General features: G+C 43.5%; 2 long non-coding RNA genes across 5 annotated transcripts; one reads left to right on the forward strand and one right to left on the reverse strand.

Annotated features, from left to right (window-relative positions):
- The first annotated feature begins 2,898 nt into the window (after nucleotides 1–2,898).
- Nucleotides 2,899–85,821, forward strand: LOC147371417 (uncharacterized). Of its 4 annotated transcripts, XR_015163554.1 has the most exons (5): nucleotides 2,899–5,718; nucleotides 13,750–13,915; nucleotides 15,187–16,097; nucleotides 16,920–17,074; nucleotides 18,588–18,797. It is a non-coding gene; the product is annotated as an uncharacterized LOC147371417 (long non-coding RNA). The 4 variants fall into 4 exon arrangements; XR_015163553.1 differs by lacking the exon at nucleotides 15,187–16,097 and having other exon boundaries at nucleotides 5,521–5,718; XR_015163552.1 differs by lacking the exons at nucleotides 2,899–5,718; nucleotides 13,750–13,915; nucleotides 15,187–16,097 and adding an exon at nucleotides 16,231–16,767.
- Nucleotides 14,805–18,482, reverse strand: LOC147371418 (uncharacterized). Its single transcript, XR_015163556.1, has 3 exons — nucleotides 18,164–18,482; nucleotides 16,977–17,149; nucleotides 14,805–14,942 (listed from the first exon to the last, which is right to left on the reverse strand). It is a non-coding gene; the product is annotated as an uncharacterized LOC147371418 (long non-coding RNA).
- Nucleotides 85,822–128,091: the final 42,270 nt, after the last annotated feature.

Here is a 128,091-nt window from a genome sequence, read left to right on the forward strand (position 1 = left end):
TCTTGGTGATGTTATCCATGTCAATCCTCGGGGAGAATATACTCCCTTATAGAGGATATGGATTCAACTCTAGGTGCAGGCCAGGGTTCTTGAGTAATTTCTCTGCTGGTTCTAAAGTTTTTGTAGATTCAAAATGAGCTCCAAATCTGTTAGTTTAGTTAGAAAAATCACTGGTGCCTAGGTACTTACTAGTTGCAAATCCTTGGCAAGATATCGAACTTTAGCTCCAATGATTCAGTGTCAAATAGAAATAATGGCACTTGGAAGATTATAAAAGAAAACACATGCAAAGCATTTAGCACTGTATCTGACATTTGAGAAACACCCAAGAAATGATGATAAAGGTGTTAGGCTTGATTCTCTGCTGCTCATAAAGCAGGCTGTGGAGTGAGCCAGCTAAGAAGGTCCTCTGAAGGGTAAGCATCAACTTTACCCTGACCCTCATAAGTGCTATAAGGCTCCAACAAGGCTGTGTTTGTTAAAACACTTCTTTAAAGGGTGACACAGGAGTGGAGTGAAGGCTTTGTCAGTATTCAAATCTGCAACATTCTGCCTACCGCTGTTGGTCCCTCAGATTGCTCTCCTTGTCTGCCAAGATCCCATCTGACAACTGCTGCCCCGTTGCAATGCTTTATTGCCAATTCTGAGAGTTTATGTTACTGGCTGTTGAGTATCTAATGACTATGTCCATTGGGATCTATTCCTATAAATACACAACTAATCAGAATTCACAAAAAGAAAAAGTTTTAACCTAATCATTATATGGACCCCATATTTGAATATTCATAACAAGTTACATGGGACTTCCAATCATGGCTCAGATAGTAAAGAATCTGCCTGCAATGCAGGAGACCTGGGTTTTATCCTTGGGTTGGGAAGATCCCCTGGAGAAGGAAATGGTACCCACTCCAGTATTCTTTCCTGGAGAATTCCATGGATAAAGGAGCCTGGTAGGCTATAGTCCATGAAGGTTGCAAAGAGCTGGACATGACTGAGTGACTAACACACACACACACACACAAAACAAGTTACATATATATACATATGTATAATCTTTCATTGAGAGTCAGCATCTCAAACTCAAAATTATATATTTACACAGATAGATCATATATATCATATAGATAAATAGATTATATATTATGTATATATATATATATATAGTTCTTAATTCCAGAGAATAATTATTATTATCTTAATTTTATAGGTTAAGATACTATGGTTCAGAGCAGTCATGTGTAAGTCTCCCACGAGGCTAATAAAGTTTAAGCTCAGTCTTCTCAATTATACAAGCATCTTCCAAGTCTTTGTTTTGATTTTGAATCCATGCATTTCATATTCTTTTTCTTCAAAGGCTCCCCAACTTGTTTAAGCTTCAGGCTCTGCAAAATCTAGATTCTTCTCTGAGGGGTCACACAGATGCTAAGAATGCAGCTAGAATTTGAGCAGTAATTATTTGGGATTTCAATTGAGTTTAAGTTTTCTATAAGAGCTCTTTGTAATTTATTAAAATAATGCTGTTGGCATGTATGGTTGTGCCAGTGGATCAGTATTGACCCACAAGGCTGGTATTGCAGTCTCACCATGTTATGCCCAAGTGATATGCTGGATAAATGTTATAAGTCCGTTTGTTGATACCAGCACTTCCCAGTACTGTCCAAGGTACTGCACTGTGATAAAGGCAACAATACCTCAGTTTCACAGAGCATATTTCTTCTGACATGCTCACTGATTGTATGCATTTTTCTTATGGGACAGAATTATGACTTCCATATTATAATTGCTAATTTAGCCAAGAAATAAACATCTTAATGGGAGAACCAGAATAGAGGATGAGGAAACTGTCATGAGTACATATGAGACACCTCTGGGAATTCCCAGATATGACTCAGTGACATGTTGAAGTGCTGGGCAGCTTGCCTTTAAAATGTGAGTAGTTCTTTACCTGACTCCAGTGTCTCTATAGCCTGAAAAGCTCTAACTGATCTTGTTTCTTTGCTCATATTTTTCCATCCTCGAGCTTCCCTGGTGGCTCAGATGGTAAAGTGTCTATCTGCGATGCGGGAGACCCGGTTTGATCCCTGGGTTGGGAAGATCTCCTGGAGAAGGCAATGGCACCTCACTCCAGAATTCTTGCCAGGAGAATCCCATGGATGGAGGAGCCTGGTGGGCTACAGTCCATGGGGTGGCAAAGAGTCGGACACGACTGAGCGACTTCACTTTCATTTTTCCATCCTCACACTTCTTCATTCCTCTCCTCTGAATATCCACCATCTTTCAGAACTAGGACTGGGCACAGCAGAGAAATGAAGAAAAGGAAGCTGGATTCTCACCCAAGGGTACAGGAGTGTGAAGGTGGGGAAAGGACATGTGTAGCCGCCTTTTGCCTCTGATTATGACTCAGGTCATTGGTGAGAGTTGATCTGAACGCTAATGTCGCAGCACCAATCCTCTTCCTGGGGAGAGTCAGCCATCTACCCACACAGGGTCTGCCCTGCCTGGAAATCTCCATGCCTGGCTTCAGTCACCTTCAGAGCTCTTCTTGGTAGAAAAAGACAAACATACCTTGAGGTTTCTGATTTCCTCTAATTTGGGAAATGTGCCATTTCCACACCTTCAGTACCGACGGATGTCTCTCCTCGTCTTATCAGTAAAATGCCCTAAAAAACCAGTAAAAACTGACTCACATTCAAAACAAACCTTATGGTTTTAAAGATATGGAGATGTTGTTTTCTTTTTCCCTTGAGAGTAGCTGCTGCTGCTGCTGCTGCTGCTGCTAAGTCGCTTCAGTCATGTCTGACTCTGTGCTACCCCGTGGATGGCAGCCCACCAGGCTCCCCGGTCCCTGGGATTCTCCAGGCAAGAACACTGGAGTGGGTTGCCATTTCCTTCTCCAATGCATGAAAGTGAAAAGTGAAAGTGAAGTCACTCAGTCATGTCAGACTCCTAGCGACCCCATGGACTGCAGCCTACCAGGCTCCTCCATCCATGGGATTTTCCAGGCAAGAGTACTGGAGTGGGTTGCCATTGCCTTCTCCTCTTGAGAGTAGAGATAAGACTAATTCTGGTTTTCCAGGAAGCAGGATGAAGGTTGGGTAAGGAGATGGGCAGAGAATAAACCAAAGCCCTTGAGTCCTGCGCCAGCTACTCTCTGCTTGCAAAGAGCGACAAAGACATGCTTGAGATGATCCACAGGTGGGGGCCCAGTGAGGGCATTCAGAGGAGGCAGTGACCTCTGGCTCATCCAGGAGTCCAGTGGCGATCCACCAATGGAGGGAGTTTAGCTTCCTCCCTTGGAGTCCGAGACAGTTTCTAGAACAGCGTCCAGGGCTGATTTCTGTCTATTTGAGAAGGATTTGAAATTCTGAGCTGTCTTCATTATACACAGGCCAAACAATCTTTATTTTCCCTCCTCTTTACCATTAAAATTTTTTATCAATTAATACATACACACAGGGGGAACAAACTGAGAAGATAAGTTTATGATAAAAAGAAATAGTCTCCTTTTCTACTTCTCTCTAGCCTAGTCTCTTTCTCTCTAGAAACCATTTCTCTTTCTCAATTTAAAAGTTGTAAAGTTTCTGGTGGTTGCCTCCGCGTTGATAAATAATTTTTTTTTTACTGCCTGTTCATGATTTATCAGCTTTACACTTTACACCAACTTCCTGTTAAGATATGAGTTTTGTTTTTTTAATCCCTCCTCTAGTCCTTCACCCTTCAAACTTACATCACTATTTTGAGTTCCCAGATTTTGAAATTTAAAACACAAATTGAATTTCTATTTTATCTTATACACCTTGACCAGTGGAAACCAGTTCTTGCTAAAGAGTCAGGCTTTAGAAAAGCAAGGAATAAGAGTTGTTCTGGGAATCTAAGGAGCAGGAATGAATGCACCATCTCTTTAGGGCACTGCCTGATGTGAATTAGTGGGGATTCTTAATTTACCAGAAAGAGAAAGTCTGATTGGCTTACACTGGGCCACATGCTCACCCACTGGCTAGAGAGTGTCCATCCTGTGGATGAAGTTTCACTCAGCCGGCAGGTTGTGGAGAGGAAATGACCCAAAAGTAACTTGAGGTGCTGTTACTCATGATATATGCTGTAGATTCCTCGATTTATAAGATATCACATATTTCATGGCTACCCCTCCCTTCTTTTCACCTCTCTTTCCTTCTTGCAAATCTCATTTGAGTTTGTAGTTTTACACTAACGAGATTCATAATAGTTGCAGTTGTTTCTGGGCAGGCTTTGTCTTGCTGACTGTAGAAATGGAAAATCATTAAACAGCCCTTATAGCATTATCTTTCTGAAGAGCAGCATGCGATGATTGCATTCATCTCCTCACAGTTTTTAATTTTTCCTGGAACTTCTAATTGCCTTAATTTTTATATTCTCTGCCTTTATCGTTTCTTTATGCCCCTAAAATGTCTGCAGCATACTCTGTAACTTATGGAAGTTCTTTTCTCCCCAGAGCCATACTCTAGGAACTCTCCAATTACCTCCCTCCTCTCATGTAGACTGATGGCCTTCTGGGACTGATAACTAGCTGCTGTTTTTCCTTCCCTTTAGTTCTCCCTGGATCTTATAACTTCCTCTTTCTTGATTTAATTCCTAATTTGCTTGGAGCACATCTTCTCCAGTAACTCCCAACTGAAGAATGGATAGGAAATGAACTTTCTGAGGCCTGCCTGTATAAAGATGTTTATTCTGCCATCATTATTTAATGACATTTTATCTGGGACAGAACTCAAGTCAAAGACATTTCTCTTCAGTTTGAAAGCTATTGTTCCGTTTCCTTTCAGCACCGGTGTTGCTGTGCCAGTCCGTCTCTTTCTTTGTCCTTTGTAGGTGACCGTTTTCTCTCTCTGAAGCTATTAGGGTCTTTATTTTTGGTGTCCTGAAATTTCACAGAGATGTGCCTAGGAGGGGTCTTCTTAAATTCTCACCTTTCAGTATGAAAACTCTTGTCTTTAGTGTTGGAAAATTAATTGTATTACTGCTTTCTCTCCTATTTTCTCTCTTTTCTCTTGGGAACTCCTATTGGTCAGATGTTGGATTTTTTGGCACAGATCCTCCATGGTGCTGATCTTTTTCTCTCAGATTTTAGGGAATTCATGCCAAGTGAAGGAGCCAGCAGTGTCATGGAGTATGGCACATATAGAGTTGGATGACTCACTCCACATATCTTCTAGTTCACCTTCCGCTGCTGCAGTGACTGGATGAATAGAACCCCCTGTGGTGAGAGATCAAGTATGTGGTCTATGTTCTTCTAATTGGATGTGCTGGTACAAGCGGAGGCAGAAGTGATCAATGTGAGGTGGTAGTGGTACGTAGGAGGATAGAATCTTCTGACTAGGAGAGTGGTAGAGCTGTCTGGTAATTCTGAGGTGGTAGTAGCCACGCTTGCATCCTCAGGTCTACACTGGCTACTCAGTGCTAAGGAGCAGCAGCTACTACCATGCCTCTCTCAAGCAGCTGGCATGGCCAAGCTCTTTCCCGGCTATTAAATTTAAGTAGGTAGCATTCCTGATGGCTCAGGTGGTAAAGAATCTGCCTGCAATGTGGGAGACCTGGGTTAGATCCTTGGAGGAGGGCATGGTAACCCACTCCAGTATTCTCACCTGGAGAATCCCATGGACAGAGGAGCCTGGTGAGCTACAATCTATGGGGTCGCAAAGAGTCGGACACGACTGAGCAACCAAGCGCAGCACAGCACAGGTAGCATTCAGACCTGGTTTTCCATCCCTCCCCCAAATTCTGTGAGCCACCCAATATCCTTTAACAAGTCACTTTCTGCTTCAACTTGCCAGAATGGGTTTTGTTGTTTGCATGTAGAAAACTTTACAAGAAGGCATGTTCTAGGTAGTATGGAAACAGGCAAAGAGGTCTTTTCCTTCCTGAAATGAAAGAAATGATTTCACAGAATGAATGCCAACTGAACAGAGACTTTCAGAGTGAGTTGAAATTTATTGAATGGACAAAGATAGAAGGAGATTTCAGATAAAATCACAAAAGTGAGTGAGCTCATATACATTCATTCATTTATTTAATGTTCATGAATATATACTATGTTCTAGGTACTGGGCTAGATTCTTTGCATACAGCAGTGAGAAATATAACCATGATTCCTGCCCACAGAATGTTTATGTATTTCCAAATTGTACATGTAGATTATGTTACCCTGAAACAACTTAAATGTGGAGGTTGCAATAAAGAAATTGTGTGTCCCTTTTCCCATTAAGTACTTGCCTCTTGGGAGGTAAAGAAGAATATACTTTCTTACCTGTGTTCCTATAAACAGTGGTGAGATAATTGTCAGAATAGTGGGCTAATTTGGTTTTATCCAAGTGATTATCCTTTTCTGAAGGATCATCTTGCCTATCTTCCTTTATTAGTGTCTTAACTGATGTGTTTTGGTGCTGCAGAAAATCAGAGTTAGAGGAAGACAGAAATTGAAGAGAGGGATAAAAACATGCCTATGCCAAGGCTTATTATTCTATATCAGCTTTCATGGTGAAAACTATCCAACTATGAAGCCTCAGGACTGCTCTAGAGTTCCACCATCATTTCAGACTCTTGGCTTTGTTTCTTGGACTCCAAATGACCAAGACCACTCATAGCATGACAAGCCCCAAGGGACAACATGTGCTAATTGGGGCTGATGCTCCTAGATCCAGGGACATTTGCAGTCAATTTGCAGCCACCTCTATGTACCGAAGATCCCCTTTACCTAGATGGCTTCATGGCTTGGCTGGGTTTTCAATTCACTAATGACTAGAAAGGTAGTGTCCCTTCCTGTTTCACAATGAGTTATTGTCTATAACACCATCCCTACTTTTCTTTGGCTTTCTCTCTTCTCTCTTCTGGAAATTGGCACCGTTCATTAATTAAATCATGAGAAATGGTAGGGATCCAATTTGCCGTTGGCAGTCCAAGAGGCAAATTCCAGATTCCGGTAGTCAGTTGCAGAATCAAATTTTCAGAGATTTCATTGCTAGGACATTTTGTGAAACCAATTTACTATAACAATAATAGTTAACATTTATAGATGCTTTTTGAGTGCCAATAGCTATGATAAGCATTTGTATTCATTTATACCTTTAATCCTAACAACATCACCATGGCATAAGTATTCTCAGTGTTGCCATTTTAAGATGATGAGGTTGGGAGTAGTTAAGTTTAAATCGAGTCAGTTAATAAGTGGCAGAGCCAAGATGAGACCCCAGAGTAGTGAAATCTAAGGCCTGAGCTCTGATCCACTCTGCTGTATTGTACCCTGTGGAGAGTTGGCAGTTTTATTCTGATTATTTTTCTCTATTGGACATCCTTCATCATCCCTGAAATAAGAGTTTGAACCAAATTAGGATTTACTTAAGCCAAAGTTTTGATCAAATTATGAATTGACCTTAAAATTAGTTTCATGTGTAGGCATAGCTTAACCATGAAGCACTGGACATTCTCTCTCTGACTGGTCCGACAGGCATAAATTGCAAATTTTATGGCTCTAAAATAGTTTGAGTTTTAACCCAATAAATGAAAGAAAATTCAGTGACACATTCTTGAAATTTAAATTGTAAGTATATCCTCTCTAAGTTACCATCCGGTTACAGGGTGATTTTTACAATGTTCACAGAAACTCATTGGTGTTGCTACTATTTTAACACATAAATTTATTTCCAAGATGTTTAAGTGGCATATTGCAGAAAGTCAGCTGGATTTTGATTCTTAAAAATCTGGCAATGATGGAAATGCTTTTTGAATTTAAGTGAGAACATCCTCCCTGCTAAAACAGCACTCTGATTAGATTCATTTCTAGAACTGCATTACTCACACATGGAAATGGTATAAATTTGTTACTAAACCATCTACAGATGGTAGGGTTTATTTTCCCCCAGTAAACACCAGAGGCTGTGATAGTGCACTTTAGAACAAATGGGCTCATTTCTGCAGCCTCTTCATATTTTGCATAGCAATGTCCTGCTCATTGAACTGGGTCCCTAGTTCTTGCAAACAAAGGCTGTTTAACATTAGTGATTGCATCTTGAAAACAGAGAACTTGTTTTGTTATAAAAGATGATTGCTCTTCTATCCTGTCCTATTCAGCAAGATAAGGACTGCCATAACTCCATGAAGAATAGAGAAACTACTGAAATGACAGAATCTTAAGAATTGAAAAGTGCAATAAGTATCCCCCAGGGGACACCTCTGCAGTCTCTGAGAGATGCTTATTTCCGCTGCTCTGGCTGAATAACTTCTACAGATAAGAGCCTTACCACCCTGCTGAGATGACCGACAAGAGTTTATTGAGTGTGCCAGTCTCTGTGCTGGGTACTGGGGAGTAGGAGGCAGACAGTATACCCATTGCTGTCCTCCTGGTCTCTGCCCTCATGGAGTCAGTGGTCTAGTGGGGAAAAGGCAAGTGAGCAAGCAGTTATGGTGCATATGGGCTGTTTTGGTCACCTCCTATGCACCCTATTGAGGAGGGATTCCCAGCCTAGGGTTATGGGGATGGCTGAATATATGACCCTCAGCACTGGGCAGCTGAGACTAATAGCAGTTTAGCAACCACATATCCTCATGGCGGGGTGGCTGGGGATTGGGGAGGATACCACATACCATACAAAGATGGCTCTCAGGAGCCGAGTGGAACCGTCAGGGTCTGTGAGAGGCAGGCTTGTAGTATCAAGAGGGTGAGGAGGCCCCTGGTTCCTGCAGGAGGATGTGACTGGCAGGAAACTGAAACCCACTGCTCAAGGACAAGCAGGAACTGCACCTGGGGTGGGGGTGGGGGTTGATAAAGAGGGCTGTTTGATTAGGGAGGTTATCTATCCTTGGGAGCAGAGTGGGGAGGGGACCTTGCCATTATGCCATTTGAGGCCTCCCTGATTTCATCAGATGTCAAGGCGGCAGGTAGTAATACTGAGTGTCAAATTTAGTTCTTACACCATAGGGGATTCTATGGAGGGACAATTAAAACATGATTTGGGGATTGGGGCCTAGGCAGAGGAGATCGGGGCTGACATTCCTAAGAAAGACAACATTTAAACAGAGACCCAAAGAATGAATTGGAATTAGACATTCCCAAAGATGGGTTTTCAACTACAGAGCAGAGAGGTGAGAGAGAGCCCAGATTGTGCATATGAGGGGGTGAGGTGGGGAGAGGCCGACTGAGAGAAGTTAACCCCGCAGATTCTCCCCGCAGGCATGTAGGCGGGAAAGAAGAGAGAGATGGAAGGGGAGCCTCATCAGGGCCCAGTCATGTAGAGCCTACCTGTCCACAGCATCAGACAGGTGACCTCTGTGAGCTGGAGGAAGGACATATAGCAGGCATGGCACAGACTGGGAGGACTTGGAGACAAAGTCCCAATCCACACGGGAGGCCCTTTCCATGTGGGGACCTGTGCCCAGCATTACCAGATACCCCGATTTTTCCAGAGAAGCCATACGCTGGGATTTGTAGACAAAGCTTTCAAATTTATAGACATTGGCTCTACTGGAAATTTATTAAAAAGAAAAAAAAAAAGCACTGTGCAAGCCAAGCAAAACCTATCATCCCACAGGCTTCTGGTGTGTAATCTCTAAGAAAAAAACTTGAAAGCCACGAGAAAGAGTTGAGGGTCTACCATAAAGCCATGGGAGATTTAGGAGCAATGGGAATCTACTGCATAGCTTCGTAAGGGGCCAGGGCAGGATCACATCTGCATGTGAGAAGGATGGCAGCCATTGAAGACCAGGTGGGACGCTAAGATGCAGTGTCTCTGTCTGCCCTGGGGAAGCAACTGTAAAGATGGAGGAAACTGTTTTCATTCCAGAATCATGTAGGAGGCAGAAGCAATAGGACATGGATGTCTTGGGGAGGGTGGGGGAGAGGAGTCAGATCTTTGACTTATCACAGTATCAGGCAGTCTGTTAGAAATGTCCTTCTTGCAGCTTCTATATGTTGAAGGCCATCAGGACTCATCCTGAGTCTTTTCCTCATTATTCCATATGTAGGGGCTGAGGTGGGTAGTAATTGATAGTGTGAAAAGTGCAAAGTTCTTTCAGCCTAGAACTTTGAAACCAGAATGAATATGATTGGTGGGGAGCAATAAATTTACTTGCTGAGCCATAGGCTAAGATTTAATCGAATTTTCATGTTCTGAGTTTTCATAAAGTGATGCAGGAGCCAAGCTACTCCTCAGAGGCATGCTGGGTGCCATGGGGATTCCAGACAGTGATTAGAAACACGCAAGGCAGGTAATTCACTTGGATGGTTATTCAAATTTCTTATCAGAAGTTTCTATCAAGCTGAGTGAGGGGGGTAAGTTCTCTGCCTGAGACTGAACATGACTAATTTAGCCATTTCTCCACATGCCAGAGAGATGAGAATTTAACACAGTCCCTCCCTCTTGATAAATTCCCTTGGTATAATTTAGATTTTGCCCTCAGATACAAATGTGTAAGTTGTTTTAGCCTCCCAAGTATAGACAAGTAAGGGAGTCAGCATCCTGCTTATATAAAGGAGGCAAGTGCCTTAAATGTACCTCTATACTCCCAAACTGTGAACAACAAAAGCTAGTTTAGCAGACACAAACAGTAGGCCTATGCAAAGAAGATTCTTGGAGGTTTTCTAGAAAAGCTGGATCCCAGGTATGTATGGAAGATGAGAAAGGGCGAAGGGTAGTCCAGAGCACACAGGAGGTCCTCAGCTTGTCCCAGGTCTAGCAGGAAAATCAAACATTTTTATGTCAGTGGGAGCTCTTTCATCCTCCAAATGAAATGGAAAAAACCCTGGATGCTGATTATTTTTTGGTCTTTCTTATTCTATTGTGTTGCTTTTTCTTAACAAAACAAGTTTATTGTAGATTAGAAAATAGTTCATTGTGAAAAAATTACAAAAGTAGATACATAGAAAAAGAGAGAAGGAAGGAAGGAAGGAAAGGAAGGAAGAAGGAAGGAAAGGATTTGAAAGACTGGAAAGAGGAGAGCTCTAATAATTCCAACACCCAGAGGTAACCTCAGTGAACATTGGATGTATATCTTTTCAGTGTTTTTTTCAGTGGATCCATGTACTATTAATTTTTTTCCAAGAGTGGAGTTCTGCTCTTAATAGGGTATAAGAATATCAGTCAACCTGCTTAGGTAATTTGATTTATATTATAAACTTGCATTCTCTTGGGGGAGCAGGAATGGAAATATAATCTCAGTTCAAAAATGTCCTCACGTGCTCCAGTGCTCAGTTGCCAGTCCATGCAGGGCACTGTTGAGTCCTTTCTTACTCAAACTGCTAATTCTCCAGACCCCCATCCTTTTAACTATGTTTGTTTCCCTCTTGAGTCACACTCAGCTGCAAGAAACTTAGTGAGCTTGTCCGAGGGGCCCTATTAATTGCACATCACTCTCAGACACAGAGGGCAATTCACCAGGGCCCAAGACATGCTCCCTGTTTATGTAAAGCCTTCCTGCACACACACATCTCTGAGCCATTTCTTCCTCTGGCTTTCTACCACCTGCCCAGCCTGTGCCTGAGAAGAAAATGTAGGTTCCTCTTTCCAGAGTTCTGCAAATGCCCAAGGAATTGTGATTTCCCCGCTTAGTTGACACCTCCACCCCGCATTAGAAGAACATTCAGAAGATTTCCTCCTTCTCATGGGATCTTCCAAATCTGTTATTCATGCTCTGAATTTTTATCGTCACTATTGTTCCTTTTAAGGACTTTCAAAAGAAAAAGTCAGGAGACGGTCCTATTTTCTCTCATCTGCTGTTCAATACCCATCACTCTGGCAAAAACTTCAAATGGCCTCATCTGAGGCATTAAAGTGTTAGTCACTCAGTCATGTCTGACTCTTCGTGACCCATGGACTATAGCCCATCAGGCTCCTCTGTCCGTGGAATTCTGCAGGCAAGAATACTGGAGTGAGTTACCATTTCATTTGAAGAGTAGAAGGGATGAAATATCAGGAAAGTGGAAGGAATGCCAGATAAAATTTTAGAGCGAGGTCACTCCACTGTACTTACAGGAACTTAGGTTCCAATTCCTCCAAGCAGGCTGGGAGGTGGCAACCTGGAGGAGAGCTTTCTAAGAGGAGGTGTGGGGGAGAGGGGCAGTCCCTTGGCTATTCTTTCTACCTGTGGTCCATGCTCTTGCCCATCTGGATGCAAACTCACAGGGTACTTCCTTGGTTCTGGTCCTTGGCCCCTGGAGCCCAGAGCAAAGTTATCCATCCAGGAAGAGCTGAGTTTTCTTACCTCACCTCTCACCTGCACTATGGGGCGGGGCGGGGGGAGCCCTTGAAGGAATATAATCTCCTGGAGAGAAATGCACTTTCCAACACTAATGTAAATATGATTCATGCAATTCCCACAGCCAGGCTCCTTTTATGTCCCTAATTCGGAAACACAGGCCGGAGGTTCTTACTTATCCTCCATCCCAGAAGGAGACCCTGAGCTGGGCTTGGTCCTGCTCCAGCATCTGAAGTAGAAACCACAGCCTTGAGATGGTGCCAAGGCAGCCAATTAAGAAGGTGTTGATGACACTTCCCAGGAACATTTTTCTAGATGTTTAACTTTGACCAAAAGTTTAAGCTTCTAATAAACCCCAGGAACCTCACATTTTCCAGGGAATAGTGCCTGGACTATTAAAAACTTCCAAGAAACTCCGATTCTCAGAAGGCTTTGCAGCCTTCAAACTCACCCACCCATTCAACCTTTCTAGACAAAAACAAAGGCAATGAAAATGGTGCTTCCTCTCATTCCCAGAGAGTTTAGATGACTAAAGTCATATAAGAAGCCTGGTGCCGATTAAGCCACCTCACAGGCTTTGGGAAGCGAGGTCCGAGGCCGCTGGGTAGCACAGGATTGGCAGTGACAACGGCAGCAGGATCTGTCGGCCCAAGAGCCTGGGGCTGGTGCTGGCCAGGCTCAGTGTCCTTGCTTCACTCTGTCTTATTCAAAATGACCACAGGCTAGCTCTTGACATCTGAACGTATATGACCATCAACCCAGCAGTCTTATTGAACCCCTGCAAGTGGACTTCCATCCCTTCCATCTCCATCTTACAGATGAGAAAAGTCTCAGAGGAGCCAAGGGATTCATAAATCAGCAGACTTGAGCCTGGGTTCTGACCCACATTTGGATGTCTCAAGAGTAGGTGGGAACAAGAGAAGATCTCACAACATCAATCTCCCCAGACCCTGGGGTGATCTGCAAAGTGCAAGAGGAGGGGCCAAGTTGAGTAGGAGCCTGGGGGAAAGGGGCATTGAGGGTCCTGGGATAGCAATTTTTTTAAATCAAGTTGTGTAAAAGTAATTGAATAATTTTACAACTGGTGTAGCAAACCTGGTATGTGACAGCAAATACGAACCCTGGTCCTAAACACTTTAACTGAGAGATCCAGTGGTTGGATAAAAGTGGGAGGGATCCACTCTCTGGGTACGGAGTGGAAGGACGCACAAGATGGCCCATTAGACCATCAGAACGTGAGGAAGGGAAGGGCATCTCAAGGCATTTCAGGGAGGCTGGAGGGCAACAAGCAGCAGGATCTGCAGACTGTTGTGGGCCCAGGGTTGGGGCACCAGGGAGAACACTTATAAGACCTGAGACTGGAGGAACACACAAAGGCTTGGTCCGTGATATCTCGACTGGGGAATTTTGATAAAACTTTCCTATGTTTTGGACAGGTGGACATTTGTGGGTTGTTTCTTGACTCTAAAGCACAAATTATTAAACTTTGAAAAAAGATTTTTTTAAACTTAATATTCTTTAAAACAGATAACTTCATTCCATCGTGTTCTCCACTGCATCTTTGGCGCCTCCTATGCCCCTACACATAGGGTCCCTGACCACCGGTCCTCACTGATGCTGTCTCACTCCGTCATCTCACCTCCCAACAATCTTGCTGGAACTGGATCCCCTTTTGAAACCTCAGACTGCTTAGGTGAGCACCAGACTCCTGCCTGCCTATTCCCAGGCCCCTCTCCCCATGGGCCAGAGGCTGCTCTCCTTCTTCAACCATGAGTGGTAGATTTGCTGTGAATAAAGTTATCATGCCACAAATTCCTACCTGATTTTAATATACCTTCCTTTTATACCTTTATCTAATACCTTTAGATAATATGTGTATCTTTTATATGCTATGCTACGCTAAGTCGCTTCAGTCACGTCTGACTCTGTGCGACCCCATAGATGGCAGCCCAGCTCCCCCATCCCTGGGATTCTCCAGGCAAGAATACTAGAGTGGGTTGCCATTTCCTTCTCCAATGCATGAAAGTGAAAAGTGAAAGTGAAGTCGCCCTGTCATGCCCGACTCTTAGCGACCCCATGAACTGCAGCCTACCAGGCTCCTCCATCCATGGGATTTTCCAGGCAAGAGTACTGGAGTGGGGTGCCATTGCCTTCTCTGATCTTTTATATAATACCTTTTAATTATATATATACACACCTTTTTTTATAATACCTTTTACTAATATCTTCCTTCACCTGGATTCCCACTGCCTCAGTCAATCCACTAAATTGGAACCCATTATACACCAGCTCCTGCAGGAAGCACACCAGGGGTCAACGTGGATACCATAAACTACGTTTCCTGCCATTCTCCCAGGGTCCAGGGCTGAGCCAGGCACATTCCCTAGTTCTCCACTGCTGTGCCATCAGCTCCAAATATTCCATGTGCCCTACTCTTCCCCTACTTCACTCTCCTTGAGGAAGACACATCACGTATTATGTAAGGGTGCCCTAAGTTACAAAGCAAGGAGAAGCCAACTGAAGCCATGATTATCTGAACAAAATGTCCAACTCTCAACGCAAATATTTAGATGAGTTCCATCTCTGTGATCTTGAGTGCTCTGCAGGAGAAGGTCCACAATGCAAGAGCCAAGTGGAGACGTATCTTCCGTGCAGGGAGGCATGTGATGAAGTCCTTGTCTTTTGCCAGTTCTTGTCTACTCATTTTTAGCCCTGATGACCTAGGTTTATAGACACAGAGAGGAAATAAGATGTAGTAGAAAAATCATGACTGGATGTCCCGAGGCCTGAATTTTCATCCTGGCTGTGTGTACCCCACCCCAGCTGTGTTGCTCCACTTCAAATCCCTTCTCCTCTTTTAAGACTTCAGTTCCTTAGCCTTAAACAGGGGACTGGGCGGGGGGTGGGGGTGGCTGGTTGATACTCTTTCTAAGTTGATGATTCTCATTCTTCTTGTGTTTGCAGCCTACTTTCAAAGAGCAAACTATGGTGTAACAATATTAAAAACTTTAAAAGACTCAAAACAACACTAAAAATGTCAGCAATCACTAAATACAATTCTCCAGCAAGGCAGTGTCTCTCTGTGACTGTAAAATCACCCACAGTTATGGTTCAATCTCTGGCTACGTTTCACCACTTTATGGTTCTTTGAGTGGAGCTGTTTACTGCCATGACCTGCTTCTCTTGTGGACCACAGAGTCGAAACTTTCACATGTTCTGGAAGCTCCACAACCTTTCATTTGCCTGGGCTTGTTGACACTGGGCCCATGCCCCACAGAGCCTATTTGTTCCAAGACTCACTTCCCACGTTATCTCAAGGTTTCATCTGACGCACAAACTAAAACGTCTTAAGGACTCAGATATAACCCAAATGGTTTTCCACATTGAACAAAGGTTAAAAATTGAGAATGACCACGCTGTGGGCCATGACAGCTATGAAGTTCTATATTTTCATGAATTAAAAAAAAGTAACATTTTGAGAAAAGAACTATATATTTGAGGTAGAGTACTTAATTAAAGCACCAAGTCCAAATCAATTGAAGAAAGAAATCCTCATGGATGAAAAAGTGAGCTCAGAGAGCCCAGAGTAGCCTGAGGAGCTTGTCGAGTTTGAGAGGCATTAGCAGAAAAATCGGGCTTCCCTGGTGGCTCAGACAGTAAAGAATCTGCCTGCAGTGCAGGAGACTGGGGTTCAATCCTTGGATCAGAAATGATGCAGAAGGGAATGGCTACCCACTCCAGTATTCTTGCCTGGAAAAATCTCATGGACAGAGGAGCATGGTAGGTTCCATGGGGTTGCAAAGAGTCAGACACAACTGAGCGACTAAGCAAATACACACCCAGAAGAAAGAAGAGCAGAATGGATCACAGAGAATGTGAGTAGCCAGATAGCGAATCTCAGTTCCTCTCCATTTCTAAAAGGTATATTTTTTTTTAGAAGCTGGCGTTTAGAGTTTTTGGTAACAGGAAACAGTTATTTTTAGGTTCTGTTAAAAGATAAACTGAGGCATATTAGACATTTTGAGAGTTTGAGAGAGTTTATTTGAGCAAGTATCAAATCAGGCAGCATCCACCCAGCAGATGTGATCCTAGGTCCTGGGAACACAGGTGTGTGGGGTGTCCCGGCGGGTCTCATCCTGGTCACTAGAACTATACAGGTCCTCCTTTCAGGGAGGAAAACACATTTTCCCTCTACCTTTTAGGGTGAACGGTTGGCTAAGACTCGCTTTTCTCTAAGGCATCTCGTAAATGGATAGGCTTACCCAGGTAAAAGTTCTCAGCTGTGCCCACTGTAATTAAAGATTTTTGTAAGGTTTCCTAAGGTAAGGTTAACCTGCTCATTTAGTGTTAAAACAAAATTGTGTTCACCTGATTTGGAAGGACTGATGCTAAAGCTGAAACTCCAGTACTTTGGCCACCTCATGTGAAGTGTTGACTCATTGGAAAAGACTCTGATGCTGGGAGGGATTGGGGGCAGGAGAAGAAGGGGATGACAGAGGATGAGATGGCTGGATGGCATCACCAATTTGATGGACATGAGTTTGGGTGAGCTCCGGGAGATGGTGATGGACAGGAAGGCCTGGCATGCTGCAATTCATGGGGTCGCAAAGAGTCAGACACGACTGAGCGACTGAACTGATACTTCATGCTGGGCCCATCAGAATCAGCTGCACCCTGAACTCAATCTGGTTTTTCAGTTGGGCCCACCCCGACTCCGGTCCTTTCCAAAGTGTGTGTGAAAAAGAAACGCTCACATGAACCCTGAAAGCTGGTAAGGCAGAAGCCAGAGGCTCGAGGTGGACGGACGCAGCAGCTCCTGAGGCAGGGAGGCCGTGAACTCCGAGCTCTGCAGGTACTGTGTCTGGTTGCTCGTCGTTTCTCCTGGGCCCGCCGGGGTCGCCTTTGGTTCTGCTTCTTACTAACAGAACTGTTAAAAGATAAACTGAGTCATATTAAAATTTTTAAGAGTTTAACTGAGCAAAAGTCCGTTCGAATCAAGCTGCATCCAGTCTAGTAGAAAGAAAGGAGCTCCGGAAGCTGTTTGGAATGAAAGACTTGGGAACACAAGGGAGCAGGAACGAGGGAAATAAACCAGGCCCAGAAGCGGGTGGTTAATGCAGTTACTTTCCTTCAGGGGCGGGCAGGGGTCTGTCAGGCAGAGACCCCACTAGTGCTGCTCAGATGGTTCCTGAGTACCTGGTTTAAGGTTCCATTTACTGGGAGAGCCAAAAATATAATGAAGTCCCAGTTTGGTGATGTGGGGCTTAGCATAAGTGATGCCATTTGAGGCCTGTTGTCTTGTTTTTAACAGTTCTTAAATATGGTTGTTTGGGGGTACCAAGTGGTGGATCCCATTGTATTCCTAGAAATTATTTTTCATCTTCTTAAATGCCCTTTCTAAACATTGGTCGGTTGGTTTATTGTTCCCGGCACAGAAAATTATGACCAGTTTAGTGGCTGCTTATTACAGGTTGAGTTTTGTTTGTCAGAGAATGCAGAGGATCAAAGCTTTTTAGCGCTAGGCAGAAACTAGATCAAAGGAAATCCTCATTTCACACTTCATAGGGCATGACTTATCTTTCAATACACAGAGTGGACATTTGGAATCAGGTTTTTATCATAAGACTGCTTTCTCCTGAGAAAAAGTTTACCCAGCCACCCACCCGTATTTGTGCCAGGAATGGGGTGGGGAGTGAGCAGTGAAGCCTGTGAGCTTTCTCTCTAGTGAGTCTCACGCGTTGGTTCAATGGTGATATTTTCGTGTCTCTTCTGTGTCAGATGGGTGCCGAGTGCTCGGGCGTACGTTGGTAAGTGAAGACAGGCCCTCGTGTAGCCTAGCTGGGAAGACAGGTAGTTGTGTGTGTGATTGTGTTAAACTGTGGGGAGTGATCCAACCGGGACAAGGACACAGAGTTGGGGGGCAGGAGGAGGGGCACTTTACCTGGTCTGGGCAGCCACGAAGACCTCCGTAAATGAACAGCTGGGGCCAAGCAGACCTCAACAAGTGAGGGACTGGCAGCGTGTGGAACAACACACGTCAGGCGGACGACATGAGGAAGGGGTTGGCTCCCCAGCAGGAAGTGAACAAGAGCAGGTCGGCCTGGGTGGGACAAAGATGGCGTTGCCAAGAAGGAACGCTGAAGGGGAGGCAGCAGGCAGCCCACAGAGGGCCTTCCTTGTCAGCCCGCTTAGAGTGTGTCCTGTGTTCAGGGAACCATGAGAAGCGTTGGCGGGTGTTAGGTAGGAGACGACTGTGATTGGCTGTGTGTGTGTGAAGATTCCCAGGAGAGGGCTGGTAAAATTGTGTGTGTGTGTTGGTAAATCTGAGAGTCCGTGTGTAAGCCTGCTTCCTTTCTTTTTTATAGGGAATTATCACTATGTCAGGAAAAGTAAATCGTGAGTGCAGGCACAGGATGTCTCTGGGAAGACCAATGAAAGGCACAATGGCTGCTTCCTGGAGAGGAGCTGAACCCTGAGGGATAGAAGTGGAAGGAGTCTGACTTTCCACTGTACACCTTTTAACATTTTTGAAATGATATGACTGTGTTATCCAATTAAAGTGTTCTTAAATCTGAGCATTGAAGAATTCCTTAAAGGGGAGAGAGTCCTTCCCCCCTGGCAATGGAGGAATCCTTCCTTTTCCCTGATAGACAGGCTGTGTCCAAACACTTTCTTTGACAGTTCCAGGGCTGAGAAGTCAAGTCTAGAATTTGTTCTGACGTTGAGCTGAAGTCCATGTTCCCTCCCCCATGCTCTTTCCTCTCCCCATTGGTTCTAGCTCTTTCTTTGCAGTGCTGCTTCAGCTTCTTCCATTCCCCAGCCTGTAAGTCATTTGCAGGAAGCTCTTGCGGTTTCCCCAGAGGTCACAAGCAAGAACCTGGCGGTGAGGCAGGTGTTGTTAATGAGCAAAGCGGGCCTTGCCAGGTCCACTTGAGAGTGCACCTTCCTCCTGGAGATGGGACACAACGAGGGTGGTAGATGCCATGGCAGGAGACGGAGAGAGTGTGTGCATGCGTGCTCATGTCTGACTCTTTGCGATCCCAAGGACTATAGCCCTCCAGGCTCCTCTATCCGTGGGAATCTCCAGGCAAGAATACTGGAGTGGATTGCCATTTCCTTCTCCAAGGGATCTCCTCAACCCAGGGATGGAAGCCATTGGCAGGTGGATTCTTTACCATTGAGCTACCTGCAACTATTCCTCCCCAAGGAAATACTGCCCTGGAAGGAAGAGAGAGGGCCAGATATTGCCATTTCTTCCCAGGGACATCAGAAACTGAACATTTAAACAGATCAATTTAAAAATGTTGGCAGCTAGTTTTTTAAAAAATGTTGTGCAGAACAAGAAAAATGTATGCACAGCATGTGGGTGCATGTGGATGGCAACCAGTTTACCATCTGCTCTGTTGTCTTTCTTCTGAGTACCATGAGAATATCTCACTTTGTTGTATTTTTTTAAACATTTATTTGGCTGCACCGGGTCTTAGTTGCAGCGTGCGGGATCTTTATCTGCGGCGTGTGTGATCTGGTTCCCTGACCAGGGATCGAACTCGGGCCCCCTGCACTGGGACTACGGAGTCTTAGCCACTGGACCACCAGGGAAGTCCCTCACTTTGTTGTGTTCTGGTTGGATTTGCAATGGGATGCTCGTGCCAGCACCACTGTCATCCACGGGAGCTGTTCATCAGCCTTGTTATAGCGCTGGAGGTGGGAGTCAGGCAGCTGGGTTACCGTTCTGGTCAAAAGCACTGTATGATCTTGGGGAAACAACAAAAGCACGTCTTCCTGTGTTTGCATTTCCTCAATGTTAAGCTGGATCCTAATAGGGCTGCTTTATAGACTGTCTCGATGAGTTTCCCTTCTTTGCTGAGCTTCAGAAAGTTTTGGAGCTGGAAGTCTGAGATGGGGGTGCGGGTGTGGTTGAGTGAGGCCCCTCTTCTGGGTCACAGGCGTCTCTTCCTGCCTTCACCTGGTAGAAGGGCAAGGCTGCTTTCTCTGTTCATTATCCAGCCACAAGCTTGATTGTTTTCTGTTGGGGAATGGAAATAGGGCTCTTCACTTGGATAAGATAAGCAATCAGGGGCTTTCGCTAATGAACAGGGGCTGAGCTCCAATTCACAACATCTTGAGAGACAGGCCATAGCAGCATATTTACTACTAAACTGTGCCCAGGCAGGTGTTTTGCCAAAATTGCCTCCAGTACCCTGTCAGTCAGCTAGCTGCCTCCTAAGAAATCCCTTTGGAGGAGTCTTGTCCCCTCTTCTCACTGTCCCATGCCTTCCCCTCCAGTTCTGGAGAGTTCTTTCCCCACCCAGAGGCCATGTGGACAACACTGGTGATGGTGAGGCGGGAGGTAGATGGCCCCCCAGGATAAAGTGGTAGGAGATTCATTCTCTATGGACCAAAAGTCTAAGATGACAATAGCAGGACAGTTAAGAGAGGAGGCTGGACCCTTCCCAGACCACGTATTTCTCCTTCTCGAGGTCAGGAGACCTCCCTGACTACACATGGGCCAAGTGGTTCCTTGGAGGTCAAAGGGGAGTGATGCCAAGAGGTACTTTAGCCATAGGCCTCTGCAGTAGAACCCATCTTGGCCAAGAGTTGTGTGTGCACACGTGGGAGAATCCTGAGATATACAAAATACGGACTCTGAACCAGGCAGATCAAAATGACTGGCCAAAGGAAGCCAGAAGAAATGCCCCATAAAGGTAATTCAAACTGCCATGAGGGTGCAACTCTGGGACTCTCCCTCTGGAGTCTGCCCATGTGTCTATCAACACGTACTGTACTCTTCTTCCTTTTAATAAATACTTGTTTCATTCCTTTCTGTCTTTGTGGGAATTCTTTTTTGCAAAGTTGAAGGGTAGGGTCTTATCACTTCCCTGGTGGTTGAGTGGTTAGGATTTGGTGCTCTCACCATCGTGACCCAGCCTCAGTCTGTGCTTGGGGAACTTGAGCCCTGCTTCAAGCTGCTGCAGCTGAGGCCACCTGAAATCAATGGGACCCCTGCCTCCCAGCTCACCCTGCCTCTCTTCCACCTGTCTTCTTCCCCATCTTATTCTGTCTTGTCTCTCCTGGCACCCTAACACGCCTCCCATCTGTAAATACTATCAGGAGTCTTTAAAGACAAGCATTTTTCAGTTACTCCTAGTTTTCTTTTTCCTCTCTCCTGCTAACCCCTGTTAGAGTTGAGTAAAAGTTAGCGATTATAGCATTTATGTACCATCCATGCCCAATTGCCATACAGCACAGTAAAGATGACTGTGCACATCTGTGATAGTTGATTTTATGCATCAAGTTGACTGGATCAGGGGATGCCCAAAGGTGTGGTTAAATGTTACTACTGAGTGTGCCTGTGAGGGTCTTTCCAGAAGAGATTAGCATTTGCATCAGTGGACCGAGTAAAGTGGATTGCCCTCCCCAGTGTGGGCATGCATTAGGCAATCCACTGAGGTCTGGAATAGAACAAAAGATGAAGGAAGGAAGCATTCCCACTCTATACCTGACTATTGAGAGGGGACATAAATCTCCTGCCCTCAGTATTCCTGCCTTCAGATGACGACTTGAATATACACCACTGACTCCAGATCTTAGCCTTCTGATTGCACCACCAGCTTCCCCAGGTCTCCCGCCTGCAGATGTTGGCACCTCTCAGTCTCCATAATCTGTCTCCTTCTCAGCCAATTCTTTATAAAGTATGGTGTGTGTGTGTATACATATATATGTGATGTATTACTATATAAGATATTTTATACATGTATATACATATATTTCTTTCTGTTTGCATACATATTTACATATGCATTACAGATTTACTGCAAGGAATTGACTATAGGATATAGAATATATGGGGTATATATTGACCATTGGTTCCATTTCTCTGGAGAACTCTAATACAACATCACTAACTGTGTTGGATTAATTTGGGCTTCAGTTAAATTGTCACGGTGCCATGTTGCCTGTACATGTTCCATCTTTGTTGCTCTTGCTTATATAGACTGGCTGTTTTTATACAACTTTAAGGAAAATGTAAGGCAAGGGTCACAGTCAGGTCAAAAAGTAGTAGCTAAGCTGTGCCTCATCTCAAAAACTATGGGTTGGTAAAGATGGTTGTTGAAGTGAAGTGAAAGTCACTCAGTTGTGTATGACTCTTTGTGACCACGTGGACTAAACAGTCCATGGGATTCTCCAGGCCAGAATACTGGAGTGAGTAGCCATTCCCTTCTCCAGGGAATCTTCCTAACCCAGGGATCCAACCCAGGACTCCCACATTGCAGGTGAATTCTGTACCGTCTGAACCTCCAGGGAAGCCCAAAGATGAGTGTTGCTGCTGCTGCTGCTAAGTCGCTGCAGTCGTGTCCGACTCTGTGCGACCCCATAGATGGCAGTCCACCAGGCTTCCCCGTCCCTGGGATTCTCCTGGCAAGAACACTGGAGTGGGTTGCCATTTCCTTCTCCAATGCATGAAAGTGAAAAGTGAAAGTGAAGTCGCTCAGTCGTGTCCGACTCCTAGCGACCCCATGGACTGCAGCCTACCAGGCTCCTCTGTCCATGGGATTTTCCAGGCAAGAGTACTGGAGTGGGGTGCCATTGCCTTCTCCGAAGATGAGTGTTAGGCACCTATTAAAGTTAGAACTATTAGTCGGCCCCTAGAAGACATCCTGTTGAATGAATGGGTAGGAATGTAGAGTTGCAATGCTAAGATTAATACTCATTAACAAAAGCAGAGTGAGGCGTGCTCTGGGTAGTGAGGAATTCCTCCTGAGAGGAAAGAATCCAGATGCTTGCATTCACGCTGGTACCCCAGTTGATGGCACAGAGAAGAGAGTTTCCAATATAAAACTGATGGGGCTATGCAGTGAGGCCTTAGCCTCTGAAGTTCTTGTCCCAAGTTGCCTTAAGGAAGGGATATAAAAATGTAAAGAGCAGGCTCCCGTTTCAAAGTCTAAAAAGTATGAAAATATCTTAGAGAGAGGCATAGCCTCTTCTAAATTCCAGGACTTCAGCAAGGGGTAACAGTGTGAAGAAAGCTGAGCACCGAAGAATTGATGCTTTTGAACTGTGGTGCTGGAGAAGACTTTTGAGAGTCCCTTGAACTGCAAGGAGATGCAACCAGTCCATCCTAAAGGAGACCAGTCCTGGGTGTTCATTGGAAGGACTGATGCTAAGGCTGAAACTCCAATACTTCGGCCACCTCATTCGAAGAGTTGACTCACTGGAAAAGACCCTGACGCTGGGAAAGATTGAGGGCAGGAGGAGAAGGGGGCGACAGAGGATGAGATGGCTAGATGGCATCACCGACTAGATGGACATGAGTTTGGATGGACTCCGGGAGTTGGTGATGGACAGGGAGGCCTGGCGTGCTGCAATTCATGGGGTCACAAAGAGTCGGACACGACTGACTGAACTGAACTGAACTGAACTGAATAGTTATATAGCAGCCAAGGAAAATGTCCATATGAACTGAACTGTGGGGACAAGGTAACAAAAGATCTCAGGAGGTACACAGAAAACTGGACTATCACAGTAACCACAGATGAAGGTAGTAAGCCACATGGGGAACTGGAATAAGTGGAAACAGCTTGAGGGGCTTGTAGTCTCAATTATCTTAGAGGGTTGAGGCTCAGGGTCACTCATGTTGACTGACACCAGTGCTTTCAGTCATTTATTTTTTTATTAAAAAAAAAAAAAAAGGTTTGTTTGAAAATCTTGCAGGTGTCAGGCTCAGTGGATGTGTTGGCCTTGGTCAGGGATCTGGAATAAGTGGAAATCTGCCTGCAATGCAGGAGAACAGGGTTTGATCCCTGGGTCGGGATGATCCCCTGGAGAAGGAAATGGCAACCCTCTCCACTATTGGCTTGAGAATCCCGTAGATGGAAGAGCCTGGCAGGCTACAGTCCTTGGAGTCACTAGAGTTGACCCAACTGAGCCAGGAATCAGTGAATCTATTCTGTAAAGGGCCAGCTGGTCAACTCTGATGTTATATCACAAAGGGAGCGATAGATAATAAGTACACAAATGTTTGCCTATTGAATGTATTCCAATAAAACTTTATAGAAACAGGTGGAGGGCCAGATTTGGCCCATGACCCATTTGTCGTTTGCTAATCCCTAGAGAAACAGTCTCAGGCTGTTCTCTGATGCCTCTCCAGATCTAATCTATAGCCCTTTCCACCCTGCTGTCTATCTCAAGAGGTTGACTTCTGCAAACTGTGTCACCCAGGACTCCCCACCCTCTGGCTTCTGGTTAGATTTGGCCAATAGGAGTCACTGGCAAGAGATCAGGAGTTGGGAGGAGAGAGAGGGTGGAGGAATTGAGTCCATCTACTTCCTATCTTTTGGGCTGTGCTTTGGCAGCGGCTGTGTTCCTCTTCCTGTGGTCCCAGCTCTGACTGGTGTTTCGTACCTATGGCTGTACCTCTCATGCAGGTCCAGTCTTGGCTCCCTCCCCGTCCTTCAGCCCTAGGAGTGGTACTGGTTCCCCACTATTCCCAGTCCTGAGAGCTTCTCCATTCCTTGCTGGTTTCCATGCTGTTGCCCACCCCTCATGTGTGGTCTCTTCATTAAACGCTCTTCAATTCTCCCTGCAAGTGTGCCATCTCTTCCCTGCTGGAGAGTGTCTGATCGTGCCCTTGTGTGGACAGTCACTATTTCTGGGTGTACCGGTGCTGGTTCCAGCCTCAGATCTAGGTGGAAAGGTGATCTAGGCCAATCAGAGCACTGAATCACCCAGGCCATAGAAACTGTTTCTCAAATGTTCTCATAAACCAAGTTGTTCCCATCGAAGGGAATAACAATAGTTATGTAGATGCTACCAGGAAGTGCTATCTACTTGAGCCTGGGATTATATGAATCTGGAGTTCCCAGTCGCTATTTCGTGAAGCCTGAATACAAGGCCCAGTGCCAAGATGGCAAAGTCCAGAGGTGATCTTGTTTGAGACCCTGGAACTGAATCCACTCCTCAGTGATTTTTTTTTAATGAAACAATAAAGTTCCTTGTATTTCCTTAAGCCAGTTTGAGTTGAAGTTTCTGCCATTCGTATCCTAAAGCTTACTTTATAAAAACAAAACCTGTGACCACTTTAGACAAATTTCATTTTACTGACTGAATTATCTGCATAGAAAACCAGTCCTGTTTCCTCACTGGATTAAATACAGTTAAATAGAGTTCAATATACTGGATTTCCACAGTGACAGCAGGTAGGGAGTTGATTTGCCATCTTCCCCCTTCCGAGAGGAGATAACTAGAGCCCAACGACTCTTTGCAATTACTGCCTCGCCTCCAGACAGACACACCTCCCAAGCCATAATCTCACTCCCTTTGAGGCTGGACAGGAGCACAAAGAGGAGAATTTTCCTCTGAGTGAATGAAGAGAGTGGTGCCATCATTGGCAAGACAACAGTGGCACCAACAATGGCACCGCTCTTTTCATTCACTCAGAGGAAAACAAGCTGAAGCCTGGTGTTTATTAACTGCTGTAAACAAATTGTGAATTTGTGCCAGTAACCAAAAAAGAGACAACTGGGCATAATAAACATTAATTCTCAAAGAGATCCTCTAACAAATAACCTAAAAGATCCTTTGTGGACTCCAATGTGTTGATTATGTTATTACTAAAACTTATTCTGCTCATTGACTCATTTAAGAATTTGTTGAGTGAATGTCAGCCTGGTGTAGTACAGGCAGGGCTAATAGATTTCCTTTCTTGTGCCAGTTATGGTTGTGGCTGCCCATTGGGCTGAGTTGAGAAAGAATGTGAGGCTAAATCTGGGTTCAACAAGAATGAATATTATAGGCAATTAAATGTGTCTTTGGTAGAAGTGGAAGAAAGGGGTGCCCAGAGAATTTGTCATCTCTATGAGTTGAAAAAAACATTGTCTAGAATGAGAAGAAGTAGATTTGGAATAAGTCACTTCCAGTCTATGTGCTTTTATTTCTGCATTTGTGAAGTTGGGGAATTGATCTAAATAACTTACCAGCATTCCTCGTTGCTTCCCTTATTCATCTATATGTTCTTTTTTAAGTTGAAATATAGCCGATGTACAGTATTATGTTAGTGTCATGTATAGTACATAATGATTTGATATTTGCATGCATTATGAAATGATCACAATAAATCTGGTAACCACCAGTCACCATACAAAATTACTGTAATATGATTGACCACATTCCACATGCTGTATATGACATCCCCATGACTTATTTATTCTTTATTGTGTAACCGGAAGGCTGTACCTCTTAATCCCCTTCACCTGGTTCATCTACCCGCACTCCCCTCCCTTCTGGCAACCATTTGTTCTCTTTATCTGTGAGTCTGTTTTCATTTTGGTTTGTGTGTTTGTTTTTTAGATTCCACATAAGTGATATCATGTGGCATTTGTCTTTTTCTGACTTATTTCACTTAGCACGATACCCTCTACATCATCCATATTGTTGCAAATGGCAAGGTTTCACTATTTTTTCTGGCTGAGTAATATTCCACCAATTGTACCATATCTTCTTTATCCATTTTTCTATAGATGGACACTTAAGTTGTTTCTATATCTTGGCTATTGTAGATAATGCTCTAATGAACATTGGGGTGTATATATCTTTTTGAATGAGTGTTTTTGTTTTCCTCAGCGAAACACCTGGAAGTGAAATTGCTGGATCATATGGCAATTCTATCTTTAACTTTCTGAGGAATCTCCATACTGTTTTCCACAGTGGCCACACCAGTTTATCATCCCCCTCCAACAGTGCACAAGGGTTCCCTTTTCGCACACCTTCACCAACACTGAGTATTTGTTGTCTTTTTGATGATAGCCCTTCTGACAGATGTGACGTGGTATCTCATTGTGGTTTTGACTTGTAAGTCCCTAATGATTAGTAATGTTGACCATCTTTTTGTGTATCTGTTGGCCATCTGTCTTCTTTGGAAAATGTCTATTCAGGTCTTCTGCCCATTTTTCAATTGAGTCCTTTTTTTTTTTTTTATGTTGTTGAGTTGTATGAGTTCTTTGTACACTTGGGAATCTATCCCCTCATCAGAGATACATTTGTAAATATCTTCTCCCATTCAGTAGGCTGTCTTTTCATTTTGTTGATAGTTTCCTTCACTGTGTAAAGCTTATATGGTCAATTAATCTAAGACAACCTCTTCAATAAATAGTGTTGAGAAAACCTGACAGCAACATGTGAAAGAATCAAACTGGACTATTTCCTTATACCATACACAAAAGCAAACTATTAAAGGGTTAAACAGAAGACCTGAAACCATAAAACTCCTAGAAAAAAAATATGTATGCATTCTTTTATTCATTGACTGAGGCTTAGCAGCTGTGGTTGATATTTCTCTTCATATTCGGGGTGATTTTCCATTTTATGAATGCAGTTCTCTCTAACATAGAAGCCAGAAACTTACTTTCCCAGCACTCTATGTAATAGTTAGAATGCAACCATGGAATCTAGGTCTTCCAGTCAGGCATATCTGTCCTGAATTTGTTTGGAAATCAGTGATGGTTAGAGGTAATCTCTGCACAGAATTCATCTGGCAAGGATGAAGGCAGAGACATCAGTTTGTTGAGGCTGCAGTTATAGAGGGTCTGGAGGGGATGTCCAGTGTCTGGCTGTGGATGGCATTCCAGTTGGGAGCCGGGGGTCAGGAGGGATGAGAGGCTCCCTGGGAGAGGGGATGCTGATGACTTCATTGGAGCGGCTCTGCAGTACAGGTAGAGACATTGTTCCCGGGCTACAATCCATCTCTGGTCCTCCTCCAGTGACCTTTAGCTGTTTAAATTCTTTTTAAAATAAAATCCTTTTACTGCTGAAATGAATCAGAGCATGTTTCTTTGTTCTCAAAAAGCTCAACAATTTATGATCAGGACTGAATGCCTTCAAACAGACTTTTTTCTCCTTTAAAGATGAAAATTTTAATTCTCTTTCATGAATTATAAAGAATAGGCTTCGCTAATGCTTTACAATGTATTCTGTTGCAATTATCAGGAAGATGATCGTTGCAGATGGATCAATATGTATCTTAAGGGAGATGTTTCTCACTTTTATCTTCATTATTCTAAGTGCTCTAAGGAAAATACAATTCTTTCAGTATTTATGGTTCACAGTTTGATTTCATTTTATTTATTTATTTTGGTTCACAGTTTTATATTGAAAGACTCCTCTTCTTCATTATTGTTAGTGTGATTATCAGAGTTTGCAAGAGTGCTTGGTTAGGTTTGTATAGTTTAATTATTTTCTTCAATTTTCTAATGATTAGAAGTATCTCATGAGGGGAGGATTACCACAGCAAAGAAACTCACTTGACTGTATTTACGAGAGTTTCTTCTGAGGATTTGAAACTCACTCCCCAAACTCTGTGTACAAGAAAGACCACATTGCTTCATTTTCCTTAATCAACTTAAGTTTCACTTCAACCTCCAACCTTCATTCTTTCTGGAGTTCTTTCTCCACAGATCTCCCGTGGCATATTGGGCACCTACCAACCTGGGGAGTTCATCTTTCAGTGTCCTATCTTTTTGCCTGTTCATGGGATTCTCAAGGCAAGAATACTGAAGTGTTTTGCCATTCCCTTCAGATTTCTTCAAGAAAATTTGAGATACCAAGGGAACATTTGCAAAAGATAGGCACAATAAAGGACAGAAATGGTATGGACCTAACAGAAGTAAAAGATATTAAGAAGAGGTGGCAAGATTACACAGAAGAACTGTACAAAAAAGATCTTCATGACCCAGATAACCATGATGGTGTGATCACTCACCTAGAGCCAGACATCCTGGAAAGTGAAATCAAGTGGGCCTTAGGAAACATCACTACAAACAAAGCTAGTGGAGGTGATGGAATTCCAGTTGAGCTATTTCAAATCCTAAAAGTTGAGCTATGAAAGTGCTGCACTTAATATGCCAGCAAATTTGGAAAAGTCAGCAGTGGCCACAGGACTGGAAAAGGTCAGTTTTCATTCCAATCCCAAAGAAAGGCAATGCCAAAGAATGCTCAAACTACCACATAATTGCACTCATCTCACATGCTAGTAAAGTAATGCTCAAAATTCTCCAAGCCCAGGCTTCAACAGTACATGAACTATGAATTTCCAGATGTTCAAGCTGGTTTTAGAAAAGGCAGAGGAACCAGAGATCAAATTGCCAACATCCTCTGGATCATCGAAAAAGCAAGATTTCCAGAGAAACACCTACTTCTGCTTTATTGACTATGCCAAAGCCTTTCTCTGTGTGGATCACAGCAAACTGTGGAAAATTCTTCAAGAGATGGGAATATTGGATCACCTGACCTGCCTCCTGAGAAATCTGTATGCAGGTCAAGAAACGGTTAGAACTGGACATGGAACAACAGACTGGTTCCAAATTGGGAAAGGAGTACGTCAAGGGTAGTGTATTGTCACCCTGCTTATTTAACTTCTATGCAGAGTACATCACGAGAAACGCTGGGCTGGATGAAGCACAGGCTGGAATCAAAATTGCTGGGAGAAATATCAATAACCTCAGGTATGCAGATGACACCACCCTTATGGCAGAAAGGGAAGAAGAACTAAAGAACCCTTTGATGAAAGTGAAAAAGGAGAGTGAAAAAGTTGGCTTAAAACTCAACATTCAGAAAGCAAAGATTATGGCATCTGGTCCCATCACTTCATGGCAAATAGACGGGGAAACAATTTTGAACTGTGGTGTTGGAGAAGACGCTTGAGAGTCCCTTGAACTGCAAGGAGGTCCAACCAGTCCATCCTAAAGGAGATCAATCCTGAATATTCATTGGAAGGACTGATGCTGAAGCTGAAACTCCAATACTTTGGCCACATGATGCGAAGAACTAACATTGGAAAAGACCATGATGCTGGGAAAGATTGAAGGCAGGAGGAGAAGGAGATGCCAGAGGATAAGATGGTTGGGTGGCATCACTGACTCAATGGACATGTTGGACTCATTAACCAACATGAGTTGGTGATGGACAGGGAAGCCTTGTTTTCTGCAGTCCATGGGGTCGCAAAAAGTCAAAAACAACTGAGCAACTGAACTGAAGGAAGACTCTCAGCCAGTCATGGGTAGAGGCTAGGATCTCAGGGTCTGTCTGGAGGGACCTGGAACCTTGGAAGAGATACAACATTTACTGGCAATACCTCCTGAAAAGGGGGAGCAGGGAAACATCCTGGCTTCTCTCTGTCCCCCTTCAGTTCCCTGCTAGAGTCCTTCCATTGGCCAAGTGAAGTGAAGTGTTAGTCATTCAGTTGTGTCCAACTCCTTGTGACCCCATGGAGCCTGCCAGGCTCCTCTGTCCATGGGATTCTCCAGGCAAGAATACTGGAGTGGGTTGCCATCCCCTTCTCCACGGGATCTTCCCAACCCCGGGACCGCACCCAAGTCTTCTGCATTGCAGGTGGATTCTTTATTGGCTGAGCTACCAGAGGAGCCTGGTGAGTCCTAGACCATGGAGTCACAAAGAGTCAGACATGACTGAGCAACTAACACACAATCTCCAGCTTACAAATGAGGGATCTGAGGTTGAGGTGCTTCTGAGGTGACATTGGTAGTAAAGAACCCGCCTGCCAATGCAGGAGACATAAGAGACCTGGGTTCAGTCCCTGGGTTGGGAAGATCCCTTGGAGGAGGGCATGGAAACCCACTCCAGTATTCTTGCCTGTAGAATCCCATGGAGAGAGGAGTTTGCTGGGCTACAGTCCATAGTGTCGCACAGAGTAGGACATGAGTGAGGTGGCTTAGCACACAAGCAGGGAGTTAAGAAATGGGGTCAGAGTAACACAGCTGGTAAGTGACAGAAACCAGGTTGGTAAAGTCTAGATTTTCAGAAAAGGAAAGCATCTGTAAGAGACTTTCATATACACTCACTATAGAGCCCACTAATCTGCTGCATCTGTTCCATCAAGTTGGCCTTCTCTTCATACTATAGCTGGTCTGTCCAGGCTCTATCTGGATGCCATCTCCTCTCACCTACAGAAGGGCATCGTACCTGCAGTTCTGCCCACTCCATCTTCATTGTCATGGGTTTTCCTTCTATTGGGTCATTCCCATCAACAAACAAACATGCTGCACTAGCTCCTATATTTGAAAATATCTTCCCTTGACCTCAAAAATTCCTCTGGTTATTACCCTATCTTTCTAATCTCCTTTGCATCAAAACTTCTTAAAGCATTTCTCTATTCATCTCTACTTCCTCTCCTCACATCATTGTGAAGGTTATCAGTGACCTCTGTGTTGTCATTTTAATGGGACTTCTCCACTTCCCCAGAACCTGCCTGCTGATGCAGGAGACTCGGGTTCGATCCTTCAGTCAGGAAGATCCCCTGGAGTAGGAAATGGCAACTCACTCCAGTATTCTTGCCTGGGAAATCCCATGGATAGAGGAGCCTGGCGGGCTACAGTCCTTGGGGTCACAAAGGGTCTGACATGACTTAGCAACTGAACAGTGACAATAGCTCCATAAATCAGCATCATTTGATGTTGCTGATTATGTTCTTCCGCATAAAATGCTTTCTTTCCTGGCTTCTAGGATAACGCTCTCAGTCCTTCTGCTGAGAAGCACCCTTTCAGGCTCCTTTGCTAGATGTTTTTCAACTTCTTGACCTCTAAACACTGACATGCCAAAGGACTCAGCCCTTGGACTGCTTCTCTCTCCTCTCTATATTCACTCCCTAGGTGATCTCCTTTAGTCCCATGGGTATAAAATTTATCTAATGATAAAAAACACTTGCCTTTCTATCCCCAACCTTGACCTCTTCCCTAAATCCCAGACTTCTATATCCAAGTGTCCACTCAACATTTCCACTTGCATGCCTAAGATCTTGTAGTTGGAAAACTGGAGCCCCAGGAGAGCTGGCATGCAGTTCCTGTAAGTCTAAAGTCCTGAGAATCAGAAGGGCTGGTGGTGGAAGTTCTAATCCAAAAGCCAGCAGGCTGGAGACCCAGTAAGAGCCAGAGTTTCAGTCTGAATCTGAAGGCCGAACAAAAACACTGTCCCAGGTCAAGCAGCCTAGCAAGAAAAGTTTTTCTCCCTTGAGAGAGGGTCAGCCTTTTTTGTTCTATTCAGGCCTTCAACTGATTGAATGAGGCTCCCTCACATTAGGGAGGGTAATCTGCTTTATTCAGTCTACTGATTCAAATGATAATCTCACTCTCACAGACACCAAGAATAATGTTTGACCAAATGTCCCAGCACCCTGTGGCCCAGTCAAGTTGACACTTAAATTAACCATCGCAGTTGCCCAGAGAAAAACCTCGGAGTTGTCCTTGACTTTTCTCTCTTGTACTCCATATCAAATCAATTAGCAAACCCCAAAGGCTCTTTCCCTTCAAAATGTGACCAGAATTCGACCATATTGCATCACCTCTACCACTCCCAGCCCATTTGCCGTTGTCTCTTGTCTAGATGATAACTGCCCCTCTATTGCCATTGTTCTCATGCCCCCTTTTCTATCCTAAACACAGTGGTGTTTAGGAGTGATGCAGTTAAAATGTATCAGCTCCTGTCACTACCACATAGAAATCTGACCTCTCAGGTCATTTTGAATTAAAGTGTCCCCCAGCTACCTCACTCACCCCATCTCTTCCCATCCTCCCAGCACTCACACCACATCAGCCTCCCTGACATTTTTGCTGAGCCTCAAACCCATGTGCCCAGCACATTCATTTCAGAGCCTGTGCATGTACTTTTCCCTCTGTCTTGAAGGTTTCTCCCCAGGTATTTTTAAGCCTCACTCCCTCGCCTGCTCTATCTAGATCTCTGCTCTGTGCAGAAGACACTTTATTTAAAACAGCACACTCCATCGCTCCCTCTCCCCCACCTCCATCACTGTCTTTCTCCATCCTTTGCATTGTTTTTCTTTACGGAACTTGCTATGACCAGCACGTAGAAAATACTCAGCAATGTTTGGTTCATGAATAAATGAATTAACAAGCTAATTAGCTAATCAATGTCAGAAAGCAGTCAAATCATTGGCTTAACCATCCTGTAGAACTGTTACCACACGGAGCTGGCCATAAACAATAGCTTCCATACAGAGATCCATAATTATAGAATTTCCCTTGAGGTAGCAAATTATTGTCCTATATGCAATTATAAACCAGAATACTATTTACTAATTTTTCTTACCTGCCAGGATTCTAGGAATCTAGACATTATTAAAGCCTCAAACAAAGGAAATGGAGACTGGGAGAAAATGTTCTGTATATATCAGTCTTTAAATTGCTGGTGTCTGCTTCTCAATGCAGCAGGCACTGAGGGCCCAGCAGTCAGTGGGCCTTCTGGGATGAATCAGCAACTGTCTTCTCGTTGAAAGAGATGGATAACGGAGGGCTGTTCTTCACATCCTTACTGATGTTATGTTGTACTTTTAGAGTTACAACAATAACAGCTGTAGCTTAATGAGCCTCAACTGCAAAGTATTCTGTGTTAACTGCTTTACTTTGAATTCTTTTACCCCTCATTATTGCCTTAGGAGCAATATGATATTTCTTTTACAGGAGAGTGAGACTCAGAGTTATGTCCCTTTCTTGGCTCACATAGTAAAAGAATATGAAAATAGAATTCCAACCTAAACCAGTGTGAGTCCATAACCAGCAGAACTCATGAGGATGTTTCTTTTTCAAAATGTAGGGCAATTTCCTCTGATTTTAAATTAGATTTCTTAAAGGTGCCATGGGTCTTTGATATCTTTTGTTTGGAGTCTTCATTAATATTACTGAGGACCCTCCCCTTAGGATTAATGGCCTTTGTGATACAAGAGAGAGAATGGATGCAGCCTGGCTAGAGAATCTTAGGTGACTTTGTTGACTCCTTAATGGTGGCATTGTTCCATGTGACTTATGAGGACATGTGATTTATGACTTAGACCATGGAGACTATATCACAGTAGACCATCTCAAGTTAAAGGTAAAAACTCTCAAAACAGTTTTTACAGGTTAAGCCTCCTTGCTACACTTAGATGTCTTCTCATAATTTGCTCCTCAACCTGGCCCCCTGACATCATCTTAGTCACTCCAAAGTAAGCAGTGAGGCCATCGTGAGTGGAGAGGGTCTCAACAAAGATGAAACCATGGCCTCTGCCCCAGTTTGGGAATGTCTGTTATGTTGGGCAGGGCTCACCCGGTGATCTTATCCGCTCAAGAACTCTCGGCCTCTTGGTGCACACAGCATCAGGTCACAGCACTGGAAAAACTAAAAATGGATCCTGCAGCTCCAGATGTCTCACCTGCAAGTTCATTATTGAAAACCTCCTGAGTCGTCTTCACTATAAAACCAACTCCGAAGTTTTCATAAACCCTAAACATTCTTGCTCTTGCTGTATAATCACACTATGATCATAATTGGAGACTGACGGTACAACACCTTATCTGAAAGGGAATTTGGGCTCTAAAGAGGGACAAAAGGACTTCACTAGTGGTCTGGTGGTTAAGAATCCACCTGCCAATGCAGGGGACACAGGTTCGATCCCTGGTCCAGGAAGATTCCACATGCCATGAAGCAACTAAGCCCGTGTGCCACAACTACTGAGCCCACATTCGAGAGCTTGTGCTCCGCAACAAGAGAAGCCACTGCAGTGAGAAGCCCGCACGTGGCAGCTAGAGGGTAGCCCCACTCACTGCAGCTAGAGAAAGCCTGGGCACCGCAACAAAGATCCAGCACAGCCAGAAATAACTTTTAAAAAAAGAAAAAGAGGAATGACGAAAGCACCCTCCTGGGGAGCCAAGGGAAAGCATACCCAGGCCAAGTTGCATTTTTTGCATACCTCAGCTCTTAAAGCACATTCTATTTCCATTTGGGGAGTTCCACTTGTAAAGTCTCCACAACAGTTAACTTTCTTTTGGTCTTTCTATGGATGACACAGTAGACATTTCCTCTCCTAGTAATTTGAACAGTGGAACTGGGTTAGGATTTCCCCCCTCCCCTCCCCCCACCATTCTAGCCAATGGCCTCTGCTGATGATTGCTAGACAGTTGGCCCAGTTTCTATGGTTTAGTCTTTGGGGTTTTGCTGCACATATTCTGGCAGTCAGCTTCTTCCTATTTTCTGGAAGAGTTGTTTGCTTACCCTCCTCCCCAGGTTTGGGTTGATCTGTTCTCAGCTTTAATTGCTGCATTCATGAAATCTTGCCATAATCATTTCTTTAACCTCTGCGCAATTCAGAGATATTTGACTGTAGTAGCTGCCAAGGTTCTGGCTCATGCTTTAGTCATGGCCTGACTGTACCATTCTGAGACTAGACTCCTGGCTGCCCTTCCCATTTATCTGCCAAAACCCTATAGCCCATTTCAAGAATTTTCTTTTTTTTCAGTTTCTCTGTGAGTTTCAGGTTAACCTGTTATGTGGTCAGTTTCATTGCCTATCTTTATCTAGAGATTATGTTTTAACTTCCTACTTGTTGGAAGCTTGCTATCTCAGGACTGTCACCCTGATGTAGTAATCAAATTTTGGCTTGGTACTCTGGTGTATTTCTCATAAACTCTCTTGTCCAATTTCCCCTTCCCTCAATGACCTTTTCAGCTGATGTCATATTTGGGCTGGTTGCCCCAAGAAATGGGAGAGGTTGGGTATGATGACACTAAGCAAACATCCCTAGGCCATGTCAAATCATAAAATGATAGAATCTTAAAGTTGGGAGGGTACTTAAAGTTTGGTTAGTTCAACTTGCCTGCCAGTCAATGCAAGAATTTATTCTACAGCAACCATAACCCCCTCTCTTGCTTATACCCTTTCAAGCAGAGAGAATTCATTAGCTGGCTAAGTAAGTTGCTCTCTCATTCCCTGTTCTGATAACTGGAATTTTTTTTCTTTCATTGAGGAAAGTAAGCATTCCTTGGTCTGTGGCCACAGCACTCCAACCTCTGCCTCCATGGCCATATGGCCGCCGCCTCTTCTGTGTGTTCCTTCCGTGACTCTTATAAAGACACATGTCATTCAACAGGTCGTAGGGCCCACAGGTTAGTCCAGGATGATCTCCTCATCCAAGGTCCTTAAATTAATTATATCTTCAAAATTCTTTTTCCAAATAAGGTCACGTTCATATGTTTAGGGAATTAAGATTTCGACAATGCACATATCTTTTCTTTGGGAGGAGGGGCACCAGTCAACCCACCAGAGTTACCAACTGAGTACTCTTGGGTGTTACAAAATTCACAGCTCAGTTGTTCTTTATCATTTTAGGATGAACTTGATTTTATCCATCACCTTTTTCTTTCAGTGATCAAACGTTTTATGCAAACTCAGAATCCAGTGAAGAGATTTCACTTCCACAGTAGCACTTTGTAACTTAAGCGATTGGCCTGATGTATGGCACCCCACTCCAGTACTCTAGCCTGGAAAATCCCATGGACAGAGGAGCCTGCAGTCCATGGGGTCACTGAGGGTCGGGCACAACTGAGCGACTTCACTTTCACTTTTCACTTTCATGCATCGGAGAAGGAAATGGCAACCCACTCCAGTGTTCTTGCCTGGAGAATCCCAGGGACGGGGGAGCCTGGTGGGCTACCGTCTATGGGGTCACACAGAGTTGGACACGACTGGAGCAACTTAGCAGTAGCAGCAGCAGGTCTATGTTATAATATCAGGAAAGTAAAAAGAATGATTATATTAACATTATACACCAAAACAGATAAGCAAACAACACCCTCTCCTCTTTTTTTTTTAACTCTTCCCCTCCCCCACCCAAGATTTGTAGTTCATCAACTGTAACTCTTTTTGCTGTGATTGCTCATTCAGATTATGTTGGTATTTTTAGTTCTCCTTATTAAAAAAAAAAAAAAAAGACTTTCTACTTTTAATTAAAATGGAAAATTTCCACCCAACATTGGGTTGACTTTGGTCTTCTGGGAAATTCTCTCGTGTAGCCTCTGTATCTGAAACACAAAGTCTTTATAAAAAATACTCTGTGATGAAAGAAAAATTATCATAATTCCAAAGGACTTGGCCTATAATTAGTTGCATTTTTAAATGAATTGCATTTGTCTTACTGTTTTTTGGAAGAATTAAATGTAATTTGTATCTCTGGGGTAAAAAGATCAACTTCTTCATGTTTGGTCATCGATCATGAGGCACATTTGTCTTGTTCACACCACACAAGTCTGTCTTCTTGGTGTGAAAAATATTGACGTTTGCTACCCCTTTTGTATCACATGTAAGTGACACAGGAAGGGAAAAAGGGAGAGTTAGTAATTTGTTGTCATGGAAATGAGTTAATACAAAGCTGGTGGTTTGAACTATGTCTCAAGATGCTTAGGAGGGGGAGGAGAAACGGTGACAACATCTATAGCCTCGTGAAGCCAAAACCCTTAGAGAAATCCTGGCAGGTTTTTGTCCCCTCTCTTTCTGTCCCCTTCACATGAACATTCAGCTGTTGGACCTTCATTGATCTAACAGAGCCAGACAAGGTCACAAGAGTTCTTAGGCTCTCTGTTCATGGCATGGCTAAGTGTGGTGTTGAGTGGAAACTGCACTGGGTCTCTGTGTTTTCTGAACAAGTATGACTCCAGTTAGATAAGAGAGACCAAACATGGAGACATTTGTAGCAGCTCCCCTTCACTCCTGGCCTTTAGATTGACTGCCCAACTTCCAGTGATGCCCTTTTTACTAGGAATGACCCTAAACCACAGAGTTGTCCTGTGTACCCCTGTCTGGATCATTGACCTCGAGTCTCATCATCAGGTGCCATTCAGTAGATTTTCAGTCACTGGCACAGGGCTGGCACACTGAATATGGACCCAAATTCAAGTTGGCCAGTCATGGTAATTTGTCTTTCTGATCATGGTGGATTGATCTAGGAGTGGCCATCTGAGCCAGACTAGACAAGCCAAAATTGTTTCCCAGAACTTTTCAAGCTGGAACTAAGAGAAGACCGTTGGCTCTATTTTGGAAGTGAAGTTGTGATTCCTTGGACCTGAAAGTGGCCACATTGGACATCTTTTCAAAGGAATCCTTACCAGAGAGTGGAGTGTAGAGTGGCAGATGGAAGTTGGAGACAGAACTTTACCGGCAGACCTCAAGTCCCCAATTCAGTTGTCCCCAAGGTTGAACTGCACTTCCAACCTTTTCTCAGCTATGAGAATCCATTCCTTTAAGATCCTGTCACTTGACCAGGTCATCTACAGATGGGATACTCTCCCTGGAATTCATGAGACTTGCAACACACTTCTCTACATCCTTTTTGCTATGCTATGCTAAGTCACTTCAGTCGTGTCTGACTCTGTGTGACCCATAGACGGCAGCCCACCAGGCTTCCCGTCCCTGGGATTCTCCAGGCAAGAACACTGGAGTGGGTTGCCATTTCCTTCTCCAATGCATGAAAGTGAAAAGAGAAAGTGAAGTCACTCAGTCGTGTCTGACTCTTAGCGACCCCATGGACTACAGCCTACCAGGCTCCTCCGTCCATGGGATTTTCCAGGCAAGAGTACTGGAGTGGGGTGCCATTGCCTTCTCCAACATCCTTTTTGGTTGAGTCCAAAAGCAGAGCTCTTTGTATTTTTATATCTCCTCTGACATTTTCACAGCCATTATCATACCTCAGAAGAGCTCTGGAGGTGAGTGGGGCCAATTGTCACCATTGCCATTTTAAAAGGAGGAAGCAACTGCATTCCAGAAGGATCAAGTGTTTTGTTCAAGGCTGCTGAGTTAGTCCAGGACAAAACCAGCCTAAAAATTGGGTTTCCTGACTCTCAGAGCTTTATCTCTGCTCCACTTACATTTGACCAAAATCAAATGAGTCTTGTGGTTTTGTCTTCTGGCTCTTAGTCTGAGGAAACAGAGAAATGGGCCTGGGAAGTGCCCCTCCAACTGGCATATGTGGACGTGTAACAGATACACGAAGCTAAGGGTGGGGCATGGGGGCCGGGTTCATTCTGCGCCTTCTCACAAAGTGGGATTGAGACAGTTAGATGCTCAATGCTAACACAGTCTGGTAGAGTCTAGAACAGGACAAGAACAACGTGGGCTGAGGCTGAGGAGGATAATCTGACCTAAGGAGAAACCAAAAAATGTATGTTTCTACCATCCGTGCATGTCTTAGGAGAGAGGCCATCATGTCTGGGGCCATTTTCCAAATCGGGAGAAGGAATTTCTCTTTGCCAGGAGGGCTGGGCAGTCTCCATGGAGGCAGACATTTGCCTGAAGAATTACTTGGCTGTATTGCTGGATGTGGTCAGCTACATTTTCCCCTCCAAAAGGTGAGGAATCAGAGATGGCTAGGGTTTCCAGATGGTTCTTCCCAGCCATGCCCCTGAGAAAAGGAGCCACTGAGACTCCATTCAGTTCAGTTCAGTTCAGTTCAGTCGCTCAGTCATGTCCGATTCTTTGCGACCCCATGAATCACAGCACCCCAGGCCTCCCTGTCCATCACCAGTGGGGGTGGGAAATAGTTGGAGGGTGTCTTGCTGATAATCAGGTGGACCTAGGAATGTACTCTGAGGCACCTCTTTCTAGCTCAGACCTCTGAAAAGAAAAAGAAGCTTTACTGATAGTAATTGACTTGCTGACATTTAAGTGCTCCCAAAATTTGAAAACGAGAGAAATGGGACTGACTTTTTGAATGCTAAACTCTAATACCAATATATGTTGGATTAGATGGGAATGGTCAATGGAAAATGACAGGATGGCTTCTAAGGCTCTTGGGCTGGCTGAGAGTAGAAGATGGGGTGGTCCAAGGGGAAATGGCGGTTGTGATGGTCAAACATGCAATCAGAGCAGAGAGACATACAGAGACAAGTTCAAACCCTGCCAGCGGAGAAGGAGACAGCCATTGGACTTTGAGCATGCAACACCATTCCTAATGGGTAAATGTACCATTGTGTTTTGAGTATTTACATCCAGTCTGTATAACCATCCCTGTGTGAGATGAATGATGCATTAGGCTAAGTTGGCCTTGCAGCTGTAAACCTTTGGCTTTACCCAGTTCCCCTTGATCTGATGTCACATTCAACAAGCAATCTCCTGACAGTTTTCTAGCTTTTGCAAGGAAGTCATGCCATCAATAAATCCTAGAGACCTCAGAGACTCTTGGCCCTTCTAATGGTGGTTGCTCATGAAGAGTGAAGAACTTGGCATTCTGATTTTTCACACTAGGCCCTTGAATGTGATTAGCATGAGCTTGCCTTGGAAGATAACTGCATGTGGTGCTGACAGAATCATTTACAAACTAATCAATTATTTGCTTTTGCTGGTCTTCGTTGCTGCACAGACTTCCTCTATCTGGAGCGAGTGGGGGCTGCTCTTCGTCGCGGTGCCTGGGCTTCTCACTGCACTGGCTTCTCTCGTTGCGGAGCACAGGCTCCAGGTGCACAGGCTCCAGTAGTTGTGGTACACGGGCTTAGTGCTCCACGGCACGTGGAATTTTCCTGGACCAAGGACCAAACCCACATCTCCGGCATTGGCAGGCAGATTCTTATCCGCTGTACCACCAGGGAAGTCCCAAAATCAAGTTTTGAGCTTACCAGACTTATCATCTGACTGCTGATGATTGTCACCTTGTAAGGTAACCCTCTAAGGCCAGCTGAGAAAGCACATTTAAAACTTTAACATGTCCTTTTTGAGGGGAAAATAGATTCAGTAAGGTAAACGTGGTGGGGGTGGAGGGAACACCCAAGCCTTAGGGTGGTGCTGAAACTGTTCACAGGATGAGTGTGATAGCAGTGAGCGTATGCCTCACAGACCCACAACCACAGGGCATGTAGCTGTGGTTGTGCTCAAATGCATTGCCTTATTTGACAGAGGCCACACTTACCATGGGCTACTTGCCGCTGATGACTAAGGCATGCCCATTCCTGGGAGACATGGGCCTCCTCTGATGCTCTGATAGCCATCTTTGACTCCCCAGCTATCTAGGCAAACCTTCTTTAGATTGCATGGCAGCTTAGAATGCTTCCATCCAACCTTCCTTCTCACTCTCCTCCACTCAGAGTCAGATTTTCACCATACTCCTTACATGTGCAGTCTTATCTCGACAACTGCTTCTCAAATGTCCTGGATTAACACAAAGAGGAATGAAACAACATACCAGCAGAGGAGAGATGATGCTCTCATTTTGGGATCCTTTGAGTAAAGTTTGGTGAAGAAATTATTTTCAAAGGTATGGGCAGGATATAGAGAAACCACAAGGAAGAGTGGTTGCTAAGGGCCAGTGAGGTACTCTACCCTCACTAGGCCTGAAGAAGCAAGAGGAGGGGGCAGTTACTAGAATGCAGAGACTGAGAGGCCCATGGAGAGAGGCCTGCCTTATGGGAGCTGGATGCAACTCTGTGAGCCCCTCACCTAGAGGAGCTAAAGGAACCAATGCTCTTGTTTCACCGTCTTTCTCCCTCTCATCTCTTACTGGTGCTCCCACTGGCCCAGTCTAGCCGGAAACTGCGGGGAAGGTGGGCCTGTTGATGCAGTTCAGCTGCATGCGTCCTACAGCAGGGAGGAGAGAGATGGGGAGTGAAACTGGAAAAGCTGGAGGGGCATCTCCAGCTAACAGACAACAGCGAGCTTGTGTGTGGTGGCAGCAAACCTTCCCTGTAGGCCCCCAGAAGCAACAATGGCGAGAGAGAGCCCCAGGCTGGCAAATTAAAGCACTCCAGCAGCTTATCCCTCCGCATCTCTTAGCCTCAAACTCCCCCATGTGGCAGCTTTATCCTCAGGCTAGGAGGTTGATAACCACAGCCATTTCTGGTGTCATATTCCGTCTGTACAATGTCCAGAGATAGAGAAGGCCGTCTCTTCTCTTGTGATTCACTCAGGCATGAGAAAACCTTTCTAGAAGCCCCCTAAGGGAATCCTTTATTGCACATGGCCACCCAGAAGAGGGAGATGTTTTGGACAAGCTTGGGGTTCTATTAGGAAGGAGGAAAGGGGCTGCTATATCCATTTTCTACACAGCGAACAGTGCTCATTCGAATGCACAAGTGTGATCAGATTGTTTCCTGCTTAAAATCCTTCAGTGGCTTCTACTGCTCTCATGAAAAAGCCCCACATTTTCCCACAAGCATACAGGCCCTTCCTGCTATGGCCCCTGTCTGCTTCCTCAGCCTCAATGCTCGGCCTGCATTCCATCCTGCAGTCATATTAAGCCACTTGCACTTACGCAGATAAATCATGCTCCTTGCTCGGTCACTTACTTCTGGGCTGTCACTGTGTCTTCTCGCTAGAGAATACACTGCTTCCTCTGGTTTTCTCCACATCTTGGGAAATGCCCCCAGCCGTCACTTCTAGACTTCCCCAGCCCTGCTGTGTGCTCAGGGCACTTTGTGCTTCCCCGTATAGTATCTGTCTGATCAGCAGGAATCTCTCCTGGGATCTGTGCTCCAAGAGGTAGAAGTTTGTACCTACTGCGAGGAGCTGCTGACGTCCAGGCTAAGAGCTCAGGTTCTAGCATCAGACAGCCTGGATTTGGCTCTTGGCTTCACTTCTTATAGCTAGTGACCTTGGGCAAGTTATTTAAACTCTCTGGGCTCCTATTTCCCCATCTGTAAAGTGGGGGCAATAATAGTAACTACTTCATAGGATCATTGAGAGGGTCAAATGAGATGATTCATGTAAAGCATTCAGCACAGTGGCTGGCACCAAGTCTGTGCTCTATAAATATTTGTGTAATGAATGTGGCAATATGGTAAACCAAGCTGGGTCTTTCCAAGTGCTCTGGGAGTACTAGCAGGTATTCTAATATTCTTGCTTAGACTGGAGACTTCCATGGCCAATCTTAAATATGTGGTTGAGAATACAGAAGTATGTTGGCCTCTCAAATAACTCCCTCACTAGCCTATCAGGTTGCTCACATTTTGCCATTACAGATTGACTCTTTCAAATTAGTGATCAATCCATGCAAGCTCACTCCCTGTTCCGAAAGACTCAGCCTTAGCCAACTGGTCAACGGATATTGGACTTCAAAGGAGAAGAACTCTACACTGAACTTGGAAGACAGTTGGTATTTAGACAGGTGGAGAAGAAAGGAGACAATGATCGAGATAGTGAGGAGAAAAGAGAGGGATGAAGAGTTCATGGCATGACTGAGGATAGCATGTGAATCCTGAGGGACTGGAAGGTCCCGTAGGGAAATCCTTGGACACAAAAGTAGCCCCCTTGAAAAATGCAAATTCACTTAAAGTTGATATCACAGAATTTTAGATCCCAAAAGGAAAATTTTAATCTCCTTATTTGAAGAAAGTTTATCTCAGAGAAATTTAATATCTTGACCAAAATCACGAAGTTGGAAAGAAAGACTGTAAGTTCAGGTCCATTACCAAGCCATTTCTTAATTAGCTTAGTTTCATTTCTTGTTAATAAGCAGCTGAGATAATGGAGTGAGAGAAATTGGGGCATCACTGGGAATGGGGAGAAAAGAGGAATCTTTGAAGACGTGGAGAGGTGGGGAACTTGAGTGTCTAACAGTAAGCCTCTTTTTATTTTTTTTAAATAATTTACGTATTTATTTTTGGCTGTGCGTGGTCTTCATTGCTGTGCAGGCCTTTGGCGCTGTTGCCCTGAGGCAAACGGGATCTTAGTTGTCCTGAGGCAAGTGGGATCTTTCTGGGTGAGGGACTGAACCCATGTGTCCTGAATTAGCAGGCAGATTCGTTACCATTGAGCCACCAGGGAAGCCCCTAAGCCTCTTTTTCTAATCCTCTTGTCTTTCTGAACAGGGTCTGATCAGTGTATTCCCACTGAGGTATAAATGACCGAAAAGCTCAAACCAAAGGCTCTGTCCTCCAGTGGCCTGTCGTCAAGAGGGATCTATGTCATAGAGGCCCTCACTGAGGAAATCTGAGTTCTGGTTTCAGTCTGTCAGTGGATCACGCTATAACCTTGGGAAAAAACAGCCAGTGAACCACGTAAAACATTCTAACCCGATAATTCTTAAAATCTTTGAGGACAGTTGCTCTATCCCAGCCCCCTCCCCACTCCCAAGCCTTCACTTATCCCAGTTGAATCCCTCCCATTCTTTAAGGTTCTTTAGTTTCTGGTTTAGCCTCGTTGCTCTCCTCTGGTTGGGCTGCAGTCTGTCGGGTCTCAGTTCAAGGTACCAGGAACGGAAGATAGCGTTCCAGGTGTACCAGGAAATGAGCGCCGTCCTCTCTGTCTGTACTTCAATTAGTGGAGGGGAAGGACTGGGCCTGCTGGTGAGCTTCGTCTTATCAGTGCTTTCCTGCCATGTTGTGCCAATCCACTGGGCTGCATGTGTATCCATCCAGCAGGGCTATCACGGGCTAAAGATCTCTCCAGAAACAAATTTAGAAAAACATCGTTAAAAAGCTTGCAGACCTTCAAATATGTTACGTGGACAGAAGTCCCTTGGTTTACCTGTATGCAGGCACAATCAAAACGGGAATTGTTATTTCTTCATGAGCTTACATGGGCTCCCACTGGTCTTCTTCCCCCTATTCTAATAATGCTCATGGATCTTCCTGGTTTATATCCTGTGCTGGGTTGCCTCCAGACTCACCAGGTTCCCATTGTCGAGATCCACCTACTTCTCTTTAAAAAAAAAAATTATTTATTTTTGGCTGTGCTGGGTCCTTGTTGCTGCGAGGGCTTTTCTCTAGCAGGGACTCCTCTCTGGTTGGGGCGCTCAGGTTTCTGTCATTGTGGAGCACGGGCTCTAGGCACGCAGGCTTCAGTAATTGTAGCACGTGGGCTCAGCAGTTGCAGCTTCCAGGCTCTAGAATGCCAGCTCAATATTTGTGGCGAACAGGCTTTGTTGCTCCACAGCATCTGGGATCTTCCTGGATCAGGAGTCAAACCTGTGTCTCCTACACTGACTGGCAGATTCTTTACCACTGAGCCCCCAGGGAAGCCCTCAGTTCAGTTCAGTCGCTCAGTCGTGTCTGACTCTTTGTGACCCCATGGACTGCAGCACGCCAGGCTTCCTGTCCATTACCAACTCCCAGAGTTTGCTCAAACTCATGTCCACCGAGTCAGTGATGCCATCCAACCATCTCATTCTCTGTTAGCCCCTTCTCCTCCTGCCTTCAATCTTTCCCAGCATCACGGTCTTTTCCAATGAGTCAGTTCTTCACATCAGGTGGTCAAAATATTGGAGCTTCAGCATCAGTCCTTCCAGTGAATATTCAGGATTGATTTCCTTTAGGATTGACCGGTTTGATCTCCTTGCAGTCCAAGGGACTCTCAAGAGAAGACTTGAGAAGGGAAGCCCTACTTCTCCTCTTAAAAAAAAAAAAAAAAAGTTTCCTACCTTTGATTGTCTTTGATTTTCTGACATCACGTCTATTTCTCTGGTCATCAAATGCTGTGCTGTGCTTAGTCGCTCAGTCGTGTCCTACTCTTTGTGACACTATGGACTGCAGCTCACCAGGCTCCTCTGTTCATGGGGATTCTCCAGGCAAGAATACTGGAGTGGGTTGCCATGCCCTCCTTTAGGGATCTTCCCAACCCAGGGATAGAACCCAGGTCTCCCGCATTGCAGGCAGATTCTTTACCATCTGAGCCACCAGGAGGATTACCCAAAGGAGTTCAATCATCTCATTGTAAAATGCCTAATTATGTGACATGCAATTTTTAATGCATTCCTTTTAGAAGTCATTCCTTGTAATAGGGGCAGGTGTTGTAACAAAGACCACAAATGACAGGGAATTAGAAAAGATAGCAGCTCTCCTTCACCCACACACCTCAGTAATGGTGCTGGGTGTAAGCAGTCCCGTCTTTATGCCAGTGCCAAGGATCACAGTTCTTCAATCTGCTACAGAGTCGCGTCTCTGTAGACTGGCACTTGCCCATATGGTTCAGAATGGTTCGTCACATCCGCTTGGATGCCATCTCTGCAGCAGAAGGAGAAAAGTGGGGGGAGGAAGGCACGTACCTTCTCTCTGGGTACAAGCCTGAACTTGCACGTGTCGTTTCATTTATATCCCGTTGGCAAGAACTCGCAGACGTGGGCATCCAGCTGCAAAGGAGACTTGGAAATGTTGTTTTTACATTAGCCATGGTATACCCGTCTGAAAATGCGTGGCTCTAGCTTTACAGGAGAAGATGGATACTGAGGAAAATTTTAAGGTGGACATTAAGGAAAATCTAGCAGAGACTGCCATACTCCAATCCTGCTTCCTTTCTGTATTTCACAAGGATCCCTCTCTTTCCTCAGATCTGAAACCAAAGAGTCAATTCTATTTTTTCTAGGTCTTTATAGCCATTCACAAAGTCCTGTTCATTATATTTTAGTCAGTTCTCAGAATAATTTTTAGCCATGCCTTTTTTTTTTCTGTTTCACACTTATTCCATCTGAATACAGATTCTCATCCTTCCTTGGCTTTGTCAGCCCGAGTTGGTCACCTTCCGCCTGCTCACTGCTTGCTGGGAAAGGATACAGGCAGCTCTTCTCCACCGGCAGTGGCATCAGACATCGGTTTCTGCTGCCCTAATGCTGATGCCTCTTCGGGTTTGGAAGTGGGGGGAGAACAGATGTTCTGACTTGGTCCGTCCTCAGGAAGGATAAGGAATCACTGCTTTTTCCACTGTGACCTTCTGCCTACAGTCAGTTAATTCCTAATGACCCTGGCTCCACCCCTACTTCCTTCCAGAGAACTGCTCCACTGGTTTATGTCATTGTTTTGTCCCCTTTGAGGAACGATGTTTTTCCACTTTGTCATTTCTTGACCATACTGTAAGAACCTATTAACTCATTTCTCCGAAAACATATTGTCCTCCTCTAATCCATTCTGCTCTGAACCAGATTAATCTTCTTAAAATACTGATTCATTTTTCTAAACTCTTCCACTTAAACATTTCTAAATAGTGGGTTATTTATCACAGCAGGCGTGAAAAATGCATGTTGCTTCATTCAAGGCCAACCTCAGTAATCAAGATTCTCCTGCTCAACCCAGATGAACCTTTAGGATCCTTCTTCCACACTTGGTGCTACCAACTAACTGGAATTGGCAAGGAGATAAATCTGATTTATCACCCCTCGCCTACAAAATTATTTCCGAAAGTTGGGCTTTAACAGTCCTTCATCTCTGAACATGGATTTTGTGCCCCAAAATCTTGCTGTTCGACATATGCAGATCCTGTCTCCTCCAGTAGACCATGAGCTTCTGATTCTGTGTTTGCTTTTTCATTACATGTCTCGGTTCTGCTGACAGAGTTGAAATGTACTGTTCACAGGCATCCTCGGGTCAAAAAGGAGATGTTGAAGGTGCTGAAGTCTGAGCTGATGGATGAAGGAAACAAGGCCAGAAGGGAAATCTGAACTCTCATCAGGAAAGGCAGTGCAAGGCTGTAATTAGAAAACTGGTGCCAGGTGTGAAGTCCAAGGAACAAGGCAAGGTCACACGTGGAGAAGCCAGATCCCAGGGGCCGGAGGGGAAGGGAAGCGAGTCGGATTGCAGAGTGCAAGTCGGGACAAGGCAAACAATTCAGAACTAAGCTTGTGAAAGCACTTCTTGGAACTGTCAGAACTGCCTGTGTACAGGATCAGCCGTTAACACAGAACTGTGCATTTAACCCACATTAATGCAGAGATAAGCATAAACATAAAGTAATCCCTCTGATCCTATGTTGAAACACCATATTGAACTAGAAATTGCAGTACTTTCAGTCTCCTACATCCAGTTTTACACAAAAATATGGACTGGGCAACTTTCCTTTAAATTCTTATATCTCTCGATGTGTATAAGACAGTATTTAAGTCAGAATGGAAAAAAGGAAGCTCTCACTATATGCAGAAATAATCAAGCAGACTGAGACAAGTGGCAGATGGAAATAAGACTAGCTCTACCCAGGGCCTCTAGCAGATTAGACCCCCCTGAAGCCTCTGTGGCCCTCTCTGCTCCTGCCAAGCCTGAGGGACAGACTTCTTGCTGCAGCTGCATTTGCAGAAATTAACATCCTGCTCCTGCCAAGAAAGCAAGTGACACACAGCAGCTCTCCTCGGGTTTGTTTTTCTCCATGGCAGGACACATGCCTCCTGAGGAGGCCTTTGTTTGTATAATCAGGAGGGCTGCAAAAGCAAAGCAGGGAGCTGAAGGTGAGCCAGGAAGGAGAGAGTGGCACCTGGGAGCCGGATGAAACACCAAACAGCCAGGTGGTGGAAACAGGGCCAGCCAGCATGCCCCTGAGTGAATGGAGGCAAGTTGACTCATGCAACCTCGGTAACAGCTAAGAGTGTTTGCATCCACACGATGAATCACCTAATGTGTAAGTCAAGCCATCAGCTAGAAGTAATCTTGTGCATAAAAGCAAATGTGAATACTTTGCACACAAGCTAATGAGATTCACCTGTATGATCATGCAGTGCTCGCAGCTGGGTAAGTGTGGCAAGGCCAAAGGAAGAATCTAGCTGTGCCCTCAGGAAGTGCCTTTCCTTGTGGCCTATAGTTTCAGCCGCATGGTGCTCTGTGTGGGGTGTGAACATTGACAAGAGGTTGGGCAAGATGGTATTTGCCCTGCCCTGTACTGCCTTCAAGTCCTTCTTTATTTACAGTGCTGTGACAGGGAGGATGCCTTCTGGGTACAAGGACTGGAAGGGTGCTTAGGGTTCTTTCCAGTTTGCAATGGACTTTCATGCCGATTGTGGAATGTAACCTGCTCGGATGACCAACTGCTGATTGCTATTGGTTATTTGCTATATGGTGATTGCTATTGCTATTTGGGTCAAATTGGTAATAGATGTTTGGCTTTGGGCAGGCTGCTATCTATTCCATATTCCCTTAAGAGTAGTACCTGATTCCTTTTGAAGATTTATTCCTCTTTGGTAGGTACAGCTTGATAAGACTGTAATCAAGGCGCCCTGCTCTGCCGAAGCTGTGGAGCAGGTGTGTAACCTATGCCACTGTTTTCAAACAGCAGAGGTTCCCTGGTAAGAAAGGTAGGTGTTCTTGATGCCATAAAGGTCTAGAAGGTTGCTCTGGTGACAAACTTGGTTTTCCAGTCATTTCTGAATTTGGTTCTAAGCGTCTATTCTTTTTTCACTATTTCATGTCCTTCCCCAAAATCTCCCTTTTTGCTTAAGTTGCCAAGAGTCAGTTTCTGTTTCTCGTAAGCGAAGACTCCTGACTGATAGAGATTCATGTACCTGAAGTTCCCACTGATACAAAGATGTTCGGAGGGATGGAGATTATTAGTAAACCCAGCAATCTGATTACATTTGTGTATTTTACAAGGCTCCCTACAACAAGTCTTCTCCTCCTTACTATTCCTGCCTTGGAGTTTCTCTTCTGATTAATTTATTTCAAATATTTTATCAACTATTATGCATGGTATGATAAATGAGCAGTGAGTCATCTGAAACCTTGCTTACTCACAAACATCTTTCACCCTGACAGGCCTTATGGGGGTGGGGGTGGGGTTTGTGGTCTTCTGTTTCTTATATGAGTTATGTAGTCAACTATCAGTGTGTAAAAAGAAAGGTAATCACTTGTGGAATAGAAAAATACAGTAAAATACCAAAAATAATGGAGAATAGGAAACAAATAATAATATATTGAATTAAAGATACCATCAGTTGTCAGAAACACTTATTTTACGTACCACTAAGAAAAACAAAAGTTACTCATCAGCTTAAGGCACACTATCCCAATTTCAGAGATATTGCAACACATGCAAAAAAAAGTATGTTTTAAAGTGGTAAAATTCGGTAATAACAATGATAACTAAATATATGGGACCCTTGGATAAATCTTGGATAAAGTGTTAGTTGTTCAGTCATGTCCAACTCTTTACGACCCCAGGCTCCTCTGTCCATGGCAAGAATACTGGAGTGGGTTGCCATTTCCTTCTCCAGGGAATCTTCCCGACCCAGTGATCAAACACGGGTTTCCTGCATTTCAGGCAGATTCTTTATCATCTGAGCTACCAGGGAAGTCCACCTACATGATAAGTCCTGTTCTAAATGTTTCACATGTATTAGTTTATTTAATTCTAACAATCTGAGGAAGTATGATGTAGTGTTAACACACTAACATCCACAGGTATAACTGAAAGTGGGGATCCAGCTGCTCACAGCTCAAAAGCCAATAAAGAGCCCAGGTTGGTGGAAAGGAAAGTTTGCATTATTTTGAATGCCAGCAATTGGGGTGGGGGTGGGGAGGGCAGATGTCTGTCCAGAGGCTAACTCTTCCCCCACTGACAATCAGTGGGCTAGAGCTTTTATAGGCTGTGGGAAGGGGCTACATGCAGAAATAACAGTCATCTCTGATAGTCATCTTGAAATTGGTCGTCCATGGTCTGACCAGCATCATCTTGATTGTTTTGAGTACAGTTAGCCTTTAGTTCCAGGGCGGGTTTGTTTCCATTTCTTTGAGGCCAATTCTCAGAATTGTGGCAGCTTATGTCATGACTATGGGACTTCCCTGGTGGCTCAGATAGTTAAGCGTCTGCTTACAATATGGGAGACCCGGGTTCAATCCCTGGGTCGGGAAGATCTCCTGGAGAAGGAAATGGCAACCCACTCCAGTATTCTTGCCTGGAAAATCGCATGGACAGAAGAGCCTGGTAGGCTACAGTCCATGGGGTCACAAAGAGTCGGACATGACTGAGCGACTTCACTTACTTTACTTACTTATGTCATGACTACAGTCTGGTCATCATGTAACTAGCTTCTTCCACCTGGCAGGAGTTTCAGTATCTGCAAAACAGTCACAGGGTATGGTTCAGAATATTATCTGTATCCCTTGAGAAGGAACTAGAATACCTTGACCTTGCTTAATGACTAAACTATTATTATCTGGTCTCCTTTGACTGTTTTCCTTTGTTTCTGCATTTTCTCACCTCTCTGATTAAACTTATTCTTTGGCTAGTTTTTCAACAGACCAAAGGCAAGCAGAGGACATGGGGGCAAGGATCACAGGGTTTTGCTCCATTTCATAGGTAGCCAAACAGGTGACTTTAACATGTTAGTTGCTCAGTCGTGTCAGACTCTCTGTGACCCCATAGACTGCAGCACACCAGGCTCCTCTGTCCATGGAATTCTCCAGGCAAGAATAGACTGGAGTGGGTTGCCATTCCTTTCTCCAGGGGATCTTCCTGACCTTGGGATTGAACCCAGGTCTCCTGCATTGCAGGCAGATTCTTTACTATCTGAGGCCTAATGTAAATTCAAATGAAAGATTTTATCTTATCTCTGATAATTTTATGTTTTAATCAAAGCAACAAGTAAAATTGTGTGAGAAAGTATTGCTCTGATGTTTTGTTTCAGGAGACTAATTTCTAAACTGCAACCTTCTCTTGGGCTCAAAACTTCATTCTTAGTTTTGTTTCAATCCTTACCGTTTAAAAAAGAAAGTCATTCTTTTTAATCTTTATTCTATAAAACTTAAAAAGACCTTGAGCCAAAAGCAATAAATATTTTAATTCCTTACTTCTATTGCTGATTGTGTGCATTGAAAAGCAGTGTTACTCAGCAGTTTTCTAAAGATATTACTAGTGTGGAGAGGCTCTGCTGTAACCTGAATAAAGCCCAGGGTTCCTGTGGCCCGTCTAAACACAGTCAGAATTCAAGAAGCACAGTCCAGTTAATGAGGTGTGATTGCTGTCTTTCTCCTTCTTGCATTTCTCAAAAAACATTGAGATCTAATTCATAGTTTCACAAAATTATTCCTTAAATTTTTATTTTCCTCATTCTTCTCCTTCTAAAATTGCCTCATATCTCAAAGCTTCCCAAGACCTCTCCTCTCTCATCCTTTATATTCTGCTCCTCTCTTGGTCTTCACTTTTCTTCCTCTCCTCCTTTATTTCCATTTTTTAAAATTCCTTTCAGGAAAGTTCTAGCCCTGATGGCAATCATGTCTTCCAGTCACTGAGTCTTCCCACTCTTATGAGTCGTTTGATTTATGTAGGAAGAACCATGAGGTGTGAATATCAAATTAAGGGAGAGATGCTGAACAAACTTAGTAAGGTTTTCATAGAGGTGACAGGTCAGAAAAGAGGCAAGACATTTCCTTCTGTATTAATGATACTTTGCTTCTTCCTAAACAAATGTAATGGGGTCATTTATATTGATAAACGCTAGGTACTTCTTCAAGATTACAGTACATTAGCATACTAAAGACACCGAGAAGACTTGCAATAAGGAGTTTGATTTATCTTTGATTAATCTATTATTTTGCAAATGTGTGTAAAAATAAACCTTTTTTAAAAGAGTCACCCCACTTCCTCCCAAATACACATATAGTAATCCATGAAATGCCATTCGGATAAAGGAGCCTTTAATTACAAAAGCTGTAACAAAAGTAATTCAAGGCAAACTTGGACGTCAACGTGGAATTGTAGGATGGATGTTTCCCTGGGGGATAGCCATAGTTTGACTGTGACCTGCGCCTCTCACACAACATGGAGAGCAGCGTCACCTTGCCTCTCATCTTGCCATTATAATGAAATAACTTAGCCAGAGTAGCCACTGACTGAGTTTGTCTGGTCAATATTTACATAGGCACTAACTGGTTCTGGAGAGCAGTTGTCCTTAACTCTGATTTTGCCAAGATGTTCTGTGCTATTACCTCCCTGGGTATCTTGATTTACCTTGGATGCTAGCCAGCCCCTAGAGCTAATGTTGGATATTAGCCCATTAGCTCATTAGCTATTAAATAAACTTAGTGTCCCTGGGTGTGGAGTGTATGATTATTGTAGATGGGCTTGTCCATCACTAGAGGTAATATGTACTTGGGTGTCTGAGCAAGTTTCCATGTGGGATTGTCTGGAAAGGATTGGGAAATAGCACCTGAAGCCACATGCACTCACTTAGGCACCCAAAGCATGGCATAGATTTGGAAGTAGGGGCAACGGCTGATGGATAATTTCCAAAGTGGTGAAGTTTTTGCTGGATCTGAGCGACTGAACTGAACTAAACTGATCACACTGGAAATCTTACACAAAGGCACAGAGGATTCATTGTTCATTAAAAAGAAAAACAATAGATAATTCGTAGGCAATTTAAGAAGCAGATTTGAATAATATGATTCTTATTGCCTACTTTCCTTTGAACTATTATAATTTAGAGCACTGCTAGAGGCCAAGATCCACTCCCGTAACACTGCTTGAGGCTTCTAATTTATTTGAGATTTGCACCAAGTCAGTATACATGACTATATTCACTAACATTGTCATCTGAAACTCTTTGGAAGTCACTGGATATCTTAAAGAAATTCACATCCAAGAAGTTATTCAACTTAGGCAAAATTTGGAAAAAAACCTGTGTCCAAAAATAGGGTACTGTATTGGTTTACTGCATTATATCCATTTATGGTAATCATCAGTGCTGTCCACAAAATGTTTCCAGTTTTTCTATACACATGGCAGGATCACGTTTCTTGTTGACTGAGGCCTTGTGACTAGCTTGAGGAAATGTAAACAACAAAGATGCAAGTGGCATGACGCTTCCAGGCAGAAACTTTAAAGACCACTGTGTAGTTTTCCACGGTCACTTTTCCTTCTGCCTGGCCATGGCGTGGGAACAGTATGAAACGCAGCCCCTGGATGACCCACAGTAGATACACAGAGTGAGCAAGAAATTAAAAATTGTTGTTTTAAGTCACTGAGATTTAGGGAATGTTTGTTACTGCACCTTAACTTGGCCTATTCTGGCTGATGCCATGCAATGGAACACTAAACAGTTCATGAAAAATCATAGAGTAAGAAAATATTTGATTATAGGAAAATATACAGGTAATATATTAAGTAAAATATTAATTTTAACAGACTTTTGTTCGATCATTGCAAAATATATATGAAATAGGGATTCCTGGGATAGATTGGATCTTCAGAATTTAAAGTTGGAAAATATCCCGTTAGAATGGTGCCTTTGTGGGCGGAGACTAAAAGGTGACCTTTGCATTCAGCTGCCTTTTGGGAACACAGGTTTGGATCTCCAAGGCAAATATTCCTTTTCCCGTAGGAAAAACAAATCATGCCCTCTTTCTGGGATCAGGAGAGGGCACTGGACATTTCCTCCAAGGTGTGGTGAAGCTGATGATTCTTAGTATTGGGGAATGAGCCCACAGAGGGGTCATCTCATGACCAGACAGGAACTATTCTGGCCATGGCCTCTGAACACAGACCTCAAGCTGAGACTCTAACTAGCACCGGTTGACCCAGAAATTGGAGGGCCTGTCTTGCAGTTTGAAGGAAACAGCCAAGGAATGAGTGTTTCCCTTCCTTAGGCTCCCTGTGGACATGTAAAATCAGTCAACTACAAAGGCTATCTGGCTGCAACAGGGCCACCAAGGGAGGGTTCAGTCTAAGAAAAAAAGAAAGGAGGACCCTCCGCAAGGGTCACATTCAACGTAATTGAGAGGTCCATGAAGATACAGGCAACACTTAACATCCCGGAGGTGCATTCATCCCTTTCTCTAGGGGAAAAGTCTCAACTCTCAAATTGCTCTGAGACTGTTGTCACGGTGACAAGGCAGGAGGAAGCAGGTGTGTGGCTGGGCTGCACCCTGTCTCACATTTTTGCTCTCTCTGAAGACAAAAGGATGACAAATAAGAAGGGCTCACCACAGGATGCTCTTTTCTGAGAACATGAGCAGTCCCAACAGGATACGAGAGGCTGCAATTAATAGGGTCAGATGTAACCTTTGTTCTGATATGAAATGTCTGCACGAAGACATCACCTAAGACCTAGTGCTGTCTCTACAAGAAAGTTTTTGTCCTCGGGGGCAGAAGTCACCACTTACTCCATCGTCTCGGAGGTCAGTGATCCTTCTAAGCCAGCCTGTCAGGGACCCCCAGTTTAAGCAGGGGGTCTCCAGGTTCAGTCTCCCAGCTATTAACAAATGAGCCCTTTGTGTATTCCTGCCCCAAAACCTACTGCCACAGCTGATGCAAATGCCACTTCTGGTCAAATTAAAATGTCATTAAAAATGTCAAATAATTACCTCAAAGCTGTGGCTATGAAGCAAAAATTAAACACAGGTCGGAGAATTTGTGTGAATAAAAGGTTCACGTGAATAGTGAAGGTGAGGAACATGTACACGTGTGCGTGTGTGTGTATTTAATAGAGAAATATCCACCCAAGAGAGCATTGACAGTAGCTCTAATAGCTTATATATGGCAGTGGGAGTGGAAATTCACATTTTTGTGGGTTTTTTTCTTTATCCTTCTTCACAAATGACTTTTTTTTTTCAAACATCCGTGAGCAAAAAGGGGAGGGACATACATCAGTGTTAAGTGCTTGGAAGAGGAATCACAGAGAAATGCTACCCATTTCACTGATCTCGGCTCTGAAAGATTACAGGGTTTGGACTACTTCTGGCCACATCTGAGTATCAAAGTGGGAGTGGGGTCCTTAAGTGGACTGGGCATTTATGCATTAGGTGATTTGCCTTAAGTCAGAAAGTCTAGACTCCCCCTGCCCACTGGAAATGTGAGAAATACAGCATATTATGATAAACTTCAGGACTCTTTTGAAACAGGAAAAATGAAGCCATTTGGGTGACCCCTGAAGCGAGTGGGCCCCGGAGGTCTTGATTAAGGCACCTAAAGCAAAGGGAAGGTGTGGTGATTTGGCATGTGGTTCCACAGGGCCCGGGCATCCCTGCTGGCTCAGACATTAAGAATCCACCTGCAATGCAAGAGGCCTGGGTTGGATCCCTGGGTTGGGAAGATCCCCTGGGGAAGGGAACAGTTACCCATTCCAGTATTCTGGCCTGGAGAATTCCATGAACAAAGGAGCCTGGCAAGCTACAGTCCATGGGGAGTTGGACATGACTGAGCGACTTTCACTTTCACTTCCACAGTGCTTGGGTCTCACCCTGCTGGGCGAAGGCAGCCTCAACTGGCAGGGAGTTCAGGACTTCAGCTAGATCTGAGTACCACCAATTTCCTACCTGGGAACAGTCATTTAATCTCTCTCTGCCTTAGCCCCTTCATCTAGTAAGCAGACATAATCACTTTAACAGCCAGAATAGCTCACAGGTACTGAATGCCTCTGTGCCTGGCCCCAGAATGAATGCTTGATTCATTCACTCTTCTTGGCAACCAGTGAGGCAGGTAGTATTGGTATATTTCACTGATTCTATATTGTCACCCTGCTTACTTAACTTCTATGCAGAGTACATCATGAGAAATGCTGGGCTGGAAGAAACACAAGCTGGAATCAAGATGGCTGGGAGAAATATCAATAACCTCAGATACGCAGACGACACCACCCTTATGGCAGAAAATGAAAGAGGAGAGTGAAAAAGTTGGCTTAAAGCTCGACATTCAGAAAACAAGATCATGGTATCTGGTCCCATCACTTCATGGGAAATAGATGGGGAAACAGTGTCAGACTTCATTTTTTGGGGCTCCAAAATCACTGCAGATGGTGACTGCAGCCATGAAATTAAAAGAAGCTTACTCCTTGGAAAGAATGTTATGACCAACCTAGATAGCATATTCAAAAGCAGAGACATTACTTTGCCAACAAAGGTCCGTCTAGTCAAGGCTATGGTTTTTCCAGTAGTCATGTATGGATGTGAGGGTTGGACTGTGAAGAAAGCTGAGCACTGAAAAATTGATGCTTTTGAACTGTGGTTTTGGAGAAGACTCTTGAGAGTCCCTTGGACTGCAAGGAGATCCAACCAGTCCATTCTGAAGGAGATCAGTCCTGGGATTTCTTTGGAAGGAATGATGCTAAAGCTGAAACTCCAGTACTTTGGCCACCTCATGCGAAGAGTTGACTCATTGGAAAAGACTCTGATGCTGGGAAGGATTGGGGGCAGGAGGAGAAGGGGACAACAGAGGATGAGATGGCTGGATGGCATCACTGACTCGATGGATGTGAGTCTAAGTGAACTCTGGGAGTTTGTGACGGACAGGGAGGCCTGGCGTGCTGCGATTCATGGGGTCGCAAAGAGTCAGACACGACTGAGCAACTGAACTGAAGATGTTTCGGAAGATATTTATTTTTTCTTTCATGTTTTAATATTACCTGTTATCGGGATGCATTACATAATTGATAGAGCATATATTTCATGGCTTAATTTATATTTTTAATTCTTTCTTACTTGCATGGACATTAGTGGTATCTTGGATTCTTTGAGGAAACTGAGGCCCAGATAGTGTAAATAACTCACCTAAGATCCTAAGCTAGAAAGTGTAGAGCTAAGGGCTTCCCAGGTGGTGCTAGCAGTAAATAACCCACGTGCCAATGCAGGAGACGTAAGAGATGCTGGTTCGATCCCTGGGTCAGGAAGGTCCCCTGGTGGAGGGCATGGCAACCCACTCCAGTATTCTTGCCTGGAGAATTCCATGGACAGAGGAGCCTGGCGGGCTAAGGCCCATTGGGTTGCACAAAATCAGACACGAAAGAAGTGACTTAGCACACACACAGCATAGGACTTGAATCCAGGCTGGTTTCTAGAGTTGACTTTCTTGTAAGGAGCTAGAGCTTCTGATTTCTCCACTTACCCACTGTGTGATCTTGGGCAAGTTCTTAACCTCTCTGTATCTCAAGTTTTTCATCTGTAAAATGGTGATAATAATAATAGTGATGCTTCATAGGATTGTAATGTTGATTAAGCAAGTCCATATACATAAAGCTCTTAAAATAGTGCTTGATGTGGTAAATTTTCAATAAAATTTAGATATTATTAGCTTTAATTATTATAAAGCAAAAACTAGCATCACTTGTTAGGAATAAAAGCAATTAGAAAAAAGAAGGATGTAACTAGTAAAGAAGAACATGTTTATCAGCCTGTCCCTAAAATCCTCTCGGATAGATATGTTTACTGTAACTGGGGAAATGCTTTTGTGTTCTCTCTAAAACTGAGAGAGCAAGTAAAAGTGAAGTGGAGAATGGGCTCAGGGGGCTGGCCCTCAGAGGTCAGGGAGAAGGGGGAGGCGAGTCAGACGGTTTGCCTGGGGAGTGGGGAGAGCATCAGGGCAAGGCCGGGCGTGGGCACAGCCACGTGCAGGGAATGATGTGTGCCCCTCGAAGCAGGGACTGAGCCCCTGACCAGAACCAAAGAGCGTTTTCAAGCTGCAGATTATTATTCACTAGTAAGTCGGGGGATCCATGTGGTGAGTCTCAAGCCACATATTTAGAAATGCAAGAAATGGGAAGGGAGGTGAACACAAGGAAAGGCGGGTATCATGTGTAATCACAATAGACACTGGTTTTAGAGACTTGGATTTCAGTTAAGAAGGAATAGGTGTGTGTGATGTGTTGTGATGTAAAACGTATTTCTCTGTGAGGGTCTCAGTTCAAACGTTTGAAAGCTACGGGACTAAAGGATATGAGGTTAGATGTTGGCTGAAACAGAAATACATGGGATATGTTTAGTGTGTTTTATATTAACAACCAAGAACCCTGCTCCTTCTGAAAGCACTCGGGGATTCCAATATACCCGAAGGCCCCTATAAAAGAGTCCCCTGCTTTGCATCTCTGTCTTGAGGAAACTCACCACCTCCCCCATCCTGGAGCTGACTCTGCCTCTCCTCTGTTCAGACTTTTGGCTTTAGACTCGGTTCCTGCCTCTGCTTCCCACGTCCTTTCCTATGTCATACTCCAAACCTAAACCTTCCCCAGGACAAGGCCGTCTCTTGTTGATCCATGGAGCCCAGGACCTCCACACAGGATGCTTGGTCACCATGGGAGGCTAAGCTGCACCGTTTTAAGTTTTTTGTCAATGTTATTGACGTGTAAACAGCAAGAGATGGAAAAGTCACACTCCCCAGGAGTGATATTAACTTAGACCCCCTGGGGGTCCCCAGTCTGATCAGCTTGATTTAACATTCAGATCAAGGGATAGAAGGGAGCGGATCCTAAACCAAGAACCATCTCTTAGATTAGAACCAGGTAAAGAAACTGAAACTCCAATACTTTGGCCATCTGATGCAAAGAACTGACTTATTTGAAAAGACCCTGATACTGGGAAAGATTAAAGGCAGGAGAAGGGGAAGACAGAGGATGAGATGGTTGGATGGCATCACCAACTCAATGGACATGAGTTTGAGTAAACTTCAGGAGTGGGTGATAGACAGGGAGGCCTGGCGTGCTGCAATCCATGGGGTCACAAAGAGCTGGACACCACTGAGCAACTGAACTGAAAGCAGCTATGGAAGCATAGATCTAGCCTAGTTTATACTAAACAGTGACCAATGACAAGTAATAAATTTTTCTTCTGCCATAAGAATTATATTAACATTGTTTTAAATATACACATGCAAAGTTCAGAAAAACATGGGACAAAAAGGCCTGTTAACATTTTGGGAGGCTCTTTTACTGGATCATAGCACAAGGCCAAGTGCAAATGGTGTGAAGCTACTGTCAACAAGATACAGGGCATGGAATCAGCCATCCCCTCCTTCCCTCTTAAGGCCACTATTCAAACTACAAGAATCTGTGTGTTTTCTAAATTATTTTTACCTACCAGATAAAACAATTACTAGAAATTATCAGTCAACCTCATTTGGAGGTCCCATAAGAAAAAGCAATGAAAACTTGTCTATGTAAAATTGGAAGTTGTCAGACTGTCTTACAAAAGGTGAGTGAAATACAGGTATTGGTAGATTCAGATTAGTTCATAATGGCACCCCACTCCAGTACTCTTGCCTGGAAAGTCCCATTGACAGAGGAGCCTGGTAGGCTGCAGTCCATGGGGTCGCTAAGAGTCGGACACGACTGAGCGACTTCATTTTCACTTTTCACTTTCATGCATTGGAGAAGGAAATGGCAACCCACTCCAGTGTTCTTGCCTGGAGAATCCCAGGGATGGCAGAGCCTGGTGGGCTGCCATCTATGGGATTGCAGAGTCGGACATGACTGAAGCAACTTAGCAGGAGTAGCAGCAAGATTAAAGAAGGTGCAAATCATGGACATCACTTCCAAAATGTAGACAAAGACTTCACATGTAAGAATTCCCAAGTGGAGGCATTCAACAGGCAGCCATTGTTTGTAAGTTCACATAGTCTATAACTCAATTAGACATTATTGTTAATGACTTCTTTTTGGTCACTCTTATACAATTAACCTTTTTCTGTTAACTGTTTATTCTTCCAATTAATATGAAACAGGAAAAAAACTAACTTCTAGAACATATCCCTTGCCTTTTATTAAGAGAAAATTGTTTCTTAGATTAAATATTTACAAGTTTACCTATGCATATAGGAACCTAACTATTGTGTAAACTGAGAAATTACTGTATTGCTTCTTAAGTCTTGAGAGAAATCCAGGTAGAATTTGGCAGCAGGCAGGAGAAAAGTGTGCTAAATCCCTGGGTTCTTAAGGGATAAAGGGCAAGCTGGTCCAGCCTGAGGAGCTGAGCTGAGAGGAGACTCATGTTCCTTCATTAACATTCCTCAGAAGTATTTCTGGAACTCATTTGTAAGCTGCTTTAGAACCTGTAGCTTCCCTGGTGGCTCCAATGGTAAAGAATCTGCCTGAAATGCAGAAGACCTCGGTTCAATCCCTGGGTCAAAAAGATCCCCTGGAGAAGGAAATGACAACCCCCTGGGAGCCTGGCAGGTTACCCAGTTCATAGGGTTGCAAAGAGTCAGACACCACTGAGTGACCGACCCTTTCACTTTAGAACTTGTAGCATATTTGGGGGGATTTCTTTCAGTTCAGTTCAGTTCAGTCGCTCAGTCGTGTCCGACTCTTTGAGACCCCATGAATCGCAGCATGCCAGGCCTCCCTGTCCATCACCAACCCCCGGAGTTCACTCAGACTCATGTCCATTGAGTCAGTGATGCCATCCAGCCATCTCATCCTCTGTTGTCCCCTTCTCCTCCTGCCCCCAATCCCTCCCAGCATCAGTCTTTTCCAATGAGTCAACTCTTCGAGTGAGGTGGCCAAAGTACTGGAGTTTCAGCTTTAGCATCATTCCTTCCAAAGAAATCCCAGGGCTGATCTCCTTCAGAATGGACTGGTTGGATCTCCTTGCAGTTCAAGGGACTCTCAAGAGTCTTCTCCAACACCACAGTTCAAAAGCATCAATTCTTTGGCGCTCAGCCTTCTTCACAGTCCAACTCTCGCATCCATACATGACCACAGGAAAAACTGTAGCCTTGACTAGACGGACCTTTGTTGGCAAAGTAATGTCTCTGCTGTTGAATATGCTATCTAGGTTGGTCATAACTTTCCTTCCAAGGAGTAAGCGTCTTTTAATTTCATGGCTGCAGTCAAACTTCATCCTTTAAGGATAGATTTCATTTTCTGAAATGGCAGGAGTCAGCTGGAGTCAGAGCGACAAACCAGATCAGATAGGTAAAACAAGCTACAATTTCAAAGTAACAAAATCTGTCCTTCTCATCTAGTTTATAAATAGACCCTGTAGGCAGGATGCATGCTCAGTAGCTCAGTCCCGTCCGACTCTGTACTGCAGTCCACCATGTTCCTCTTTCCACGGAATTTTTCAGGCAAGAATACTGGAGCTGGTTGCCATTTCCTACCCTAGGGGCTCTTCCCGATGCAGGGATCAAGCCCCATCTCTTATGCCTTCTGCATTGGCAGGTGGATTCTTTACCGCTATGCCACTTGGGAAGCCCATTCAAGTAGGAAGGAACACACCAGTTTATTAAGGTACATGGAAAATGGCCTGAGGGTAGGAGAAGGAAATAACCAAGGAAAATATTAATCTTAGTGGCATGTAGCCATGGTGACAGCACATAAGATCAACATCATATTTTCATGTGTGACTTTAAAGTTTAACAGCAAGGGGGAAAATGAAGATAAGGACTGCATTCTATCTCTCTAATGAGCACTAAGTTCCGGGACAATCAAAGCTTCTAGAATTGAGAGTCAGAAAGCTCTCCCAATAATTTTCTGTTCTGTGGGTAGTTCCTCTTCTTCCTCAGAACTGAGGAATGACCAGCTCAAATTGGAGAAGGACAATGAGACGAGAAAAGCAAAGTCAGCACTTTCTTTGTTGACATAAGCATATATGATATAGTAGGGAAAACTGGAAAACAGAGGTAAAAAATAAAAGCCTAGCACCAAAGGATTAAACCCTGTTAATACATTTTGGTATATCTCCTTCAAAATGTGTGCATATAATTTTTAAGTATAAATACATATTTATTTATATAGATATGAACGGAAAGACAGACGATGAGATGGCTGGATGGCATCACCTACTCAATGGACATGAGTTTGGGTAAACTCCGGGAGTTGGTGATGGATAGGGAGGCCTGGCATGCTGCTGTCCATGGGGTCGCAAAGAGTCAGACACAACTGAGCAACTGAACTGACCTGAACTGATATATGTAAAATGTTATTTTCTTCCAAAATGGCACACCATAGGTACTTTTTAGTAGTTTGCTTTTCTGTTAACAATAGAACACGAGTATTTTAAATGTCAACGTAATTTTAAATAGCCACTTTGCAGAATTTTCACCAATGGAGCATAATTTATTTAACCAAATCCTAATTTAAGACATTTACAGGTTTTTACTGTTTATGAATAATAAATGAGGTTTTCCTACTTAGGCATACAGCTTTAAGCACTTGTCTAATTTCTTCCTCCCCAAAATGAAGAAAAATCTACTGTATTTTCCTTCTGATATAAATTGAATATATTCATTACTAAAAACAACAATAAAAATATCAAACAGTGCCTTGAGGAGGAAAGTAAAAGTTACCTGAAATCCACCTTTCTGAGAGAGAAACATCTCAGTGACCATTCTTTCCCATAACTCTTTACGTATTATGTACACATAGGTATATGCATGTAAGCACACATACATAATACATAAGTTTTAAGAGAGCATTTTTAAGGGGTCAGTGGTATACAATTCTCTGTATCTTAATAGCATATAATGGAAATTTTCCCAGGTCAAGTGGTATAGATCATTAATTTTTAATTCTTGCATAATATCCTACTATATGGATTTTCACAGTTCATTCAGGCTATTCTTTTATTAATGGACTTTTAATTTGCTACCAGCTTTTTATTATTAAAATAATGCTGCAATAATTGTCCTCAAATATACATATGCAGATACTAGGACATTTATTTCTGTACTATAGAATCACAGGAATGGGATTGCTGGGTTGAACTGTATTTAATGGGGCTTCCCTGGTAGCTCAGACGGTAAAGCATCTGCCTGCAATGCAGGAGACCTGGGTTTGATCCCTGGGTCAGGAAGATCCAATGGAGAAGGAAATGGCAACCCACTCCAGTATTCTTGCTTGGAGAATTCCATGGACAGAGGAGCCTGGTAGGCTACAGTCCATGGGATCACAAAGAGTCGGACACGACTGAGCGACTTCACTAAATTGTCAGTAGAGATCCTGAATTGCATTGCCTTTCCTCGTTCCCACCAGTCATGGGTGAGATTGCCCTGCCTTGCCCCCCATCTCTGCTAATAAGAGGAGCTATTACACGTTTATGTTTGCCACTCTGATAGGTGGCATCATGGCAATTCAGATTTTCATTTCTCTATTAGGGGAAGGTTGAACATTTTAGTGTACTTGTTTTTCTATCAATTACCTATTCATATCCCCAACCCCAATTTTGCTATTGGGTTAACTGTCCTTATCTTATTAAATTGTGAGTGAACTTTCTGTATAGTATTTAGTTCAGTTCAGTCCAGTTGCTCAGTCGTGTCCGACTCCTTGCAACCCCATGGACCACAGCACGCCAGGCCTCCCTGTCCATCAGCAACTCCCAGAGTTTACCCAAATTCATGTCCATTGAGTCGGTGATGCCATCCAGCCATCTCATCCTCTGGCGTCCCCTTCTCCTCCTGCCTTTAATCTTTCCCAGCATCAGGGTCTTTTCAAATGAGTCAGTTCTTCCCAATAGGTGGCCAAAGTATTGGAGTTTCAGCTTCAACATCAGTTCTTCCAATGAACACCCAGGACTGATCTCCTTTAGGATGGACTGGTTGGATCTCCTTGCAGTCCAATGGATTCTCAAGAGTCTTCTCCAACACCACAGTTCAAAAGCATCATTTCTTCAGTGCTCAGCTTTCTTTATGGTCCAACTCTCACATCCATACATGACTACTAGAAATACCATAGCCTTGACTAGATGGACCTTTGTTGGCAATGTAATGTCTCTGCTTTTTATATGCTGTCTAGATTGGTCATAACTTTCCTCCCAAGGAGTAAGCGTCTTTTAATTTCATGGCTGCAATCACCAACTTCAGTGATTTTGGAGCCCCCAAAAAATAAAGTCTGTCACTGTTTCCCCATCTATTTGCCAGGAAGTGATGAGAGCAATGGCAACCCACTCCAGTACTCTTGCCTGGAAAATCCCATGGGCGGAGGAGCCTGGTAGGCTGCAATCCATGGGGTCGGTAAGAGTCAGACACGACTGAGCAACTTCACTTTGACTTTTCACTTTCATGCATTGGAGAAGGAAATGGCAACCCACTCCAGTGTTCTTGCCTGAGAATCCCAGGGACGGGGGAGCCTGGTGGGCTGCTGTCTGTGGGGTCGCACAGAGTCCGACACGACTGAAGCGACTTAGCAGCAGCAGCAGCAGCAGATGAGACCAGAAGCCATGATCTTAGTTTTCTGCATGTTGAGCTTTAAGCCAACTTTTTCACACTCCTCTTTCACTTTCATCAAGAGGCTCTTTAGTTCTTCTTCACTTTCTGCCATAAGGGTGGTGTCATCTGCATCTCTGAGATTATTTATATTTCTCCCAGCAATCTTGATTCCAGCTTGTGCTCCTTCCAGCCCAGCGTTTCTCATGATGTACTCTGCATAGAAGTTAAATAAGCAGGGTGACAATATACAGCCTTGGTATACTCCTTTTCCTATTTGGAACCAGTCTGTTGTTCCATGTCCAGTTCTAACTGTTGCATCCTGGCCTGCATACAGATTTCTCAAGAGGCAAGTCAGGTGGCCTGGTATTTCCATCTCTTTCATAATTTTCCACAGTTTATTATGATCCACACAGTCAAAGGCTTTGGCATAGTCAATAAGGCAGAAGTAGATGTTATTCTGGAACTCTCTTGCTTTTTCCATGATCCAGCAGATTTTGGCAATTTGATTTCTGGTTCCTCTGCCTTTTCTAAAACCAGCTTGAACATCTGGAAGTTCACAGTTCACGTATTGCTGAAACCTGGCTTGGAGAATTTTGAGCATTACTTTACTAGCGTATGAGATGAGTGCAATTGTGAGGTAGTCTGAGCATTCTTTGGCATTGCCTTTCTTTGGGATTGGAATGAAAACTGACCTTTTCCAGTGCTGTGGCCACTACGGAGTTTTCCAAATTTACGGAAATTGAGTGCAGCACTTTCACAGTATCATCTTTTAGTATTTAAAATAGCTCAACTGGAATCCATCACCTCCACTAGCTTTGTTTGTAGTGATGCTTCCCAAGGCCCACTTGACTTCACATTCTGGGATGTCTGGCTCTAGATGAGTGATCACACCATCATGATTATCTGGGTCATGGAGATCTTTTTTGTACGGTTCTCCTGTGTATTCTTGCCACCTCTTCCTAATATCTTCTGCTTCTGTTAGGTCCATACCATTTCTGTCCTTTATCGAGCCCATCTTTGCATGAAATGTTCCTTTGGTATCTTGAATTTTCTTGAAAAGATCTCTGGTCTTTCACAATCTATTGTTTTCCTTTATTTCTTTGCACTGATCACTGAGGAAGGCTTTCTTATCTCTTCTTGCTATTCTTTGGAACTCTGCATTCAGATGGGTATATCTTTCCTTTTCTCCTTTGCTTTGGGCTTCTCTTCTTTTTAGAGCTATTTGTAAGGCCTCCTCAGACAGCCATTTTGCTTTTTTACATTTCTTTTTCTTGGGGATGGTCTTGATCACTGTCTCCTGTACAATGTCATGAATCTCTGTCCATAGTTCAGCAGGCACTATATATATCAGATCCAGTCCCTAAAATCTATTTCTCACTTCCACTGGATAATCGTAAGGGATTTGATTTAGGTCATACCTGAATGGTCTAGTGGTTTTCCCTAGTTTCTTCAATTTAAGTCTGAATTTGGCAATAAGGAGTTCATGACCTGAGCCACAGTCAGCTCCCAGTCTTGTTTTTGCTGACTGTATAGAGCCTCTCCATCTTTGGCTGCAAATAATATAATCAATCTGCTTTCAGTGTTGGCCATCTGGTGATGTCCATGTATACCGTCTTCTCTTGTGTTGTTGGAAGAGGGTGTTTGCTATGACCAGTGCATTCTCTTGGCAAAACTCTATTAGCCTTTGCCCTGCAAGGCCAAATTTGCCTGTTACTCCAGGTGTTTCTTGACTTCCTACTTTTGCATTCCAGTTCCCTATAATGAAAAGGACATTTTTGGGGGGTGTTAGTTCTAAAAGGTCTTATCGGTCTTCAGCTTCAGCTTCTTCAGTGTTACTGGTTGGGACATAGACTTGAATTGCCATGATATGGAATGGTTTGCCTTGGAAATGAACAGAGATCATTCTGTCGTTTTTGAGATTGCATCCAAGAACTGCATTTCAGACTCTTTTGTTGACTATGATGGCTACTCCATTTCTTCTAAGTGAGTCTTGCCCACAGTAGTAGCATAGATAGTGATTTTTTAAATCTAGCATCTGAATTTATAATATCTCCCCTAAATTGTTTGCCTTAGTGACTTTGATTTTGTATCTCTTGCACCACTCAAATACTCAAAATTTGATATGTGTGCAATATTTATGTGTGTATGTGTACTTCACATATTCCTGTCTTAGAAAGATTTCTCCAATGCATAGGTTACTGAAGGTACTCTTTTTTTTTTTTCTAAACTCATTATTATTTATTTTACTTTCTACTCTAATACATCAAGAATTTATTTTTGGAATTAATGTAAACTAGGAACCCCAAATTAATTTTCTTCTAGGAGTATATCCAATTGGATGAGACTGTTAATTAAATTTCTCTACCATAAACTCAGTTCAGTTCAGCCGCTCAGTCGTGTTGACTCTTTGCGACCCCGTGAATTGCAGCACGCCAGGCCTCCCTGTCCATCACCAACTCCTGGAGTTCACTCAGACTCACGTCCACCGAGTCAGTGATGGCATCCAGCCATCTCATCCTCTGTCGTCCCCTTCTCCTCCTGCCCCCAATCCCTCCCCACATCAGGGTCTTTTCCAATGAGTCAACTCTTCGCATGAGGTGGCCAAAGTATTGGAGTTTCAGCCTCAGCATCAGTTCTTCCAATGAAAACCCAGGACTGGTCTCCTTTAGGATGGAGTGGTTGGATCTCCTTGCAGTCCAAGGGACTCTCAAGAGTCTTCTCCAACACCACAGTTCAAAAGCATCAATTCTTCAGCACTCAGCTTTCTTCACAGCCCAATTTTCACATCCATACATGACCACTGGAAAAACCATAGCCTTGAATAGATGGACTTTTGTTGGCAAAGTAATATCTCTGCTTTTTAATAGCTATCTAGGTTGGTCATAACTTTCCTTCCAAGGAGTAAGCGTCTTAATTTCATGGCTGAAGTCACCATCTGCAGTGATTTTGGAGCCCAGAAAAATAAAGTCTGACAGTGTTTCCACTGTTTCCCCATCTATTTCCCATAAAGTGATGGGACCAGATGCCATGATCTTAGTTTTCTGAATGTTGAGCTTTAAGCCAACTTCTTCACTCTCCTCTTTCACTTTTATCAAGAGGTTTTTTAATTTCTCTTCACTTTCTGCCATAAGGGTGGTGTCATCTGCATATCTGAGGTTATTGATATTTCTCCTGGCAATCTTGAATTTGGCAATAAGGAGTTCATGATCTGAGCCACAGTCAGCTCCCCGTCTTGTTTTCGCTGACTGTATAGAGTTTCTCCATTTTTGGCTGCAAAGAATATAATCAGTCTGATTTCAGTGTTGACCATCTGGTGATGTCCATGTGTAGAGTCTTGTCTTGTGTTGTTGGAAGAGGGTGTTTGCTATGACCAGTGTGTTCTCTTGGCAAAACTCTATTAGCCTTTGCCCTGCTTCATTCTGTACTCCAAGGCCAAATTTGCCTGTTACTCCATGTGTTTCTTGACTTCCTACTTTTGCATTCCAGTCCCCTATAATGAAAAGGACATCTTTTGGGGTGTTAGTTCTAAAAGGTCTTGTAGGTCTTCATAGAACCGTTCAGCTTCTTCAGCGTTATTGGTTGGGGCATAGGCTTGGATCACCATGATAATGAATGATTTGCCTTGGAAATGAACAGCGATCATTCTGTCATTTTTGAGATTGCATTCAAGTACTGCATTTCAGACTATTTTGTTGACCATGATGGCTACTCCATTTCTTCTAAGGGATTCCTGCCCACAGTAGTAGATATAATGGTCATCTGAGTCATCACCCACTCCAGTCCATTTTAGTTCTCTGATTCCTAGAATGTCAATGTTCACTCTTGCCATCTCCTGTTTGACCACTTCCAATTTGCCTTGATTCATGGACCTAACATTCCAGGTTCCCATGCAATATTGCTCTTTACAGAATCGGACCTTACTTCTATCACCAGTCACATCCACAACTGGGTATTGTTTTTGCTTTGGCTGCATCCCTTCATTCTTTCTGGAGTTATTTCTCCACTGATCTCCAGCAGCATATTGGGCACCTACTGACCCAGGGAGTTCCTCTTTCAGCATCCAATCATTATTACCATAAAGCACACACACACATATCAGAGTTCTATATAAATTTTACTGACTTTTTGATACAGTCCTGTGCCACAGCTGTAACTTTTTTATTATTATTATGCCTTCTTAAGTAGTTTTAATTTACTGTTTTAATACCACCATTCTTTATTCATTAATTTAAGAATATTTTGTCCAGTTAAAAATAACATTGGGAGTCTATTAGAGTTGTACCAAATTTTTATCTGTTCAGGAGAACAGATTTTTTTTTTAATATATAAAAATACACATTCCTTTCTAAGAACACAGTGTAGATGTCTATTCATTCAGATCAAATCTTTGCCCTCCAGTAGGATTTTATTTTTTACATAGATCCAGTTTTTTTCTTGCATAATTTCTGTCTATTTTATAATTTTTCTCACTATTATGAGTGGATTATTTTCCTCATTTCCATTTTTGTATGGGTGTTGCTCATATAGAAAAAGCTAATTATTTTATCTCTTTATCTTGTATCCACCCAGTTTATTGAATTCTTTATTACTTCTACTTGTTTTTTTGTTAGAGTTTCTTTGTGATAGAAGTATGAAGTGATATTATCAGCAAAGCATTTTACCTCTTTTTTCCCATATTTATACAGTGAATTTATGCTTATTGCATTTACTGGACTCTCCAAACAGTATTAAATAATAATAGTGATAGTAGGCATTCCTGTCTTGTTCTTGATTTTAGTGGAGACAACTTTAACCATATAAATACAAATGCATTAGCCCCATATTATTAGTTAATTATGCTGCAGTAACAAAACAACTGTAAAATATCAGGGCCTCATAACTACACAAGTTTATTTTTAGCTCACATAACATATTGGGTGCTAGTTGGTTGTGGTTCTGTGGCATGAGTCTTGTTTTTCAGTGCCGGGGGGTGGAGAGAATCTAAACAAAAGATAGGGTATGTATCTGGGATCCTTCTTTCTGTAACAGAAAGAAAAGAGCAATGCCATACCATGAAATGGTTCTTTTTAAAAATTTTTAATTGAACGATAATTGCTTTACAATGTGATATATATACTCTGCTTAATTGCTCAGTCATGTCTGACTCTTTGCAACCCCGTGGCCTGTAGCCCGCCAGGCTCCTCTGTCCATGGGGATTCTCCAGGCAAGAATACTGGAGTGGGTTGCCATGCCCTCCTCCCAGGGATCTTCCCAATGCAGGGATCAAACCCAGGTCTCCCACATTGCAGGCAGATTCTTTACCGTCTGGGCCACCGGGGAAGCCGACACAGACAGACACAGACACACACACACACTCCCTTCCTCTTGAGCCTCTCTGCCACCTACCCACCATCCCCCTCCTCTAGGTCATCACAGAGTGCCAGGCTGGACTCCCTGTGTTATAGAGAAGCTTCCCACTAGCTGCCTATTTACGCATGAGAGTGTATATGTCAGTAGTACTCTCTCGGTATTTCCCACTACCTCCTTCCCCGCTGTGTCCACAAGTCCGCTCTTTATGTCTGTGACTCTATTCCTGCCCTGCAAATAGGTGCATCAGTACCATCTTTCTAAATTCCATGTGCTCACGCTCAGGCATGTCTGACTCTTTGCAACCCTGTGAACTGTAGCCTGCCAGGCTCCTCTATCCATGGGATTTTCTGGGCAGGAATACTGGAGTGGGTTGCCATTTCCTACTCCAGGGGATCTTCCCAACCCAGGGACAGAACCCCCATCTCCTGTGTCTCCTGCATTGGCAGGTGGATTCTTTACCATATGCAGTGAAAGAAAGTGAAAGCTGCTCAGTTGTGTCTGACTCTTTGTAACCCCTTGGACTGTAGTCCATGGAATTCTCCAGGCCAGAATACTGGAGTGGGTAGCCTTTCCCTTCTCCAGGGTATCTTCCCAACCCTGGGATTGAACCCAGGTCTCCCACATTGCAGGAGGATTCTTTACCAGCTGAGCCACAAGAGAAGCCCAAGAATACTGGAGTGGGTAGCCTATCCCTTCTCCAGTGGATCTTCCTGACCCAGGAATCAAACCGGGTTCTTTACCAACTGAGCTGATTCTTTACCAACTGAGCTATCAGGGAAGCCCACCATATGCATTAATATACAATATTTGTTTTCCTCTATCTTATTTCATTCCACGTAATAGGCTCTAGGTTCATCCACCTCAGTTCAAATGACTCATATTTAATGAGAACATTCTTAATGTTTCTGCTCAGAAATGACATGTATAATTTCTACTCACCTTCACAGGCCACAGAAAGTCACAAGATCGAGTTTAATGTCAATGTCATGAAAAAGAATAATCCAAGCAGAGACAGCAGCAAATAATTGGAAACAGTAATACAATCTACCATATCTACCCCAGGTCCAAAATATTATCTTTCCTTCCTTTCGTTCACAAAATAAACATGTCCATTCTTCCCCCAAAGTCCTATCTAATTATGAGTGATAAGTCTATTCATGATTTTATAGTAGTCTCTCTGTCATATTCGGATGTGATTCCTCTTGATCTTGAAGCCTAGAAACTATTAAAAAAACAACTACCCTCTGTCTCCATATAAATATGTATACCCTCAATGCCTCCAAAATACAACAATAGCAACAGACATGGTACACCTTCTGTTTACACTCCCGTTGAAAGGTGGGAAGATACATCAGTCACTGATCATAGCACTTCTGAAATCTCACCCAGGAAATGCTGTCAGGACCTCAAATCCTGGGTAAAGGAAAAATTCTTTTTTTAAAAAAGTATTTTTTTATTGAATGGAAGATTCTTTAATTCTTCAAATTAGTGTTTCCATCAGAAAATTACCCAGAAGTAGAATTACTGAATCATATGGTAGCTCTGTATAAAAAGTTCATAATATTTTCCATAATGGTTACATTAATTTTGGAGAAGGAAATGGCAACCCACTCCAGTATTCATGCCTGGGAAATTCCATGAACCTTCCAGGCTGCAGTCTATAGAGTCACAAGAGTTGGAGATGATTGAACAACAGAGTTTCACTTTCTCCCCAATTTATATTTCCACCAGCTTTTCTCCTCATCCTTGCCAACACTTGTTATATTGTCTTTTTTACAATAGCCATTCTGAGAGGTGTGGGTAACATCTCATTATAGTTTTGATTTGCATTTCCCTGATAAGTGATGTTGAGCATCTTTGCATGAGTCTGTTGGCCATGTCTATGACTTCTTTGGAAAAATATCCATTCAGGTACTCTGCTCATTTTCTAATCAAGTAGTTTGGTTTTTTTGTTGTTGTTTTTAATGTTGAGCTATACAAGTTCTTTGTATATTTGGATATTAATCTCTTTTTGAATATGTTGTTTGCTAATGTTTTCCTCCCATTTAGAAGTCTGCCTTTTTATTTTGTTGATTCTTGCCTCCTGTATCATAGATTAATTGACCATATATGTATGTGTTCATTTGGGGTCTCCTATGCTGTTCCATTGATCTACGTTTCCATTTGTATGCTAGTACTATACTGTTTTGATTTTTCTAGCTTTCTACTTTAGTTTGAGATCAGGAAACATGTTACCTTTAGCTTTGTTCTTCTTCCTCAAAATTGTTTTGGCTATTTAGGGTCTTTTGTTGTTTCATGAAAAATGTATAATTATTTGTTCTAATTCTGTGAAAAATGCCATTGGTATTTTGATAGGAATTGCATTGATTCTGTAGACTGCCTTAGGTAGTAAGGTAATTTTAAAAGTATTCTTCCTATCTATGTGGATGAGACGTCTTGTCATTTACTTGCATCGTCTTCAATTTCTTTTATCAATGTTTTATAGTTTTCCAACTTTAGGTCTTTATCTTCTTGATTGGATTTATTCCTAGATATTTTTTTTGACACAATCATAAGTAGTATCTTTTCTTATTTTTTTCCTTCTATGAAATACTTTGCTGTTAATGTACAGAAATCCAACAGATTTCTTTAACTATATCCTACCACTTTATTGAATTTATTCATTTTTAAATTTTATTGGTGGAGTATTTAGAATTCTCTCTATATAATGTCATGATATCTGCAAACAGTAAGTTTTACTTCTTCCTATTTATATTCCTTTTATTTATTTTTTGTTTCTGATTTCTGTGGCTAGGATTTTTAATGTTGAATATGCTGAATAAAAGCTGTGAAGGTGGGCATCCTCATCTTGTTCCTTATCTTAGAGGAATGCTTTCATCTTTTCAATGTGAGCATAACGTTGACTGGAGGCCTGTCATATGTGGTCTTTGTTATGTTGAGGCCACCGAGTTATATGCTCCAGGTGTGCTGCTTATGCTGGCTTCATGGGCCCTTCTGCTGCAGTGGAGCTGACTGCTGTGGGCACACTACGTAGGGCTGGCTCCATCCAGATTGGCCACCAGGCTGAATCTTATATGGTGGCTGCTGTTCTGCTGGCAAACTGGGCCAGGTCCTGGGGGCAGGCCTAGTGCCAACCTGCTGGTGGGCAGGTACGCCCCAGTGCTGACAGGCTAGAGGGAGGATTAGAATAGCACTTGCCATTGTCACTGTCCTTGTAGTAGACCGAGCTCCCCCAAGTAGCTACCACCTGTGTCTGTATCCCCAGGGAGAGTCCCAGTTGCCTCCCGCCTCTCTGGGAGATTATCCAAGTTAAACCGGTGATTCTCATTCAGACTTCTTTCAAATTCCTGCCTCTACTCTGTACTCAGAGCATGTGGGTTTTTGCACACAGCCTTGAAGAGGAGAGTCTGTTGCCTACAGCCCTCCAGCTCTCCCATACATAAGCCCTGCTGGTTTTCAAAGCCAGATGTCAGGGGGCTCATCTTCTTCATGTAGGACCCCCAAGCTGGAGAGATGGATGTGGGCCCCCTTGTTCTTGGAGAGCAAGTTCTCGGGAGAACTCGGGTAATTGTGATAATCCTTCCATTTGTGGCTTGCCTCCTCGGGATTTGGGTCTTGCCTGTACTACATTTCCACCTCTCCTGCCCATCTCATTGTTGTTCTTTCTTTATATTTTCAGTTGTGGGAAATCTTTTGTGCTGGTTTTCAGGTCATCCTCATAGACAGTTTCTCTGTAAATGGTTGTAATTTTGGAGTGCCCACGAGACGAGGTGAGCTCGGGGTCCTCCTACTCCACTATCTTGGCCACACTTCCATTTTTCACTACTTTCCTGGTAGTTTATTAATATCCATTTACTATTGTCTCATTTTTATCTGCAAGCATACTAAAATTAAATATTTTCTTTTTTTCCTCATGTGCTCTTATGATTTAGCCTCTACTTTTAAACTGAAGGCGTCTGCATTTCTCTCCAGGTTCCAATATTCAATATATCTCATGGATACAACTAGCTCGGTATGCTTGAATATGTTAACATTTCTCTGAATCAATAATAACTGTGTTTTTCTCAATTATTTGTACAACTCCCCTACCCCATGTAGATGCTCAAGCTAGAAACATAGGATTAATTCTTGACCCCAGCCTGCTCCTCACACACATATCCAATCAAACACCAAATCCTGATGATTATACCTTCTAAAGTAGGCTTACCTTCCTTCATCTTCTCCATAGCTGCTGTTGCTGCCCCAGTTTTACTTTCATCATCTATAGCAGATTGTTACAAGGACTTTATATGCAAGACTTTCATTTCTTTTCCCTGCTTCAAGCCCCATTCCACCCAAAATACATCCCTCAAAACCTCTAGGCTGATTTATCTAAAAAGAAAATCTCACCATATGGTGTCCTCACTTAAAAATCCTTCAGTGCCCCTATTTTAAACACAACCTTGACATAGTCTAATAGGCCTTTTATATCCCCTCCTGAAAAGGAAAGCAGCTAACAGCATTAATAAATGAGTGTGAAACATTTAATGAGTTATTCTGTTACTATGTCTTTGTACTTACAGATAGACGGAAAGCATTGGTAGAGAAAGGGACTAACATGTATTCTCTGTCTACTGTGAACCAAGTCCTGTGCTAGGGTTTTATCATTTCATTTAATCATTATAACATGGTTGTGAGATAGGCATGTAGGAAACGCTTTTAGCTCTAAGAATCAGAATATCTCACTGATGATAGTTTAAACCTCAAAGACAGTCAATTCTCTCATATTACAATAAATGTAGAACTTGGCATTTCATCAGTTTGATGATGCCATCAAAGACTCCTAGAGTCTTTCTACTTTTCCATTCTGCTATACCTAGCAAATTGCCTTTTCATTCTTATTCATGTTTTTTGATAATGCAAGATGGCTAATGAAGTCCCAGATTTCAGAGAGAAGAAAGAAAAGAGGTAATATCAATGAGATCTCTTTTGGGGCTTTAGAAGGAAGCAGAAGTTCTCTCAGAAGCCCCCAACAGGTTTGCATGTACCTCTCATTGGCCAGAACTGGGTCAGTGACTACCCCTATCCGCAAAGAAGATGAAAGAGCAAGAACTTTGGGTCTTCCAGCCTCTATGGTGAATTGCAACAAGAGATAAGGAGACTAGGAGTGACTAGAAAGTGGACCCAGGAGAATGACTTCACTGATCTCATTATCTCCAATTTATAGATAAGATCAAGGTTGCCCAAAGTTCTACTGCTGGTAAGTGATAAGTCCTAGATTATGGATTGAGTTTTTTCCCCAAACTCTGTACTGTCTTCTTTATACTACTGAAATCTCTCCACATACTCTTAAGAGTAGAATTTCAGCAGAGACATTACTTTGCCAACAAAGGTCCATCTAGTCAAGGCTATGGTTTTTCCTGTGGTCATGTATGGATGTGAGAGTTGGACTGTGAAGAAGGCTGAGTGCCGAAGAATTGATGCTTTTGAACTGTGGTGTTGGAGAAGACTCTTGAGAGTCCCTTGGACTGCAAGGAGATCCAACCAGTTCATTCTGAAGGAGATCAGCCCTGGGATTTCTTTGGAAGGAATGATGCTAAAGCTGAAACTCCAGTCCTTTGGCCACCTCATTTGAAGAGTTGACTCATTGGAAAAGACTCTGATGCTGGGAGGGATTGGGGGCAGGAGGAGAAGGGGACGACAGAGGATGAGATGGCTGGATGGCATCACTGACTCAATGGACGTGAGTCTGAGTGAACTCTGGGAGTTTGTGATGGACAGGGAGGCCTGGCATGTTGTGATTCATGGGGTCGCAAAGAGTCGGACACGACTGAGCGACTGATCTGATCTGATTTGAAGGGACATTTCTTGGCACCATTTCCCCCAAAGTCACATCATACCATATTCTCAGGCATCGGATGGAATCACTTAGAATGTTCCAAAGATGAAGCCACCCTCTTGCCTCTTTGATGAAGGCACATATAAATTGTGTTCCTTTTATAAACAGAAAATTTAGGGACTATATTAAGCCTGAATTAGATGGACTTTGAATTATAATCTTAAAAAGAAATTGCATTCAAAGTATTTCAACCCCTACAGTATGCATTCTCTAATCTTCCTGATCCCCAATTGAGAATCCTTGTCAAAATTCATCATTTAGTTGTGAATAAGACTTGAGACATAGTCATCCTGACCTTTGGACATTTCACTTAGCCTAATGAATACCCTGTAACTTATTTAACAAAGATAGTTAAACCTCAAAGAAAAAATTTTAAATATTCTCCTTAGAAGCAGGTTCATTTCAACATAGAATTTCTAAGGAGAGAACATCTCAAATGAAATGAGATGTTTTAAGTTTCTTTCATCCTTGCTTTCATAAAATGGGAATCTACAGGGCAGTAATCTAGTTTTTGGCTACTGAATAACAAGAATTTAAGCCTTTTAGTTTTTAGTTATTGTGCAATGATTGTGACATCACAATGGGAAGATTATGACTTCAGGTCATAAGGGGAAGAAGTGAATATATACAAAAAAACATAAAATGTGTATAAATTCTGACTCCCCTGGAAATCACTCATCTCTCTGACAGTAATTTTCACGTTCTATCTGCTGAAAACCGATTTTCTATAAAAATGAAATTACAACTTAACCTTTAGGGTTACAAAAAAGTTCTCAGGAACATGTAGATGGGAATTTTTTTTTTTTTTTCACATCTCAAATCTTTTTCTTCTGAAGCACACCAATCTCAGCCATTAAATTGAACTAAAGAGTCCTGCATCCATCATCAAATCCTGGATAATCAAGAACCTTCATGCCACTCTCTGAGCACCACTGGGTTAAAAACTACTGCATTGTTGCCAGCCTAATGGTTTTAATGATGTCTTCATTTTTTCTTTCACATTTAGACAGTCGACTTTCCTATAATGAAAGCATATTACTATTGGAGAAATAAAATACCTCGCAGAGAAATTTACAGCTTTGAATGAGGAATAGTCATTTCTTCACACAGTTCTTTCTGGCAAAACCCTTTGACAGATTTGAGTTTCTATTATGTGAGTTTTCACGTGGGAATAATGTTAGAAAATACTATTAAAGCAGGCATATATATCATATATAAAATCTTGAGACTCTAATAGATGGTACAGAGATAAAAGAAACACATTACAAGCAAACCCTGCAGCCTTCTTCAAACTTGGTTTATGCCACAACAAAATGTTGCTATAGAAACATTAAATCCTCAACAGAATTCCTGGAAGTTAAAAATCTGCCTGCAGACTTGCTTCCAGATGCTGACTGGCTGGCTTGTTAAGTAAAACTTGGCATTTATTGTATGGGAAATTTTATCTCAAAACATACTATGAAAACTAGCTGGTACTTCAGTGCAGTGCTCACAATGGGGAGAAAAATATTAATACGGTGAAAACGTCTAGTCTGGTAGACATCTCAGGATTTTGGATTCAGTGCCTGTCAGCCTGATGGTTTCCTCTTCTTGCCTCATCAAGACTCTCTATAAAGAAGTAGCTCTAAAATAGGATTAACCCTTCCTAACCAGACTTCCCTGGTGGCGTAGATGGTAAAGCATCTGCCTACAATGCGGGAGATCCCAGTTTGATCTCTGGGTTGGGAAGATCCCCTGGAGAAGGAAATGGCAACCCACTCCAGTACTCTTGCCTGGAAAATCCCATAGACGGAGGAGCATGGTAGGCTAGAGTCCATGGGGGTCACAAAGAGTTGGACACGACTAAGCGACTTCACTTAACCAGGTGATGAGAAATCACTTCCTAACCAGGTGATGAGAAATCACTGTTAATGCAATTGTTCATCCCCATTAAGCAGGTTAAGTCGTTCTCACTACTAGTGAGAAAACCAAGTTTTCCTATAGATAGTTTGGGTCTCTCTTTAAGAGTAATTTTCCTCTAGTAATTATACAGCAGTTTGATCTCAGAAAACAGACTGATTAATTAGGAAGCAGCTAAATGAGTTCTTTTAACATGTCTAAAGATATTCCTGTTTCTTTTCTTATCCTCTTCAATCAAACTGACAGCTTTTTAAAAACCCCCTTAAATAGTGAATGCATAACAATCAGGTTGGAACTCAAAGAATTACCACTGGCCTTAGTTTAAGAAGGAATTATAGAGCCTAAAGAAGAGGAGTACCCTGTTCATGTAAATTTGCTTTGCCAGATGTTTCCTGTGGCAGACACCACCCACTTCTCTCGCTTCTTCTCATCCTATCGTTTTACTTCATCTGACTCCTTTGACCGCGGCTGAAGAAAACCAGCTCATTTCCATTTGAACATTTGTCCTCAGGCTGGGAGCTCAGCCTTCCACTGAGATAATAACTTCTTTCCTTGTCACCTCTTGCTCACAATCACAGAATATCCAAATTTTAATAACTGTATATACATAGAGTAGAAAGTATTATCTCTTGTGCCCTTAAAACATATGGGGGGGGAAGCCCCATTCCTGAAGTGTGGGTTGTAAATAGTGATTTCCTTCCAAAAAGGACAGTATAGAAAAGGGTGGGGGGCGCAAAAGAGTGATCTTATAGTGGAGAAACAGTATGGAATCTACTTCAAGGCAGGTTATCAAAGTCAACATCGATAGTCGTAAATCACATTAACTGTATGCACCATTGATATGATATGATGAAAATGGCTCTTATCTCTGTGATCCTCCTCCCCTAAAACTTCTAACGCTAAGCTAATCATGAGGAAAACTTCAGACAAACCCCAGTAGTGGGGTATGCTGTGATATGACTAACTGGGATTCTTCAGAACCATCAAGGTCATCAAAAACAGGAAAACTATGAAACCTGTCACAGCCAAGAGGAGCCTAAGAGGACACGATGCCTAAATAGTAGTGTGGCGTCCCGGGACAGAGAACGTACGCTTGGTGGTAATTAAGGAAATCTGAGGGAACCATATCAATAACCTCAGATATGCAGATGACAGCACCCTTATGGCAGAAAGTGAAGAGGAACTAAAAAGCCTCTTGATGAAGGTGAAAGAGGAGAGTGAAAAAGTTGGCTTAAAACTCAACATTCAGAAAATGAAGATCATGGCATCTGGTCCCATCACTTCATGGGAAATAGATGGGGAAACAGTGGAAACAGTGTCAGACTTTAGTTTTTTGGGCTCCAAAATCACTGCAGATGGTGACTGCAGCCATGAAATTAAAAGACGCTTACTCCTTGGAAGGAAAGTTATGACCAACCTACATAGCATATTCAAAAGCAGAGACATTACTTTGCCAACAAAGGTCCGTCTAGTCAAGGCTATGGTTTTTCCAGTGGTCATGTATGGATGTGAGAGTTGGACTGTGAAGAAAGCTGAGCGCCGAAGAATTGATGCTTTTGAACTGTGGTTTTGGAGAAGACTCTTGAGAGTCCCTTGGACTGCAAGGAGATCCAACCAGTTCATTCTGAAGGAGATCAGCCCTGGGATTTCTTTGGAAGGAATGATGCTAGAGCTGAAACTCCAGTACTTTGGCCACCTCATGTGAAGAGTTGACTCATTGGAAAAGACTCTGATGCTGGGAGGGATTGGAGGCAGGAAGAGAAGGGGACGACAGAGGATGAGATGGTTGGATGGCATCACTGACTAGATGGACGTGAGTCTGGGTGAACTCTGGGAGTTGGTGATGGACAGGGAGGCCTGGCGTGCTGCGATTCATGGGGTGGCAAAGAGTCGGACACGACTAAGGGACTGAACTGAACTGAACTGAACTGAAGGGAACCATGGACTTTAGTCAATAATAATTTATTGATGTTCATTCATCCTTTGTAACAAATGTAGCACACTAATATAAGATGTTAATAATAGGGGAACTTGCTGCCAGCGGGCGACTTAGGGTACTCTCTGCTCAATTTTCTGTCAGTCTAAAACTGTTCTGTAAATAAACTCTATTAATGAAAATAATGGAGAGAGAGGAAAGACTGGGGAGCATGGGTAGCTTATGAGGGCTAGCAAGCTCAGTGTTTGCCGTCATTGACTTTGGGATCAAAGTGGGTCTCTAGGAGGATGTGAGGCATCAGTCCCCCCGAGGACTTGGTCTGGCTGAGATGGACCGGACGCCGGTGAGAATGAGAACCACGTGCTCCCCATCTCTGTGCCTCCGGTCCAGCACAAGACCTTCAGCATAAGCACTGACGTTCAGTAAGCATCCGCTGGGGACCTGACACTGCGCTAAGCACTTTAGGTACCTTGTCTCACACAGGTGTTCATGGGAGGGAAAGTGAGTCGCTTACCCAAGGACACAGAGCTAGTAAATGGCAGAGCCAGGATTTGAACTCGGGCAGTTTGACTTCAGAGCCCCATACTGTGTACTACCACCGGCAGATGCTCAATAATGCAGATAGTATGAAATGATTTTCTGTTGTCCATGTTACATTTCAGGTATGAATCTCTGGTTTTGAGCACTAAAATTCTCAAACTGTGTTTGGCAGACCCAGTTGATCCTCAGCATCAGATTTGTAGTCCTGGGGTTTGACTATGAAGACAGGTCACTAAGATCTGTGACATATAGCCATTTATGATATCACTGAGGCATGGGCCAGAATCGCTCTGCTGTGAAGCTAGATGGTGGCATTCTGTTTAGCAGTCACTTATATGGGGCACTCTCAGATCTAATGCTTGTGGACCTGGATTCTCAGATGCAGCCTCTTTGGCTCCAGCATTCAGCAATTCTGCATACTGATGGAGGCTTCCTCCTCGGTGCATAGGCTCAGAAGTGATACTAATGACAAATGTGTTCATGGATTTCTTATCTTGCTGCCTAATCGACAGTTCTCACAGCACCACTGCTTCCCAGGTGGTGCTAGTGGTAAAGAACCTGCCTGCCAGTGCAGGAGACATAAGGGACACAGGTTTGATCCCTGTGTCAGGAAGATCCCCTGGAGGAGGGCGTGACAACCCACTCCAGTATTCATGCCTGGAGAATCCCATGAACAGAGGAGCCTGGTGAGCCACGGTCCACAGGGTCGAAAAGAGGCTGACAAGACTGAAGTGACTTAGCACACATGCACAGCACCAAAGCACAGGTCATTAAATAGATGTGAGCTGTAATTGAACACATGACCAAATGCTTTTCCTGTATGCCTGGGCATCATGGTTTCCCCAGCACAATCCATCTTATGACTGTTATTTCCAGATAATTATTAACAATGCCCTCTTTAGTTTTCAAAACGTTCACGTCTGAATGATAACTTACACAGCCACCATGTCTATAATACAGAGATAGATAATCTGCCACTCCCAAGCTAAAAGCTCTCGAGACCATGCCAACTGCCTTTGCAATATGTCGGTGACAGCTGGCCCTCTTGTTCCTAGAGCTTTGGTAGAGTGAGTTCATCTGAACAAAAGTGATGTTGAAAGAGAAATCAGGGGTGTTCAGGGGTATGATTATTTATTCATTCCACATAGATTAATGGTTTTGCAACTTTGTTCAATTTCAGCTATATTTCTTTTGCAGCCAAAGAGTGTAGCTATTGCAGCAAGCATATTTATTAAGAAAGAAATATATTTTGTCACCATCACCTAAGCTCCAAAACTAGATGGTTGCCCTTAAGTGACAGGTGACATCATCCTCTTTGAGGATGGTCAACGTGGTGAATTGTGAAGCTATACTGAGCACCAGGGCAGCAACACCCATCTTCTTGGAACAGGGCCAAAAGAAGGAAACACTTGAATTCAAGCCCACTTGACTTCTAATTTAAAGGTGTTGGCAGTTCTCCTGCTTGACATGCATCCCAAATTTCTTTTCTAGGCTCGTATATCTTGTCTTACACTGTATACATTTTTCAAAAAATTTTGGCTGCATGGGATCTTAGTTCCTTTACCAGGCCTCAAACCCTCAGCCCCTGCAGTGGAATCACGGAATCTTAACCACTGGATCGCCAAGGAAGTCCCTGAGTGTCCTAAAATTTGACCATGTTGCTGTATCACCCATCACCATGGACCTCTTCTGTAGTTCTTGACTTTTCTCTTCTATCCAGGTCACGTTGCCGTGTCCATCTCTTTATGATTTGCAAGGTTATCAGATTTGCTGAACACTATGGGTTTTCCCTGACAAAACCTTTTAAGCTAAGTACCAGATGTTAATTCCTATCATTTACTTTCTCTCAAGAATTTTAAAATTTGTTGCAAAAGCCTCTTCTCACAAGGTCACATAGCATCCTCCAAGAAATCCATGTACTCGATTCTAAGTGTCAACTAAGCTGTTGATAAAACGTCTTCTGTGTGGTAAAGGCCACTGCGGCTGACTCTAACTAATTGCAGTTTAGATGTGAATCCAAACCCACATGCTAGCAAGTCTATTGTTACTACTTTTGAGGAGATGTTTTTACTCGCTCAGAACCTTGGTCAAGACAGACACATTTATTTTTCATCTCTCTTAGGGAGCAACTGGTTTCCAGCCCATTCTTTCAGGGTCCCAGATTTATATCGTCATCTCATCGCCACCCCTGACTTTAGTGAGGCCAGGATCTTGTTTTTCTTCCCACAGAGCCGCTGAAACTACATTTCTTAGTTCTGAAATTGGCAAATACCGTCTGAGCTTGGGCTTTCAACTTCTTTGTTTTGGGCCCCCAAGGATTTCTCTTACTTTTTTCCATTCTCATCTTTGCATTTGAGAATATATTGATTATATTTTACCCATCTTTCCCAAGCATGCTGTAGTGGAAGGAATTTCAAATTACCACCATATTATAGATAATGGAGGTTAATATTGATAATTCTATCAGGGAAGTACAGGAGTGTTTGTTTTTTTTTATTGCTGCCTTTAATGAGATTACCATCTTTTGGGGCATTTATTTGGTGATATCTTAGAAAGAAATCCCACTCCAGTACTCTTGCCTGGAAAACCCATGAACAGAGGAGCCTGGTAGGCTGCAGTCCATGGGGTCACTAAGAGTCGGACACGACTGAGCAACTTCACTTTCACTTTTCTCTTTCATGCATTGGAGAAGGAAATGGCAACCCACTCCAGTATTCTTCCCTGGAGAATCCCAGGGATGGGGGAGCCTGGTGGGCTGCCGTCTATGGGGTCACACAGAGTCGGACACGACTGAAGCGACTTAGCATTAGCATTAGCATAGAAAGAAATAAAGAAATATCTTTTAACGGTAGACTCTCCCAGACATGTGTCAGTTGTAATAAACATGCTGAGTTCATGGCTCTTCCACCATATCCCAGCATTGCAAGCGGGAGCTTCGTCACTGTTGCTTGGGTTAAGTAGATTTATCATCCAAGTGAGCAGCAAGAACTTAGTGAAATACATTTGAAAGTTAGAGCAAGAAAACCATCTAAGATAAAAAGCCTTTTGAATAACGAAGGAAAGATGTTCATTTATCACTCAGACCAGGATATATTCATTCCCCAATCAAAGTTGAGAAATCCAGTAGAATCCCAGGGGGAGGGCATCATATAAGCAGTGTTTTTCATGGAAGGAGTTGTCTGACCAATGGATGTCAGAATCATCTCAAAAGCTTGTTTTTACAAGTAGAGTTGAGAAGTCCACTGTCACCTCTTCTGATTCAGTAGACAGAAGCAGAACCTGGAAACCTGTATTTTTAGCAAGCACCTCTGGTAACTAAGTGCGGTGAAGTGGGAGAAGCTGTAGTGCCGACTGTGTTTGCATTTGAAAGAGTAGGTTGCCATCATTTCAGGAGCCCTGCTGATGCTGATTCATACAGTAGGAACAGAAAGAGCCAAACAGTAGAAAATCTGTTTGCGTCCTTGAGATTGAAAGTCTCCAAGTCTGCGCTGTGTTAAAATCTAAACTTCGTGCCGCTACAGAGAAAAACAGACACGGAGGCAAATGGACAGACAGAAGCCCCTCTGTGGTTAGTTCAGCAACCTTGATCCAAACATGTGCCCATCTGAATTCTCATGACGTCAGACCTGGTCCACAGTAGAATGAAAAATGCTTAACAAGAGTCCAGAGAAATACACCCACAACCATAAAAGAAGAGCGGCTGGAGTAAGAACTAGACTGAATCTTCACTCCAGGCCCTCCTGGAGAGGATCTGTCCCCACTGTAATTGAGGAAGGGATTGGTCATTAGTGCCGAAACCACACAGTACCTAACGCATATGTCATTTACTGTCTATTTCATACAGCATATTTTCTTTAACCACTCCTTAACTATATATATATATATATATATATATATTTCCTCCCATCATGTGATTTTAATCCTTATCCCTAAGTTAGGTCTTTATAAAACATAAACTAAAAGAATATCTCTGGAAAATTTATATAGCAACACCCAGAATCCCTGTCCTGCTACCATCTACTGAAATGGTGACCAAATAGGGAGTCCTGGAGCACTGCTAGGAAAGAAAATACTGCAGATTATATGAAGTGTGGGAGGAGAAGAGGGACCCAAAATCAATAGGATTCGGCAGGTGATTAGGTTTATTTAAAAAAAAAAAATAATAATTGTGAGTGCAATGGTCCTTTAAGGAAAGTTGTTAAAATAAACTGTTTTAAAGAGTGCCATGCATTTGGAATTGTGTGGGGGAAAAGTTGGGAGGAATTTCTAATGAAGAACCTTGCTATGATTGTTGCCTTAGGTACCGTTTTTGGTTTACAAATTACATGCCGTTTTACAAACAACTGAAGAAACATGATCCAACTGTATTATTCTGTTTCCCTGTGTTTTAACAGTTCCATATGGTTATCATCAGTCGGCTGATTTCTTCAGAAACAATTAACAATCTTGTTAGACACGGGAAGAAGCCATGTGAGCACGTCTGCCTGTTGCTGGTGACACTGCATCTCCTCCGCATCCCTTTAGTCTCTGACAAATTACTCAGCCTGCTGGAGCAGGATCCCTCAAAGGCTGGGAAATGGTATCCCTTGTCTGAGACAGCCCCTCTTACCACAACTAAAATTGGGCCTTTAGGCAAGCAATCACACGGAAAGAGATCTGTTTTGTTTCTGTGGCACCAAATGACAGTATTAAGAAATGAAGGCAGTGTGAAGAACAATGAAAACACCAGCTTGAAATGCAGCACCATTCAAGGTAAAGAAATTGACAAAAATCAGTAATATGTAGACCCATTTGAAAGGATGTATCAGCCAGATAGGCTAGATTTTGCTGTAGTAACATCCATCCCCAAATCCCAGTGAGATGATTATAAGGGTTTGTTTCTCCCGGATGCTATCGGTCAGGGTGGGGTGAATCCAAGTTACTGACAGGTCATTGCTCTGAGCCTCAGGCTGACAAAGAAGGAATTACCTGGAAAGTTGTTCATTGGCATGGCAGAGGGAAAAACAGTGCTAGGCTTGTTACCTTTATTGTCTTGTTCAACCTACCTGCCATCCCATGAGATAGGTAGTAATATTTCTATTTTATAGATGAGGAAATAAGTATAGAACACTCAAAGAACTTACTCAGAATTACCACCTAGTGTGTGGCAAAAGGAAAATTCAATTCTAGGTCTGTGTGAATGTGGCAGGCAGGCTCTAAGATGGCCCTCGAAATCCTCACACCTTGAGATTCGTGTCCTTGTGTAAATGCCTCCCCTTAAATGTGGGCTGACCCTAGCACTTGCTTGCAATGAATAGCGTATGGCAAAGGCGACAGAACATTGCTTCCAGTCTAGGTTATAAGAAATAGTCACTTCCACCTTACTGGCAGACTCTCTCAGCTTTCCCTTGCCAGCTTTGGTGAAACAAGTGGCCGGATTGGGTCATTCCACTTGGCAAAAGCTGAGGAAAACTTCTGACTGACAGCCCTGAAGGAACTGAATCCTGACAACGTCCATGTGAGATTGGCGGAATCCTCAAGTGAGAGCTCAGTCCTGTTCAATGCCTTGACTGCAGCCTTATGAGATTCCCTAAATTAGAGAATCCAGCTAAGCCATGTGCAAATTCCTAACCACAAAAACTTTGAAATAATAAGCGTCTGCTGTTTTAAGCCACTAAGTTTGTGGTGATTTGTCATACAGCAATAAGGAGACAATGCTCTTTCTACTGCATGAATTAGCCTCTTTTTGGCAGAGTATCCCACCCAAGCTTGTTCTCCTCCTTACAGTCTTGGTTTGGGTTGATAACATTCTATCCATTTGGTCTCCTAAGTCATAAACTTGAGAGTCCCCCTAGATTCCACCTACTCCCCACCTCTTCACATACAAAGAGTCAGCAAGTTTTGTATACACTAGATTCTATGCACCTAAAAATAGGTTTCTTTTCGATTCCACAGTTCAAGTCAGGGTATAAAATCACCTCTTACCAAGACTTTCCCATAATGGAGACACCTGCAACCAGACTTGATCCCCTCAAATTCATCCTCTAACCTATCACTATCTCCTACATTTCTTCTAGAATAAGTCTACAGTTTACAGCATCCTAATATGACATGTCAAGGCTATGGTTTTTCCATTGGTCATGTATGGATGTGAGAGTTGGACTGTGAAGAAAGTTGAAGAATTGATGCTTTTGAACTGTGGTGTTCCTTGGACTGCAAGGAGATCCAACCAGTCCATTCTGAAGGAGATCAGCCCTGGGATTTCTTTGGAAGGAATGATGCTAAAGCTGAAACTCCAATACTTTGGCCACCTCATGCAAAGAGCTGACTCATTGGAAAAGACTCTGATGCTGAGAGGGATTGGGGGCAGGAGGAGAAGGGGATGACAGAGGATGAGATGGCTGGATGGCATCACTGACTTGATGGACCTGAGTCTGAGTGAACTCCAGGAGTTGGTGATGGACAGGGAGGCCTGGCGTGTTGCAATTCATGGGGTCGCAAAGAGTCAGACATGACTGAGTGACTGAACTGACTGAATATGACATGGTAATTCAATGATACTTTACTACAGACTTCATGTTACCTTCAGAACCTTTCTCCCATCAAGGTCCCAGGAAAAAAATGTTCTCTATACTGTTTCAGGGAAGGATTGTGAGATGGAAACAGGGAAACAAATTCAGCAAAATCCTGGCTTTGAGAATTTGGGCCCAAATCTTGAAGGACTTGGGGCATGTATCTTATAATTTGTAGTTTTTAAAGAACACGTAATCAGTCCTAATTCGTTTTTCCCATCCTAGACTAGATAATGGTTCTGTTCAGTTCAGTTCAGTTCAGTTGCTCAGTCATGTCTGACTCTTTGCGACCCCATGAATCTCAGCACGCCAGGCCTCCCTGTCCATCACCAACTCCCAGAGTTCACTCAGACTCACGTCCATCTAGTCAGTGATGCCATCCAGCCATCTCATCCTCTGTCGTCCCCTTCTCCTCCTGCCCCCAATCCCTCCCAGCATCAGAGTCTTTTCCAATGAGTCAACTCTTCGCATGAGGTGGCCAAAGTACTGGAGTTTCAGCTTTAGCATCATTCCTTCCAAAGAAATCCCAGGGCTGATCTCCTTCAGAATGGACTGGTTGGATCACCTTGCAGTCCAAGGGACTCTCAAGAGTCTTCTCCAACACCACAGTTCAAAAGCATCAATTCTTCGGCGCTCAGCCTTCTTCACAGTCCAACTCTCACATCTATACATGACCACTGGAAAAACCATAGCCTTGACTAGATGGACTTTTGTTGGCCAAGTAATATCTCTGCTTTTCAATATGCTATGTAGGTTGGTCATAACTTTCCTTCCAAGGAGTAAGCGTCTTTTAATTTCATGGCTGCAGTCACCATCTGCAGTGATTTTGGAGCCCCAAAAAATAAAGTCTGACACTGTTTCTACTGTTTCCCCATCTATTTGCCATGAAGTGATGGGACCGGATGCCATGATCTTCATTTTCTGAATGTTGAGTTTTAAGCCAACTTTTTCACTCTCCACTTTCACTTTCATCAAGAGGCTTTTTAACTGAGGCAAAGGAAGGATGCAGGAAAGCATGAAAACAGAAGTTGTCTGTGTTGCTTCCTGACTCACTGTCCCCATCCCAGTCCTGGGGAGAGGAATCATCAAGTTTGGGGAATCAGAGACCAGAGAGACCTGCAGCAGGCTTCCTGGGCTGGAAGGAGGAGGCAAATAGAGGGCAAGCCTGACAGAGTTCCCTGGCACCAAGCCTTGCCTATGAACACTAGAGTCACAGCCGAGTGTGCTGTCTAGACAGACAGACAAGTGGCCATCTGAGTAGACTCTCGATAGGAGGCCAGATGGGAAGGAGGGAATGTTAGTGGATACCAGAATAGGCAGATGGAGAGGAAAGACAGTCACTTTCCCTCTCCCTGACCTCCATCCATTTTTTAGCACTTTGGTAGTCCCCAAACTTCAACACAACCTGGGGATTGGGGGAAGTTCCCCAACTATGATTTAGCATCCACAACTGGGCAGGAAAGAGATTTGAAACAGATTTCACCCTCTCACCAAGATTCTTCTAAAATGCTTTCTGTTTCTCCCCCTACTTGGAGAGACAGCATTTGGAAACCAGGTGTCATCCTAAAAGGTTGGTACTTTGGGTAGGAATGTGATTCTTGAATACTGTGGGATAATGTGAGAAGACTCAAGAAAAAGAATTACCCAAAGGCTCAGCCCCAGACACTGACCGCTTCATCCTTCCCAGGGTTGTCTCCACCACATCCCTGCCCTGTCTGCTCCTCACTTGTCCTCAAGGTCTGTGCCCAGGAATTCTACTCCTCTCCATCCACAGAGACCCAGGAAGAACCACATGCGTGGAAACCACTGCAGGCCACACTGCAGTTGTCTCTTCTGTCTGGTGCAGGGCAGGGAGGGAAGAGGATACTCAGGTTCCTTCTAGTTCTTCTTTTTTTTTTTAATCCCTCACCACAAAACTCTCTATTGCCCAAACTATGACTAGCAAGCAAGACCTTTCCCTGTAAGCAACCCCAACTCCTGAGCTCCCACTGGACTTTTGTAAGAATCTAATGGCCTGGGGGAGGCGGGGGGAGGGCAGGGTGGAATTTTCTGGATTTGAAAAGAAGTTGGAATTACAGCCCTTGGGGAGTAGTGTCATCACTATTTGAGTGTGATAAAATGTTCAGAGGCCAGGGACAGAGAGGCTTATGGGCTATTAGAAAACAGGAAGAAAACAAGCCAGATAATTATTCACTTAGAAGTCAGTTCCTGATGCTGCTAACCACTCCATCCAGTGACCTTCCCTTGGGAGAGAATGATGGAATCACTGATCCTGTACAATATAATCAACAAGCACAGCTTCAGGGAGCTATCTGATGCTTGGTCCTTTGGTCTTAGTGCACATTTAGATGTTTGTGTGTTTCTAAACCTGGGGCCATAAAGCGAACAGTGGAGACGGCGTGCCATCATTGGCATATGCATGTATGTGTCGCCCCTGTTAACTGAAGAAACCTGCCAGTGACGTCAGCCTCGGCACAGGATGACCGCTGCTGTCTCTGTTTCCTCCTATTCGTGGACCTGATTCCCCTCCCTCCCCAACCTTCTCATCTGCTTTTAACCTGCATTTCTCCTCCACCTCAAGGCAAATCCAAGGGCCTCTCAACCATCATTTTCACTCACTTCTAGTCTCTGTGGTCTTCATCCCATTTTGGGAAATGATACGACCCTTCCTCCCTCCTCTCCTGTCCTCTCCCTAAAGGGTATCTGCTCTGCAGCCAGCCAGCTCTGCCTTTCAGAGAAGCTCTCTGTGGAGTCAAAATTGCTGCTTTCATTTCCAGTATCTACAGTACCAGGGGGCTTAAAAGCAACAGAAACTTATTCCCAACCAGGGGGCTTCAAAACAGCAGACATTTATTGTCTCCCAGTTCTGGAGGCTGGAACTCAAAAGTTAAGGTGTCAGCAGGGCCACGCACTTCAGCACCTCTGAAGGCTCTAGGGGAGACCATTCCTTGACACTTCCAGCCTCTGGTGATAACTGTCGGTCCTTGGTCCACAGCTTCATCACTCCAAACTCTGCATCTGTCATCCCCTGCGGTTGGCCCTGCATCTCTGTGTCTTCATGCAGCATCCTCCTCTGTATGTGTGTCTGTGTCTAAATGTCCCTCTTCTTCTAAGAAAATCAGTTATATTGGATTAGGGCTGACCCTAATGATCTCATTTTAACTTGACATGTCATGGGATTATAGCTGCAAACACCCTATTTCCAAATAAGGTTACATTCACAGATACCGGGGTTTAGAACTTCAACATGTTTAGGGAAGGCACAATTCAACCCTCATCGATCCCATATCCATCTCTGAATTAAATTAAAAAACAAACTAACAGAGTTTGATTCAGGAGGCCAAATCAAGAGCAGAATCTATGCAGGCCCAGGCAGGAAGTTGGAAGTCTTTGGTCAAGGAATTCTGGGAATTCTAGGAAGAACCCCAAAGGTGGTCCAGAGGGGGAGGAGTCTAGGCTCTAGATGGGCACAGCCTCTCAGCCCATAGGCACTGTCCCCTGTAAGATGAGTGTGAATGGGAGAGGGTCTGCACAGGGCCCTCCAAAGAATGACCAGCCAATGTATGTTCCTAGCAGGGCTTCATCAGCATTACCCAGGAGCTCCTTAGAAATGCAGAATCCTGGTCCCCACACCCGACCAACTGAATCTGAATCTTTGGAAGTGAAGGGTGGGGTGGCAAGTATCTGGGTGTTCCCCAAGTTCTCCTATTTTTTGTATGCATGCTAGAGCTTGAGAGCTGCTGCTTGGGAGCTTGGGTCCCAAGACAAAGTCCATCTTGTCCCTCTAAGGGTCTGTGGGCATCACCAACAAAAGATATACACCCTCTGCTAGCCACTCAAATGGTACAGATACCATTATGTAAAAAGGCAGCCCAATTCTTTGGTGAAAACATCTCTAGAGGCAAAACTCTGTTTCTTCTGTTGAGCAGAAATCTTCATCTCTGTAGTTTCCACCTCTGGTGAATGTTATTCTTTGAAACTCCAAAAGAAATTCATTCTCTTTTTCTGAAAATTAGAGGTTGAAGGTTCAAAACTGGCTGTTGTGTCCTCGGTTCTCCCCTCTACAGTCCACCTTTCTAGACCCGTGTGTTTTAATGTAGAGGAGGAAATTGAAGTGAAAGTCACTCAGTCATGTCCGACTCTTTGCGGCCCCATAGACTATGCAGTCAGTGGAATTCTCCAGACCAGAATACTGGAGTGGGTAGCCTTTCCCTTCTCCAGGGGATCTTCCCAACCCAGGGATTGAACGCAGGTCTCCCACACTGTAGGCGGATTCTTCACCAGCTGAGCCACAAGTAGAGGAGGAAGGTATGACATAAAGGGGATGCCAGGACCAAGTGCAGGACATTGTTGAGTTTATTTTTGGTGAAGACATTCGATTTGAAACCTTAAATGATGTTGAAAGAGAATATGAAATATTTTTTTTAATGTTTTTCAAAAAGAACCATATGTTAGAAATGACCTTCTCAGTTAGATGACAGGAAGGATAAGGATCCCAACCAACTCTTTTTTCCCAGATCCCAGCTCACAGAGGCAAAACAACTCAGACTCACTCAATTTCCTACCTACAAAGATGAGAAATACTGGAGAGAAAAGCATGGGAGATTTTGAAAAGGGTAAAAAGGGATTAGTGGATATCTTTTATGTGGAGCGTCAATGGCCATAATATTTCATAAATGTGCACGTTTTTGTCTTTGACTAGACTGTTTACAACCCTGCAGAAATAGAAGTTAATTTGTAGAGAACAGATAGTAATGCATATAATGCTTGCCATAGAAACGCTAGCTGTGTCCAGGGGAATGCAACTGATGTTAATCTCTGGATATTGCCCCATTCTGCTAGTCCTAATATTGTTAATTCATTTCCCAAATTCCTTATCTGTCCATATACACATGGTGTATCTGAAAGAAAGTTTGTAATACTGTCCTGATTCCATCCTTGATTAGTGTGTTAAATAAAATCTTAGACACTTGTTTATTTTTTATTTGGATAAAAGTCACTATTGAATCTTATTTTGAAAATTAGCCTTTAGCAATAGTTTTCTTTGTAATTAACTCATCTCTCCATCCATCTTTTGGCTTTTTTAATTGCTCACATATTGTAGATACAGAAGCACCTAAAATTCTAATACTATTACTGTTATAGTAATATAAGTGGGACCTCTTCCAGGGCCTGAGAGTGGGCTCTTGTCTAACATTCAGAAATGAATTATCTGAGGAGACACACATACCGTACTGACAAAGCAAAAAACCTTATTGGGAAGGGGCAGAGGACAGCAAAGTAAGGGAACCCAAGGGATCTACTTCGCCATGTGGCTCGCGGTCTCAGGTTTCATGGTGATGGGTTTAATTGTCCAGATTGTCTCTGGCCAGTCACCTTACTTGTGCCCATATTTGGTCCAACTCCTGGCAGTGGGTACATCTCTCAGTAAGGTGGTTTCTAGCACAAGGGTTTCTGGGAGCTCAGCAGTACATATTATGGGTTGGCATCTCCTCCTCCCAAATTCTTCTAGCTTTTCAGTTCTGTGTTCCTTCATGGGACCTCCCAGTGTGAGGTAACTCATGTAAGCAGTTATAATCCTGCATGGCCAGGGACAGACAGTTTCAGTCAATGGTTCTCTAATATCAGCATGAGCTTTGAAACTGGGCTGGCTGAGCCAGAACCCTAGTCAAGTTATTTGACCTCTCTGTGCCTCAGTTTCCTCACAAGTTTTTGTGATGAATAAATGAGTTACATAACTAATGTATATAGAAAAGTGTGTGGTACATTAAAAAAAAAAAAAAAGAGTCTGTTACTTTTTTCTCCTTTGGGTTGCAAGGAGAAAGAATTTCTCTTTCACTGAGGACCCACTCCTTCTTATGGGTCTTAAAACCATAGCCAGCTCCTCTGTTGCTTCTGTGAATGAAAACCAGTTTCTAACTTAGACTCTTTTGGTATCTGACAGTTCAGTTCAGTTCACTCAGTCGTGTCCAACTCTTTGTGACCCCATGAATTGCAGCACACCAGGCCTCCCTGTCCATCACCAACACCCAGAGTTCACCCAAACTTTTGTCCATCAAGTTGGTGATGCCATCCAGCCATCTCATCCTCTGTCGTCCCCTTCTCCTGCGGCCCCCAATCCCTCCCAGCATCAGAGTCTTTTCCAATGAGTCAACTCTTTGCATGAGGTGGCCAAAGTATTGGAGTTTCAGCTTTAGCATCAGTCCTTCCAAAGAACACCCAGGACTGATCTCCTTCAGAATGGACTGGTTGGATCTCCTTGCAGTCCAAGGCACTCTCAAGAGTCTTTTCCAACACCACAGTTCAAACTACTTTCTAATTTTTTCCTCTATCAGATATTAGTGTCAAGTAAGGATTTATATCATAATTTTTATTTGAGGGAACTCAATATTTTTTTAACAATGATTTAACAAATCACCAGTCACCCTTATAACAGCCCATCAGATGGATCATGTACATTTACTACATTTACTTATTCTAAACATCAAATTGTAGCAGCTGCCAGTAGCCTGTTCTGAAGCTGGGTGGAAACATCAGTCAGCCCAGTAAAACTGAAAAGACTATGCTGTCTATTAGGTGTAAGATTAGGGAACCTACCTCAATGGTTCCTTTGGGGGAACAAGGAAGATGGGTTTGTTTTAGCTTCCTTAATCTGTTTCTGAGCTACGGAACTCTTTCTTCAGAACTGAGCTCTTAGATTCAAGTTTTCTAGCAAAGGTTGTTCCTGGAATAGTATTCAAGTCTCTGGTCCTAGCTTTATCAATCAGGATGGACTTGGCTTTGTTACTATTACAACAATAACAACAAACCATCCTCAGTGCCTTGAACAAGAAAGTTTTGTTTCTGTGGTGTTGGAGAAGACTCTTGAGAGTCCCTTGGACTGCAAGGAGATCCAACCAGTCCATTCTGAAGGAGATCAGCCCTGGGATTTCTTTGGAAGGAATGATGCTAAAGCTGAAACTCCAGTACTTTGGCCACCTCATGAGAAGAGTTGACTCATTGGAAAAGACTCTGATGCTGGGAGGGATTGGGGGCAGGAGGAGAAGGGGACGACAGAGGATGAGATGGCTGGATGGCATCACTGACTCGATGGACGTGAGTTTGAGTGAACCCTGGGAGTTGGTGATGGACAGGGAGGCCTGGTGTGCTGTGATTCATGGGGTTGCAAGGAGTCAGACACGACTGAGCGACTGAACTGAACTGAACTGAATGCTACATATTGGAGAAGGAAATGGCAACCCACTCCAGTACTCTTGCCTGGAGAATCCCATGGACAGAGGAGCCTGGTATAGGGTACAGTCCACAGGGTCGCAAAGAGTTGGACACAACTGAGTGACTTCCCATTCCCTTTCACTTTCAATGCTACATATACAGCATATATTGATAGTGGTCTCTGCTCCATGGCAGCCCCGAGTCCAGAACCCGGGCTGACAGGAGCTCTACCGTTTGGGTTTCTCCAGACTCAAAGCAAAATGAAGAGAACTTGGAATCTCACAAAATGGCTCTTCAATACTTTTGTACAAAATTGACCAATATTACCTCTGCTCATCTTTCAGGACCATGCCTAATTTCAAGTGTGGGCAACGTGCCTCTCCCCTGTGCTCAGAATGGAGGGGAACTGGATATTAGATACTGAAGGATAGGGGAATGTTCACCACACTAGTTATGGCTCCCCAGTCTTGCATTATTGCTCTTCTCCTGATTTATTTGCTTCACTCTCAGCATTCAGAATAGGATGTAATTTTGTTTCACTTGGCCTGGCTTCTAATTCAACAACATCCCTAATATTATCTGAAATCTGTAAGGAGGAACTAAGCTCCTCAGCAGTACAGATTTGCACCTTCAGACTTCAGAGGCTCTCCAGTATGTGCCTTGGGTATTGTCAAGAGAGAAAGTAAGCTTGTTTTTCCAAGTTCTGCCTCACCCAGCCCCCACCTGGGTCTAATTGTAAAGTGCATCTGCATGTTTTAAAAGCTCATTATGTAAATGTATCACAGTCCATATCCATCAACAGATAATTAAGAGACTATATACATATGTATGAGTTGGCTTAATATTGCTTTAATGAGGAGGTTTACTAGAAATACCAAATCAAGGAGGCAAGAAGAAAAATGATCATAATAAAAATGAGTACAAGTTTCCAGCAGTTCCTGGTAGTCCTGAGAGCTGCAGGAACACTCAAAGGGCACCTCACGTTTCCTCCTTGCCCACCATAAATGGGAGGAAGAAACTTGGAAAGAAGAAGTGTTGCTCAACACATCTTTGAAAATAAGGTTATACTTTTTATTTTATTCCAAATTAAAGATTTTAGAGGAGCCAGAGTCTCATGTTTTCACCACCTGTAAAAGCAAGGTCATGGCAGGGAAGTGGTCAGAAGTCTGACGTGGCAACCCCCCGGTCGATGCCAAAACTGCAGAGATGGAGACACCAGACTGGCCTATGTGGCTGCTCTGGACAAATTAGAAAGGTGTCTCCTAGGAGAGGAGGAAAACCAGTGGGAAACCCTTGGCTCCCTCTAGCAGGCAGAGCCCTCCAGGCCCATGGCTTAGCGAGGAGGTGAAGCTTTCTGTAGAGACCGGCATGACCTTGCCCCCGGTGGACACAGCCTAGTAGTGCCAGGCCACGTGCCAGGTGAGCAGAGCATGAGCGAGGATTTAGCCTTTGCTTACTCTCTCAGCAAGGCTTCTTGTCCAGCACACAATCCATACAACTGCAACAGCAGGCCTTTCTAGAAAATTCCAAAGGAGTGACTCCCACCAAGAACTGGCCCGAGTCTGTAGAAACAGAGGACCCTTCCCCCATTCTACCTATCAACTTGTCCCTTTGGTTTACTCAACGGCAGCTCAACCCCACCTTTGGGACCCCTCTACCAGCCCTCTCTTCTCCGCTCATACGCAGTTCATTGGCCAAGACTCAGTCAGGTGGCTGTACCGAGTTACAGAGGAAGCTGGGCATTGTGGTCTCGCTGGGTGACCAGATGTGGCTCCCTGCGATCTGGTGACTAGGGAATTTGAAGGCTGGTCATTTGCCTGTCCCATTTCCCACATATCGGAGGAGTAGGGACAGGAAGCTAGCTCCCCTTCAGTGAAGAGAAGGATGGCACTCCTTGACCACAGCAGTTCTGGTTTCTTGACTTGATCTAATTCTAGCCTCTGGAAAACAAACACTGCCTTGTCTATCATCCCCCGGCGTGTCTGAACTAGATGCTGACAAGTGTGGTCTCCTAGGAGGTTCTGCTGCTCAGGAATCCCAAGTCCTCTTGGGTGAGTTTTGAGGCCTGAGATTGTTTTACAACTTCAACAGTCAAAGACTTTTTCTTTTTCTTTTGAAACTCAAGGTTTGTGGTTTGTCTGATAAATGTAGTAACTCTTCTCTTCTGTCTGCATTTACTCAGCATTGTAAGGCAGGGACTACATCCATGTCCTTCCTAGACATACTTCTCTAACCTGATTTATGTCTTTGCTTCCTTATATCTCCCAGTCTGTCTATCCCTCTGTCTCCTGAGTGAAAGATGCATGTCACATCCTCCCACATTCGCACACTCCCTTGGCCACAACTCATTCACATGGTCCATGTAACTGCAACAAAGCCTCCAAAATAGGGAGTCACTATGTATCCAAAAGGAAACAAAATGGGGTTTGAATCCATGTCATTACTTCTTCCTCATCTGTTAAGTTATCCTGATTGGCAATCTCTACTCAAAGCATGTATTTAAAGTGAGTAAGGCTTCTCTGAGATAAGAAGGGCATTGTTTCTAAAAGAAAATAGGAATTGAAGTAGATAAACAGATTTCAACCTGGATAGAGGTTAAATGTTTTGAAAGGAAGACAAACCTAGAATAGAGTCTTGACTGCAACATTTATGAGCCTTGGGTGTCTATAAGAAGGTTACAAGAACTTTCTGGGCTTCAGCTGCCTCATTTGTAAAATGCAGGTAATAACAGTACTTCTTTCATAGACTGCTGTAGACTTATGTAAATGCTTGTCACATACTTGGCACAGCACCATTCAAGAGGAAACGTAAGTATATGAGAGTGTAGAGGGTATAAGCCTCAGTCTATATATTCAGTTGTGCAAGAAATTTTACTTTATTTTCCTGTATCTGAACCTAATGTCTGTGTTAAATCTCCCTTTCCATCTGAAAATGATAGGGACTTCATCTCAGTCAATTCATGGCTTCTCCCTGGGCTCTGAGGAAGTTCCAGGGAGCTGATGTGGGCTCGAGATGGCAGGTCTAGATGGTAGGCATCTCTCCGTCTATGTTGTTGCTTCTTACCAGCTATCAAGCACCTGCAGATCTGCCAAGTCCCTGAGTCATGTCTGGATTGCTCCACAGTGCTGGGTGCCATGGCCATACATTGCCCACAGCATCCTGAGACCCCAGAAACCCCTTGGGGTTGCCTTGGACCTGTCTGTCTTGACACATTGCACAGATATACCATCTGCTCTCATGTCTTATTGGCTTAGGGACTTTCAGAGTCTTCCCACCCCCAGCAATGAGGCTCAGATCCACTCTGCTCTTGGTTTCCCAATTTATCCAGAGGATCATTCAGCATCAACAACTCCCTTGCTCCCGTGACTCTGTTCAGGGGAAAGGGCCCAGCCGTATCTAAGACCAAGCTGTGCAGTACAGTAGCCACTAGCCACATGTGATCATTCAGATTTAAACTGGGTAACATATGCCAGATTAGCAATACTAACCACATCTTGAGTGCTCAGTAACCATATGTGGCTGGTGGCTACCACACTGAAGAACACAGTGTTCATTATAGAACACTGCTATCATCCTAGAAAGTTCTGTTGACAATACCAGTCTAGGATCTGTGCCTTATATCTGGTCCTAACCCTGTCCAGCGCCATCTCAGAATCTGTATCTAAACTGGGCTGGAAGCTTTGCCCTTTGTACATGACCATACAGTCCCATACCCATCCTGCCTTATACCTAGGTCTAGGCTTTGAAACTCAGAAGCCAAGAACTGGCTCTTTTGTTCTCCATGTTCTACTGTATCATCTCTCTTCAGAGGCACAAAAGATGGGATGCTCATATTACCATCAGAGCCAGCAACTCGTCCAGTTTGCTGGAACTGAGAGAATTCCTGGGACATGAAACTTTCCATTTGAAAACCAGGAAAGTCCCAAACAATCCAGGACAATTTGGTCACCTCAGTTCCAAAGAACCACTGGTTCCCAAGGAATGCAGGAAAGAATACCAGTCTTGATATCTCAAAGTTGCTTCAACCTTATAGCTAATATTAATCTGGTGAGGATTTCATTTCACCCTTCAAAGTTAGATTTGGATATTATATTTCTTCTCTTTCTGGAAGCTTTTCTGACTCCCACTCTCCTGCCTCTCTCCCTTCCTCACCCTGTGATTCCCACGGATTTCATTGGTTCCACCTGGTATTTACTAAATATATATCTTCAGATCACCTTTCCCCTTACCTACCTCCCTAGGAAGACTGTTTGAGTATCTGATATTTTGCCCTTTCTGGGAAACTATTGATCCTGAGGTCATGGGAAGAGTGAGCCGCATAAAAGACTTCTGTAGGGCATGCAGGAAGAGCCAGCTCCGAAGGGCCCCTTTGGACATTAAAGTAAGACCTTCAGTGGATTGTTAATAGCTACCTTTTGGCTCATTTCTAACTCACATAGTGAGAGTTTCCAACACAGAAGCTGTTACAGAGCTCAGTTCTCAGAGAAGAGACTGCCATGAACTGCCGTCACTCACCTGCCTTGTCCCGCTCATCTTCTCCCTGACCTTTTCCTGCCCTGCCTTATTAGGTCGTGTGAACTGTCTAAAAATACCTTGATAGCAGAAGCTCAGAGGGTCAAAGAAGGAAAATGAGTCATTCAGTAAGACCATGAATGTTCTTTCACCCAGTCCCTTTCCTCAGCAAGATTCAGACTTGAGGAAACACCAGCTCAAATGCTATTCGACGCATTGACCTGTGCATATGATTTGTTCTGTTTTCTTCTTGCAAAGCTTTTCTCCCTGCATTAACCTTAACCTGTATGGTCCAGTTCAAGTACAACCTCATCCAGGAAGCTGTCCATGATTTACCCTAGCCAAATTGTTCGTCTCAACTGCCGGTATAACAGAAGACTAGAAAAATAAGGCTTATTATATAAACTCACCCCAGACTTGAATCAAAATCTTAAGAAGAGGGTACATAAAATGTGCATTCAAAATGTTTTTATGCTGGAATATAGTTGGTTTACACTGTTGTGTTAGTTTCAGTATACGGCAAATTGATTTGCTTATACATATCCATATGTCTATTTTTTTTTCAGATTCTTTTCATATATAGGTTATTACAGAGTATTGAGTAGAGTTCTATGGGCTGTACAGTAGGCCCTTGTTGATTATCTACTTTTATACAGAGAGGTGTGTATATGTTAATCCCAACCTCCTAATTTATCCCTCTCTTTCACCTCTCCCCTTTGGTGACCCATAACTTTGTTTGCTAAGTGTGTGCCTCTGTTTTGTAAATAAGTTCATTTATATCATTTGTATCATTTTTTAAGAACCCACATATAAGTGATATCGTGATGTTTATCTTTCTGTGTCTGACTTCACTTAGTATGATCATCTCTAGGTCCATCCATGTTGCTACAAAGGCATTATTCTTTTTATGGCTGAGTACTATTCCACTGTACATCTTCTTTATCCATTCATCTGTTGATGGACATTTAGGTTGCTTCCATGGCTTGGCTATTGTAAACAGTGCTGCAGTGAACATTGTGCTGTATGTATCTTTTCAAATTATGGTTTTCTCTCGATATATGCCCAGGAATGGGACTGTTGGATCACACAGTAGCTCTATTTTTAGTCTCTTAAGGAATCTCCACACTGTTCTCCATAGTGGCTATACCAATTTACATTCCCACCAACAGAGTAGAAGCATTCCCTTTTGTCCACACCCACTCCAGCATTTATGCATTTATTGTTTGTAGACTTTTTGATGATGGCTATTCTGACTTGTATGAGGTGAGCGCTTACTGTAGTTTTGATTTGCAGTTTTCTGATTAGCAATAGTAAGCATCTTATCTTGTGTTCTTTGGCCATCTGTATGTCTTCTTTGGAGAAATTTAGATCTTCTACTCATTTTTTTTTTTTTTAGTCTTTTTTTTTTAATTGAGCTGCATGAGCTGTTTGTTTATTTTAGAGGTTAATCCCTTGTCAGTTGCATCATTTACAAATTTTCTCTCCATTTCAGTGGGTTGCCTTTTCATTTGTTTTTATGATTTCCTTTGCTATGAAAAAGCTTTTAAGTTTAATTATGTCCCTTTTTTGTGTTGTTGTCGTTGCTATAGAAGATGGATCCAAAAAGACATTGCTAAGATTTATGTCAGAGTTCTAAGAATTTTATAGCATCCGGCCTTACCTTTTAGTCTTTAATAAATTTTGAGTTTATTTTTGTTTATGGTATTAGAGAATGCTCTAATTTCCTTCTTTTACATGTGGCTGTCCACTTTTCCCAGCAACACTTACTAAAGAGACTATCTTTTCTCCAATGTATATTCTTGCCTCCTTTATCACAGATTAATTGACCATAGGTATGTGAGTTTATTTCTAGGCTTTCTATCCTGTTCCATTGATCTATAAGTCTATCTTTATGCCAGTACCATACTGTTTTGATTACCCGTAACAAATTATCCATGGGGTTGCAAAGAGTCGGACACAGCTGAGCGACTTCACTTTTCACTTTCATGCATTGGAGAAGGAAATGGCAACCCACTCCAGTATTCTTGCCTGGAGAATCCCAGGGATGGCGGAGCCTGGTGGGCTGCCGTCTATGGGGTCGCACAGAGTCGGACACGACTGATGTGACTTAGCAGCAGCAGCAGCAGCAACAAATTATCAATGGCATTTTTTTGCAGATATAAAACAAAAAAATCTTAAAATTTGTATTGTACCACACAAGACCCTGAATAGCCAAAACAATCTTTAGGAAGAAAAACAGAGCTGGAGAAGTCAGGCTTACTGACTTCAAAAAACATACATTTTAACAAACACTCCAGGTACTTCTCTTTTAAAAATTTACTGATATATGTCATGTGCCATAAAATTCATCCATTTAAAGTACACAATTCAATGGCCTTTAGTATATGCAACCGTTACCACAATCAATTCTAAAACACTTTTATTATCCCCCAAAGAAACTCCATATCCTTTAGCTGTCACTCCCCAATTCCCATTCCTCTGTCCCAAGTATGAGTAGTCACTGGTCTATTTCTGTTTCTATAAATTGACCCATACTGGATATTTCATATTAATTCAATCATACAATATGTGGTCCTCTGTGACCAACTTCTTTCACTTAATGTTTCAAGATTCTTCGATGTTATAGCATGCATCAATACTTCATTTCTTTTTATGCCTGAACAATGTTCCATGGTGTGGGCATAGCATATTTTATTTTCCCACTCATCAGTTAATGAATATTTGGGTCATCATACCACATATGGTGTTGCCTATTATAAATAATATTACCATAAACATTCAGATACAAGTTTTTGAGTGGACCTGCCTCTTCATTTCTCCTGGTTTTACATCTAGGAATGCAATTTCTAAGTCCTGGGGTAATTTTATGCCTAACTTTCTGAGAAACTGTCAGGCTCTTTTCCACAGTAGCGGCCACCATTTACATTCTCACCTGCAAAGAATGAGGGTTCAGATTTCTTCTCAACCTCACCACGTCCTTACCTGCCTTTTAAAATTCTAATCATCCTAGGGGGTATGAAATGATGTCTCATTTTTGTTTTGACATGCATTTCCCTAATGACTAACACAGGTGCTTCTTATAAAGTTTGAAACACTTTGGTACACTGCCCCATAATATGTGATGGAGTTACCTGTCTTATGGTCCCTGTGTGTGTGTGCACGTGATAAGTCACTTCAGTTGTATTTGACTCTTTGTGACCCTGTGGACCGTAGCCCACCAGGCTCGTCTGTCCATGGGATTTTCTGGGCAAGAATACTGGGATGGGTTGCTGTGCCCTCCTCCAGGGGATCTTCCCCACCCAGAGATCAAACCTATATCTCTTATGTCTACCTGCGCTGGCAGGCGGATCTTTACCACTAGCAGCACCTGGGTAGCCCCCTTACGGCCCCTCCTGGCTGGTGAACTTGCAGACGGCCAGGAGTGCCCTGCGTGGCTGCCTAGAGCCCCGTCAGTGTTGCCCAGAGCCCGTCATATTGCAGGTGCTGCATAAACAGGAGGGAGCTTCTGTGAAGGGCCTGTACTGTGTCAGGCATAGATTATACAAATTAACTCATTTAATCCTCACAGCAACCATTTGAGGGTGGGTCTATTATTCCTGCTGTCTTACAGAGGAAGAAACTGAGGCCCAGAAGAGTTAAATAACTTGCTTGTATTTGAACTCAGGTGGCATGACGCCAGACTGCACTGCCTCCCTCAATAAGTACCTCTTGAATAAATGAATGAATTTCAAATTCTGAAAAAAGGAGGTGACAGCAGACTGCAGAGGCGGGGCTCACTCCACTGTCCATTCGCCTGAACAGCCATCTTTCCAGAAGAACAGCACTGGGAGTTTGAACCTGTCAGTGACATCAGGACACTTCACCTCAGTTCCTAGTGAAGGACAGAGAAAGCGGCACTGGCTTGGACTTTTTAAACCAGATAGATGCTAATCCTGATCCCAAGCCCTTCCAGGAAGTATCCACGATGGAGAATGGAAACAGACTTGTTGTGGTGCAGACTTGAATTCTAGGTGTGCACTGGCGGTGAGGTTGAAAGGTGGAAAGAAGTCTCTATAGCTCTGAATTCAGCTATTTTATACCAAATATCTACTCTTAAAAACAGGCATGCTGCAGATCAGCTCTGAGTAGCCAACATGATTTTCTGCACCCTGTACAGGGCAAGTCCTTCAACATATCCCACCAAGTATCACAATTTTTGGCAAATTAGAAAATGATACTATTTCAGTCCAAGCCAGGATGCATGGGTTGGTAAGCTGAGCCTGGGTTAGATTTCAGCTCACACCAGCCCACTTGGCTGGGCATCCTTGTGCAGTGCCCAACCTGATCAACCATATATGGCCTATAACACTCTATTAAGGAGTTTTACCCTGGTGAATACGGGAATCTTGGTAGTTAGGAAATAACTTGTTGTTGTAGTTCAGTTGTTAAGCTGTGTCCAACTCTTTGTGACCTCATGAACTGCAGCATGCCAGGCTTCCCTGTCCTTTACTATCTCCCAGAATTTGCTCAAACTCATGTCCGTTGAGTCAGTGATGTTATCTCACCATCACATCCCCTGATGCTCCCTTCTCCTCTTACCCTCAATCTTTTCCAGCGTCAGAATCTTTTCCAAGGAGTCGGCTCTTTGCGTCAGGTGGCTAAAGATTGGAGCTTCAGCTTCAGCATCAGTCCTTCCAATGAATATTCAGGGTTGATATCCTTTAGGATTGACTGGTTTGTCCCCTTGCTGCACAATGATCTCTAAGGAGTCTTCTCCAGCACCACAATTCAAAAGCATCAATTGTTTGGACTTATGGTAGGTTAAGGAAATTATCAAATCAGTTATTTGACTTACGGTAAGTCAAGAAAATAACTTACCGTAAGTCAAATGATGGATTGATCAAACCTCACAGCTCTTTATAATCCAGATGAAAGAAATCAGCAAGAAATGACTGACAGAGACTTTGTCTGACATATGGGCTTAGAAGCTGATAAATCCAGGCAGACAGAATCCAAGCCAAAGATACAATTTGAAACCAGCCGCATTCATCTTGACTTCAGTACCTAATCCAGAAAGCCCAGGTACCCATGGAGTCCTGAAAGATAGAATGCCAATGAAGAGCTGAAGATTTGCAGTTCAGGACTGCAGGCAGCCTACTCACCAAGGAGCCAGACTAACTTCCAGAACGCAGCTTGTTTCCCAGGCAATTGACGGAGCCATCTATGACCCAGACTTTTTGAGGTAGCGCACTAAGGTTGTAACCAAAAGCCAGCCACACTGCCACATTTGCCTCTTGGAAGCAGCTCCAGGAAGCCAGCCATGAGAGACAGGGGCTGTACGAGTTACCCAAGCATCTGGGAGTGGAAATGATGACATGGAGCCACATACCGTTGTTTGTGTCTCTCCAGATGCCTGAGCCCACTGACACGCACTCCAAATGACATGGCATGCTTGTGGCTTGCTGGGGGACTGTGGTTACAGGAGGAATAGAAGTCTTCAGACAGATAAAGAGAAAGACTGGCAGACTCAGCTTGGAGAGAGAGGAAGAGCTATGTACTGTAGTGGGCAGCACGCAAATGCAGACACAGATCTAATAACAAGAATAATTATTTATAATAAATAATAAAATTATTAATAAGTTGCTGAACCTGTTCTATGCCCTTTATTCATGTTATCTCACTTGTATTTTAAGGCATGTCACAGTCCTGCTGCTGCTGCTGCTGCTAAGTTGCTTGTCGTGTCTGACTCTGTGCAACCCCATAGATGGCAGCCCACCAGGCTCCCCCATCCCTGGGATTCTCCAGGCAAGAACACTGGAGTGGGTTGCTATTTCCTTCTCCAATGCATGAAAGTGAAAACGGAAAGTGAAGTTGCTCAGTCGTGTCCAACTCTTCGCGACCCCGTGGACTGCAGCCCACCAGGTTCCTCCATCCATCCATGGGATTTTCCAGGCAAGAGTACTGGGGTGGGGTGCCATTGCATTTTCCGATCACAGTCCTAAGAAGTGATTATTATTTGTAAGCTTCTTATGAGTGAGGACACTGAAGCACAGAGAGGGTAAATAACTTACCCAAGATCACACAGATTGTAAGTAGTGGAGCCTGGATATGGAACAAAAGACCCAACCAGCTGAGCCCTGCCCAAATCTCTGATTCACAGAATCATGAGAAACAATAAATTGCTGGTTTCAAGCCATTGAGTTTTAGGGCTGTTTGTCATAGAGCATAGAAAACTGCCCTTGTGGAACTTATAATTTAGTAACAGTAACGAGCAAGTGAAAAAGCACATAGATATATACTTATGCATTTAATACATAGTAAAGGAGAAAGAACGGAATTTCCCTTCATTGTATTTTGTTGTTGTTGTTCAGTCACCAAGCTGTGTCCGACTCTTTGAGACCCCATGGACTGCAGCACACCAGGCCTCCCTGTCCCTCACCATCTCCCAGAGATTGCCCAAGATCATGTCCATTGAAGCAGTGATGCCATCCAACCATCTCATCCTCTGTCACCCTCTTCTTCTTCCGCCTTCAATCTTTTCCAGTTTCAGGGCCTTTTCCAATGAGTCAGCTCTTTGCATCAGATGTCCAAAGTACTGGAGCTTCACCTGCAGCATCAGTGTTTCCAAAGGGTATTCAGGGTTGATTTCCTTTAGGACTGACTGGTTGGATCTCCTTGCAGTCCAAGGGACTCTCAAGAGTCTTCTCCAGCACCACAGTTCAAAAGCATCAGTTCTTTGGTGCTCTGCTTCTTTATGTTCCAACTCTCACATCCATATACGACTACTGGAAAGACCATAGCCGTGACTATACGGACCTTTGTCGGCAAAGTGATGTTTTTGCTTTTTAATACGCTGTCTGGGTTTGTCATAGCTTTCCTGCCAAGAAGCAATCATCTTCTAGTTTCATGACTGCAGTCACCATCCACAGAGCCCAGGAAGAGGAAATCTGTCCTTCTGCCTTTTCCCCTTCTATTTGCCATGAAGTGATGGGACCCACATGCCATGATCTTAGTTTTTTTAATATTGAGTTTTAAGCTGGCTTTTTCACTCTCCTCTTTCACCCCCATCAAGACGCTCTTTAATTCATTTTCACTTTCTGCCATTAGAGTGGTATCATCTGCGTATCTGAGGTTGTTGATACTTCTCCTGGCAATCTTGATTCCAGCTTGTAATTAATACAGCCCAGTATGTTGCATGATGTGCTCTGCATGTAAGTCAAATAAACAGGGTGACAATATACAGCCTGTCATACTCCTTTCTTAATTTTGAACCAGTCAGTTGTTCCATATAAAGTTCTAACTGTTGCTTCTTGACCTTATACAGGTTTCTCAGGAGACAGGTAAGATGGTCTAATATTCCTATCTCTCTCTAAGAGTTTTCCACAGTTCATTATGGTGCGTAGTCAAAGGCTTTAACGTAGTTGATGCTACTAAGTCACTTCAGTCGTGTCCAACTCTATGCAACCCCATAGACGGCAGCCCACCAGGCTCCCCCATCCCTGGGATTCTCCAGGCAAGAACACTGGAGTGGGTTGCCATTTCCTTCTCCAATGCATGAAAGTGAAAAGTGAAAAGTGAAATTGAAGTCGCTCAGTCGTGTCTGACTCCCAGTGACCCCATGGTCTGCAGCCTACCAGGCTCCTCCATCCATGGGATTTTCCAGGCAAGGGTACTGGAGTGGGGTGCCATTGCCTTCTCTGAACATAGTTGATGAAACAGAAGGAAATGTGTTTTTGGAATTCCCTTGCTTTCTCTATGATCCAATGATGTTGGCAATTTAATCTTTGGTTTCTCTGCCTTTTCTAAACCAAGTTTGTGCATCTGGAAGTTCTCAATTCAATTATTGCTGACCCTAGCTTGAAAGATTTTTAGCATAACCTCACTAGCATGAGAAGCGAGTGCAATTGTCATTGCATTTATTTCATACGTAATAAATAAAACTTTCATGGTCATTCAGAGCACTGGTAACAAGATTATCCTTTTTCTATTCTTCGAGTCTACCTTGCCTACCTTGCAGGTTGGCAAATTATTACCTTTCTGGGCCTTGGTTTCTCCATCTGTGAAATGGGCATGGTAGCATTCATCCTGTCTGCCTCATAGGCTCCTTTGTGGATGAAATGAGACAAGAGACAGAAGTGCTATGATTGCTGAAAAGTCCTCAACAAGCTGCATCATAACAAAATAAATGTTCCCTTGTGCTAAAAGTGCTTAACTGCTTTATAATTTATTCTCTGAAATGGAAACATCTGGCCAAGGAAACTTGAAAGAAGCAGAAACCTTTCTGACCAAAGCAATTGCATCTAATAGCTGGTCTCCGGAGTCTCCTCCTTCAGCTCTGATTTGCCCATTACTTTGAGTTGTATTTTGAAATATGTCAGCCTTGCTTTTTTGCACATCTGCTTTTTCTATTTTTACTCTGGACCAAAATAGAGAAAGAAACCATTATAAATGGTAAATATCCATTCTTGGGCATTCCATCATGTATATATATAAAAATCTCTCCATGAATTTATTCATCAATATATCTTCTAATTGTAGTTGTAGAAACTGGAGTGAAGCAGAATTATAGAGGAATTTTATAAGGAACCTCAGCAAGCTGCAATTATTATCTGGCTGAACGAGATTTCTACCTGGGTTATGAAACAGTGAACCCAGGAGCCAAAACCAGTCATGTCTTCTCCCTGTTTAAAAATTCCTTAGTGACTTCCCAATGCCATCTATGTAAAGACCAAGCTCCTCGGCATGGCACTGAGGTCCAGCCATGAGTTCGCTCTTGCTTAGCCGCTCCCCCACCCCCGAACGCTGACCACCCCAGCCTTGCCTCTCACCACTCCTGCTCTTGGGCTTCATGACCTGTTGATGCAGGGGTCTCATCTCCAGCCTTGACATAAGCTTTTTCCTTCGCCCTAGTACACCACCCTCTTCCATCTTTGCCTAGCCTACCCCTTCAGTTTTCATGTCTAACTTTAGATATTCTGAGAAATCTTCCCTAAACCCCTAAGACTGAGTTTGGTGTTGCTCATCTGCAACCTCTTAGCACCTTTTCTCTAAGGTAGTTTCACATTGTAATTTCCAGAAGGTAAAAGACACAGCTCTCACAAACATACGTCATGAGCCTATGTCAAATATTTATTTAATTCATTAATAAGGGTGCTGCTGCTGCTGCCACTGCTGCTAAGTCGCTTCAGTTGTGTCCAACTCTGTGCGACCCCATAAACAGCAGCCCATTAGGCTCCTCTGTCCCTGGGGTTCTCCAGGCAAGAATACTGGAATGGGTTGCCATTTCCTTCTCCAGTGCGTGAAAGTAAAGTCGCTCAGTCATGTCCGACTCCCAGTGACCCCATGGACTGCAGCCTACCAGGCTCCTCCGTCCATGGATTTTCCAGGCAAGAGTACTGGAGTGGGGTGCCATTGCCTTCTGCAGTACAGGTGCTAGCAGGGTAATAAAGTTGAGTCAAAGGAACATAGGAGAAACTGATGTATATGTGGTAAGTGAAAGGAAGAATGTTGATGTAAGACTGCTGTCTTAGATCCAAAACTGGGCATAATATAATGTCCTATAGGCAATAAGGTGCATGGCAGTTGGGTGCATGGGTGGTTCAGTGGTAGAATTCTCGCCTGCCATGCAGGAGGCCCAGGTCTGTTTCCTGGCCCATGCAGCCACAGCGTCCCCCCTTTGTGGGCCTTCCTGGTAGCTCAGACAGTAAAGAATTTGCCTGCAGTGCAGGAGACCTGGGTTTAATCCCTGGGTTAGGAAGATCCCCTGGAGAAGGAAATGGCAACCCACCCCAGTATTTTTGCCTGGAGAATTCCATGGGCAAAGGAGCCTGGTGGACTACAGTCCATGCGGTTGCGAAAAGTCCAACACGACTGAGTGACTAACACACATAGGCAATAAAATCATAACCATTAGAAGCTATCTTTTCCAATGGACAAAAATTATTTGCATCTGATCGATTTCCTGCCAGTTAAAATCTCACTTTTAAAGGACTTGATCTTAACTTGTGTAGTAGTAGTTAGCTAAAGCAAGGCTGTCAGAAGACCTATGGGCTGGCCTATTTAGTATGACAATGAAAGGATACACTGTCATCTTTCTGGAAATTTTTTTTTTTTTTTTTTTACCAGTAGCATTAAGACTCTGTATTAAAATGACCTGTTATCTTATCTGAAATTCCCAGCTAATTGAAAAGCTTCTCAGGGATGAGTTTCTGTTTTAGGTAGCTCCTGTCGCCTCTGATCTTAGCTCAGTGCCTGGTATGAAGTAGGCACTCATAATTATTGTTGGATGAGTTAAAAGTTTTCTTCTTGCAGGATTAAACTATCCCCTCCAAGGAGCTTATCAATTTCCCACAGATAGAGTTATGGGCGATAGGAATCTGCAGTGATCGCAGCCCATGGACGTCTCCAGCCCCTGCCAAGTGTGTCCAGTAGCGCAAAGCCCCTTAAGCATTTCTCTTGCCTCCCACTGCTGCACAAACCCAAACTGTCACCTTGATGGTCAGATGCGGAGGAAAGAAGAAAGAAGCCCATCTCCTGTGTCTCCATTTAAGAATCAGGAAGAATGGGGTCCTTCCCTGCCCAAGCCCCCTGCCCACCCCCAAGCCCAGTGGGAAGGCTGAACACCACAGCCCTCACTAGCTGCCTCACATCCTTGTGCTGGTGCTGGGAGCACAGGGCTCATTCTATTCCTGGATTCAACTTCCCAGGGACAGCTATTGGGGCTACAGGCGTACTACTCATCATTCTAATAGGCTTATGGGGCAGCCCAGTTTTCTCACAGATAATGAGCCTGTATAATTTAAATCAAGACTAATTTATGCATTTAAACATGTGTTGCTAGGATAGATAAATCAGCCTACTTGTGACTTGTTTTTATTAGCACAGGAGGCAGGTAGAGCATCACCCACTGATGGGAGAAGGGGCGGAGGCAGGCCTGATTTTCAGTTACTCATGGTCACGGAGTGTCCATAAAAAGGAAGGAGTAGGGGTGGGATGTGCTCCAAATAACTTCGAGTTTTGAGGGGTCAGTCTGGGGAAAAAAATAGACTTGAAATAGCATGAATGAGAATGACTATCACTTCACACAGCATCTTTGTCGATCTTGTGGAGATCTTGGAAAGATGTCAGGAAAGCAAGGCGTTATCTGGGCAAGAGTTTGAGACTTTTGGACAAGGAGTGGGTTCCAATAAGCCCAGGAGCAGTGGTGGAAGGTAGATTGGGACCCTGTGAAAGGAGAGAAAGCAGAGAAAGCACAAAACCACAGCGACGAAGGCCTTGTATTTCTCAGAAGCAGAGTAGGTCACTGAACCTAGGGGATGGATGAATCCGCCACTAGAGCACCCTGTTTCTCATTCCTGGGCCTTTCCCTCCCCTACAGAGGCCCTCTCACCCCACGTGCGCTCTCCTACACTCTCCCGGAACCCTAGCCATTTGCCCCTCACTGTGACTTGAAGGCTGGGTTCTCCTCTTGCAGTGAGACTCACCTTTCAGATTTTTCTCTCTGAAAAAGGAATCAAGTGGCCAGAGAATTCCTCATCCATCCAGGAGTATTTTTTAGCATCCCTTAAAATTACGCCAGAACCATAGGAATAAACCAGAACCGTCCTAGAAGGGTCCTGGGCAAACCAGACCTAAGGTCATCCTAGAAATACAAGGCCTTGTCTCCCATTTAAAGAATTGTGGGCACCACTGAGCAGATGGAGAGAGTTCCCTGATTCTTTCCCAAGGAAAGGGTAATGAAAGGAAATGGAAGGGAGCAGAGATACATTAGGATGCTCCCAACTGCACACTCACTTTTCACTTTCATGCATTGGAGAAGGAAATGGCAACCCACTCCAGTGTTCTTGCCTGGAGAATCCCAGGGATGGGGGAGCCTGGTGGTCTGCTGTCTATGGGGTCGCACAGAGTCGGACACGACTGAGTCGACTTAGCAGCAGCAGCAGCCACTGCACATAGTGGAGGATTCAGGTATTATGGGCTTGTATTAAAAGGACTTAATTGTTTCACATAACAAGTGATCTAGAGGAGGATGATTCCAAGCAAGATCAGTGTTTCAACCATGTCAGGGCTTCTCTGAGGATCTCCTGGCACTCTCTCCCTCATTATTACAAAATGGCTGCCAAGGCTCCATATATCATGTCTTAACAAAAACACTTTCAAAGAAGAAGGAGATGCAGTTTTTCCTCTTACCTCTTTTCTCACATAGATTTTGTCTTGCCCAGAATTCCTCCAGTAGAGTTCCCCTGTTATCAGTTTAATTGTTCGATATTGGGTCACATGACTATTGCCAGCTGTAAGGGCAGGTGTAAAAGTAAGGGCCTACATTTTTTTTTCTTTATTTTTTAAAATTTGTTTATTTGTTTGGCTGCTTCAGGTCTTAGTTGTGGCACTTGGGATCTTTGTTACTTCCTGGGGGATCTTCCGGAGAAGGCAATGGCACCCCACTCCAGTACTCTTGCCTGGAGAATCCCAGGGATGAGGGAGCCTGGTGGGCTGCTGTCTATGGGGTCGTCCAGAGTCAGACACGACTGAAGCGATTTAGCAGCAGCAGCAGCAGGGGGATCTTCAGTTTCGGCGCATGGACTCTCTATTGAGGAGTGCAGGCTTAGTTGCTCCGTAGCATGTAGGATCTTAGTTCCCCGACCATGGATCGAACCCACGTCCCCTGCATTGCAAAGCAGATACGTAGCCACTGGACCACCAAGAAAGTCCCGAGAACCCACCTTTTCTACCTCTGTGATATGCAATGGATTCTGTTGGCCTGAAGGGTGAGCTAGCAACTGACAGTGTCTACAGCAGTGAGCTGCTGGGAGATTCAAAAAGGGAAATTCATAGAAAGCTCCCTGCATAGTTTTTGACATAAACCTGGATTCAATAAGTTTATCAATTTATATCAATTTATACAGTCCTGGACAGAGAAACGTTTTAAAGAATGAGCAATAGGCGTGCAGATCTAAAGTCAGGTAACTTGGCTTTCCTTGCCTGTCCTTTTCCATTTTGCAACCAAGAAGACAGGCAAGATTCAGCCCGTACTCAGCTTTCATGCCCACCTCACTTCAAGACAACCTCAGGCTACGGAGCTGGAACTTTTATCTTTCACAGACACCAAATTTTCCATTTCAGCCTGCATAAACGGAGCATGAGAATACCCTACGGCCTGTATGTGCTACGTGTTTTCTACGGATGCCAGCAGAGCAAGACTTCTAGTAATGGGATCCGTAACCTGAGTAGGAGAAAAGGCAAGTCTGAATCTACCCTGCCGGTCATGTCCCAGCGAACAATGAAAGCACAGTAACGGGAAACACTGCCTTCTGACGTGTTGAAGCCAGTCTGCCCCTGCTCGGTACTATTATTAGCAGCAATATTAATAAATGCTTCTGACAGGCAGTAAAGGTTCAGGCCGCTGGAGAGTCACAGAGCGTGCCAGACACATAAACTGCCTGCCCCAGGCAGCTCGTAAGCATGAAGGATACAAGATGAGGCCCTAATGGCAGAAAACACAATGACCGGGCAGGGGTTCCTGCGGATGAGGTTCGGGGATTTTTTTCAGAGCTGGGAATGAGAGAGACAGGACTTGGCACCCGCAAGCTGGCCAGCCACCGGATCAGAAGAGCCCTTTTGGGAAATCATGGGAGAGATGATAGCAGACAAGTGACAGTCCACTTCAGATGTCACCTCGACCGACTTGGAGCCTCGAGGAAAGCACGTGAGATGAGTCCAGCTCTCTTGCTATCTGAGGTTCGGCTGGGATAGAGCCTACAAACTGCTCCCCGGAGTCTAGACTCTTTCTTCCTTTAAGAAACACAGCTCTCTGCATTAGTTAGCAGGGAACTCTTGGAAGTTGGACTCTTCGACTGATAGCTTGTCCTAGGTGCTGTGGCAATAGGTGTGGTCACCTGACTGACCTCCAGCCAGTGGGTTGAGGACAGAAGCCATGCATGAGCCTTGCAAACTGCGATGTTTTAATACAGAAGCTCCAGGCCTCCACTCTTTCTTCCCCCTCCTGTCACCTGCTGGGGAAGGTCACCTGCTGTCACCTGAGCTACGGCTGCGGGTCCAGAGAAGGAGGTCGCCGTCAAAAATGGCTGCTCTGTCTTACCGTCATCCGACCTTCCCAGCTCCAGACCTCTCACCCTCCTCCGCTCCCCTAGATGGGAGAAAAGCAAGCTTCTGCCCTGCTTAAGCCACCGTATGTTTCGGTCTCTTTCTTATAGTAGCTTATCCCATACAACATTCCCAGGCTTGGTTCTGAACTCGAGGAAGAAAGCAAAGCCTCAAGTTCATAAGGAGTCAATAGTGTACACACATCACCTTCAGCCAGGGCTTGTCTCTCTCGCTCACTCGGTGGACACCCCTGAACTGACACTTTTCTGTTCCGTGACTCACTCCCTTCTTTCCCATCTTAGAGCTCCTTCCCATTGGATTAGTCTGCTATTGGCTACGGTAAAGAAAAAAGGATCACAGACTGGGAGGCTTAGATAGCAGAACTCTTATTGGCTCACAGTTCAAGAGGCCGCAAGTCCAAAGTTTAGGTGTCGGCAAGGTTGGTTCTGTGCCCGACCCTCAGACCTCTCCCCTTGATGCTAGATGCCGTCTTCTCCCCGTGTCTCTGCCTACTGCCTCTCCTCTATGCATGCCTGTGTCCACATTTCCCCTGTTTATAAGCGTGTCTCTGCCTACTGCCTCTCCTCTATGCGTGCCTGTGTCCACATTTCCCCTGTTTATAAGGACACCAGTCATATTGGGTTAGGTCCACCCTACTGACCTTATTTTTACTTAATTACCTCTGTAAGATTCTCCAAATAAGGTCTCATTTTGAGGTACTGGGGCTGAGGACTTACAGCATATGAATTGAGGGAGGGATACAATTCAGACCATAGCCACCCTTACTTTATTAAATTTACTTATTTTTGGTTGCGCTGGGTCCTCATTGCTGTGCACAAGCTTTCTCTAGTTGCTGCGAGCAGGGGTTGCTCTTCATTTCTGTATGCGGGCTTTTTATTGTGCTGGCTTCTCTTGTGGAACACACTCTCTAGGCACACAGGCTTCAGTAGTTGAGGCACTTGGGCTCAGTAGTCGCGGCTTGTGAGCTCTGGAGTGTGGGTGCAGTGGATGTGGCACACAGGCTTAGTTGCTGCATGGCGTGTGGAATCTTCCCAGACCAGGGGTTGAACCCATGTCCCCTGTATTAGCAGGTGGATTTTCACCACCTGGGAAGGCCCAGCTCTTCCTTCAGAACATGAACTTCATTCACTGGTACAGAGAAGGCACTCATTCATCTTTATTGAAAGATTCAATATATAAATATTCATCATTTTTATTATCCCAACATCATGCTCATTTTCAATTAAAAATCTTTAACTGGCATATCTACTTCAGTACTTGATATTAACTCGTATTTACTTGGCAAATAATAATTAATGTGAATAGTAGTATCCTGGAATTATGAAAAGATCCCAAAATGTAATTTGAGTAATTGGACAGAGATTACATTAAGCTCACTATAATTTTAACATTGATTGTATTTTATTAATATAAAATTTGGTCATTCATCAGTTCAGTTGCTCAGTTGTGTCCAACTCTTTGCAACCCCAGGGACTACAGCATGCCAGGCCTCCCTGTCCATTGCCAACTCCCAGAATTTACTCAAACTCAAACTCATGGACTAGACGGACCTTTGTTGGCAAAGTAATGTCTCTGCTTTTGAATATGCTATCCAGGTTGGTCATAACTTTCCTTCCAAGGAGTAAGCGTCTTTTAATTTCATGGCTGCAGTCACCATCTGCAGTGATTTTGGAGCCCCCAAAAATAAAGTCTGACACTGTTTCCACTGTTTCCCCATCAATTTGCCCTGAAGTGATGGGACTGGATGCCATAATCTTAGTTTTCTGAATGTTGAGCTTTAAGCCAATTTTTTCACTCTCCTCTTTCACTTTCATCAAGAGGCTCTTTACTTTCCTCTTCACTTTCTGCCATAAGGGTGGTGTCATATGCATATCTGAGGTTATTGATATTTCTCCTGGCAATCTTGATTCCAGCTTGTGCTTCTTCCAGCCCAGCATTTCTCATGATGTATTCTGCACAGAAGTTAAATAAGCAGGGTGACAATATATAGCCTTGACATACTCCTTTTCCTATTTGAAACCAGTCTGTTGTTCCATGTCCAGTTCTAACTGTTGCTTCCTGACCTGCATACAGGTTTCTCAAGAGGCAGGTCAGGTGGTCTGGTATTGCCATCTCTTTCAGAATTTTCCACAGTTTGTTGTGATCCACACAGTCAAAGGCTTTGGCATAGTCAATAAAGCAGAAATAGATGTTTTTCTGGAACTCTCCTGCTTTTTCCATGATCCAGCAGATTTTGGCAATAGATCTCTGGTTCCTCTGCCTTTTCTAAAACCAGCTTGAACATCTGGAAGTTCGCGGTTCACATATTGCTGAAGCCTGGCTTGGGGACTTTTGAGCGTTACTTTACTAGCATGTGAGATGAGTGCAATTGTGCGGTAGTTTGAGCATTCTTTGCAATTGTTTTTCTTTGGGATTGGAATGCAAACTGACCTTTTCCAGTCCTGTGGCCACTGCTGACTTTTCCAAATTTTCTGGCATATTGAGTGCAGCACTTTCACAGCATCATCTTTCAGGATTTGAAATAGCTTCACTGGAATTCCATCACCTCCACTAGCTTTGTTCGTAGTGATGCTTTCTAAGGCCCACTTGACTTCACATTCCAGGATGTCTGGCTCTAGGTGAGTGATCACACCATCATGATTATCTAGGTCGTGAAGATCTTTTTTGTACAGTTCTTCTGTGTATTCTTGCCACCTCTTCTTAATATCTTCTTCTTCTGTTAGGTCCATACCATTTCTATCCTTTATCGAGCCCATCTTTGCATGAAATGTTCCCTTGGTATCTCCAATTTTCTTGAAGAGATTTCTAGTCTTTCCCATTCTATTGTTTTCTTCTATTTCTTTGCATTGATCGCTGAGGAAGGCTTTCTTATCTCTTCTTGCTATTCTTTGAAACTCTGCATTCAGATGCTTATATCTTTCCTTTTCTCCTTTGCTTTTCACTTCTGTTCTTTTCACAGCTATTTGTAAGGCCTCCCCAGACAGCCATTTTGCTTTTTTGCATTTCTTTTCCGTGGGGATCCCTGTCTCCAGTACAATATCACGAACTTCCTCCATAGTTCATCAGGCACTCTATCTGAATGGTTAGTTTCCTGTGATTGTGGTTTTCCGTCTGTCTGCCCTCTGATGAAGAAGAATAAGAGGCTTATGGAAGCTTCCTGATGGGAGAGACTGAGGGGGAAATTGGGTGTTGTTCTGATGGGTGGGGCCATGTTCAGTAAATCTTTAATCCAATTTTCTGTTAATGGGAGGGGCTGCGTTCCCTCCCTGTTATTTACCTGGGGCCAAACTATGGTGGCCTTACAAATAGCTGTGAAAAGAAGAGAGTGAGTGAGTGAGTGAAGTCGCTCAGTCGTATCCAACTCTTTGCGACCCCTACCAGGCTCCTCCGCCTATGGGATTCTCCAGGCAAGAATACTGGAGTGGGTTGTCATTTCCTTCTCCAGGGGATCATCCCGGCCCAGGGATCGAACCCAGGTCTCCCGCATTGCAGGCAGATGTTTTAACCTCCGAGCCACCAGGGAAGCCCCAAAAAGAAGAGAAGCAAAAAGCAAAGGAGAAAAGGAAAGATATATAAGCATCTGAATGCAGAGTTCCAAAGAATAGCAAGAAGAGATAAGAAAGCCTTCCTCAGTGATCAATGCAAAGAAACAGAGGAAAACAACAGTATGGGAAAGACTAGAGATCTCTTCAAGAAAATTGGAGATACCAAGGGAATATTTCATGCAAAGATGGGCTCGATAAAGGACAGGAATGGTATGGACCTAACAGAAGAAGAAGATATTAAGAAGAGGTGGCAAGAATACACAGAAGAACTGTACAAAAAAGATCTTCACGACCCAGATAATCATGATGGTGTGATCACTCACCTAGAGCCAGACATCCTGGAATGTGAAGTCAAGTGGGCCTTAGAAAGCATCACTACGAACAAAGCTAGTGGAGGTGATGGAATTCCAGTGAAGCTATTTCAAATCCTGAAAGATGATGCTGTGAAAGTGCTGCACTCAATATGCCAGAAAATTTGGAAAAGTCAGCAGTGGCCACAGGACTGGAAAAGGTCAGTTTGCATTCCAATCCCAAAGAAAGGCAATGCCAAAGAATGCGCAAACTACCACACAACTGCACTCATCTCACATGCTAGTAAAGTAACGCTCAAAAGTCTCCAAGCCAGGCTTCAGCAATATGTGAACCGTGAACTTCCAGATGTTCAAGCTGGTTTTAGAAAAGGCAGAGGAACCAGAGATCTATTGCCAAAATCTGCTGGATCATGGAAAAAGCAGGAGAGTTCCAGAAAAACATCTATTTCTGCTTTATTGACTATGCCAAAGCCTTTGACTGTGTGGATCACAATAAACTGTGGAAAATTCTGAAAGAGATGGCAATACCAGACCACCTGACCTGCCTCTTGAGAAACCTATATGCAGGTCAGGAAGCAACAGTTAGAACTGGACATGGAACAACAGACTGGTTCCAAATAGGAAAAGGAGTATGTCAAGGCTGTATATTGTCACCCTGCTTATTTAACTTCTGTGCAGAATACATCATGAGAAATGCTGGGCTGGAAGAAGCACAAGCTGGAATCAAGATTGCCAGGAGAAATATCAATAACGTCAGGTATGCAGATGACACCACCCTTACAACAGAAAGCGAAGAACTAAAGAGCCTGTTGATGAAAATGAAAGAGGAGAGTGGAAAAGTTGGCTTAAAGCTCAACATTCAGGAAACTAAGATCATGGCATCTGGTCCCATCACTTCATGGCAAATAGATGGGAAAACAATGGAAACAGTGACAGACTTTATTTTTTTGGGCTCCAAAATCACTGCAGATGGTGACTACAGCCATGAAATTAAAAGACACTTGCTCCTTGGAAGAAAAGGTGTGACCAACCTAGACAGTATATTAAAAAGCAGAGACAGTACTTTGCCAATAAAAGTCTGTGTAGTCAAAGCTATGGTTTTTCCAGTAGTCATGTATGGATGTGAGAGTTGGACTATAAAGAAAGCTGAGTGCCGAAGAATTGATGCTTTTGAACTGTGGTGCTGGAGAAGACTCTTGAGAGTCCCTTGGACAGCAAGAAGATCCTATCAGTTCATCCTAAAGGAAATCAGTCCTGAATATTCATTGGAAGGACTGATGCTGAAACTGAAACTCTAATACTTAGGGCACCTGATGCAAAGAACTGACACCTTTGAAAAGACCCTGGTACTGGGAAAGATTGATGGCGGGAGGAGAAGGGGGCGACAAAGGATGAAATAGTTGGATGGCATCACCAACTCAATGGATGTGAGTTTGAGTAGGCTCTGGGGGTTGGTGATGGACAGGGAAGCCTGGCGTGCTGCAGTCCATGGGGTTGCAAAGAGTCAGACATGACTGAGCAACTGAGCTGAACTGAAAAAAACTTGAGGGTTTAAGTAACATACCAAAAATGGGATTTCAATAAAATGAGAATTAAAAACAGATTAAGTTGGATTAAGCTAAAAAAAAAAAAAAAGAGCAAGTGTCCTGACCATTTGAGTCATTATAATTGCTCTACTAATATGTGGAATCTAAGATATGAGACGGATGAACATGTCTATGAAACCGAAACAGAATCATGGAGACAGACCAAATGGGTAGTTGCCAAGAAGGAGGAGGTTGGGTGAAGAGATGGAGTAGAAGTTGGAGTTAGCAGACGTAAGCTTTTATATATAGAATGAGTAAATAACAAGGGTCTACTGTATAGCACAGAGAACTATATTCAACATCATATGATAAACCATAATGCAAAAGAATATTTTAAAAAGGAATAGGTATACATGTATATATATATAACCACTTTGCTGTACTGCAGAAATTAATACTACATTGTAAGTCAACTATACCTCAATAAGTAAATGAATTGCTCTACTAGAGCGTAAAGTTATGTTCAAAATTTGGAACAACACTGCAGCAGATGCAAACAATACCCAAGAGGCAGTTTTATAGCAGTTCTTCAGGAAACAGAAGATGTTTACCTTGTAAAAAACTGAAGAGAAATTTCTGCATGGGCAGATCTAGAGGGCACAGCTGTCCCCTGCCCACCAGTTTCACCCAGAATTCAGAAAAGGAACGTAAGCTGTTTCTTGTACCCGTCATTAAATCAAGCAACAACATGAAAACAATTTAGTGAAGGTAGCTTTTGAAGTGCATGGTGCAAATATGAAAACTTCCACCCAAGAGTAGCACTTGAAATACACAGAAGAGTAGCTGTGACCACATGCCTCCAATTCTCTCTCCTAAATCTCTAATTTCCATTCAACCAGGCTCTTGGCAGGAACAGGGCTCATATTGCAATCCTTATGGGAGTCAGACGTCTGCATTGAAATCTAGGCTCCACTGCTTCTTAGCTGGGTGATCTTAGGTAAGTTCAGATCAGATCAAATCAGTCGCTCAGTCGTGTCTGACTCTTTGCGACCCCATGAATCGCAGCACGCCAGGCCTCCCTGTCCATCACCAACTCCTGGAGTTCACTCAGACTCACGTCCATCGAGTCAGTGATGCCATCCAGCCATCTCATCCTCTGTCGTCCCCTTCTCCTCTTGCCCCCAATCCCTCCCAGCATCAGTCTTTTCCAATGAGTCAACTCTTCGAGTGAGGTGGCCAAAGTACTGGAGTTTCAGCTTTAGCATCATTCCTTCCAAAGAAATCCCAGGGCTGATCTCCTTCAGAATGGACTGGTTGGATCTCCTTGTAGTCCAAGGGACTCTCAAGAGTCTTCTCCAACACCACAGTTCAAAAGCACCAATTCTTCGGCGCTCAGCCTTCTTCACAGTCCAACTCTCACATCCATACATGACCACAGGAAAAACCATAGCCTTGACTAGACGAACCTTTGTTGGCAAAGTAATGTCTCTGCTTTTGAATATGCTATGTAGGTTGGTCATAACTTTCCTTCCAAGGAGTAAGCGTCTTTTAATTTCATGGCTGCGGTCACCATCTGTAGTGATCTTGGAGCCCAGAAAAATAAAGCCTGACACTGTTTCCACTGTTTCCCCATCTATTTCCCATGAAGTGATGGGACCGGATGCCATGATCTTCGTTTTCTGAATGTTGAGCTTTAAGCCAACTTTTTCACTCCCCACTTTCACTTTCATCAAGAGGCTTTTGAGTTCCTCTTCACTTTCTGCCATAAGGGTGGTGTCATCGGCATATCTGAGGTTATTGATATTTCTCCCGGCAATCTTGATTCCAGCTTGTGTTTCTTCCAGTCCAGTGTTTCTCATGATGTACTCTGCATAGAAGTTAAATAAACAGGGTGACAATATACAGCCTTGACAAACTCCTTTTCCTATTTGGAACAAGTCTGTTGTTCCATGTCCAGTTCTAACTGTTGCTTCCTGACCTGCATACAAATTTCTCAAGAGGCAGATTAGGTGGTCTGGTATTCCCATCTCTTTCAGAATTTTCCACAGTTTATTGTGATCCACACAGTCAAAGGCTTTGGCATAGTCAATAAAGCAGAAATAGATGCTTTTCTGGAACTCTCTTGCTTTTTCCATGATCCAGCAGATGTTGGCAATTTGATCTCTGGTTCCTCTGCCTTTTCTAAATCCAGCTTGAACATCAGGAAGTTCACAGTTCACATATTGCTGAAGCCTGGCTTGCAGAATTTTGAGCATTACTTTACTAGCGTGTGAGATGAGTGCAATTGTGCGGTAGTTTGAGCATTCTTTGGCATTGCCTTTCTTTGGGACTGGAATGCAAACTGACCTTTTCCAGTCCTGTGGCCACTGCTGACTTTTCCAAATTTTCTGGCATATTGAGTGCAGCACTTTCACAGCATCATCTTTCAGGATTTGAAATAGCTCCACTGGAATTCCATCACCTCCACTAGCTTTGTTCGTAGTGATGCTTTCTAAGGCCCACTTGACTTCACATTCCGGGATGTCTGGCTCTAGGTGAGTGATCACACCATCGTGATTATCTGGGTCGTGAAGATCTTTTTTGTACAGTTCTTCTGTGTATTCCTACCATCTCTTCTTAATATCTTCTTCTTCTGTTAGGTCCATACCATTCCTGTCCTTTATCGAGCCCATCTTTGCATGAAATGTTCCTTTTATTTATTTTATTTTTTTGAAATGTTCCTTTTAAAATGAGAATGATTATAATACTTATTTTACATGTAAATCCTATTTTACAAGATTAAATTAGATAACATACATGAAACTCTTAATACAGTACTTAGCACAGCACTCAGTAATGTTAGTGGTGATCAGTAGTAACCTATGCTTGGATCACAGGAACATAAATATACTTCGGACACCACTTGGGTTAGCGGTTGAGTTCACATTCCCTTATGAAAGTGCTCTAATGTATTCCTGCCTGGATGGAAGATTTCCTGGTCATATAAAGAAGGGTACTGGAGAAATTGTTCTTTCACTAGAACACCTCGTTCTCCAATAGAAAACGGTGTATTCACTCCACTGACAACTTTCCAACAGTAATGCCCTCATTTATAATCCTGGTTTCATTTCTTGGCATTAATTCACTTGATTAAATAGAAAGCAAAGAGACTCTAATTTACCCGAGTCTAATTAAACACAAGCATACACACACTTTTGTATAGATAACCCATCTGCTGTACAACAAAGCATTTGACTTGTCTTTGTCCCTGGTTCCTGGGAGGGAGGCTGAGGGGGAATTCCCCTCCTATTAGGCATGTCTTTGTTATTCATGAGCCTTTTGGATCACTCTTGAGTTTCAACACTGAGGTGACTAAGGCTGGAAGCTGAAAGATCAGAAAGGTCTGACCTGTGATTAGGAGCTTAAGGCTCTGAGCTCCTTCTGTGGGTGGGAAAAGTGTGTCTGTTTCATAATCTCCATTGGCTGGGAGTTGTACTTAACAATTTTGTTCACATTCCTCTGATAAGGACTAGATGTGTGGCCTCATCTGGATTCAGGTTAGGCTGGGAAATTTCACTGTAGTCTGAGCTGCTCTTCCCAGACAGAGTCCTATAATTTGGAAAAGAGGGCATAAATTTTGGTAGACTGCCATCAGAAATTGGCTAAAGGGTAGACCCATGACATGACCCAAATGACCAATCAGAGGACGCCTGTGGGATTGATATTGGAAAGCTAGGAGGAACAGAGAGCTTTGGTGTGGGGGCGTGAGAGATCTGCATTTGGACTTTTGTCACCAAGTTCTCCGTCACAAGGTCAGAACATCTGCAAAACAAAAACAGGCAGGGAAGAAGAGAGACAGAGAAATTCAGAGGAGGGGAGAGAGAGAGAATTTGAAAGCAAGTGAGTCCCAGTGGCCACAGGAGAACTGGGGCTTTGTTAGTGACCAAATCAGTGGCCTTGAACAAATCACTGTTCTTGTTTTGCTAAAACACCTCTTTCTCTGATAGAAAAACTGTATTTTGCTCCACTGACAACCTTCCAACTGTAATGTCCATGTTATAACCCCTAGTTTCATCTCCTGACATTATTTCACTTGAGATCTGAGATCCACTGAGATCTGTTGATACCAGTTTTCTTGTTTGTTTCAGTATCTCATTAGCCTGTTTTATTCTGTTGTGTCCTTTTCAATGTCCATGTGCATAAGTAACGTGTCTTTCATTCATCATGACTCCAGTTCTAAGTTGGAGCCCAGCTGAGAATTATAGTTTATTTCAACATTGCCTTCTTATTGCAGAGTATACACAACAGGTATTATTGTGTTTTCCCTGTGCCCCAGTTCATGGAGAGCATGATCCTTCTGTGTGACTCAGTCGCTCAGGATGTGCGACTCAGGATGTGCACAACCCCTAGGATGTGCGGGGTTTGGCCCCCACACCACGTGGTCTCAGAGTACTGTGCTCTGAAGTCAGATCTGTCTCTGGCAGTGCTGCCCATTCCCTCTGCCGCCGTCATTTCTAGCTGCTGCTAATCTCCCTAATGAAGACTCAGTTGCTTAGATCAAGGTCCAAGAATGTGTCCTTGTCTGTCCTCCCTTCGAGTAAAGTACAACTATTTCCCCTGAGACCCTTTCCACTGACTTCAGAGTTCTAGGCACTTGGTGACCGGCATTCCTAGAAATCTGATCTCAGAGAATCAGGGCGTTATCGAAATGCCTGCCTGTTTACCTATTTAGCAAAAATATGGCACACAAGTCATAAGACTGAGTTTACAAACCACTCTCCTCTTAAGCGATCAGGCATCCAGAAATCTTTGGCCCCTGAAAGTTTTCCGTGAACCTGGAGAGTCAATTAGAAGAGACGGATGCCTGTTGAAGACTTAATATTATATATTCTTCATCCTCAGTCCTGGAGGTCTGTCTCCTTGGGCCTCTCTGGAAAAACCCCACGCTCTTATGCTGTCAACAAGATCAAAACAATCATCAGATCTCTGAAGGATATTTAGAAATAGAGATCTGAGGATTAGAATGAGTCAAAGGAGGTGAAATAGCAAGTGTTTATAGGGCAGTACTCTCTCCCTGAGAAAGGGTGTGTAGCTGATGGGGAAATTGTGTTTAGTAAACAGCCAGATAGTAAATATCTTTTGGGCATTGCATTCAATATACAGTCTTGGTTGCATATTCTTCTACTTCCTCTTTTTTTGGGGTGGGGGAGTTGAGAGTTTTTTTTTTTTTTTTTTAACAATGCTTTAAAATTGTAAAAACTATTAGCTCATGGGTATATCTTTCCTTTTCTCCTTTGCCTTTCCATTCTCTTCTTTTCACAGCTATTTGTAAGGCCTCCTCAAACAACCATTCTGTCTTTTTGCATTTCTTTTCCTTGGAAATGGTCCTGATTACTGCCTCCTGTACAATGTCACAAACCTCCATCCATAGTTTTTCAGGCACTCTATCTATCAGATCTAGTCCCTTAAATCTATTTCTCACTTCCACAGTATAATCATAAGAGATTTGATTTAGGTCAACCTGAATGGTCTAGCAGTTTTCCCTACTTTCTTCACTTTAAGTCCGAATTTGGCAATAAGGAGTTTATGATCTGAGCCACAGTCAGCTCCCAGTCTTGTTTTTGCTGACTGTATAGAGCTTCATCATTTTGCCTGCAAAGAATATAATCAATGTGATTTTGGTATTGACCATCTGGTGATGTCCATGTGTAGAGTCTTCTCTTGTGTTGTTGGAATAGGGTGTTTGCTATGACCAGTGCGTTCTCTTGGTAAAGCTCTATTAGCCTTTGCCCTGCTCAATTTTGTACTCCAAGGCCAAATTTGCCTGTTACTCCAGGTATTTATTGACTTCCTACTTTTGCATTCTGGTCCCCTATAATGAAAAGGACATCTTTTTTGGGTGTTAGTTCTAGAAGGTCATGTAGGTCTTCATAGAACCATTCAACTTCAGCTTTTTCAGCATTACTAGTCAGAGCATAGACTCGGATTACTGTAATATTGAATAGTTTGCCTTGGAAACGAACAGAGATCATTGTGTCATTTTTGAGACTGCATCCAAGTACTGCATTTTGGACTCTTGTTGACTGTGATGACTACTTTATTGACTATGCCAAAGCCTTTGACTGTGTGGATCACAACAAACTGTGGAAAATTCTTAAAGAGATGGGAATACAGACCATCTGACCTGCCTCTTGAGAAATCTGTATGCAGGTCAAGAAGCAACAGTTAGAAGTGGACATGGAACAATAGACTGGTTCCAAATAGGAAAAAGAGTACATCAAGACTGTATATTGTCACCCTGCTTATTGAACTTACATGCAGAGTACATCATGAGACATGCTGGGCTGGATGAAGCACAAGCTGGAATTAAGATTGCCAGAAGAAATATCAATAACCTCAGATATGCAGATGACATCACCCTCATTGCAGAAAGGAAAGAACTAAAGAACCTCTTGATGAAAGTGAAAGAGGAGAGTGAAAAAGTTGGCTTAAAACTCAACATTCAGGAAATGAAGATCATGGCATCTGGTCCCATCACTTCATGGCAAATAGATGGGGAAACAATGAAAACAATGACAGACTTTTATTTGGGGGGTGGGGGGGGGGGCTCCAAAATCACTGCAGATGGTGACTGCAGCCGTGAAATTAAAAGACACTTACTCTTTGGAAGAAAAGTTACGACCAACCTAGACAGCATATTAAAAAGCAGAGACATTACTTTGTCAACAAAGGTCCATCTAGTTAAGGCTATGGTTTTTCCAGTAGTCATGTATGGATGTGAGAGTTGGACCATAAAGAAAGCTGAGTGCCGAAGAATTGATGCTTTTGAACTGTGGTGTTGGAGAAGACTCTTGAGAATCCCTTGGACTGCAAGGAGATCCAATCAGTTCATCCTAAAGGAAATCAGTCCTGAATATTCATTGGAAGGACTGATGCTGAAACTGAAACTCCAATACTTTGACCACCTAATGGGAAGAACTAACTCATTGGAAAAGCCCCTGATGCTAAGAAAGATTGAAGGTGGGAGGAGAAGGGGATGACAGAGGATGAGATGGTTGGATGGCATCACTGATTCAATGGACCATGAGTCTGAGGGAACTCCAGGAGTTGGTGATGGACAGGGAGGCCTGGCATGCTGCAGTCCATGGGGTTGCAAAGAGTTGGACACAACTGAGCAACTGAACTGAACTGATGAATGACCAAATTTTATATTAATAAAATATAATCAATGTTAAAATTATAGTGAGCTTAGTGTAATCTCTGTCCAGTTACTCAAATTACATTTTGGGATCTTTCCATAATTCCAGGATACTACTGTTCACATAAATTGTAAAATGAGAGTGGGCTTCCGTGGTGGCTCAGTGGTAAAGAATCCGCCTGCCAATGCAGGAGACTTGGGTTTGATCCCTGGGTCAGGAAGATCCCCTAGAGAAGAGAATGGCAACTCACTCTAGTATTGTTACCTGGAGAATCCCATGGACAGAGGAGCCTGGAAGGCCACAGTCCATGGGGTTGCAAAGAGTTGGACACGATTTAGTGACTAACAACAACAATCTGAGAGCACCACAGGCTTTTGGTGGGATGCTCTATCACCGTGCTTGGCACCTGGTCCATGAACAGTGGCTGGCATTGCTATCTCTTTATTCACCATTAAGTCTCATTTTAATGTCGTAAATCCACACAGTGGAATATTATTCAGCCTTGAAAAGGAAGTGAGTTCAGACATACGCTACAACAAGGGTGATCTTTGAGGACATTAGGCTAAATAAAATCAGTTCAGTTCACAAAAAGGCAAATCTAATATGATTCCACTTATATGATTTTATAGGAGGTACCTAGAGAAGTCCAATTCACAGAGACAAAAAAAGGGAAGGGTGGTCAGAGGCTGGTGGGGGTGGGGGATGGGAAGTTATTGTTTAATGGGGACAGAGTTTCAGTTTTGCAAGATGAAAAGAGTTCAGGAGATGTATAGTGAGGGCTGCACAACACTGCGAAGTTACTTAATGCCATTTATCTGTACACTTAAACATGGTTGAGATGGTATGTTTATTTTGTCACAGTTTTAAAAACACATAGGGGATATCAGATATGGAAAAATAAAATAGGGAGTAGGCAGTATTATGAGGGGTGTGAAGTTTTAAATAGGGTGATTGACTTCCTTGAGGTGGAGATATTTGAGCAAAGACCTAAAGTGGGGAGGGGTGAAACCATGTGGGTTTGGTGGAGCAGAAGGATATTCTAGGTAATACGTGTGTGTGTGTGTGTGTGTGCGCGCATGTTAAGTCGTTTTGGTCGTGTCTGACTCTATAGCCAACCAGGCTCCTCTGTCCACGGGATTCTCCAGGCAAGAATACTGGAGTGGATTGCTAGGCCCTCCTCCAGGGGATCTTCCGGACCTGGGGATCGAACCTGTGTCTCTTATGTCTACCTGCATTGGCAGGGGGGTTCTGTACTAGCACCAGTAGGCAAGCCCTCTAGGTAGTATGGTAAGTGTAAAGGCCCTGAGGTAGGTGAGTGCCTGTGGGATCAGTGGGCTGGAGCAGAGCAGGTGAGGGGAAGATGAGATCCAAGAAGGAAGGGAGTATCAAGTAGGAGGCTAAGAGGATAAATCCATAGGACTTGGGCCACTAGAGACACCTGATTCTTATTCTCAATGAAATGGTGTGTTATTGCAGGTTTTGAGCAGAGAAATAACCTATAATTTGTTTTTTTTTATTGAAGCATAACCCAGGTGGTGCAGTGGTAAAGAATTTGCTTGCCGATGCAGGAGATACTAGAGACACTGGTTCGATCCCTGGGGTGGGAAGATACCCTAGAGGAGGAAATGGCAACCCAGTGCAGAATTTTGCCTGGAGAATCTCATGGACAGAGGAGTCTGGTGGGCTGCAGTCCATGGGGTCACAAAGAGTCAGACACGACAGAGTGGACTGAGCACACACACACGAAACTGATATACAATATCACATCAGTTTCAGGTGTACATCATAGTACTTCAGTATCTACACACATTTCCAAGTGAGTGCTGACCTATATTTTAACAGAATCACTCTGGCCACTATGTTGTGAAAAGACTTGGGGACCAAGGGTGAGGCTGAGAGACCAGCCAGGAGGTTATGGCAATTATCCAAGCCAGGGAAGATGGACGAGTAGACACGGTGACAGCAAAGGACGGAATTGGTGGGATCAGGGATAAATTTTGAGATAGAGTCAACAGGGTGTGCCGAAGGATTAGACGTGATAGATGAGAGAAAGAGAGGAGCACGGATTGCTCCCATGTTTGGGACCTGAGCCAAAATTTCTGTGGTTTACATGACACATTCATGTTAATTTTCTCATTTGCATCTCACAGTCAAGGCCTCATAGAGATTGCAGTTCCAGGGCTCAGGCTTGGGAGCCGCTGGGCCTGGCTTAGAACTGTGTTTCTGGTACTCTTGAGCAGGGTGACCTAGGTCAAGGCCTTTAGCGTCTTTGAGCCTCAGTTTCCCCACCTGTAAAGTGGAGATGCTGACATCTGATAGATGTCTTATTGTGAGAACTGCAGCCCCTGCCACCCAGGAACTGGTCGCTGGTGGTATCTGTTTTCATTTTTGCAGTACAGCAGGAATTGGAGCCAGCCCTTTGTTCCCAATCCTGTGTGTTCTTTCCCGAGTTCTCTTTTCTCCGTTTCTGGTCGCTTCTGGTCAATCAATCATTCTTGGGAGTTGCATTCCATTTTCAAGCATTTTCATTACACTCAATCTCATTGAAGAAGTGTTTTCTTCAACAAACTCTTTTCTGAGAGTCCTGAGCAGTTCTGGGTTGGGGCACTGGTTACATGCGTGCATGGGGATTAGAGGCAGCCCTTTGGTGACTTGCACTCAGTATTACCCTCTTTCAAGCAGAAACAACATGCTGTAGCCTCTTCTCCCCTGGCTTAGGGCATTGGGCTGAACTGATGAGGCATTTTAACATTTATCAAGCACTGCCTCCCTCTGACCAAAGACTTGGTCCAAGAATAACAGAGCGGAGAACCTTAGCCTCTCCCTCCTCCCCTAATTTAGTGCATAGACAAGGAGGCAGGAAGAAATGTTGACACCATCACACAGCGGGTCACGTGGGGCTTGCAGGAGGTGAGAGGGGTGAGCAGAGTGAGCACTGTGCTAGGAGTCTTGGCCCCGGGTGTAGAGCAGCTGTCAGTCACAGGT

This window comes from Bos grunniens, chromosome 5 (genome assembly GCF_055505025.1).
Source record: "Bos grunniens cultivar Pamir isolate PY7600 chromosome 5, Bosgru_T2T1.0, whole genome shotgun sequence".
Classification (NCBI taxonomy): domain Eukaryota; kingdom Metazoa; phylum Chordata; class Mammalia; order Artiodactyla; family Bovidae; genus Bos; species Bos grunniens.